Here is a 144179-nt window from a genome sequence, read left to right on the forward strand (position 1 = left end):
GTCCCCAACCAGAAGGCAATGTGTACATGTACTTAGGATTGTGCAGGTTTAGGGTTAAGTCGGCGCAGGAATGTGGCGGTTATTTGCGGGCTGCGGTGTGTGACCCGCGTCCACCCTCTTATTTGTTATTATTCTCCGCCTCATGACAATGATTAATGGCCGCCGTATTATTCACATTTCTTTATATTAACTCCTTACATGTCCACCTCAAGACATCTGACAACTGACTCCATGACTGGAGGAAACTGGCTTTCCAAGAGTCTTGAATAGCATATTAAGTAGACATGTCGTGATACACAATCTGGTAGTGGACCAGGTATGCATTCAGGAGCCTGGGAAAGCTGGGTGACAACCAATATAGTTAAGGTTATGGGTTTTCACCCAACTTTTTCCCAGTCTTGAACGGCAACTCTGCCTCGTAATGCAGGATACAGGGACCCTTGACTGTGTAATAAAGCACATTTGGCATGCAGGAGTTTGGGAAAGCTGAGTGGTAACTAAGATGGTTAATGTTATAGCCTTTTCTGAGTCCTGAATGGCAATTCTACCTAGTAATGATGAGATAGGGAAACCTAACTGTATAATTAGGCAGATGTGACATGCAGGCCTCTGGGAAAGATGGATGGAAAGTAATATGGATAATGTTATAGAACTTATCCAGCTTTTCTTTAATCATGAATGGTAACTGTACCTTGTATGGCAGAAGATAGAGACATGTAACTGTATAATAAGGCAGATTTGACGTGCAGGCCTCTGGGAAAGATGGGTGGTAACTAATATATTTAATGTTTTCGTATATTACTCAGCTTTTTCAGAGTACTGAATGGTGACTCAAGAAGGTAGGGGAGCCTAAGTGTATAATTAAGCAGATTTGATGTATGGGTGTTTGGGAAAGCTGGGTGACCACTAATAGGGCTAATGATATCGGATATTACCCGGCTCTTTCTGAGTCCTGAATGGCGACTGTAGCGAGTAAGGCGGGAGGTAGGGACACCTAACTGTATAATTACACCTATTTCACATTCATGTACCTGGGAAAGCTGGGTGGTAATTGCCCTGGTTAATGTTACAGGTTTTTACTCAGCTTTTTCCGAGTCATGAATGGCAAATCAGGTGGATCTGACTTGCAGGTGTCTGGGAAAGCTGAGTGACAGCGAATATTAGTTCTTTCTATGAACTTCATTTTGCCTGGTCAGAGCCGGTGATATATTATTATAACTACTGTATCATTTAGCCGATGTTGCATGCAGGAGTCTGGGAAAGCTGAGTGTAAAAACGTATACGGCCAACATTAGCGTTCACGACTGAGACTTCTTTAGAACAGAATTGTTTCTCAATTCAGCTGCAAAACAGGAGCTGGGAATTTATTTTGAGATTATTAGGCAGCCTTGGCTTTCAGAAGTCTGGGAAAGCTGGGTGATTGCTAATATCATCCACCTTTTCTAACATCCTGAGAGGCCAATTCGTTTTATTTGGCAGTGACAGAGTAAAACACATAATAGAAGGACAGACTCATCCCCTAAAAATGGAAAACTGAAAAAAGGACAGACTCATCCCCTAAAAATGGAAAACTGAAAATAAAAACTGGGCTCGTCCGGGATTTGAACCCGGGACCTCTCGCACCCTAAGCGAGAATCATACCCCTAGACCAACGAGCCGCCTGCTGGAGTATTAGGCAATCCAGGAACATGGATCTCGTCACGTGCTCACGTCCTACCGTCCCTGCTGTGCTGATTGGTCCTGCTGTCCACGTGACCTCATCCTAACTCGTAGGAGCGGGAGATGTGTAGTCAGTGCGGCGCGTACTGTCTGAGGAGAGGTAGTGAGTGCTGTATACAGGGAGGGGTGGTCAGTGCTGTATACAGGGAGGGGTAGTCAGTGCTGTATACAGGGAGGGGTAGAGTGCTGTATATAAGGACATAGGAGCCGGAAAGCAATCTGCCTAATGCAAAACGGAAGATAGATAATGATTGGCAGCTAAAAAATGGCGGGAACGCGTGCCGTAAAAGGGGCGGGGCTTAGCCTTCAGTATATAAACGCTGCTCTGTCATGATTTTCTGTCAGACATTCTGTCCACCTGCTTCAAGGATTTGCTCACAGGACAGTGTGACGGTCGTGATTGTAACTGGCTGTCATGTGGCTGCGTTTCGATGGGGCTATTCACACTACAGGTTTTTTTTTTTTACTGTTTAACGGCCTGTTAAAAAATAGGACGTGTCTTATTTTGGCCTGTAGTCAAAAAACTGGAATAGAGCGCCCCTCAGAGGCAAATGGTCTGTGGAAAAGTCAGTTATTTAAGGCCGATTTGCGTGACTGTTGTCTGAAGAGAAATGCCCGTTACGTGAGTGTATTATGTGACATTTCGATTTTATTTTCCTGGTGCAGCGTAGACCGTATGGGATAAATAAGTTTTCTATATTTGGGGGTTATTTTTTTTTATCCAAGATTACTTAGAGAGGACCTTTCATGTGCTGAGGTAAATGTGGTTTACCCTAAATCCCTTAGGGCTTTTTCACCCTGGGCAAAGTGGTCAGGATTTTGATGCGGAGACGGCGTCAAAATCTTGCCGTCTCCCATTGAAATAAACGGGAGCCGGTCAGGTGTTTTTTCCGGTAGCCGGAACAATCCGAGATGCTCATTTTTTTAGGCCGCCTCACCTCGCGGCCTGAAGACACTCCCAACTAGGCCCATTCATTGGGCCTAATCCGGAGCGGAGTTCGCAACTTGATGCTGGTGCAGTGCACAGGCATTCAGTCGCGGCTACCCGTATTTTGGACCGGAACCTGAGGCGGAGGTCCAAAAAAACCCCGTGTCAACTTACCCTAATGTCTCTTTTTGTCGGTACTTCAACCCTACAATTTGTAAAGGGCTACGGGATATGTTGGCGCTGTAGAGGTAAAATGTATTATTCATCCCACTTTTGGAGCAAAAATATTTGAACCCTTTCCCGACATCCGTCGTAATAGTACGGCGCATGCCGGGTGTGTAACTATGGTGTAGACAACCGGCGCTAATGTCTCCGATCGTCCCCGGACTGATCGGAAACATTAATTCCTTCGGCGCCGTGGTCAAAGGCGCTGGAGGCGTCATTTTCCCAGTGGCGCATGGGCGATCCTGGTGATTGCTGGAGCATGCTCCAGGGCCGACATCACATTTCCATGACAGCCAGGAGCCTTGTAAAGGCTCGCAGCCAGTCTGCTTTCACTTTCTTTAGAGCAGCCTGCAAAAGAAATAATGATTTTTTGCAATGCATTTCAATCAGACCCCTAGGGGGGTCTAACAAATGCAAAAAAAAATTAAATAAAAAAAAGTAAAAAAAATATGATTTTTTAAAAAAAAGTATTAAAAATTCAAATCCCTCCCTTTCCCTAGAACACATATAAAAGTAGTTAAATACTGTGAAACACATACATGTTAGGTATCCCTGTGTCCGAAATCGCCCGCTCGACAAATCTATAAAAATATTTTTCCTGTACGGTAAACGCCGTCGCCGGAAAAATAGTCAAAAGCACCAAACCGCTGTTTTTTCACTGTTTTGATTCTGATAAAAATTTGAATAAAAAGTGATCAAAGCAATAACATTTCCCGAATATGGTAGAACTAAAAAGTACACCCGGCCCCGCAAAAAATGACGCCCTATGCATCCCCGTACATGGACGTATAAAAAAGTTACGGCTGTCAGAATATGGTGACTTTTAGAAAAAAAAAAAAGCAGTTTTGGATTTTTTTAAAGGGGTTAAAATGTAAATAAAACCATATAAATTTGGTATCCCCAGAACCGTACCGAAACACAGAATACCGGGGACATGTCATTTTGGCTGCACAGTGAACGCCGTAAAACCAAAGTCCGTAAGAAAGTCGCAGAAATGCATTTATTCTTCAAATTCACCCCATTCTGAATTTTTTTCCAGTTTCCCAGTACATTATACAGAATAATTAATGGCGGCATCATGAAGAAAAATTTGTCCCGCAAAGATTAAGACCTCATATGGCTCTGGGAGCGGAGAAATAAAAAAGTTATGGGGTTTAGAAGGAGGGGAGTCAAAAACGAAAATCAAAAAATGCCATTGGCGGGAAGGGGTTAAAAAATTATTGCAATAAATTTGATCCAAAACTAGCCTCGAAAAAAAAATTATTGTTTACCAGTTTTGGAAATTTTTTTTTGTTAGAAAACTTTTCAGATTCATTTTTCTTGCTTTGGGAAAAAAAAAAAAAAGAGAAAAGATGTGAACGGAGCCCTATAGCGAGCCATCTCCTGCCAGTAAAGAAGACACACGGATTAAATATGAACAATCTCTGGAAGGAAACGTGCAGCTTCCCATCTAATGTCTTGTGCAGATGTCGCAGCCGCTCACTGGCATGTTTTTGGTTTGAGGAATATTTTCCTGGATCGGACTGTGGCTGCTGTGTCATGGTGAAGTATGCGGAGTATCTCATAGACTCCCCAGACGATTCGCTGCGAGATATACAAGCGCAACCATGGTGACCGTAATCTCTGTTTTGTGACAACAGCCTTCACCATTAATCCATGGTTTCGAAGATCACCGAAGCAAAGGAAGACTCTACTCTCCATCAAAATTTTTACGCCAATTTGGAACCCCTCTTCTTATCTTGTACTGATCCTGATGTGCGTGATGTTTTTTTTGTCTGATCTCTGATGTTTTCTCTGTTGTTTCCTTTATTCTGTGCAACGTCGTGCATAAAATGACCGCACACCTTGAACAAGAGAACTCTCCAGCGCCGCCTCCATCTTCTTCTGCAACGGCCTCTCCCTGTATCTTCTTCCGTCCTGGGTTTCAATTTTATAGGCCTTAGGTAGAGCCGACTGCGCATGCTCAGGCCACAAGAAAATGTCTGCTTACACAGTAAGCTGGTGTAATTGGCCAGGCATGCGTAGTCGGCTCTGCCCGAGGCCTAGAATATTCAAATCCAGCAGGGAAGAAGACAAAGGGAGAGGGCGTTTCAGAAGAAGATGGAGGTGGCGCTGGATATTTCTCTCACAGCATTGGGGACGCCCCCAGTGCTGTTTGAGTGCTGGGGACCACCCCCAGTGCTGCGAGAGAACTCATTTGCATACCGACAAAAACCGGTATTTCTACCGAATGGTGGCGCGGAGAAGACATCTAAAGGTAGGAGAAGAATAGCCTTTCTTAAGGCTATTCCTACGTGTTAGGGAGAAAAAAAGGGTATCCAATGATAGGATCCCTTTAATGACACAGGATAGTTTGCACGTTAATGCTCAGTGACAGTTTTCATATTTCCTTCTCCGCCTTCCAAATTTTGGAACTTTATTTTTTCGTCACATAGCTATGTGAGGGCTTATTGTTTGCATGACAAGTTGTACTTTCATTTGCCACTATTTTGGGGGTACATATAATATTTTGATTACCTTTAATGTTTTCGGGGAGGTCCATGTGGAAAAAAAACACAGTTCTGTCTTAAATTTTTTGCATTTTTTTTACAGTGCTCACTCTGCATTAATAAAGACATGGCAGCTTTGTCATTCCGATTACAACGATACCAGATTTATATTGGTTTTATATTTTACTGCATTTACTAATACAACATTACGTTTCGAAAATCAAGGATTTTCCTGGGCTCACCGAATTCTGACACCTATAACTTTTTTACTGCTTTGTTGATGGAGATCTGTCATGGCTCTTTGTTTGCGGGGCAAGCTGTAGCTTTTATTGGTACCAATGGTTGGTATGTATGACATCATCGTTTTTATTGCTATTTTTTGATGACCAAAATACATTGATTTTTTGCGCATGGTAGTATATATTTTTATAGCGTTCACTGTACGGGATAAATAACACTATTTTTGGATAGTTCTGGCTTATACGCACATGGGGACACATAAAATGTTTTTGTTTTTACATTTTTTTTTTTTTTTTTTATTAAAAGGTGTTTTTTTTAACTTATAATTTTGTATACTTTAGTTTTAACCTTTTAAACTATTTTTTCCCATCCAATAAACTTGAGCCTGGGATCTCTGATCCTTAGTGCAATCTACTGGAATACATTGTATTGCAGTACATCACAAATAGGCTCCCTATGTGCAATAGGGATAGATAGCTGAGCAACCCTCAGACTCCGTAATCTCATCATGGGGTATTTGAGGGGTGGCAGGGAGGATGATCTTGTCCTAAAACCACTCAGATACCATGATCACTATTGATCATGGCATCTGAGGGGTGAAGAAGATGGATTCGGCGTACATTCCGACTTTGGTAGCTAGTCCTGTGTCTTAGCTGTGTAGGAAGTCAAGCCACGGGTACAGCTCCTATGCCCATGGCATGAACGCGTCATACTTTTAAGGTGGCCACAGATTAGGCCATCAGTATTTGTGTTAGGACGGGCCGGGGCCTCCGCCGTGTTGCGCGGAGGCACTCGACCCGATCCCTGTCCAGCGCCGAGATCACTGCTGGCGCTGGGGTGGTCCGGAGGCCTCCGCTTGAGTGTGCGGAGGTTCCGGCTTCTCCCTAGTGCCGGGACTGGCACTTCCGGGGTCAGGAGGTCAGCTATATAGGCCTCATTCTGTCTTAGGCCCGCCGCTGGTTATTCATTTACCCCACAGTATCCACTCATTGTGACAAGCCTCTCCTGCTTCCCTCCTGTTCTTGGATTCCCTGGATTGTTTGTCCTGGCTTGCTTTACAGACCTCTCCTCCGTGATCCTGATTCGGTACCATCCTGACCTCCTGTGTATGATCATTGGCTTCCTCCTGACCTCCCTTTTGGATCCTGTTTTGGCCACTCAGATTTCCTCTACTGTTTGACCCGGCTTCCCTGACCACGCTTCCGCCTCTGCCTTCTATTACCACGTGACCTCCAGTTATCGACTCAGCCTGCTTGACCATAGATTTGTTCCTCGGGTATCTTCGTGTTTTCCCTGGATTACCCTCCTGTTCATCTACTCCTTCCCGCTCTCTTGGACTTCACTCTAAAGATAGTGTCTTGGTCCTCCTACTTGGGGTTCGTTGGGTGTGTGTCGCTCTCTGGGCAGTTGCGGATCCAGGCTTCAGACTTTTACCAAGTCTAACTCCACCATCAGGATCTCTGGTGAAGAACTCCGGGTCCTAGTTCTGCTCCGGTTTGGAGAGCGTAGCACACACATTGTTTTTGCTTCAGCGCTCGGGGATTCTAGGTTTGTTTGCTTGGGATTCGACCACTGGACTCCGCAACAACAAGTTGTTATGGCTGTCTCTGAGCCCTGGAAACTATTGCTTTGGATGAGGCCAGAAGCAGCTCTGTTCCTATTCAAGTGATAGGCGCCGAGCTGCAGCTCTATCCACTCTATAGTGGTGTATACTGGTCCATAGTTGTGTGCCTAATATTTGAATAGAAGCTGTGCTGCATGAGCTACCCATCCACTAGCTGATGGGTGCAGGATCCGGGCGTCAGATGCTAAGAGACTATCCTGTCTACCTTTCTCTGTCACCACTTCACAGTCCAGTACACACAACAACAGTCCCCTTGTCGTCTCTAGTGGCACTTCTCTTAATACTCAGGCTACAGCTTCCGTCGCCTCCGTCACGGCTATACTTCTTCCTCCCATGTTTTGGAAGAGAGTAGCAGACACATTTTTCAGTCCTTTTACAAGCTGCTGCCTAAACCTTTGACATAAAGGCTAAATCCTGCCAAAACAAATGGATCAAGAAAAGTGGAAGAGTTGGGAGGGCCTCTTACACATCAGTCACCCTACATTGAAGAATTCAGCAGGTTCAGCTCAGATGATAGGGCATGTGGAATTTCGGTGGCTCGGGGTTAGCACTGTTGCTTTACAGAGCTGGAATACTCGGATCGAATCTGACCAAAGACAACATCTGCAAGGAGTTTTTACTTGGGTTTCCTCCTCCAACACTCTAAAGACATACTGATTGGGAATGTAGATTGTGAGCTGTATATGGGACAGTGATTGACAATCTGTTGTGGAATATGATGGCACTATACAAGTAAGAGAAATAAATAACATGTTTGAGACTGTTGTTGCATTGGTGACATACACAGTCCAGTCTTATTAATGTGACCACCGCCTACTTTTGACATCAGCATTAAATAACCAAACGCAGAAGGCACGTGTCATCTGCCGTCTGGGTGTACTCATCATTGTGGAAGGCACAATGGATCAGCACAGGCCACAGGAAAATGGCCGCTAACAATACTGTGCAAGCGGCCATTTTTCCGTGGCCTGTGTGCCTGCGTAGTCTGCTCTGCTCAAGGGCCGACGCCTAGAAGTTACGAGCCTGCACCGGAAGAAGACATTGAAGATGACGCTGCAGACAAAGAAGGTGGCGGCGCTGGAGACAATTCTCTGGCAGCGGTGGGGACGCCCCCAGTGCTGCGAAAGAACTCATTTGCATACTGGCAAAAATTGGGTTTTCTACAGAACGGCAGCGCGGAGAAGACATCTAAAGGTAGGAGACGAATAGCCTTTCTTAAGGCTATTCCTATGTGTTAGGGACAAAAAAATCTGAATGATAGGATCCCTTTAATGTGACTGGACTGTGTATACTACTGTATGCTTATATACTAGATACTCCCAACAAATACCTCTAACAGAAGACTAAAGCTGGCTGAATGGAGGGAGACACTTCCAACATCTCAATCCTTCTCTCTTCCCATATCTGTCATCGAAGGAAAGTCGAGAGACCTGCATACTTTGGCCAAGATTAATCCATAGTGTGTGGCGAATGTACCAGGAACAATGGCCTTGGTATGGATGAGGTGCAACAAGCTAAACCAATGGTCTGACTTGATTTTAAATGAGTTTGGAAAAAACAAAAAAAACAAACCCTAAACTCTATATTCAGCTTTTCCTGGAATAAGGGGGGGTTAATATTTTACATTTTCAAGAAGGAAGCCATCATTCTATTCCTCACCTGTAATTACCCCCCTCAGGCCACTGGATGTCACATCTGGCACTTGTTTAGCACCGGGCCCTATGTACCCGGATATCAATATTCCTGAATAATCCTAATAGTGCTGAGGGTGAGCGGCTTCTAGCGATGATTTATTTACCGCAATCCATGTGAGTCATTTATCAACGTGTCCTGAGTGTAGATCACATGCGGTGACAGGCGGCGGTGCCCGCTACACAAATAAAGAACGCTGATTTGTAGCAAATCCGTAGGCCCACATGTGAGGGTCTGATGAATGAATAAATAAACTCAAAGTATTCGGAGCAGAAAGTTACCACGGGACTTGGAATTTTTGCTAATATCATCAAGTTCTATCCAAATTGGAATCTTTTTCATTTTAAAGTTTATACAATCCCAGTTAACATAAGCCCCTTTAGACATTGACAAATTTTGAAAAATTCTAGGAAGCCATTTCTAGTGGACCCATATCAGCACTATAGAATGCTAGGAGGCTATATACCTTCAGTAATCGGGACTAATATACAGTCCAGTCACATTAAGGTGACCACCTGTCAAAATCCCGAATAACCCCCTTTGGCAGAGCGGACCGCTGTGAGACATGCAGGAAGAGAGGGGATATTGTGATGATGATCACTGGGATGTTGAGCCATGCCGACTCCAGTGCCATGGCCAGCTGTGCTGGGTTACGCGGTTGAGCATCCATGGTGCGAACAACCTGATCGAGGTGGTCCCACAGATTCTCGATTGGTTCATGTCTGGGGAATTTGCTGGCCAAGGGAGTACGGTGAACTCATCCTGGTGCTCCTCGAACCACGCACATACACTGCAAGCTTTATGACACGTTGCATTGTCCTGCTGGTAGATGCCATCATCCTGAGGAAAAGCAATTTGCATGTAGGGGTGAACATGGTCCGCAAGGATAGATGCATACTTGTGTTGAGCCTTCCACAATGATGAGTGCACCCAGATGGCTGATGACACGCGCCTTCTGCCATTGGTTATTTAACGTTGATGTCAAAAGTAGGCGGTGGTCACATTAATATGACTGGACTGTGTATGTAAGGACTAGTTAGGGTCCGTGCACACTGAGTTTTTTGGTGAGGATTTTGATGCTGAATCCACCTCAAAATCAGAACTCTATTGGGAGGCTTTTTTTGGAGTTGGATTTTGAGGCGGATTTGGCGTTAAAATCCTTGCCAAAAAATTGCGTGTGCACTGACTGTTACAGGGGAAATCAGCAATCAAAAAAAACTAATGAAATGCACCCAAGTTACTCTCTTATGAGGCACAATGTGTGAAAAAGAAGGCAACAAACTAAAGAAAACAAATGCCCTTACCACGCTCATATCACAGATTCTAATTTTAACTAAACTATGATACTGACATTAAAATGATCGTAATAGTGAATTATGTGACTCCACTTTCGGTGCCTCGGAAGTGGAGTCACATTTACAGTGGGACAAGGAGGCCGACCTGTCTTGTGTATGCATAATTTACAGTGAGAGACAAGGAGGCAGTACTATATCTGCCTATGTCATGTACATTGAAAGAGGATGGCAAAATTATCTGCATTTACAATGGGACTAGGATGGCAGTACTATCTGTATCCAAATAATTAAAAGGAGTCTGCATTTTCTGTGTCTATATTATTTACCGTGACTGTTCACTGGGCTACATAATTTACTTTGTTTTTAATTCAACAAGTTTTATTGATTTTCCAAATGTTTATGGGGGTATAGAAAAAAGAAAAGGGTAGGGGTACATCAAGTCAATAAACAATGAGAGCTAGAGATAGCTACGACTTAATTTACTTTGAGACAGAGGAAGGCAATACTATCTGTGCCTACATAATTTACACAGTCAGTTTTTTCTAACCTACAGTGAGAGACAATGAAGCAGTACCATCAACCTACATCATGTAGTTTGTAAAAGAGATGAAGACAGCACTATCTGCACCTACATCATTTACAATGAGACAGGAAGGCAATACTATCTGTGTCTAAATAATTCATGCGGTCACTATTTTCTGTGAGAGACAAGGAGTCAGTACTCTATGTAACTCCATCATTTTCTTTGAGAGGAAGATAGTTCTATCTGTGTCTACCTAACCTATACACATGTATTTTCTGTTTCAATGTTTACAATAAGAGACAAGAAGGCAGTACTATATGTATCTACATCATGTACTTTATGAGACAACACTATTGTGGGAAGGCAGTACTATCTGTGTTTAGATAATTATAAGGATGTTTTTTTCAGGGCCTATATTATTTACAATGAGAGACAAGGAGGCAGGACTCTCAGAACCTATATCATTTACTTTGAGAGAGGAAGGTAGTACTATCTGTGTCTATATAACTTACAAATGCATTTTCTGTTTCAATATTATTTACATTGACAGACTGTGTCTAGATAATTATAATGATTTGGTATTTTCAGTGCCTATATTCTTTTACGGTGAGAGACAAGAAGGCAATCCAATCTTTACCTAAATTTACTTTAAGACAAAGTACTATCTATGCCTATATAATATGTATGATATAATATACTATATGTGTCTACTTTACTTTGAGACGAATGCAGTACTATCTGTGCCTATATAACATATACTATATGATATACTATGTGTCTACTTTACTTTGAGACAAAGGAATGAAGTACTATCTGTGTCTATATAATATGTATTATATGATATACTATATGTGTCTACTTTACTTTGAAACAAAGGAATGCAATACTATCTGTGCCTATATAATATTTACTATATGATATACTATATGTGACTACTTTACTTTGAGACAAAGGAATGCAGTACTATCTGTGCCTATATAATATTTACTATGTGATATACTATATGTGTCTACTTTACTTTGAGTCAAAGGAATGCAGTACTATCTGTGCCTATATAATATTTACTATATGATATACTATATGTGACTACTTTACTTTGAGACAAAGGAATGCAGTACTATCTGTGCCTATATAATATATACTATATGATATACTATAAGTGTCTACTTTACTTTGAGACAAAGGAATGCAGTACTATCTGTGCCTATATAATTGATACAGATTCGGTATTTTCTGTTTCTATATTTACATTGAGGGACAAGGAGACAGTACTATCTGTAACTATATCAAATATAGGGGAATAACAGCAGAATTTTCAGTACCTTACTTCATTTATAGTGAGAGATGAGGCAGCACTATCTGTGCTTACTTGCTTTATAGGATGGCGGCACTGCTGTCCTTGATGGTCACCTTGTTGCCACGTGACCAGTTTCTTTGTATCCGGCACCATCGTAATGGTAAAAGTGACATTGATCAGGTCCATATGGAAGATGTGGAGTGTAATATAGAGTACAACTGTTGGCGGAGTGTCTCTTTAAGTGCTCTAGACACTGTAATTTGTATCTCTTTGAAGCAGCAATTGACTTTAATGTCCCTTTTTTCCTGTATGAGGGCTGGATACTTATCTTGAGGCTGGGAATGTGGAGATCTGCAGCATCTGGGCCACCCACCACTGTACTGTATATATCAGGGCCCGTGCATTTATTGTTACTTTATGATTAATGAAGCTTTTTATTCCTACAAAGATACTTGAATTGTATTCACTGACACAAAAAATTTCATAATGTTATTGGTTATTATAGGAAATCTTTTGATTGTGCTGGTGAAAATATTTAGACATTTGCAGAGTGCGACTTTTACCATTTTTGATACATCTCCCCCTTTCATTATTGTGAATGGCTCCATTCCAGCAAACATGAAGGAGATTGCCAACTTGTAAAAAGGATTGGGAGAAGGGGGGGATGCTTCAGCCTCGGAGGATGGGGAAAATGAGAAAGGAATTGAATCTAGTAAGAGGTTATATAGCGGGAACTGTGTCAGGAGTATTTACATTTTCTGTTACATGAGTTTGGGAACTGTTGAAAAGTGAAGGCTGTAAATGGTGTTATCTGTGATATCGTAACCTGATGTACCGAGTGGCCGTCTAATATCATAGATTTATAAGAACATTTCCATCTAAAATATATTTATACAAGGGGACGGCCAATATGAATGTATAATACTGCAAAATACCTATTAAATCCTTGTCCTTAATGCATATTTTATGGTTCCAAAAAGTTTACTTTTTTATATTATGAACACGAATATAACTGTTATAATACTGTCCACCATGTACAAATATATAAATAACTGTAACATTGCTTGCTATGTACAAGAATTTAACTACTATAATACTGCTCCTATGTACAAGAATATAACTACTATAATACTACTCCTATGTACAAGAATATAACTACTATAATACTGCTCCTATGTACAGGAATATAACTACTATAATACTACTCCTATGTACAAGAATATAACTACTATAATACTGCTCCTATGTACAAGAATATAACTGCTGTAATACTGCTCCCTATGTACAAGAATATAACTACTATAATACTACTCCTATGTACAGGAATATAACTACTATAATACTGCTCCTATGTACAACAATATAACTACTATAATACTGCTCCTATGCACAAGAATATAACTACTATAATACTACCCCTATGTACAAGAATATAACTACTATAATACTGCCCCCTATGTACAAGAATATAACTACTATAATACTACTCCTATGTACAAGAATATAACTACTATAACACTACTCCTATGTACAAGAATACTGTTATGTCAGTCCAGGTAGCTGCAACGGGGCTAAGGAATAGCAGTAGGGAATCTCGCCCTGCACTACTCCCACTAGCTATCCCGGTCCCAGCCTCACGGGTGTGGGTCGGCTGTACTCAGGCTAAGCCTGACCCCGACAGCTCCTCTCTCACTGATACCGTAGGCCTAGAGGGAAGTGGGAGAAGGAATGCCCTATAAGATCTCTAGGGACTGGAGACTAAAGGGGGTCACCCCTAACGAACAAGTGAAGCTGCTACTGACAGGGACTGACAAGGGTGTGCGCTGACTAACAACACAAGCAGCACACAGGAAAAATGTGGGAAAGGATTCCCCCAAACCAATATGGGAAGGAACCTTACACTAGGAAACAAACACAGGGAAACTGAGTAGAAATCAAAGGATAAGGCAATTCACTCACACAGTCAATTATACACAGAGGGAGGATTGGTGAACACAGAAGGGAAAACACACAAACCAACTCGTTCACCCAAACCTCCCAAAAACCAACCACGGAACTTCCTCTATCCCAGATAACCACCTACTCCTCCTGCTAAGGCCTAGCTCTGTAAAAGCGACACTCAGCACAGAACCATGGGAGGCATGGGTTTAAATACAGAGTAGAGACCACTCCTCCCAGGTGCAAATGGGAGGACAGACTAATCAACCAGGAAATAAAGCTGCCTACCAGCAGTGCGCGCGTGCAAGTCAGAAGGTGTGCACCAATACCCACGACAGGACAACCCCGCAGGATGCCACCCCAGACACTGCGCAGCCAAAAACTCCCCAGGTAAGAAAAATAGAAAGTAATGAACCTAAATACTCCTAACAAATACAACTACTATAATACTGCTCCTATGTGCAAGAATATAACTACTATAATACTGCTCCTATGTACAAGAATATAACTACTATAATACTGCTCCTATGTACAAGAATATAACTACTATAATACTACTCCTATGTACAAGAATATAACTACTATAATACTACCTCCTATGTACAAGAATACAACTACTATAATACTGCTCCTATGTACAAGAATATAACTACTATAATACTACTCCTATGTACAAGAATATAACTACTATAATACTACCTCCTATGTACAAGAATACAACTACTATAATACTGCTCCTATGTACAAGAATATAACTACTATAATACTGCTCCTATGTGCAAGAATATAACTACTATAATACTACCTCCTATTTACAAGAATATAACTACTATAATACTGCCCTCTATGTACAAGAATATAACTACTATAATACTGCCCCCATGTACAAGGATATAACTACTATAATACTGCCCCCCTATATACAAGAACAGAATGAATATAACATGTCCTCTAATGCACTGAGGTAGCAGCAGGAGCTTGTACTGCTGTAGACTTATAAGGTGCTGGGGGTGCTGTTCATCCTGATCACATGACATCCCATATCACATCTATATTTCTGCATGGTGTGAACAGTCTGGATTTATGGTTCCACCATGTGTTTAGAGTCCTGTTATGATTAGAACATTCCAGGCTTTGATTTTCCTTTCCTATCCATATCTCATCCCATTGTCGTTCCATACGCTGTAACCCCCTCGGCCGCCATAACAGGATTAATGTTATCAGTTATTTGAAAGATGCCAACATTTTTCTTTGACAATTCGGAGTACAAAGACAGTGGCAAGTCTGATGTCAAGGCCATGGCATGTACTCAAAGCAACGGTTCATGCAAGTGGGAAAATTCCCTTTAAGGGTATCGGACTGGAAAAAATGTAGAAAAATTCCGGCATTCGTCTGGCCCCTCCTTTCACGATAGTTGCGGCTATAACAATGTCGCCTTCTGTTAAGAAAATTGCAAAGTTAACCCTTCGCGCCACAGCTGTTCATTGTTCTTTTTGAATACTTCCTCCTTACCAAAATCCATAACTTTTTTTTTTTTTGTATGGGGGCCTATGTTTTGTGGGACAGATTGCACTTTGTTACGTTACCTCGTAATATTTTGTACGATGAAGTCAATGGGAGACTTTTTTTTTTCCACGTGGATTCTGACGCAGATTCAGCCTCAAAATCAGCGTCAAAATACTCAGTGTGAATGGACCCTTAGTCTCTATGACCCCATACACAAGCTCGTGTGTGCATGGTAGCCTTACAAATTTACAACCTCAGAAGTCGCAGTGTGGCAGTAGATAGCAGGATTGATATTGCCCTAAGGAACACACACAATGCCTTATTGTTGTTTTTAGCGCCCCTAACTTTTGTTAGCCCCTTTCCACCCGAGCTTACTGATATGGGCTCCCCCGAGTGATGTGAAACCCTTTTCCTTTTGGGAGACTTGGTGGACCTGTTGGCTCACCATATTCTCCATTTTGCCACTCTGCAGTCACAGTATGACCTACCATTGACACCAGCTTTCCCGTCTGGTCATGTGATCAGCAGAATAACCTATTACCTATACAATTGTTCCATTTTCTTACAGGTTTTCTGAGTGTTTGTTATATTTTGATACCTTTGCAAAAATTCGAACTTTTGAAAACTGTAAAAAAAAAAAAATTCTTCCCAGTCCCTGCACCTGCTATTGGACGGGCAGCGCATGTTCTCTACAAACACTGCTATGCAATGGATGCATCTGATGCAAAGAATGCGTCTGATACACTGCACCTAGTACTCAAATAGGAGAAGTGCTACAGGTGCTTCCGTCCACCAGCACCTTCCAACTCCCACTGACCTATGCGTGGTTTGTGGCGGACCTTTTAGAGACCGAGTGCCCAAACTGCAACCCAAAACCCAATAAATTATCACAAAGTGTCAACACGGCAATTTAACCTTAATAATGTTCAGATCCACAATTGCACACAATTAAAGACCTGAAAAATAAGGTCCTACGAATGGGGCTTTATAGAGCTTTCTGCTCCACTGTGACCCTCACACAGTCCAATCTTCTTCACAGTGTCTCCACACAGTACAATTTGCTACACAGTGGTCCCCACACAGTATAATCCGCTCCACAGTGGGGCCACATGGTGGCTCAGTGGTTAGCACTGCAGCCTTGCAGCGCTGGAGTCCTGATGTTCAAATCCTGCCAAAGGCAAAAAAACTATCTGCAAGGAGTTTGTATGTTCTCCCCGTGTTTGCATGGATTTCCATCCCATATTCCAAAGACATACTGATAGGGAAAAATGTACATTGTGAGCTCTATGTGGGATTTACAATTAAAGAAAAAAAAAAAAAAGCTCCACAGTGGCCCCTACACAGTACAGTCAGCTCCACAGTGGCCCCCACACAGTACAATCAGCTCCACAGTGGTCCCCACACAGTACAATCAGCTCCACAGTGGTCCCCACACAGTACAATCAGCTCCACAGTGGTCCCCACACAGTATAATCTGCTGCACAGTAGTCCCCACACAGTATAATCTGCTGCACAGTAGTCCCCACACAGTATAATCTGCTGCACAGTGGTCCCCACACAGTATAATCTGCTGCACAGTGGTCCCCACACAGTATAATCTGCTGCACAGTGGCCCCCACACAGTACAATCAGCTCCACAGTGGCCCCCACACAGTATAACCTGCTGCACAGTAGTCCCCACACAGTATAATCTGCTGCACAGTGGTTCCCACACATTATAATCTGCATCACAATGGTCCCCACACAGTACAATTTTCTCCACGGTGGCCCCCACAGAGTATAATCTGTTCCACGGATGGGTGCCCAAAGAGAGGGCTCTGAGTGCCACCTCTGGCAGCGGTGCCATAGGTTCACCATTACGGGAATAGGTCATCATTATGAAAACTCGATTTGGGTTGGAAAACCCTGTTAAAGAACAAAAGGCTCCATTACAGTAAAGATAAGCGGTAGACTGGAACAAGGACGATGTCACTAGACCAGCCACTACTACCAGATAGCAGAGGTGGTCTGCAACCTAGGCAATAAACTGCAAGCACTGAGATATAACCAGCTGTATCTGACAAACAGAGGATTATAGGTAAAGTTATGTATTGGGTAAAACACTATAGTTAGATTAAAGGAGACCTTTCACCACCTCCACCAACAACCAGTTTTTTTGCTTCCTACAGTAGGATCAGTTTCACCAATTTTGTAGCAACTGGAATTTTTTCTCTAACCTCAAGCATTCCCAAACAATAATTTCTGTTAGTTTCAACACACCTATATTCTCGACTGTCAGGTGGGCGGTTCTTGTCTATTTACTACAACCCAGGACCGCCCACCAGACAGTCGAGAGCCTAGTTCTGCTGAAACTAACAACACTGATTGCTCAGGAATAATGGAGACTAGAGGAAAAATTCCAACTGAACCAGAATCGGAGAGGAACCTATTGAAGGATGCGATGAGATGGGTGTTGGCGGAGGGGGTGTAACGTCCCCTTTAACCCCTTCCCACCACAGCCTTCTGCCCGATTTTTAATTGTTTGTAATTTTTTTTGTTTATATTTTTTTTTAATTTAATTTTTTTTTAGTCCCGCTAGGGGTTTTAAGGGTTAAGCTACAAGTTTACGATCCTCGAGATGGGAATAACCTTTTAGGAAGAGCCACATCATCTTTCTATAGAGGCCATGAATGTAAAGCCACATGGCGGCTTTGGCCCTTGTTCTCCTCTCGTTGGCCTCCTTCCTTATCGATCTGTCCAGCTGTTACATTATAGTCCCATTAGTAAGTCAGCAAATAAAATATTATTGTATGGATGTGACCCGAACCGCCGAGCGCTGAGAATCATTGCTGCATGTGGAGGTTCCAAAAATATTCTTGTGCACTCCTACGCTCATACAATGATGAATGAAAAGGAATGATTTTGAATAATTTTTTCTGGAATGTCAGACAACTTGTAACTGCGGCGATAAAGAATAGATGGGATTATGGGACCCTCCGCCTGTTCTCAGATATACATCGCTCACCTCCGGTGTCTTTCTCCGGACATGTGTATTGCCACTGGGATAATCCCATCATCCTCCACATCCAGCATTATGAATATGGAATTTCATTACTTTACATTACAATTTGCAAAAAAGGGGGAGAAATTTCATAAGTAAAATGGGCCCGAATTGCATAAAAAATTGCACCAAAATTGATTAAAATCTCCCCAATATTGTATGATTCAGCTGTCTGCTACATACTGTATAGTACATGTATAGCTCATGTATCACACAGATTACCCATACATAACAAACTGAGTGCTGATACAAATAACAACCAAGACCTGAGAGGCTCAAAAATCTTTATAACAGATGCCTTTGCTTTCCATCAATTTGTCTTGGTACTTGCTGAGAGATTTTAACACAACTGGGCAGGGAGGTTGTTTGCATCGCCATCTTGGAGAACTAAGTACAGATCTTCTGTGGATGTAGGCTTGTTGCGATCCTAAGTCTCTTCATGTCATCCCAGATAGACGGGATGATGTTGATATCAGGGCTATAACTGTGGGGGGCATATCATTACTTCAGAGAATATAACTCTATAGCACTGCCCCCTATGTTAAAGAATATGACTACTATAATACTACTATGTACAAGAATATAACTACTATAATACTACTCCTATGTACAAGAATATAACTACTATAATACTACCTCCTATGTACAAGAATATAACTACTATAATACTACCTCCTATGTACAAGAATATAACTACTATAATACTACCTCCTATGTACAAGAATATAACTACTATAATACTGCTCCTACGTACAAGAATATAACTATTATAATACTGCTCCTACGTACAGAATATAACTACTATAATACTGCTCCTATGTACAAGAATATAACTACTATAATACTACCTCCTATGTACAAGAATATAACTACTATAATACTACTCCTATGTACAAGAATATAACTACTATAATACTACTCCTATGTACAAGAATATAACTACTATAATACTACTCCTATGTACAAGAATATAACTACTATAATACTGCCCCTATGTACAAGAATATAACTACTATAATACTGCCCCTATGTACAAGAATATAACTACTATAATACTGCTCCTATGTACAAGAATATAACTACTATAATACTACTCCTATGTACAAGAATATAACTACTATAATACTACCTCCTATGTACAAGAATATAACTACTATAATACTGCTCCTATGTACAAGAATATAACTACTATAATACTGCTCCTATGTACAAGAATATAACTACTATAATACTGCTCCTATGTACAAGAATATAACTACTATAATACTGCTCCTATGTACAAGAATATAACTACTATAATACTGCTCCTATGTACAAGAATATAACTACTATAATACTGCTCCTATGTACAAGAATATAACTACTATAATACTGCTCCTATGTACAAGAATATAACTACTATAATACTGCTCCTATGTACAAGAATATAACTACTATAATACTGCTCCTATGTACAAGAATATAACTACTATAATACTGCTCCTACGTACAAGAATATAACTACTATAATACTGCTCCTACGTACAAGAATATAACTACTATAATACTGCTCCTACGTACAAGAATATAACTACTATAATACTGCTCCTACGTACAAGAATATAACTACTATAATACTACTCCTACGTACAAGAATATAACTACTAGAATACTACTCCTATGTACAAGAATATAACTACTATAATACTACCTCCTATGTATAAGAATATAACTACTATAATACTACTCCTATGTACAAGAATATAACTACTATAATACTACCTCCTATGTATAAGAATATAACTACTATAATACTACTCCTATGTACAAGAATATAACTGCTATAATACTGCCCCCTATATACAAGAATATAACTACTATAATACTGCTCCTATGTACAAGAATATAACTACTATAATACTACCTCATATGTACAAGAATATAACTACTATAATACTACCTCATATGTACAAGAATATAACTACTATAATACTACTCCTATGTACAAGGATATAACTACTATAATACTGCTCCTATGTACAAGAATATAACTACTATAATACTACTCCTATGTACAAGAATATAACTACTATAATACTGCTCCTATGTACAAGAATATAACTACTATAATACTACTCCTATGTACAAGAATATAACTACTATAATACTACCTCCTATGTACAAGAATATAACTACTATAATACTGCTCCTATGTACAAGAATATAACTACTATAATACTACCTCATATGTACAAGAATATAACTACTATAATACTGCTCCTATGTACAAGAATATAACTACTATAATACTGCCACCTATGCCAGCAGAAGAGTGAGCGCAGCTCTGGAGTATAATACAGGATGTAACTCAGGAACAATACATGATAAGTAACCCAATGACCGTACAAGCATAGTGAGTACTGACTGACCCCATGAGATCCTTTGAAAAATGCTCATTTTTATTGCTACATTTGGAAGGTTAAGTTGGTGACCTGTTATCCCTAACATTAATATGTCTTGCTAATTAAAGAGCCCTCACACCTTGTGTGGTATCGTCCATCCACAGTTTAAAGCCGTAGGGGATTAGATGGGAAAAGTATTAGGGGGTATTACTATTGTCCCAACTTTCATCTCCTTTCAGTCTAGCTGCTTAGTTCTTTGACCTCCATGTCCTGCATCTGAACGGCCATGAACCTTTCAGTTCTACTTTAGCAGTTGCTGGTCATTATATTGACTTTCCAGGAATTTGCAGTTTTCACTGGCAGCAATGTATATGCTCTAGTTAAACTGCCTTGAACTTTTTCTTTATCACCTGATACAGAGCTGCGCTCACTATTCTGCTGGTACAGTCACTGTGTACATACATTACATTACTTATCATGTATTATACTCCAGAGCTGCGCTCACTATTCTGCTGGTGCAGTCACTGTGTACATACATTACATTACTTATCCTGTATTATACTCCAGAGCTGCGCTCACTATTCTGCTGGTACAGTCACTGTGTACATACATAACATTACTTATCCTGTATTATACTTCAGAGCTGCGCTCACTATTCTGCTGGTGCATTCACTGTGTACATACATTACATTACTTATCCTGTATTATACTCCAGAGCTGCGCTCACTATTCTGCTGGTGTATTCACTGTGTACATACATTACATTACTTATCCTCTATTATACTCCAGAGCTGCGCTCACTATTCTGCTGGTACAGTCACTGTGTACATACATTACATTACTTATCTTGTATTATACTCCAGAGCTGCGCTCACTATTCTGCTGGTGTATTCACTGTGTACATACATTACATTACTTATCCTGTATTATACTCCAGAGCTCACTATTCTTCTGGTCACTGTGTACATACATTAGTGTCACTGTGATGTATTGTGGCTGATACGTTGTGCTCAGTGGTCACAAGTTTCACCTCTATTGATGCTGTATATTTTATGATATTGACTCTTGGTGCTGGATTTGACTCCATTCCATATACTATACGAGTATACACTATATACCGTTATATGGTTCCTGTACGTGTTCTAGACTTAGCAGTAAATGCTTAGACTTCAGCTTTTAATGGTCTGACTGTCACATTCATCTTATTAACTGGGGATAAGTGTGAGGCGGTTACTGATGTGGAATGTCGGGGTCTGGCCTGTGTCACCCGCCCCTGATGACAGGTCCTCATCACAGGTGTAAAGCAAAAATACCATTCTCACCCTGCCAAACCCTCCCCGCAGATCCCTGCCCCAGACCTGGTTCCCATTATTACCGCGCTGTAAGTCAGTACCTGTGTACGTCACCGCTTCTTCAGGCCGTGATACGGCGTCTTATACAATCGCTAATTCTAATAGTAACATTCATCTACTAGACACTACGAAAAGAAATAATTCGGGAATTTGATACAAATCATTTCATGACGCACCCTAGGCTGCAGTCTCCTGTACATAGTGGTACAGCTTTTCGTTGTGACCCCATTACTATGCTTTGCAGCACTGTTGTGTTCGACCTAAAACTTCTGGTCTGTGAATAGAATTCCAGATCTACAGTGCCTACTGACAACAGAAGATAAGTTTTACTATCACTTGTGGATGGGTTGAAAAGTGACTACTGGTTTGACGGAGTCCTAGTGCTAGTTAAAGGGGAGGTCTCACCAAGACAACCCTCTCCATATGACCTATGGGGACATAACAGATTGTGGTTCCCCATTCGGGACACCCCTTTATGGCACAGCGCGCCACGGCAAATTTAGCTCCTCCCACTTTTATGTTGGCTCCGCCCATTCTCATTCATTTTTCATGTCCCTCGACACAGTATAATCCTCCTACAGTCACCCGTACATTATATGCCCTCATCTTGTAATGTTCCCTTCCAACTGCCCCACAGTATTAAGTCCCTCTCCTGGTGCCAACTAGAGGCAGACAGGTCCCGCTCCAGCTCCTCCCACAGTTTAATACTCCCCTCCAGTTGTCCCCAGTTTAATGTCTCCCAGTTTAAGCGCCCCCTTCATCTGCTCCATTTCATGTCCCCTCCTCCATCTCTATCCCCGGTTTCATCTCCCCCCCCCCCTCCACTTCTCCCTCAGTTTCATATCCCCTTTCATCTGCCCCCAGTTTCATGTCCCCCTCCATCTCTGCCCCCAGTATAATGACAAACAGACAGACAAACACACACTCTCTCTCTCCATCCTGCATCTCACATCCCCCTTCCCCCTCCCTTCTCAGTACCTTACACGGATCTCTTCACTGCAAGGGACACTGATACGCCCACTTAGTCACGTGACCATGTGATGTCACACAAGGTCCTTGAACCATAGTCGAGCATTCCTCCGATCACCGCAGCCTCTTATCTGTTATAAGAGCAGGCGGTGATTGGAGGATGATAGCGGGACATGTAAGGAGCTGCGCAGGACCGCGGGACAGGGGTAGGAAAGAGTGAGTGTCCCACGGAAATCGGGAAGGAGCATTGAACGCTCTAAGAATGCCCAAAAGAGGTCCAGGTTCCAGTCTTCCAAAGTTTTGGGTTTGGGTTGAATCAGTTTGCTTATCTATAATGTGTAAACAAACCACAGATCACATGACGTAGATGGCTCATGGAGAAGTGTATATGGGGAGAAGTGACCAGGAAATACAGGAGGTAAGGGGAGAAACACTGGATTAGCCAGATGCTGGAGCTAAATAGAAGCTTTGTATCACCACCAAAGTGCTTTACTCATATTTGTACAGGTCAGTATTTCTCTGTATGTACTTCATGGTCCTGGGGATGTTTCTGAGTAAGAGAGACCATTATAGAGCAGATTCTCCTCTACTTACTGTGTGTAGTGTATGTCAGCTAGTCTTTACCAGCACAGAGAGAACTGCACACTCCAGATACAGCATATAGATGCCGAAAACTGCAGAATACACGTCATATAATGGCTGGAAATAATATTACAGCTCAACTACAGATGTATGTCAGAAGATCCAGAAAAGTTACAAACAAGGTGTAGGCTTTAAGGAATTGTAAACTATCGAATTAAAGAAAAATAAAAAAATTAAATAAAAATATTAATAAAAAAAATTATAAAAAATATAAATAATATAATAATATAATAATAATATAATATATTATATAAAATCAAAATATAAATATTAAAATAATAGTTATAGTTGTAGAAATCTTCTTGACACCAGCAGTTTGAGCTCGGTACGGCACAAGCTGTAATTCGCATTTGTTTCTGAGTCTCTTCTCCCCCTCTGGTTTCCATTATGATTTGCACGTTGCGATCGTCGGTGATTATTCATGATTTGGGCCCATTGTCTTGGACACTTCCCTGATGGAGTCCTGAGGGCATTCACAGATACGGCCAGAATGGAGCTCAGGAACATGGAAAGGTCTTCTTGGCTGCGCTCGCTATCTCTAGGTGACTCGTTGTTATAAATCACATGGTAACAGTCAGCAATGTTTTCTCCATTCTGGCTCGACATGGAGTTTTTAGAGAAGATTTCCCAACTCTCGGAAAGATTCCCCGTCAGGCGGGTTTCCATGTTTTGTGTATTTTATAACTTAGCCTTGCTGGTTAATATAGTCAGTGTATAGATATAATATAACTTCATGGCTGCTCAGGTGAGAGGTGATGGAGCGGCTGTTAGAGAGAGCGGCTGTCGGAGAGAGCGGCTGTCATAGAGAACGGCTGTCAGAGAGAGCGGCTGTAAGACGATAGCTCTGTACACTACATCTTATATTAATGTATCACTGATCAGCTATTGAAAGAGAAGACTTCATAGAACTGTGTACCAGCAGAATACTCTGTGAGTAAGCCAGTATATAACCACTAGATAAATAGGACCGAGGCATTAACTCACAGGAAACAGAGGGGTTCAGAAAGGAAATTAGTACATACCGGTGACTGAAGCACTAAACCAATGACCGGAGGCAATAGTAGGTCAACGGCTGAGTGACGAACCAACTGGACATATCGGTTTCAGCAAAGAAGCAATAGTGAGCGCAGCTCTGGAGAATACAGGATGTAACTCAGGATAAGTAATGTAATGTATGAACATAGTGACTGTACCAGCAGAATAGTGAGCGCAGCTCTGGAGTATAATACAGGATAAGTAATGTAATGTATGTACACAGTGACTGTACCAGCAGAATAGTGAGCGCAGCTCTGGAGTATAATACAGGATAAGTAATGTAATGTATGTACACAGTGACTGCACCAGCAGAATAGTGAGCACAGCTCTGGAGTATAATACAGGATAAGTAATGTAATGTATGTACACAGTGACTGTACCAGCAGAATAGTGAGCGCAGCTCTGGAGTATAATACAGGATAAGTAATGTAATGTATGTACACAGTGACTGTACCAGCAGAATAGTGAGCGCAGCTCTGGAGTATAATACAGAATGTAACTCAGGATCAGTACAGGATAAGTAATGTAATGTATGTACACAGTGACTGTACCAGCAGAATAGTGAGTGCAGCTCTAGAGTATAATACGGGATAAGTAATGTAATGTATATACACAGTGACTGTACAAGCAGAATAGTGAGCGCAGCTCTGGAGTATAATACAGGATAAGTAATGTAATGTATGTACACAGTGACTGTACCAGCAGAATAGTGAGTGCAGCTGTGGAGTATAATACAGGATAAGTAATGTAATGTATGTACACAGTGACTGCACCAGCAGAATAGTGAGTGCAGCTCTGGAGTATAATACGGGATAAGTAATGTAATGTATATACACAGTGACTGTACCAGCAGAATAGTGAGCGCAGCTCTGGAGTATAATACAGGATAAGTAATGTAATGTATGTACACAGTGACTGCACCAGCAGAATAGTGAGCGCAGCTGTGGAGTATAATACAGGATAAGTAATGTAATGTATGTACACAGTGACTGTACCAGCAGAATAGTGAGCGCAGCTCTGGAGTATAATACAAGATGTAACTCAGAAAACTGCAGTAAACTATAGATGTTGGTTAGATGGTAGATAGCCTCTTTTAAGACAAAAGACAGTATAGCAGCATTTGTTGCAATGCCACTTACTTTGAGGCTGAACATGATTTATGTTTCCACTTTCTCCCAGAAATCATGTAACTTCTGACATGAGATTTATGTCTGAAGCTCATATTACCCGGGAGCAGGATCCAGGTTTGGAGATGATATAAATCTTATGCATAGAGATAACTACATGAATTTATGAAGATGCTATCCCCGACAGGATGTTAACAAGCTTCACAATGGACTCTCTGCAAGGAAAATTAATGAGCACTCGTCACTTCTCCGAGATTTACAATCATCCAGGCCATATGTAATAAGACCCCAATAGCAAAAAAGACTGCAGCAGTGCCACAGAGCTGAGCTTCAGGCTTTAGACTGCAAATTCCTATTATCTCTCCAGTATCTGATCTTTATATCTAATTATAGAAAGAAATAAAATCAGCAATGTTGTAAATCCAAGGAATTTAACTGTGTATGTAAGAAAGTCGTAGGGATGTGTATTTCAAGAATAAGGAGCAAGATATAGTACTTTTATAGTAGTTATATTCTTGTACATAGGGGGCAGTATTATAGTAGTTATATTCTTGTACATAGGAGTAGTATTATAGTAGTTATATTCCTGTACATAGGAGCAGTATTATAGTAGTTATATTCTTGTACATAGGAGGTAGTATTATAGTAGTTATATTCTTGTACATAGGAGCAGTATTATAGTAGTTATATTCTTGTACATATGAGTAGTATTATAGTAGTTATATTCTTGTACATAGGAGGTAGTATTATAGTAGTTATATTCTTGTACATAGGAGGTAGTATTATAGTAGTTATATTCTTGTACATAGGAGGTAGTATTATAGTAGTTATATTCTTGTACATAGGAGCAGTATTATAGTAGTTATATTCTTGTACATAGGAGTAGTATTATAGTAGTTATATTCTTGTACATAGGAGCAGTATTATAGTAGTTATATTCTTGTACATAGGAGTAGTATTATAGTAGTTATATTCTTGTACATAGGAGCAGTATTATAGTAGTTATATTCTTGTACATAGGAGGTAGTATTATAGTAGTTATATTCTTGTACTTAGGAGGTAGTATTATAGTAGTTATATTCTTGTACGTAGGAGTAGTATTATAGTAGTTATATTCTTGTACATAGGAGCAGTATTATAGTAGTTATATTCTTGTACATAGGAGTAGTATTATAGTAGTTATATTCTTGTACATAGGAGCAGTATTATAGTAGTTATATTCTTGTACATAGGAGTAGTATTATAGTAGTTATATTCTTGTACATAGGAGCAGTATTATAGTAGTTATATTCTTGTACATAGGAGTAGTATTATAGTAGTTATATTCTTGTACATAGGAGCAGTATTATAGTAGTTATATTCTTGTACATAGGAGGTAGTATTATAGTAGTTATATTCTTGTACTTAGGAGGTAGTATTATAGTAATTATATTCTTGTACATAGGAGTAGTATTATAGTAGTTATATTCTTGTACATAGGAGTAGTATTATAGTAGTTATATTCTTGTACATAGGAGTAGTATTATAGTAGTTATATTCTTGTACATAGGAGCAGTATTATAGTAGTTATATTCTTGTACTTAGGAGGTAGTATTATAGTAGTTATATTCTTGTACATAGGAGTAGTATTATAGTAGTTATATTCTTGTACATAGGAGTAGTATTATAGTAGTTATATTCTTGTACATAGGAGTAGTATTATAGTAGTTATATTCTTGTACATAGGAGCAGTATTATAGTAGTTATATTCTTGTACTTAGGAGGTAGTATTATAGTAGTTATATTCTTGTACATAGGAGTAGTATTATAGTAGTTATATTCTTGTACATAGGAGTAGTATTATAGTAGTTATATTCTTGTACATAGGAGTAGTATTATTCTTATATATATATATAGGGGCGGTATTATAGTAGTTATTTTCTTGTGTACAATGGACAGTATTATTTTGTAGATTTGGACTGTTTTGAAGTATTATGTTCTTGTAGAAAGCTGGTTTAGCAGTAGACTATGGTAATATTGCCTGCGCTGTTTCTATTCTATTGATATCCTCCTCTATAGCATTTAGTGTCAGTCTTCTCGCCCGGCCTGGGCTCTGCAGAAGGACATCTGGGGTAGTTGAGGATGAGAACGACACCTCAGTCCTTAGACTAAATAAACAGGACTAAAGGACATTTCTTACACTTTTAAGTTTCGGCCACTTTTATATGAAGAATTTGAGGGGATAATCTGGGTTCTCAGTAGGGGATTATGTGGCGGTAACCTAACCCCTGCACTCCTGTCCTAGTACTGTGGGCACATAACAGCTGAACGCCTTTCTAATTCTCCAAGCTGTCGTGAAAGGTCATATGGAAATCAGACATCAAAAAAGAGACCCTGCAGACCGACTCATGTCACCGTCCCGAGCTCTTCTAGTTTTCAACATGTTGGGCAGCGTGTGCGGGTGATGTGATTGTGGGGGAGGACGGTATCTTTTCCTGTGTCCTCAGGGCAGAGCTGGTATCTCTGGTGCTTTGGGATCTATAATAGCAATGAATGGGACATATTGTATATTCCACAAGGTTATTAGGATATTGATAAATAATCCCAAGGACAGACCTGGATCTGAGAACATTAACAAGATGTCTATTCTGGCACAGTTAAAGGAGTACACCTAGAGTTTTGTTGTGGCAGACTTTTTATATCCTATAGCTTGGGGTTGTCGGGCTCTGATACATTTGTTGTACTGCTGAGTACAATGTACAAGTATATCAATCTGGTATCATAATCAGAAGACTACACATAATGCTAATCTATTATACAAAGACAAATTCTGTCTATTGTCACAATAAAAACATCCTATTGTGTCACTGAATGTAACTACTGCAACCTGACTGTGCGACTACAAAACAAGAACAATGCCCCGCATCTAAAATGCAGTATTACTCTAAGTTCACACTACACACTAATACTCACTTTCCAATGTTCTGGGCTAGTGGGAGACCCAAACAACAAAGAGATGGATCGCTAATACAGCGGTTACACACAGAGACCGGCAGACCCCGCTGACTGTAATGGGACCCATCAGGTGTCTGTACTTTTCAAACTGAAACCGGGGAAGGAATAAAGTCCCTTTCTTCCACTGATTTTTGGAAGGAACTGAGACAAAGTCTCCAATGAAATTTCTGGCGCAGCTACGAACATAACCATAAATGAAATATTTAGATACATAAAGGAGAAATTTACATATTAATATTATACAGTAATGAAATCTCTAAAGCTAGTTAGATCTTCAATGTCAGAAAGTAAAGATGTGATGTCTACCATATAAATCCTACTCATTATTATATAATGGTACTGTAAAAAGATTACATCTAGTATACAATAATTTCCTCCTATGTACAAGAATATAACTACTATAATACTACTCCTATGTACAAGAATATAACTACTATAATACTGCTCCTATGTACAAGAATATAACTACTATAATACTACTCCTATGTACAAGAATATAACTACTATAATACTGCTCCTATGTACAAGAATATAACTACTATAATACTACTCCTATGTACAAGAATATAACTACTATAATACTGCTCCTATGTACAAGAATATAACTACTATAATACTACCTCCTATGTACAAGAATATAACTACTATAATACTGCTCCTATGTACAAGAATATAACTACTATAATACTGCTCCTATATACAAGAATATAACTACTATAATACTGCTCCTATGTACAGGAATATAACTACTATAATACTACTCCTATGTACAATAATATAACTACTATAATACTACTCCTATATACAAGAATATAACTACTATAATACTGCTCCTATGTACAAGAATATAACTACTATAATACTACTCCTATGTACAAGAATATAACTACTATAATACTGCTCCTATGTACAAGAATATAACTACTATAATACTACTCCTATGTACAAGAATATAACTACTATAATACTACTCCTATGTACAAGAATATAACTACTATAATACTGCTCCTATGTACAAGAATATAACTACTATAATACTACTCCTATGTACAAGAATATAACTACTATAATTCTGCTCCTATGTACAAGAATATAACTACTATAATACTACTCCTATGTACAAGAATATAACTACTATAATACTGCTCCTATGTACAAGAATATAACTACTATAATACTACTCCTATGTACAAGAATATAACTACTATAATACTACTCCTATGTACAAGAATATAACTACTATAATACTGCCTCCTATGTACAAGAATATAACTACTATAATACTGCCTCCTATGTACAAGAATATAACTACTATAATACTACTCCTATGTACAAGAATATAACTACTATAATACTGCTCCTATGTACAAGAATATACTATAATACTGCCCCCATTAACAAGACAACTCATTTCCTGCTGTAGTTCTTGTTATAATAGTTTCTTCTTTAGTATTTTGATCACCTTGTTTATCCCACTACTTTTCCTGCTCTATCCTTTTGTACAGGTATATAAGTAATAACTTAGTATTGCGCTGTAGCTTCTGAATGACGTTTTGTGGGAGTATTTGTGTTGTTTCTCTCTGAATATTTTATATATGTCTCCTGTAATAACTCACATTCGCTGACATCTGGCTTATACGAACTGCAGTAGTACTGAGATATAATGATGAATAATGAGATAACGCCTCTTAGTAAGTTGTTACATTATGTTCACACTGGAGGATACATTGTGTTACATACGGTTATTATGACCTTGTTTGGTTGCAGCGCTTGTGACCTCTGAACTCTGACAGGATCTGTTTCTTAAATCTTTTAAAAAATGGGTATTTTGCTCAATATGTTTGTGCTGTCAGGATGAAGAATATGAGATCAGTGCAGAACCCCTACTGGACACATCCCTGGCTGAGGAAGGAATGTGCAGGACAGAGGGGTCAGACTAGACCGGGTGTCAAAGGTTCATAGGGAAGATTGGTAGATAATGGGAACAAGATTAAAGGAGGATAAAAATCTATTACATGTTACCGCTATAGTATAGAAATGTCTAAAAAAATCTTCTTGTTTGGTGTCCAAGGCTGTAAGCAAGTTATATATTCTTGTACATAGGAGCAGTATTATAGTAGTTATATTCTTGTACATAGGGGGCAGTATTATAGTAGTTATATTCTTGTACATAGGTGTAGTATTATCGTAGTTATATTCTTGTACATAGGAGGTAGTATTATAGTAGTTATATTCTTGTACATAGGAGCAGTATTATAGTAGTTATATTCTTGTACATAGGTGTAGTATTATAGTAGTTATATTCTTGTACATATGACGTAGTATTATAGTAGTTTTATTCTTGTACATAGGAGTAGTATTATAGTAGTTATATTCTTGTACATAGGAGCAGTATTATAGTAGTTATATTCTTGTACATAGGGGGCAGTATTATAGTAGTTATATTCTTGTACATAGGTGTAGTATTATCGTAGTTATATTCTTGTACATAGGAGGTAGTATTATAGTAGTTATATTCTTGTACATAGGAGCAGTATTATAGTAGATATATTCTTGTACATAGGAGTAGTATTATAGTAGTTATATTCTTGCACATAGGAGGTAGTATTATAGTAGTTATATTCTTGCACATAGGAGCAGTATTATAGTAGTTATATTCTTGTACATAGGAGCAGTATTATAGTAGTTATATTCTTGTACATAGGAGCAGTATTATAGTAGTTATATTCTTGTACATAGTAGGCAGTATTATAGTAGTTATATTCTTGTACATAGGAGCAGTATTATAGTAGTTATATTCTTGTACATAGGAGCAGTATTATAGTAGTTATATTCTTGTACATAGGAGTAGTATTATAGTAGTTATATTCTTGTACATAGGAGGTAGTATTATAGTAGTTATATTCTTGTACATAGGAGCAGTATTATAGTAGTTATATTCTTGTACATAGGAGCAGTATTATAGTAGTTATATTCTTGTACATAGGAGCAGTATTATAGTAGTTATATTCTTGTACATAGGAGGCAGTATCATAATAGTTATATTCTTGTACATAGGAGGCAGTATCATAATAGTTATATTCTTGTACATAGGAGGCAGTATTATAGTAGTTATATTCTTGTACATAGGAGCAGTATTATAGTAGTTATATTCTTGTACATAGGAGTAGTATTATAGTAGTTATATTCTTGTACATAGGAGTAGTATTAGAGTAGTTATATTCTTGTACATAGGAGGCAGTATCACAGTAGTTATATTCTTGTACATAGGAGGCAGTATTATAATAGTTATATTGTTGTACATAGGAGATAGTATTATAGTAGTTATATTCTTGTACATAGGAGCAGTATTATAGTAGTTATATTCTTGTACATAGGAGGCAGTTTTATAGTAGTTATATTCTTGTACATAGGAGTAGTATTATAGTAGTTATATTCTTGTACATAGGAGTAGTATTATAGTAGTTATATTCTTGTACATAGGAGCAGTATTATAGTAGTTATATTCTTGTACATATTGTTCTTGTTTATTGTTGTATTCACCACTATATACTTCTATATATCTGTATATCCAGCATTGTAGTATAAACTAATAGATAAGGACTACCCTGATTGTTGGCCTCTGAGTGACCCGTCCAGACATTCATCGTAGGTCACTGACTTGTATATTTGAGGTCATACTCATCATATAATTGTACAAAACACAAGAAGACAATTGAGCTGAGAGGTCAGCAGTGGCCGCTATATACCAGTGAGAGCCTCAGTGTGTGAAGACATTAAGAAGTTGGTAGAAATACGCGGGAATGGAAATATAAAATAGTGGAATACTGTATGTGATGTAGGGATACTGGTGCATGGAGTAAGATGGGTGTCGCTCATAAAAGTGGTTGTTACAGGAGTTTGAAAGATGGCACTACCTGCTGAGTCTCTGCTGTTTTACCCAACAGACCCGCCAGCTGTGTCTATGATCAGAGACAACTAAGATCATGGGCCGTTAACCCTACAGATGCTGTAGCCAGATCTGAACATAGCATCTGAGTGGTTACATTCACCATAAATCTCTCCCACGTCTTCCCAGCACATTGGACAGAGTATTCAATGATTCCATTAGGAAGTACAACTTTTTTTTTCTTCCGAAAAGAAGCTTTCTTTTAAAAAGTCATGGCGGTGGAAGCGAGAACCAAAAATGCATAAACAATTTTTAAAAAAATGGCTGCGGGGGGAAAGGGGTAAGTCCAGTACAGCACATGACAGCTGACGATGTAGCCTGGGATGATCAATCATATATGATACTGTATCGTACGAGCCTTGGGTTCAGGTTCCTCCCAGAATTTATCACAAAAACAAATATTCGGAAAATTTGGTCTAATTTATCTTCCTTTTTGGATTTTTTTTGAAGAATAAACATAGAGGTTCAGCGCCTGCGGTGACACAGAGTTCCCTTTCAGTCTTCAAAGCTTTTCTGTAAGTCAGGAGTGATAATACTCGGAGTGAAAGTCGTACCTTTGTGTCAGCACCAGTTCTACAAGTCTCATCTTGATGGGAGAATTTGGCGCTGTTCACACGTGTGGTCCCCCTCGCTGGGCCATTTGAGGTCCACTGGCTGCCACCGGCCTCATTTTCACCTGCACGTCTCCACATAATTAACAAGAACGACGTATTCTCCCCGTCCCGCTTGGTATTTGCTCAGCTGCATACACAACTCATTTATTAACACCATCTATAGCAAAAAAAAAAAAAAAATTGAAATAACAAATAGGAGAGCGCAAAGTGCCAGGATTTTGATAGATGTCTGCTTTTTATGTCAAACACAATGGCCGTGGAGGGTTGGGCAAAGACGGTACATTTTATGTAGAGGCCATAGAATGTAGAGGCCTAGAATTGCAAAAAATAACTGAAAAAATAAAATTTTAAAAAATTAAGAAAATGGGAAAATTATTAAAATAAAAAAATCCATAAGTCGATCTAAATATTTGCTCAAAAATACTGTGGGATTTTTCAAGTCTGGCATATTTCACGCCGGTCTTTTAAAAAACATAATGGTCAAAAATGTTGGCACCAATAGACTATTTGAAATACAATTTGGACAAAAACTCCTATATTGAAGGCATTCCTGATATCCACTTGATTGTTCAGGATAAGCTGCCATGTAGATATGAGTGGTAACACTATTTTTGGTCATTATATGACATATAGTCTACAGTTATTAGCAGTTTTCCCCTATTTCGACTCTGTCTGTAGTTTGCAGTTCTCCCAGAGCTTGTGGATTGAAATTAGATGCCACACACTGCACACAGTGAGTAAAGGAGAATCTGCTCTGAATATATACACTGCACACAGTGAGTAAAGGAGAATCTGCTCTGAATATATACACTGCACACAGTGAGTAAAGGAGAATCTGCTCTGAATATATATACACTGCACACAGTGAGTAAAGGAGAATCTACCCTGAATATAAATACACTGAACACAGTGAGTAAAGGAGAATCTACTCTGAATATATATACACTGAACACAGTGAGTAAAGGAGAATCTGCTCTGAATATATACCCTGCACACAGTGAGTAAAGGAGAATCTGCTCTGAATATATATATATACACTGAACACAGTGAGTAAAGGAGAATCTACTCTGAATATACTGTATATACACTGAACACAGTGAGTAAAGGAGAATCTGCTTTGAATATATACCCTGCACACAGTGAGTAAAGGAGAATCTGCTCTGAATATATATGAAGGTTGAATTAGGGATACAGTTGCTGTCCCATTGGTGGAGATAAGGTCCCACCCCGTCCATATATACACTGAACACAGTGAGTAAAGGAGAATCTACTCTGAATATATACACTGCACACAGTGAGTAAAGGAGAATCTGCTCTGAATATATACACTGCACACAGTAAGTAAAGGAGAATCTGCTCTGAATATATATACACTGAACACAGTGAGTAAAGGAGAATCTACTCTGAAAATATATATACACTAAACACAGTGAGTAAAGGAGAATCTGCTCTGAATATATACCCTGCACACAGTGAGTAAAGGAGAATCTGCTCTGAATATATATACACTGCACACAGTGAGTAAAGGAGAATCTGCTCTGAATATATACCCTGCACACAGTGAGTAAAGGAGAATCTGCTCTGAATATATATACACTGCACACAGTAAGTAAAGGAGAATCTGCTATTGATATATATGCACTGCACACAGTAAGTAAAGGAGAATCTTCTCTGAATATATATATATATATATACACTGCACACAGGTAGTAAAGGAGAATCTGCTCTGAATATATATACACTGCACACAGTGAGTAAAGGAGAATCTACTCTGAATATTATTTTTGTTAATTTTTTTTTCTATAAATTTGACCTTTCTGCAATATCTGAGACTTGCGTGTACCTGAGCAGTGATACTATTTCTGTTCACTATATCACCATAGTTTGTAGCAACTACATGCTGTAGCTGGAGATTGCATCTCCCTTTGGTGAAGCTAGTGCAGACTACCTGCCATAGACCACTCACAGTGAGTAGGGGAGAATCTGCTCCATAAAATTCTCTCTTACTCTGAAAAAGCCCCCTGATCTTTTGGGACATATAAAGAGAAGTACTGAGTTGTACTGATGTGAGTAAAGGGCTTTGGTTGTGAAAAAAGCTCCTATTTAGTTCCTGCCTCAGACTAACCCTCTGATTCTGCCGCCATATCTCTTGTCCTCTGCTTACTCCTCACCTTCTCCTCTCCATAGACCTCTATAATAGGATCTGCAGTTCCTCTTCAAACAGATGAAGCAGAATTTTCAGAGTGAATCTCAGTTTATCAGGAGGATATGTTACATAAGTCTATTGCAAAAGCTTCTAATCATGAATCTTTAATAATAATGACATATCATGATAATATATGCATATGTAATATTGAATTGTGTTGCGGTTTAGGGTTCCAAAACTCCATATCCTACCGCAGCTGACCGCCAGTATCCATAGTGGTCAAATATTGAAGATGTCTGATGAGAAGAGTCTTCGGCGTATGTGCAGTCCCCTCCGGGCTACCGAGGTTAGCACGCCTTGCTTTACTGCTTATGCACCCAAAGTGCAGAGCATGGTCCCCATGGTATACCTTAACCCTTCCCATAGTTAGCGTTCCACGGTCTGCGGCATTACTCCTGGCACTTGGCTGTATTGCATAGCTGAGGTCCGGGACCGGATACTCTAACTCTGGCTGAGGAACATTTCGGAAGGCATGATCAATAGTGGTCACTAGTGTTGAACGAATAGTATTCGTCGAATACCTCACTCCCATAGGAATGCGTGTAAGCGACCGTCAAATATTCACGGCGCTTAGCCCCTTGGTGTTCAGCCACTTACACGCATTCCTATGGGAGTGAGATATTCGATGAATACTATTCGCTCAACACTAATGGTCACTGCATCCAGAGGGTCCAGGGGCAAGATCCCTTCCCCCTCCAGCCACCATTCGGATCCCCAATGATAAGAGCAACGGCCTCCTGATTGACTTTGCCCATCACACATAGTGAGCCTATATACTTATATAGAGCCCTTATAGATCTCCATCAACAGTATAGTAAAAAAAAAAAGTTATAGGCGCCAGAATATGATGACCACAAGAAAATCCTCTGTTTTCCAAAGTGAACCGGACAAAGCGGCCGTGTCGTGTATAACGCAGAGTGAACGCCGTAAAAACTAAATTTGACGGGTCGAAGGATCAGGTGTCCAGAATGCAGAAGGCGACCTATAGAAAGTTCTAAGACACAGAAAAATTCTCCCAATTTTTCAAGTTGTATAAAGTGAAGGGAATGTATAAATAGTGTTATCAATGGGGGTGATAAGAGGGACTTCTCTCCGGGCCGAGACTCTACACCAGAGAATGGAGGTAGCCGAGGACTGTGGACAGAATGATGGAGTATCAGACATTTGGTAAGTGCATCGCTGATCTGCTGCTCATGGACGGAGGGATTAAGTTGTATCAAAGTCAGCGTGTGAAGGAATGTTATAATCTCTACTGGTGATTATAACACAGCTGGAATGGCCGGGCCCTTCCTCTCTCTCACGTCTTAAAGAGCCCCCGACCCTAAAATATACTTACCCTGCCCTGACATACAAATTACCGTTAGCCCCCATCTATGCATATCTGTCAAGTAGGAGGTTCCTAAGACATTCCATGGAACCATCAAAGAATAGTAACGTCTATAACATTCTATCAGATATAAAGGGCTTGCTTGTACTTCAAAAATTTTTAGCTTCCGTCTTCGTCTTCTCAGCCTACTCAGCCTACAAGCCGGATTGACTCTTCACTCCTATATTGTTCCAGAATTTATGGTGAGAGATCATCTGGGGGGGGGGGGGGGGGTCGGAGGGGGGTGGGGGTGGGGAGTGGGGATTGTCCAGGGCAACCTTAGGATTGGTCAGAGTGAGTGTAGAGCAATAAAACGTCATAGCTATCCCAGTGCGCCATTGTCCTGTCCCGCTCCCCTTCTCTCCCAAGCCTAAGGTTGAATGCAAAGAGGATCACATGACCAGTGAGACCAATCAGTGGCCATCTAAGAGGTCGTATGAGCCTCTTCGCTTCCGGAGCAACAAATTATAACGCGCGAGAGAAAAGGGACAGTCTCAAGTTAGGAGTAATTTTTGTTTGTTATACAGCCACCCCTGAGTTTGCCCTAAATCCTGAAAGTAAGCTAAAAACACAAAGATTTCCCTTAAAAAGATTGAGGTTTTGTTATATATCTTGTGTTTATCTTCTAAGTTACAACATATTCAAAAAAATCATGTTTAAAAAAAAAAAAATTGCCGTTTGCACAGTGGCCAGAAGATGTCACTACACAGAGACCTTATATATTTAGAATGTAATTTGTCTACTACGCCGGGCAGGAATCCCATATACCATACTTACATTGTATTATATGTCCATGCTAGAAGGAATTTACAACAATATGAGGCAAATAGGGATCGGGAAAGATCGGATCCCAATCGGCGATCGAGCAAATATCGGGATCGGCTGGAAAATGATCGAAAACCGGATTTTGAAATCTCAAGTATGGCTCAACCCTACTGTATATATAATATACAATTAGGGTTGAGCGATTGGGATCGGGAAAGATCGGATCCCGATCGGCGATCGAGCAAATTTCATGATCGGGATCAGCTGGAAAATGATCGGAAATCGGATTTTAAAATCGATCCTGAAATCTCAAGATCGGCTCAACCCTAGTGGCAAACAAAAATTTACAATTTTCCATTTTGATTTTACTACAATGCCCTCCCTACTCCTTGCATGACCCCGGTACTTGGACTTAAAGGACCACCTTGAATTTTCCTAATCCCATCTCTTGCACTTCCTACAAAATTGTAACTTTTTGAAAAGTTGGTTTTACAGGCCCACAATCCAAATACAATGTGTATGTTGGAGATACTATAAGTGTTCCACAATGTTATTCTTTCCTATTATGCGCACGCCGTTGCGGTCGCAGCACCCCCTCCCCGGTCGCAGCAGACAGCATTAATCTGTAAATCACAGCTTCTCTGAAGGAGATTAGTGCTGTCTGCTGTAAGAAGTGGCGAGTGATGCCTCCGCTCCTGGGCCCGCCTTTATCTTTATTTTTAGTCTGAGACAAGTACCAGTAACATCATTCCATGGCAGGGGATCTGAGTACTGCTAGACGTACAATGATTTGCACTAATGACCACATTTTTCATGTCTGACCCTCTCTCTTACCATGAATGAACCGATGGAGTCATATTTTGCCCAAATTTTTTTAAATCAAAGGATAATTCTAGTCTCACTTGATATTAAACTTCTCAATGCTATATTCTAAGATGTGTAGTCAGTACATCACCTGTCTGTCCTCTCCATGGTTCAGCACCATGCTCTTGGGATTGGCCGTGTGCTTGGCAAAGGCAAATGGTATGGCCCAAGTCCTTTAAGCTTCCATCAAAGGAAGCCATGACCTGGAATTCAACAAGGTCTATACACCTTCGCCCAAGAGGAACTATGACCTAGAAATTCACCTAAGTCGATAAACTTCCTAAGTCTTGACACTTTCCACCAAGAAAAGTCACGACCTGGGATTTTGACCAAGTCTAAACCCTTTCTGCCAAGAGAAGCTTTGAACTGGGAATTCAACCAAGTATATATACACCTTCCCCGAAGAGGAACCACGACCTAGAAATTTAACCAAGAAAAGCCATGACCTGGAACTTCAACCAAGTCCTAACACTTTCCACCAAGAAAAGCCATGACCTAGGATTTCGCCCAAGTCTATTCACCTTCTGCCAAGAGAAGCCGTGACCTGGGAATTCAACCAAGTCCTTTTACATTCCATCAAAGGAAGCCATGACCTGGGAAATAAACAGGGTCTATACACCTTCCCCCAAGAAGAACCACGACCTAGAAATTTACCCACATCGATAAACCTTCCACCAAGAAAAGCCATGACTTGGGAATTCAACCAAGTCTATACACCTGCCAAGAGAAGCTGTGACCTGAAATTTAACCAAGTATATATACACCTTCCCCCAAGAGGAACCATGACCTAGAAATGTACCCAATTTGATAAATCTTCCACCAAGAAAAACCATGAACTGGGATTTTGACCAAGTCTATTCAGATTCTGCCAAGAGAAGCTATGACCTGGAAATTCGACAAAGTTCTTCCACCTTCCATGAAGAGAAGCCTTGACCTGGGAATTCAAACAAGTCATTTTACCTTCCATCAAAGGAAGCCATGACCTGGGAATTCAACCAAGTATATATTTAAACCTTCCCCCAAGAGGAGCCATGATCTAGAAATTTACCCAAGTTCATAAACTTTCCACCAAGAAAAGCCATGACCTGGAAACTCAACCAAGTCCTGACACTTTCCACCAAGAGAAGCCATGACCTAGGATTTCAACCAAGTCCATACGTCTTCCACCAAGGAGCAGGATTTAGAGTCAACGATGGTCTCTTCTTATGAGATGATTCACAAATAACCCATTAGAATGTATGACTAGTATGTCCCAATGGTCCCGAGGAACCTGAATCCAACATTTGAATGCGTTGAAAGAGAAGAGGATGCCAAATATAGGTGGAGACAACCACAGAAGTCATCAAGGAGATCCAAACAGACATCCACATGGCATGGAGTAATGCAGTTTATATGGTTATCAAGAGTCAAATTGAAGTTGCCTGCACTTAGTGATAGTTTGTACAGACATGTGACATGTTCAATCGAAGGAAAGAACAAAGTATGTAGACGTAGATAATCTTATCAGGATGTCACAAACAATGAACATTCCCACAAGATATATTTAGGAAATGTCCATTCCTTCTTACACCAGTAGCCCTAGTTGACTTAACCCAACTAGTAGTCTGAGATAATCCTATAACACATCATACACACACATACACACATTATCATGTGCATGCACACTTGGTTGGCCGGGTGAACAAGTGTTCTCAATGTTAAGGATAATAAGCTGCTGTCAGACACCTATGGTGGCCACTTATTTCCTTTAAGAACACAGGATCGGGCATGTTGACATCCATCACACACGTAACTTTTTTTCCCTGATATCTGCAGTACGACTATCCATTGAACATCTAAAGGACATCAGATGGTTGGTCAGCCCCATCATCGGTAAACCTTAACTGGTCTTCCGGGACACTAAGGTTTGCGTAAGGGTTTCTTTGACAGATTAGACTTGACCACGTATGGTAGCACACCTCAGATCTTCATCCTTTAGTGACAACACTAACAGAAATGTACTGACTAGGACCAGTATGAGATTGCACCAAGAACTTGTTGGAGTCATCTATAATGTAGTTAGAAGAATATTCAACAAAAAAGTTGAAGCTTAGAAAGATCTTCAAAAACCAGAAAGATTGAAATAGCCCATAAACAAAATCATCGATGAGCAGATGTCTTGGAAGTCCAAACTGGCTTTGAGGAGCATAAGTAAGGATGTACCCAACTGTGGATGAGAAGAGGTTAATAGTAGAGATGAGCGAACAGTGTTCTATCGAACACATGTTCGATCGGATATCAGGCTGTTCGATGTGTTCGATTCGAATCGAACATCACGTGGCAAACTCCCAGAAAATTCGATTCCCCTCCCACCTTCCCTGGCGCTTTTTTTGCACCAACAACAGCGCAGGGGAGGTGGGACAGGAACTACGACACCGGAGGCATCGAAAAAAGTCATTGGCTGCCGAAATCAGGTGACCTCTATTTTAGACGAATAGTGGATTTCAAATCCGGGTCATATGAGAATGTGAACTTTGTGACTAAGAGACAGGGATAGCTGTACAGGCAGGGATAGCTAGGGATAACCTTTATTTAGGTAGGAATGTTATTAAAAATTACTTTTTGGGGCTCTATCGGGTGTGTAATTGTGATTTTTGTGGCATAAACTTTTTCCAATAGGAATGCATTGGACAGCGCTGATTGGCCAGAGTACGGAACTCGACCAATCAGCGCTGGCTCTGCTGGAGGAGGCGGAGTCTAAGATCGCTCCACACCAGTCTCCATTCAGGTCCGACCTTAGACTCCGCCTCCTCCGGCAGAGCCAGCGCTGATTGGCCGAAGGCTGGCCAATGCATTCCTATTGGTAGCAGTGCTGAGCCAGTTCTGCTCAACTACACCGTGTGCCGGTCAGCCCATCTGATATAGCAGAGCCGAGTGTGTGATGTAGCAGAGCCGAATGTGAATATAGGAATCCATAGGAATGCATTGGCCAGCGCTGATTGGCCAGAGTACGGAATTCGACCAATCAGCGCTGGCTCTGCCGGAGGAGGCGGAGTCTAAGGTCGGACCTGAATGGAGACTGGTGTGGAGCGATCTTAGACTCCGCCTCCTCCAGCAGAGCCAGCGCTGATTGGTCGAATTCCGTACTCTGGCCAATCAGCGCTGGCCAATGCATTTCTATGGGGAAAAGTTAGCTTGCGAAAATCGCAAGCTGACAGGGATTTCCATGAAATAAAGTGACTTTTATGCCCCCAGACATGCTTCCCCTGCTGTCCCAGTGTCATTCCAGGGTGTTGGCATCATTTCCTGGGGTGTCATAGTGGACTTGGTGACCCTCCAGACACGGATTTGGGTTTCCCCCTTAACGAGTATATGTTCCCCATAGACTATAATGGGGTTCGAAACACGTTCGAACACATGAACAGTGAGCGGCTGTTCGAATCGAATTTCGAACCTCGAACATTTTAGTGTTCGCTCATCTCTAGTTAATAGGTCTCTCCAACTCATAAGCTGTTCCTCATGAAACATGTCTAAGCCACCAAGGACAATCATATCTTTAGAAGCCTCCAGCTCTAGATGACCCCTCTATTGGTGGTGTGATCTTAAGTTACCCCTATTGTTTTAGAAAATGGATAAGAACTGGTCCACCTTTCTCATGACAACATTTTACAAAATTAGGGGGAAAAGACACCTTGACTGCAAGTCCTAAGTTGGGTATGTGGTAGCTTTGACAAGCCCCACTGAAGAGCTAGCCAAGTTTTTGGGACCTCTCTCCCCTATATGTGCTCCAAATGATTGCAAATCCTCACTCTTCCTTGAGCATTTCGGTTAAAATTTGATCCTAATTTTTCTAAATATATGGACCAAAAACCTCTCCATGGAAGCTCCTCTGATACTGATTGTGTTAGATCTAGTGCCAAATATATTCGGACTGGAACATTTGAAAGACCTCATACATCAGCTCTATAGATAACCGGAATATCCATAGGGGAAAAGGGCACCTTGTCCTATAGACCCAAGTTGGGTTTGTGGTGGCTTGTCCTCTGGGAATTTAGTTAAGTTTTGATGCTTTTGGGGCCTCGTTCTTCTAGATTGAAAAAATGTTTCAAAAACAAAGCTTTAACCTTGGAAAATTTTGGTTAGAATTTGCTCCTAATTTTGGTAAATTTACAGTATGGACCAAAAATAACTCCATGAAATATTTACCTGATACTGAATCTATTAATTCTAGAGTAGGGTTGAGTCAATCTTGAGATTTCAGGATAGTTTTTAAAATCTGATTTTCGATCATTTTCAAGCCGATCCTGATCGTGAAATTTGCTCGATCGCCGATCCGGATCCGATCTTACCTGATCCCGATCGCTCAACCCTAGTCAATGCTTCTCTATGGGAAAAGTCACTTTTAGGGTTGAGCCGATCTTGAGATTTCAGGATCGTTTTTAAAATCCAATTTTCAATCATTTTCCAGCCGATCCCAATCGAGTTAGTGAAATTTACTCGATCGCCGATCGGGATCCGATCTTTCCCGATCCCAATTGCTCAACCCTATTCTAGAGCCAAACAGTTCCGACTAGAATATTTGTAAGACATTGAGATGAGCGAGTAGCATTCGATCGAGTAGGTATTCGATCGAATACTACGGTATTCGGAATACTTGTACTCAATCGAGTACCACTCGCTATTCGAATGGAAAAATTCGATGCAGAACCAGCGTTGATTGGCCGAATGCTATACAGTCAGCCAATCAACGCTGGTTCTTCTCCTACCTTTAGAAGTCTTCTCTGTGCAGCGTCCCCGCGGCGTCTTCTGGCTCTGAATTCACTCTGCCAGGCATCGGGCCTGGGCAGAGCCGACTGCGCATACCCGCGCTACAAGAAAATGGTCGCTTTGACTGTAATCGGCCATTTTCTTGTAGTGCGGACACGCGCAGTCGGCTCTACCCAAGCCCGATGCCTGGCAGAGTGAATTCAAAACCGGAAGACGCCGCGGGGACGCTGCACGGAGAAGACTTCTCGGAGAATCCAGCCCGACCCTCACTCGTGGACTTGGTAAGTTCAATTTGATTGAATGTTGCCTACCCCTGAAACGAGCATTTTTTCCCCCATAGACTATAATAGGATTCGATATTCGATTCGAGTAGTCGAATATTGAGGGGCTACTCAAAACGAATATTGAATCTCGAATATTTAACTACTCGCTCATCTCTATAAAACATTATATGGATAATCTCAACATCCAAAGGGGAAAGAAAGAGCCTTGTCCTCTAGTCTCACGTTAGGTTTGTGGGGTCTTTGGCAAGCCCCAGTGGAAACCAAACCTTGACCATTGTGAATTTTTAGATAGAATTTGATCATCATTTTTGCAAATACATTGACCTAAACTATCTCCACGGAAGCCTCTCCGATACTAGATCTGGAGCCAAACACCATCACACTGGAACATTTGGAAGACATCATACACCTGCCGTATGGATAAACTCAAGATCTAACTGAATTATCCGGAAAAAAAACCTTGGGTTTTCTCATCCTGAACCGCAGAGACCACTAGGTGTGAATTTACGACCTATGTCACCGAGATCTGATCGCTATTTCCAATATTACAATAACGTCCCAATTAAAATCTAAAGGAATCCAAGAGACGCAGATGTTTAGAACGTGCAACCAGGTAATTGGTCGGTCTGTATCGAGAAGACGTCCGAATGGTTCCTCCAGATAAGACCGTAGAATTTACGACAAGACGCGGACATAATGGGAAACACGGATCTTGTAAGGCGTTTGGGGTAAAACAGTAACAAATGTTGTATTATCCGAGGTGTTATTCCGTATGATTACATCTATATATCACCGAGACTGACACAACCTGAGGCTGACTCTGAATATCTCGGCAGGTGTCCGCGATAGGACGGACGCAAATCTGTAAAATATATATCAGTACGGCCATGACCATGAGTGCTGGACGTGGCAGTAGTCCTTGACCTGTCCACTCTGAGGTGGGGAAGGTACTGATTGAGACTTAGGTGAAGGGTTCACAGCAGCACAGAGTATTTCGGGAGGATACATTTCACTTTTTCAAAGAGCAGGCTTCAGCCATGGCGGAAGGTAACTTTTCTATTTGGACATGGGTGGTTGCAATATACCACTCTCCTGAGGGATGGCGCTAGCACGTGACAAAATAGGGAAGGTTCAAGGGTCTCTTGTGATTGGAGGAATCTGTATACATCTATATAGTAAAGCAGAGTTACTACCCAACTCTTCAGCTACGACTCTGCTTGTGTGTCAGTCTTCACCATAGAGCTAGGATTCTATTCATTGATCAGGATAAACAAGGCTATAGGTTGGACTGTACAACCAAGTGTTAAAATGACGCTGTAGTGCAAGGAATTGTGGGAAGATGAACTAAGATGGACTTAAATGGTAAGAGAAATCTAAGCAGCGTTGCGTCCATGGCCGCGATCTCCGGGGAGAACTGCATTTTTCTCGATGCTCTTCTTCCTCCGTCATTCTCAATATTCTCAAGTCTTCCGTGACATTCTGGAAATATTCTACGTCCCCCAGTGCGGTCACCTCCCATGGGGCTGAGCCCGTGCAGAGGACAGACCCCGCTGAATGGGACTCTTATGGGGTCATGTGACAGCCTATGAAATACTCGCGTTAAACTGTAACAAGTCATAAAGATAAAAAGACTCCAAGAGAACGGCAACTTTTTGTAAGTAAGTGACCCCGGCCGTGGTTTATAACTCCAGCAGGTCCCTGCTGTGACAGACGGGGCCCAGGATAAAGCCTGGCTTTGTGGAGTCACACAAGCCTCAGGTAGTCCTGGCCCGTGTACAAGGGTCACCAGTAGATCTGACAACGTGTCCTCATATATCATCACTCGTGACCCTCGCAGTGACCAGATGGAGCTGTAAGGAGAAGACACTGAGGATGATGACTGCTCAGGAGGACGGCCAGCAACGAGAGAGACGAGGTCAACGAGAAGCCCAACCAGAAGATGGGACAATCTGGAGACATTCACAAATTCTTGAATTATCCACATTGTACATATGTGTGTATGAGGAACATGTCATTGGTGGATGGAGACGTCTTCTTCACCACCCACCACTCGGTCCTCTCCTGCTGCTTGTAGACATTCTTCAAATGATCACCAAAAATTCCATCAGCTGTAGAGAAGACCAATCCTTTTCAAATTTGACCCAAACTTCAATATTTTGGGGTTTTGTCTCTCACAAACCATAAGTGAAATTCTTATAATCTCAGGTCTCTTCAGACCCCAGAATTTAATAGGTTAAAGTCTCAGGAGAGTCTCTCACTTCGCCGTCCCTCATCTCTTCTGGGCCCAGAGACCGCAGGGTGTCACTAATGTCAATAATGCCACTTCCGGTTCTATCGGAACAAGTTCAGCCTGAATTGTATCTAAGGGCTGAAGAACCAGCTGAACCCGAAGCAAAACGTATCTTCAGAGGTTTAACCCACTCTGATCTAATGTAACACAGTTAATAAAAACTTCAAGGAGGGGGATGCAGCTGCAGGTTCTCTTTCCTGTGTCTGTGAGAGGGGAGGAGGGGGATGCAGTTGCAGGTTCTCTCTGCTGTGTCTGTGAGAGGGCAGGTGGGGGATGCAGCTGTAGGTGCTCCTGTGTCTGTGAGAGGGGAGGAGGGGGATGCAGCTGCAGGTTCTCTCTCCTGTGTCTGTGAGAGGGGAGGATGGCGATGCAGCTGCAGGTTTTCTCTTCTGTGTCTGTGAGAGGGGAGGAGGGGGATGCAGTTGCAGGTTCTCTCTCCTGTGTCTGTGAGAGGGGAGGAGGGCATGCAGTTGCAGGTTTTCTCTTCTGTGTCTGTGAGAGGGGAGGATGGTGATGCAGCTGCAGTTTCTCTCTCCTGTGTCTATGAGAGGGAAGCGGGGGGATGCAGCTGCAGGTCTCTCTCCAGTGTCTGTGCAAGGGGAGGAGGGGGACGCAGCTGCAGATTCTCTCTCCTGTGTCTGTGAGAAGGGATGAGGGGGATTCAGCTGCAGGTTTCCTGTGTTTGTGAGAAGAAGAGGATAGAAGTACAGCTGCACTTTCTATTCCTTCCTGTGTCTGTGAGAGGAGTAGGGATCATGGGGATTTAGCTGCAGTTGTCCTTGTGTTAATGAGTGGGTGGAAGGTAAAGGAGGGGATGTAGCTGCAGCTCACTTCTTGTGTCTGTGAGAGGGAAGGGGTAGGAGGGGATGTAGCTGCAGTTTCTTTCTCTTCCTCTGGCTGTGAGAGGGAAGGGAGAGCAGGGTATTTAGCTGCAGTTTATCTCCCTGTGTCTATGAGGGGGAGGAGGGGATGTGGCTGCAGTTTCTCTCCCTGCGTCTGTGAGAGTGAAGGAGGAACAGCAGAAACTTCTGATGTACAGTTCCAGATGGCAGAGGGACCGGCAGACTTTTACATACATTACATAGATCTGTCTTATAACTTCTATCTATTTTGTGTCAAACACCATCATCAGCTGCCTATGAAGGCCTCGCCGGCTGCTCAGTGACATTGATCATCTTCTAGTTTTCTTAAGAAATAAATGAATGAAAAGAACCAAATATCCTGGAGTAAGAATAGAATACTAGAGCGACAGTGAGGACTGACCCAAGACTTCAATATGTGTAAAACTAAGTGAGATTTCAGAATCTTCACCCCCCAAATTGATCAAACTATCTGTATACTAAAAACGTCTTAGAGGACACGTCTTAGAGGACACGTCTTAGAGGACACGTCTTAGAGGACACGTCTTAGAGGACACGTCTTCCACTCACTTCATCATTTTCTTATTCTGCTTCTCATCCCTTTATCTTGATGTATTTTTCTTGGACTGACTGTAGACTCTCTTAGTCAGTGACTAAACGCATGCAGCTCGCATGCAATAGTATGGACATATATAGATGCAGTAGAGCTCAGTCTGCCAAAGTAGCCGAGCTGAGTTTGTCATTACGTACAATGTTTGCAGCTCAATAACAAATCCATCTCTGCTCCTTCTGTATAGCACATAAGGTAATGGAGATACAAGGCGAGCACAATGTAAGGGGAACCTATCCCAGTTCAGGGGAGCTGTATAGTGGATGCATATAGCGCCCTCTATGGGCCATCTATGGGTGATACTGCTTAAAGAGCACCTGTCATATCCCTAGTTAGTTTCCATGTGTACAATTTTGGGGTGCGGGATCCTAATGTAGCCATACAGTATGTGGCTATGTTACTGGGGACCCCACACCTTCTAAGTGTCCTGGCGCATACCCCTCCCCATATAACATGTATACAGCTCCGCTCCTGGCCGTGTAATGTATATGACAAATCATTAACCAGTAATTAGGCTTCTACCAGGAGACACTTTGTTGCCATTTGTAAATGACAAAGGTCGGCGACTGACAGCAACCTGCCTGCGAGACGCGTTTCCTGATCTGCAACGACTTGGCCTTGGAATGCATTTCCCTATGTGGTAAGTAAATTCCTATTCAGATATATTATTCTCTGCGTTCGGTTTGTGACCAGAAGTGTTATCTGAGGGAAAAGACACTTAACGGGCCCTTCTATAGGTGGCAGCATCGCTAAGTATTCCTCTATCCAGTACTATAGTAACCCTGCTCATCTGAATCATGAATAGAATGCAAGAGCTGAAGTAATAACTGACACAGCGCAGACAGAGAAAGAAAAACTAAGACCAGAATATAGTATGCCATACAGGGTATGAGGAAAGCTAGGTGACAACCCAACGGTGGCCGAATTTAGATTGTAGAGATGTATGTGTCACCCTATCAGCACCCTGTGTTGTCCGCTCTCCCCCCCTGGCAGGTAGTGATGCCTTTTAGTGGATCATGTACTTAGGTTGATTCCTTTATAATAGACCAGCACTTAAGTGGCGGCCTCTGATGACCTTGGACAAATCTCTTTATCTCTGCCTGACTCCTGCACAGTCCTGCCGAAAACTAAAAATAGAGACATTATTAATGTGCGGCCCCTTTAAGAACGTATGGGAACATACACTTGTGTCTTAAAGGGACCACGCACCATTAATGGATCCATTGATAATGGAATTGTATCTAATTGATTATCCTTCCTTATATTCTTCTGCTCCCATGATAACACCTCCTGGCAGTTTAGGGATCCAAATCACCATTGATACCCATAGCTGTACAGTTGGTGCGTCCACCTACCTGTATAGTACACGCCATGTACAATGCAACGCAGCACCCATGTCCAGGGGCGTACCATACGAAGACTGACTCTCCAAAACATGTCTGAATAGTCTCCGATGAAGCAAATGAAGTTATACAGTATATATATATATATATATATATATATATATATATATATATAAAAAACAAGAACAGAACACTAGTGACAAAAGAAAAGATACAATGTAGCAATAATAATAATAAATAATATAAAATAATAAATAATAATAAATAATATAAAATAATAAATAATAATATAAAATAATAAATAATAATAAATAATAATATAATAATAATTAATATAAAATAGTAAATAATAATAAAATAATAATAATATAAAATAATAATAAATAATATAATAATAATAATATAAAACAATAATAATAATAAAACTGCATATAATAAAATAATATAATAAAACTGTAAAATATTATAAAATAATATATCTAAAAATATATTTAAAAAAATTAAATAATCCAAATCAAACAATAACACAACAGAAAAATCATAAAATAATAATGTAGAAGGAAAAGAAGAGGAGAATAATAATAATAATAATAATAATAATAATAATAACGTAATAAAAAAACATTTCCAAGTTACAGTTTTCTGGCAGTTCTTGCAATGTGCTGATAACATCTGATATAATTCTTAGAATAGTCGCACCTTCCTTTTTTATGCAATTTTTAAAGAGATAAGGAAAGAAAAGGATAAGATAAGTAACAAGGACAGACAGACACGTCTCTTCTCTCTCATATTCACATCTGATGCGGCCAATAGTGAGCTGAGGATTCAGCAGATGTAATGGAGAATGAGGATCTGGCGCAATAATACAAGTCCATGACTGATGAGACGCCAGAATAAGGCTGAATTCACACTCAGCGTTTTGCTGCATTTTTGTTTTTGCTATTCAGGACATTTGTTTGGGTAATATTGCTGCGGCCACAGCGGAGATCAGCGCCAGAGATCAGCGTCAGGCATCAATTTATACTTTTCCTTCTTTTTGGATCCACTTTTGGTTTTGGCTTCAATAAATCTCTGGGCCTGAGCGAAACGTGGCTGAGACATCCTGCAGTGTGTACACGGGGTTACACCAAATCTCACTCACTCTGCTGGTATTATTATTATTTATATAGCACCATTAATCCCATAGTGCTCTGTACATTATTATATTAATTCCATGGTGCTGTACATTATTATATTAATCCCATGGTGCTTTACATTATTATATTCATCCCATGGTGCTGTACATTATTATATTAATTCCATGGTGCTTTACATTATTATATTAATCCCATGGTGCTTTACATTATTATATTCATCCCATGGTGCTGTACATTATTATATTAATTCCATGGTGCTCTGAAAATTATTATATTAATCCCATGGTGCTGTACATTATTATATTAATTCCATGGTGCATTACATTATTATATTAATTCCATGGTGCTCTGAAAATTATTATATTAATCCCATGGTGCTGTACATTATTATATTAATTCCATGGTGCATTACATTTGGGGGTTACATACAATACACAGAATATACAGGTAGATATAATACTAACAATGACCAACTGGCACAGTGGGGTAGAGGGCCCTGCCCGCTAGGGCTTACAATCTATGAGGGAAGGGGGTAGAGACAGAAGGAGAGGGGGAGACTGTACAGATGGGGGTGCGGTGATAGTGTTATTGGGGGGTGTAGGCCTTCCTGAATAGATGAGTCTTCAGGGCCTTCTTGAATCCTGTGATTGTGGGGGTCAGTCTTATGTGTCGTGGTAAGGAGTTCCAGAGTATGGGGGATGCACGGGAGAAGTCTTGGAGACGGTTGTGTGAGGAGCGGATGAGAGCAGAGCGGAGTAGGAGGTCATTGGAGGATCTGAGGTTACGTGTGGGCAGGTAGCGGGAGATGAGGTCAGAGATATATGGAGGGGACAGGTGAGGTCAGAGATATATGGAGGGGACAGGTTGTGGATGGCTTTGTATGTCAGCGTTAGTAGCTTGAACTCAATTCGCTGGGCTATAGGTAGCCAGTGGAGGGACTGGCAGAGGGGAGCAGCCGATGAAGATCGGGGGGTGAGGTGGATTAAGCGAGCAGCGCAGTTTAAGGTGGACTGGAGGGGGGGTGAGGGTGTTAGCTGGGAGTCCATGGAGAAGGGTGTTGCAGTAATCTAAGCGGGAGATTATGAGGGCCTGGACGAGCATCTTGGTAGTTTCCTGGGTGAGGAAGGGGCGGATTCGATGGATGTTCTTGAGTTGGAGGCGGCAGGAGGTGTTGAGGGTTTGAACTGTGTGGTACTGGGATTTGTTATTTAATATTATGAATATTATCATTGCTATTTTATTAATGTTATTTTATAAAAATTACATTTTTAGTACTATATTATTAATGAAATAATAATAATAATAATAATAATAATAATAATAAATAATAATAATAATAATTGTATTCCTATTTTATTGGTATTCCATTATAAATTTTATTACTATCATTTTATTAATTTTATATTGTTATTACTATTATTACTTTATTCGTTTTATATTATTATTTTAAATTATTATGGTTAGTTAATGAGTATTAGGTTGTTAATGTCGTTATTATTACTATTGTGTTATTATTCTTATATTATTATTATTAATACCAATAATTATTATTTTGATGTATTATTTTATATAATCATTACTATTTTATTAGTGTATTATAAATTTTATTATTGCTATTATTTTATGATTGATTTTATATTATTTTTCTATTATTTATTATTAAGTTTATATTATTATTTTAAATTGTTACTACTATTGTATTAGTATTATATTGGTAGTTGTATTATTATTACTATTTTATGAATTGTATATTATTATTAATTATTATTATTATTATTATTATTATTATTATTATTATCCTCTTGCTCCTCCTGTTACTTTGTATACTGTTCTAGCTCCTCATTGTATCAGTAACACACAGTGCAGACTTGTTGCTCCCTCAGATTCTCTGTTGCACGTTGTTTTTGTTCTGTATCTGGCCCTGGTTTCTCCTTGTAATCCCTGTAGATGGATACAGAAGCCCTTCCTAATAATAATCAGTGTTACCTCCCTCTCCACCCTGCTGACCAGCAGCACATTGCATCTCCCCTGTCTCTGGCTGCAGCACATTGCATTTCCCCTGCCTGCAGCACATTGCATCTCCCCTGTCTCTGGCTGCAGCACATTGCATCTCCCCTGTCCCTGGCTGCAGCACATTGCATCTCCCCTGTCCCTGGCTGCAGCACATTGCATCTTTCTTCTCCCTGGCTGCAGCACATTGCATTCCCCCCCTCTACCTGGCTGCAGCACATTGCATCACCCCTGTCTCTGGCTGCAGCACATTGCATCTCCCCGGTCTCTGGCTGCAGCACATCGCATTCCCCCCCCCCTCTCCCTGGCTGCAGCATATTGCATCTCCCCGGTCTCTGGCTGCAGCACATTGCATTCCCCCCCTGTCCCTGGCTGCAGCACATTGCATCTCCCCTGTCCCTGGCTGCAGATGCAGGAGGTGCTGAGGAATCTGCACATTCACTGAATACATCAAACAGTCATTTGTAGCTGCAAATCCGGAGCCTTTGTTATGTTAATGCAGCCTGACATCACTCCTGTGATCAAAGCCAATGACAGAGCATATAAGCAGGTCCCTGCAGCCCTGAGCAGACTGGCCTGTAGCTGGCAGCAGTGTCCTCCAGGAGAGCAGCAGAGCTGGGACTAATAATCCTGCTGCTCCAGTACAGTACAGTGTGTATCTCTGCTAGTGCTGCCTCATCCTTGCTATCCCTGCCTGCACTTCTCTGCTCCTCCAGTGCAGGGCTCCAGTATAGTGTGTATCACTGCTGCACTGCTCTGCTCCTCCAGTACAGGACTCAGTGTGTACTGCCTGCACTGCTCAGGGCTCAGTGTGTATCCCTATTAGTGCTGCCTGCACTCTGCTCCTCCAGTACAGGGCTCAGTGTGTGCTGCTGCTGCTGCCTGTGGATCTACACTACACTGTCTACCATCACCACCACTAGCTGGACATACAGGACCTTGTGCAGTCTGTTAGTCTTGGAGGAGTCTTCCCTGGGATTCTCTGCTTTCCCTGCACAGGACACAGCTCTCTGGGGCTGCAGACATCATGGTGAGTGCCTCTGCTGCTGACACTTCACTCCGCCTGACTTGGGAAGAAGTTTTTGGAACTTTTTGTGCTGAGATGAGATAGTCGGGAGAGGAGACTGGAGGCTGAGGAGTAATGGCCAGAGACCTGGAGACGCAGAGACCTCAGAGAGCTGGGACTGAGAGGGGTCACTTATTATTATTATTATTATTATTATTATTATTCCTCCTACTATAGTCCCTGCAAGATGAGAGGAACCTGCAGCCTCCTCTACTGCCTAGAGATGTAGAAATTATCTCTCTCTCTCTCTCTATCTATCTCTCTATCCATTCTTCCCTCCACTATATCTCAGATTATGATGGATATTATTGATGGATTATCTATAACATTGGATTAGAGTTTTGTTGCTGGCACAGTTAGACTGTTATGATGTTGTGTGTTTTACATTAGATTATCTATCTATCTATCTATCTATCTATCTATCTATCTATCTATCCATTCTTTCCTCAAGCTTTATTATGATGGATATTATTGATGCATTATCAATAACATTGGATTAATGTTTTGTTGCTGGCACCCATGGACTATTAGCTAGAGTGTTGTGTGCTTTATATTAGATTATCTATCTATCTATCTATCTATCTATCTATCTATCTAGCTATCTATCTCCTATCTATCTATCTATCTATCTATCTCCTATCTATCTATCTATCTATCTATCTATCTTCTATCTATCTAGCTATCTCCTATCTATCTATCTATCTATCTATCTATCTATCTCCTATCTATCTATCTATCTATCTATCTATCTATCTATCTATCTATCTATCTATCTCCTATCTATCTATCTCTCTATCTATCATCTATCTATCTCCTATCTATCTATCTATCTATCTATCTATCTTCTATCTATCTATCTATCTATCTATCTATCATCTATCTATCTATCTATCTATCTATCTATCTAGCTATCTCCTATCTATCTATCTATCTATCTATCTATCTATCTATCTATCTATCTATCTATCTCCTATCTATCTATCTATCTATCTATCTATCTATCTATCTCCTATCTATCTATCTATCTATCTATCTATTTATTTCCTATCTATCTATCTATCTATCTATCTATCTATCTATCTCTATCCATCTACCCATCATATATCTTCCTCTGTTTCTTGTCTATTTATCGTATTGTTTTTTTCTATTGTCTATTAAGCTATATAAATATTAAAATCTTACTTTGATATAAATGTATCCATTAGTATGTACGTTTCTTTATCTAGATGATCGATAAATATGACTGATAAGAGGCTATTAACTAGTTATAAGAAATAGATATCGGAGTGGTAATTAAATAGATATTAGATAGATGTTAGATATAGATATATGAGATAGATAGATAGATAGATAGATAGATAGATAGATAGATAGACAAAGTACAGATTGATAGATATGTGATAGATAAAAGAGATAAATATGAGAAAGAAAGAAAGAAAGAAAGAAAGAAAGAAAGAAAGAAAGAAAGAAAGAAAAAGAGAAAGAAAGAAAGAAAAAAGAGAGAAAAAAGAAAGAAAAAAGATATGGTATAGATAAATAGGTATAAGTTAGATAGATATGAGAGATAGATAGGAGATAGATAGATAGATAGATAGATAGATAGGAGATAGATAGATAGATAGATAGATAGATAGATAGATAGATAGATAGGAGATAGATAGATAGATGATAGATAGATAGATAGATAGATAGATAGATAGATAGATAGATAGATAGGAGATAGATAGATAGATAGATAGATAGATAGATAGATAGATAGATAGGAGATAGATAGATAGATAGATAGATAGATAGGAGATAGATAGATAGATAGATAGATAGATAGAGGCTGTTGGTCAGAGGACAATGCAGGGTGCTGGGAATGATGGGTATATAATGGGTCTATACTGGGCCGGCAGTGAGAGTGATGGATACTTCTAGTGAGAATACAGAAGGGGGTGGAAATGGTGAAGAAGAGCAATAAAAGAGACTGGAGATAATGGGGCAGAACAATACGGAGGACAATGGCGGAGATGCCGGCGGGGTAATCATTACAGAGGGATCTGCTGGGAAACTGCTGCCACCCCCAAAACTGACAGCATGATGGACAGTGCTGCCTGGCTGACCAGTACATGGGCGGCAGCATTACAGGGTGCATGTCCTGTATACACTATATCTATATATATACACTATATTATGGTATACGCCGCTGTATCTAAGCCCACCGTGTGTGATACTGTCTGCTGTGCCAGTGTATCTAATCCTGATCGTGTGATGCTATAAGACCGTGTTTACACAGCAGAATTGTTGCTTGGATTTTGTTGCACGTTCCACATCACATCAGCGTCCTGCACCTGTAACCGGCATCTAATCCTATCCTGAGTTGTACAGTCTGCTGAGCTGTGTATCTAATCCTATCCTGTATGATATTGTCAGCAGAGCTGGTGTATCTAAGCCTATCCTGTGTGATATTGTCTGTCGAGCTGTGTATCTAAGCCTATCCTGTGTGATATTGTCTGTCGAGCTGTGTATCTAAGCCTATCCTGTGTGATATTGTCTGCCGAGCTGCTGTATCTAAGCCAATGATATGTAACAGTTTGCAGCCACTGTGTATCTGAGCCCTTCCTGTGTGATACTGTCTGCCAATACAATGTAGCTAAGCCATCAGGGCTTGTGTGATACCGTCTGCTGAGGCGGTGTATCTAAGTCTATCCTGTGTGATGCTATCTGCTGATCCGTGTATCTAAGCCTAGCATGTGATACCGTATGCTGATCAGCTGTATCTCATCCAATCATGTGTCACTGTTTGTTGAGCTGCTGTATCCAAGCAGAGAATGGGCGACACAGTCTGCTACACTGCTGTATCTAAACTTTCTTGCAGAGAATCAGTCTAACAATCCGAATCTTAAAGGGACATGCACACAATAATTTCCCTCATACTGAGATGACCCCTTGGAGGGGCCTGGGTATGAAGGAGGGTCTCTCCTATGGGGTGGGGGGGATTACCGCAGGTGTCAGATCTATTTTAATTACTTCATGTCCCGCTGCGGGGGGAGAGGTCACCCCGACATGGCTGCTCTGTTATTTCGTATAATTGATAATAAATGCCGCCATATTATTGTGCAGCCGCAATACAAGTGTGAACAGGGCGAGAGCTGGGGCTGGCACTGTACAGGATCAGATCACGTCTGTACAATCCGAGGATACGTCCGCCATCTTTAGAACCGCCAAACCTAACCCTGGTGTCGCTAAGGCAGTGTTCAATCCTATGTTGGTGTCTCCGCACCTGATCAGTTTTGGGATCCCTTTAGAATCAGTCATTAATTCATTCATCTCATTGTATTTATAAATCAGTCCCCCAGTGCGCGTTTGGAACATTTCCTCCGTGTACGGATCTGCCAAAAACAGACAAAATTTTTTTTGACAGACACCCATTGTCAGATAAGCGTTTTTGTCCATCTCTTTGACCTATCTGTTGTTTTTTTTTTAGTCAGATCTGTCACGGGCAGATACCAGGCGCAGATGTGAACATATTGTAACTCTATTGTGTGTGTTATGGCCTATACAGCTGCAATATGGCTTGGGATATTGGTATCACCGCTAGTGGCTGAGCACCCTGAAAGGGTTAATGAAAAAAAAAGGTAGTGAAAGGGTTGATGCCGACTTCCATGGGGGACTAAGGTAGTGAAAGGGTTAATCCTGGTGAACGAAAGTGGTGAAAAGCTTATGGTGAACTGAGGCAGTGAAAGGGTTAATTCCAGCTTCCCTAGACGTAAGAGTTGATGCCGCGCTCCCCGGGGGTTCAAGGTAGCGAATGGGTTAATGCCAGCCTCTCCTGGTTCACTAAGGTAGTGAAAGGGTTAATACTACAGTAGTGAATGGGTTGAGGCCATCTCTCCTGGTGGATTAAAGTTGTGAAGGGGTTAATTCCAATTTACCTACTGGACTAAAGTAGAGAAAGGGTTAATGCCAGGTCCATAAGATGTGGAGAAGTTTTTGCCACCGTGGAGGCAGTAAAGGGGTTAATGATGCCATCCAGAGATTTCTAAGGTGAATATGGGTTCAAAGTCATCTATGATGAAGGGTGGTGCAGGGGTTTATGGTAACGAAGGGTTAAGGCTTGTGAGCAGGTTGTTTGGGGCAGAGAAGGAGTTAATCTCTGTATCCCTCATTATTGAGTTCAGTGCAGGGGTTAATGTAGGCAACGCTGGGGTTTAGGGGGGGTAAAGAAGTTAATGCCAGCATCCCTGGTGATCTAGAGAAGTGAAGGGGTTAATACTAGTATCTCTGGCAATCTGTAGCCGTTAAGGGGTTAATACCAGTATCTCTGGTGATCTGGAGCAGTGAAGGGGTTAATACCAGTATCTCTGGTGATCTGGAGCAGTGAAGGGGTTAATACCAGTATCCCTGGTGCTCTGGAGCAGTGAAGGGGTTAATTCCAGTGTCTCTGGTGATCTGGAGCAGTGAAGGGGTTAATGTTAATATCCCCGGTGATCTGGAGCAGTGATGGGGTTAATTCCAGTATCTCTGGTGATCTGGAGCAGTGAAGGGGTTAATTCCAGTATCTCTGGTGATCTGGAGCAGTGAAGGGGTTAATGTCAATATCCCTGGTGGTCTGGAGAACTAATGGGGTTAATGTCAGTATCCCTGGTGATCTGGAGCAGTGAAGGGGTTAATTCCAGTATCTCTGGTGATCTAGAGCAGTGAAGGGGTTAATGTCAGTATCCCTGGTGATCTGGAGCAGTGAAGGGGTTAATTACAGTATCTCTGGTGATCTAGAGCAGTGAAGGGGTTAATGTCAATATCCCTGGTGATCTGGAGCAGTGAAGGGGTTAATTACAGTATCTCTGGTGATCTGGAGCAGTGAAGGGGTTAATACCAGTATCTCTGGTGATCTGGAGCAGTGAAGGGGTTAATGTCAGTATCCCTGGTGGTCTGGAGCAGTGAAGGGGTTAATGTCAGTATCTCTGGTGATGTGGAGCACTGAAGGGGTTAATGTCAGTATCCCTGGTGGTCTGGAGCAGTGACTAATGCATAGGGTCATGAAGGGGTTAATGCCACATACCTGGCCAAGCTGATCACTGATCCTTCAGCTTTCACCTGGGATTGTCGGGATCAGAGCAGGGACAGACAGGACAGGACAGACAGGACAGCACAACCTCAGCTCTGTGTCATCTGACATATTAGGCTCTGCTATTTCTGACAAGCTCAGCGTCACTACATGTCATCTGCACTGACTGGAGATAAACCTCTGACCAGTCCCCTATATACTTCTTATCCACTGTCTATGACACGCTGAGTGCTATACAACAATCTGAGCTCTGCTGCCTCTGACACATTCATTCTTCTGCATGTCAGTCACATGACCTTTATACGTACCAACTGGGCTCTGCTACACCTGACAACTCCCCTTATTACATCGCAGTAGTCGGCTCTTATAGTTCTGACCACATTTGTGTTGCAGCATCTGATATAATTATTATATTATAGAGCCGTCTCGGCTCTGCTGAATCTCTTTTCTATCTGACAATCTCAGCTCTTGGTGTGCAGCGTGTTAGATAATCCATGTGATGGGTCCGCAGCTGTCCAGCTCTGCCTAGTCCCCCAGGAGACGACTGTAAAAGTGACGGCCATTGTGAATAATAGATGGTATTTCCAATAACAACCAGCAGAACTATGAAGACAGCTCTGGAGGCATCTGCTACATCTACTGAAGGGGGCGCCACCAGTGTCCTGGCAGAAGCCACAAATCTAATTCATCTACAGAACTAATTGTTTAGAAATTATATAGCATGGGGATTTAGACAGCTGTATGGCAGTGTTATATCAGCACTTTAGTATTATTGGATTACTATATATTGGTATTACATGTACGTGAGCACTGTATGGTGGTTTTATTTGTCACTGTATGTTGGTGTTATGTGAACACTGTATGGTGGTGTTATCTGAGCAGTCTATGTTGTGTTATGCGAGCACTGTATGGTGGTATTATATTGTACTGTATGGTGATATTTGTCACTGTATGTTGGTATTATGTGAGCACTGTATGGTGGTATTTACTGTATGGTGGTATTATGTACTGTATGGAGGTATTTGTTACTGTATGGTGGTATTTGTTACTGTATGGTGGTATTTGTCACTGTATGGTGATATTTGTTACTGTATGGTGGTATTGTCACTGTATGTTGGTATTATGTGAGCACTGTATGGTGGTATTATTTACTGTATGGTGGTATTTGTTACTGTACGGTGGTATTTGTTACTGTATGGTGGTATTATGTGAGCACTGTATGGTGGTATTTGTTACTGTATGGTGGTTTTATTTGTCACTGTATGGTGGTATTATTGTCACTGTATGATGGTATTATGTGAGCACTGTATGGTGGTATTATTTTGTACTGTATGGTGGTATTTGTTACTGTATGGTGATATTTGTCACTGTATATCGGTATTATGTGAGCACTGTATGTTGGTATTATGTGAGCACTGTATGGTGGTATTATGTACTGTATGGTGGTATTATTGTCACTGTATGTTGGTATTATGTGAGCACTGTATGGTGGTATTATTTGGTTAATGTATATTGCTATTAGTTTTTTTTTAACTGTATGGCAGTATTATTTTGTCACTATATGTTGATGTTATGCTAGAACTGTATGGCATTATATTTACCTCTATACAGTCTATTGATATTGCAGAGTATGGCGGTCTTGGTAATAATGATATAGGCAGCTGTATGGCAGTGTTATCTTACCACTGTATTGCAGTATTTGGCAGCATACTGTACGGTACTTATATGGCACTGTATGGCTTGTTTATTGGACACCATTTATAGGCGGTGACTCCGGTGACTGGCCCTGATTTTATTGGAACACTGTCAGCGAATAGAAACATAAAGAGGTGGAGCATCGCAGAAAAGGGGTGTTTCTAAGTAGCTTGGGGGTGTTTCTAGGCCTGGTTAGGGCGGGGCTTAAGGCCAAATACAGGAAAGCAGGTGTTTATACTGTATGTACTAAAAGCAATGATAATAGTCCCATAAGGCAGGTGTGAAATGTGTCAGCGCGGGGTTGAATACTTGTGCACCGGTATTTGTATACTTTACTGTCACACCATGTGGGTTTAGAACACGATTAGTATAAGGGTAAGGCGGAGGGCCCATACATGTAACACAGACAATTAAATACATGTAATACAGACAATTACATACATGTAACACAGACGATTACCTATGTGTACATGTCCATCCCTGGAGTGATGACATTTTCTGCAAGTAACCAATCAGATGTCTTGTTTTTTTCTTCCCCTGTGCTGATTGGCTGGTCATTCACTTGGCCTCCCTCTGATAACACTGAGTGTCAGCACAGGAGCAGGAAGTGTTGTCATAGGGAGAGACCATCTGAAAGTTCCCCTATAAAGTTTTGCCCTGCTCTCCATGTACTGACTTTCTGCAGTTAAATCCGAATTTCACCACATGTAACAAGCCCAGATCTTTTCATCCTATAATACAGGTCGCTCCACCGATTCTAGCGCAGTTGAAATTTTTTCTCTAGCCCTCACCATTCCCGAGAAATCAGTGCAGATAGTTTGATGTCTGATATGATAACTAGACTCCCTAATGTCCAGTGGGTGGTGTGAGGCAGGGGCAGGGAATAGGAGCCACGCCCCCTTTTCTACCTGACACCATCCACTGGACATTAGGGAGTCTAGTTCACATATCAGACACCAAAACTAACAGCACAGATTGCTCGGGAATGGTGAGGAAAAATTCCAACTGTGCTGGAATCACTGGAGTGGCGGCTATTAATGGATTGGGTTGATGAATCAAGCAGAGCTGCACTGTAAAGCATAGAGCAAAGACAGGACAGCAGTATGAGCCTCTGCTGAGACAGGAGGTGGATTTCTGACTACCCCAGACTGACAATGCAATGAAGAGGCAGTCACTGATCGTAACTGTGCAGCTTACAGTGCAGCAAAGGTGTAGTCCCTGATGAAAGCTGAGGCACTATGGAGCAGAGCTGCAGTGTAAAGCATGGAGAAGGACTGAGTAGAAAGTCTAAGAACCTAAACAAATCTGTATTAAGTTCTGTTCAGAAAACTATAGGCCATTACAGTGTATCAGTGAAGGTGTTCCTGAACAAAGGAGAGATTTGTGCTCCTATAATAGTGCTCATATAGGTTGTCACCCAGCTTTCCCAGAAGCAGATATAACTAATAAATAGATTAAATCATGGTAAGTGGAGCAAATCTTTCACTGTTTCTGAGCACAGTGGGTGACTATATAAGTCCGCCCGGAACACATGGGGCACTGTCTGCAGCCGCAGCCCCTGCTCGTGTGGGTATTTATTTGAGTAGTGCCTGGCTGTTGATAGAACCGCAGGGGAGACGGATGGAGGTTGTCTACCGTACATGCCTGAGACGTCTTCTGACGTGGAGTCCTGTCATACTCCACTCAGCTGGGTGACAACCAGACAATACAGCAGCCATGGAGGTTGTCAGTCAGTTCTCTGCATTATGTATATACCTACATTGACATGAGGATCTAAATTCCTCCTCCATCTGCGTTCTCTACGTGGCGATGCTTGTGTGTCAGTGTACACTGCAGTTCTTGTATTTTATTCGTAAACACAAACATAGCTATAGATGCCTTCAAATGCTGCAGTGCTTGGTGGGCACAGAGAAAAGTCAATATAATGCATATTCCCTGCAATTTAAGGGGTGAGGGGTTACCAGGTTCTAAAAACAACAAAGAGCCCCCTTTAAGTGCAGGTTTGTAGGATCAAAGGGCTTCATGTCCTACTGTGTTATTTGGTGGGATGTTGGGTGGGCCAGTGCACAGAGGAGACCTCTGATGCCCCTTTATAGTGGATGGAGGTCATTTGTAGGGATCCACCTTAAATCTCTTCTTAAAGGCACGGTAGGAGATGTACAATCTGCCTGAGGCCTCAGATGGGAACATTTATTAACCCTACAGGTACAAGGCCTGAGCAAACAGTCAGATAACCTCAAAGGCCCCGGGGGTCATGTATACAACCTGCGCCTACCCCAGCGCTTATCAAACTACAACTCCCAGCATGCCCTGAAAGACTCTGACTCCTACTCACTGACTCAAAGCTGCCCCGAAGAAGAGATGGCAGCGCCTGAACTGTCATCTCAATAGAAACCATGTAGCAGTACCATGTATGGACACTATATAGTAGTATTATGTACTGTATATAGTCACTATATAGTGGTATTATGTACTGTATATAGTCACTATATAGTGGTATTATGTACTATATATAGTCACTATATGGCAGTATTATGTAATGTATATAATCACTATACGGTGGTATGTATTGAATATACTCACAATGTGGTGGTATTATGTACTGTATATAGTCACTATATAGTGGTATTATGTACTGTATGTAGTCACTATATCGTGTTGTGTACTGTATTTAATACCGATATTGCAGTATAGTGTATTGTATATAAGCACTATATGGTGGTATGTATTGAACATACAGTCCTATGAAAAAGTTTGGGCACCCCTATTAATCTTAATCATTTTTAGTTCTAAATATTTTGGTGTTTGCAACAGCCATTTCAGTTTGATATATCTAATAACTGATGGACACAGTAATATTTCAGGATTGAAATGAGGTTTATTGTACTAACAGAAAATGCGCAATATGCATTAAACCAAAATTTGACCGGTGCAAAAGTATGGGCACCCTTATCATTTTATTGATTTGAATTCCCCTAACTACTTTTTACTGACTTACTGAAGCACAAAATTGGTTTTGTAACCTCAGTGAGCTTTGAACTTCATAGCCAGATGTATCCAATCATAAGAAAAGGTATTTAAGGTGGCCAATTGCAAGTTGTTCTACTATTTGAATCTCCTCTGAAGAGTGGCATCATGGGCTACTCAAAACAACTCTCAAATGATCTGAAAACAAAGATTGTTCAACATAGTTGTTCAGGGGAAGGATACAAAAAGCTGTCTCAGAGATTTAACCTGTCAGTTTCCACTGTGAGGAACATAGTAAGGAAATGGAAGAGCACAGGGACAGTTCTTGTTAAGCCCAGAAGTGGCAGGCCAAGAAAAATATCAGAAAGGCAGAGAAGAAGAATGGTGAGAACAGTCAAGGACAATCCACAGACCACCTCCAAAGAGCTGCAGCATCATCTTGCTGCAGATGGTGTCACTGTGCATCGGTCAACTATACAGCGCACTTTGCACAAATAGAAGCTGTATGGGAGAGTGATGAGAAAGAAGCCGTTTCTGCACGTACGCCACAAATAGAGTTGCCTGAGGTATGAAAAAGCACATTTGGACAAGGCAGCTTCATTTTGGAAACAAAAATTGAGTTGTTTGGTTATAAAAAAAAGGTGTTATGCATGGCGTCCAAAAAGAAACAGCATTCCAAGAAAAAACCATGCTACCTACTGTAAAATTTGGTGGAGGTTCCATCATGCTTTGGGGCTGTGTGGCCAATGCCGGCATCGGGAATCTTGTTAAAGTTGAGGGTCGCATGGATTCCACTCAGTATCAGCAGATTCTTGAGAATAATGTTCAAGAATCAGTGACGAAGTTGAAGTTACGCCGGGGATGGATATTTCAGCAAGACAATGATCCAAAACACCGCTCCAAATCCTCAGGCATTCATGCAGAGGAACAATTACAATGTTCTGGAATGGCCATCCCAGTCCCCAGACCTGAATATCATTGAACATCTGTGGGATGATTGGAAGCGGGCTGTCCATGCTCGGCGACCATCTAACTTAACTGAACTTGAATTGTTTGTCCAAAATACCTTTATCCAGGATCCAGGAACTGATTAAAAGCTACAGGAAGCGACTAGAGGCTGTTATCTTTGCAAAAGGAGGATCTACTAAATATTAATGTCACTTTTCTGTTGAGGTGCCCATACTTTTGCACCGGTCAAATTTTGGTTTAATGCATATTGCACATTTTCTGTTAGTACAATAAACCTCATTTCAATCCTGAAATATTACTGTGTCCATCATTTATTAGATATATCAAACTGAAATGGCTGTTATAAACACCAAAATATTTAGAACTAAAAATGATTAAGATTAATAGGGGTGCCCAAACTTTTTCATAGGACTGTATAATGTGGTGGAATTGTGTACTGTATATAATCACTATATAGCAAAACTACATACTGTATTAATTGCTTTATAGTGGTATGTACCATATTTGGTGACTGTCAGTATTATGTACTGTATATAGTTACTATATGGCAGTATTCTGTCAGTGGGTCTGTTATTTAGCACTGTATGGGGATGTTATATGTGATATGCTGCTATTATGTAGGTATTGAAGGAACATATTATGTGGTCTTAGTATGTTGATTTATGGCACTGATGTTATTTAAGTACATTATGGCAGTGTTATGTAATTATATAGTCACTGTATGGCAGTGTTATGTATTTATATTGTCACCTTATGGCAGTATTATTTTGTTAGATAGTAATTGCATGGCAGTATTATTTTGTTAGATAGTAATTGTATGGCGGTATTATGTAGTTATGTAGTCACCTTATGGCAGTATTATTTTTGTGATATATATTAATTGTATGGCAGTATTATTTTTTTATATAGTCACTGTATGGCAGTATTATGTAGTCACTGTATGGCAGTATTATGTAGTCACTGTACGGCAGTATTAAATGTTCAATGTAAGGCTCTATGATATAGTATAGACAATCTGCAGTGGTATGGTGGTATTATATAAGTACAGTATGGCGCTGTCTTGATTTCACTGTGTCACAGTGTGAGTGCATTTAGGCCTATGTGATGCTGCCTGCTGAGATGCTGTATCTAAGCCTATCACACATGATACTGTTCACTGAGCTGCTGTATCTAAGCCTGCCGTGTAAATCTATGCCTAGTTATTCATGCAGAGAAACAACACGACAGGTGTAGCAAGGCTGAATTTGTCAATGTAACACATAAACTATTATAATATAGTAGACTTACCTGCAGTCCCATGTAAAACCATAGATAACACAGGGCAGCGCCATCTTACATTACCAAACATGAGCTGCTGCATCTCTGCAGAGTATATCGGTTACATAGTGCCATAGCTAGAGGTGTGGCTGATCCTGGTACTGCAGCAGTATCAGGCCCAGGTCATACACTACTGTCCCGTCCTAGGGTCATAAAAGGGTTAATACAGGTCACCTGCCCCTCACCCCCGGCTTGGTCTCACTTTTGCACCCACAAGGATATTTCACAATAGAGAAATGACAACAATCCGCCCCCCACAATGGCGCAGGAGAGAACTTTCTGCGGTTCACTTTGCGAGTTGTTTTAAGATATTAGGAAAACATCTAAAAATAACCGGACAGATCGCCAAGAACGTCCGAAAGATAAATGATGAAGGCGAGAAGACATTCCGACAATGCGAGCAAACCAAGAAATGGAAGAAACAGGAAGGTGCACGGCCAAGCCAGACAATGTCTAAAAAGTATGTGCCCCCCCCTCGGCTAATGTCATTGTAAATCTCATAACAGATTCTACCCAACTTTTCTAAAATCCCAAACAACAAATCTGCTCAGTAAGGCAAAGTTATCCATCTATCTTCCAGAAAATGATTGCAATCACAAATTCTTTGGTATTATCTTCGTTTAATTTGTCTTCAATGGAAAACCACAAAAAGAATTGTCAAAAAGCCAAGTTGGATATAATTCCACACCAAACATGAAAAGGGGGTGGACAAAAGTATTGGCACTGTTTGAAAAATCATGTGATGCTTCTCTAATTTGTGTAATTAACAGCACCTGTTACTTACCTGAGGCACCTAACAGGTGGTGGTAATAACTAAATCACACTTGCAGCCAGTTGAAATGGATTAAAGTTGACTCCACCTCTGTCCTGTGTCCTTGTGTGACCACATTGAGCATGGAGAAAAGAAAGAAGACCAAAGAACTGTCTGAGGACTTGAGAAGCAAAATTGTGAGGAAGCATGAGCAATCTCAAGGCTACAAGTCCATCTCCAAAGCCCTGAATGTTCCTGTGTCTACCGTGCGCAGTGTCAGTAAGAAGTGTAAAGCCCATGGCCCTGTGGCTAACCTCCCTAGATGTGGACGCAAAAGAAACATTGACGAGAGATTTCACCGCAAGATTGTGCGGATGGCGGATAAAGAACCTCGACTAACATCCAAACAAGTCCAAGCTGCCCTGCAGTCCGAGGGTACAACAGTGTCACCCCGTACTATCCAGTGTCAGCGTCTGAATGAGAAGGGACTGTATGGTAGGAGACCCAGGAAGACCCCACTTCTTACCCAGAGACATAAGCCAGGCTGGAGTTTGCCAAAACTTACCTGAGAAAGCCAAAACCGTTCTGGAAGAATGTTCTCTGGTCAGAGGAGACAAAAGTAGGAAAAGGCCTCAACATAGAGTTTACAGGAAAAAAAGAGGCCTTCAAAGAGAAGAAGACGCCCCCTACGGTCAGACATGGCGGAGGTCCCTGATGGTTTGGGGTTGCTTTGCTGCCTCTGGCACTGGACTGCTTGACCGTGTGCATGGCATTATGAAGTCTGAAGACGACCAACACATTGTGCAGCATCATGTAGGGCCCAGTGTGAGAAAGCGGGGTCTCCCTCAGAGGTCAGGGCTCTTCCAGCAGGACAAGGACCCAAAACACACTTCAGGTCAGCACTAGAAAATGGTGGTGAGAGAAAGCCCTGGAGACTTGTAAAGTGGCAGCAATGAGTCCAGCCCTGAATCCCATAGAACACCTGTGGGGGAGGGGGAGAGATCTCTTGGTGGCAGTTTGGAGAAGGCCCCTTCACATCTCAGGGGGGACCTGGAGCAGTTTGTAATATTGTTTGGGGGCCACTGTGGAGCACAAAATACTAACATTGCTTACATACCAGGTGCGCATTCTCTGTATTCTTGATAACTGCAGTTGTGGGTACCGTGTTTCCCCGGAAATAAGACAGTGTCTTATATTAAATCTTGGTCCTAAAGATATGCTATGTCTTATTTTTAGGGGATGTCTTATTTTATTTTTGTGTGTTGCTGCCACCACTGCGCTGCACTGCGCTGTGCTTGCTGCGCAAAGACTGTATGAAGAAAACCATTGCAGCCGGCTGAACGCTGTGTACAGGAAAGCCAGCCGCTGCTGTGATGCCGTACTTTTACTCTCAGTTCATACTACTGGTACAGCAGTAGGAACAGTAGATACAACGTATCCCAGCGGCATCAGCAGCCAGCATACCTGTGCACACAGAGCACTGCACACAGCATTCAGCCGGCTGCAATGATTTTCTTCATACAATCTTCGTGCAGAAAGATTATTATTATTGGGGGGATGTCTTACTTTTGGGGCATGCCTTGGGCATTGGGTCAATTCAACAAAACCTCTGCTATGTCTTACTTTTGGGGGGGTGACTTATTTTCGGGGAAACAGGGTATTACAGCTTTATCCCTTTCAAGTATCTGAGAGATCACTTCAGCACCTGTAACCGCAAGAATTCGCTCTAGGAAGGGAGTAGGGGGCTCCGGCCAAATTTTTCATCTGGGCCCACAAGACTTTAGTTATGCCACTGCTCATATCTTTTATCTATCTCCTATCTATCTATCTATCTATCTATCTCCTATCTATCTATTTATCTATCTCCTATCTATCTATCTATCTATCTATCTATCTCATATCTATCTATCTATCTATCTATCTATCTATCTATCTATCTATTATCTATCTATCTATCTATCTATCTCCTACCTATCTATCTATCTATCTATCTATCTATCTATCTATCTATCTATCATCATTTTATATACACAGTTTAGTATTTTCTATCTGAATACATCCATATTCCTGTGCTGGTTTATTATTAATATATTGTACAATATCTTCAGCCTCGTTTTTCTAATACAGACCACCCTACCCCTTCTATGGACATTACAGTAAATTATAACATTTTGCCTTCCTGCAGTCACCACTGGGGGGGTCAGGAGCTAATTGTATACAGGTTATAGTAATATAGTGCAGAAAGCTCCTGAGCTCCCTCTAGTGGTAGCTGCAGACAGTGGGATTTTTATTGGTGTTGTGTGTGTGTGTGTGTGTGTGGGGGGGGGGTTAAATCCCTTTTTTAAAAAAATTAAACAATCCCCAAAGGAATGTAAGTGTGAACTTTACCATAATGAGGTCTAGAGGGAGGGATCTATCTGCTTGGCCTTGTATGTTTGTGTACCGGAGTAAGAACATAAATGAGGCGAAGAGAGAAGAGAAATTACCATCACCTGATACATCCCTATGTATTTTATCATCTGTGGGGGAGAGAGGACCCAAAATACTGAGCGGGTGTATGATGCGGAGGAGGGGGCACTGCACACCGTGCCCTCATTTCCACTGTATTTACAATCACTCACAATGTGGTGGGATCGAGGGCCGAGGTTTTCCATTTGATTTGTGTTTCCCTGGCATGCAAAGCCGTATATAAGAAAAATAAACAGATCTGTGAACCCGACCATATGTAGAGTAATCAGAGTAATGTAAGCCATACCATGTCCTTATAGGAAGGGGAACGTCCTAAAAGGAGGCACAGAATGTATATGGCTTCAGTTATGGGGATTATATATAGGATTACAGTATTCTGCATACAAGTGGAATCAATAAAACTAAGCTGCATCCTGTATTATACCACAGAGCTGCGCTCACTATTCTGCTGGTGCAGTCACTGTGTACATACATTACATTACTTATCCTGTATTATACTCCAGAGCTGCGCTCACTATTCTGCTGGTACAGTCACTGTGTACATACATTACATTACTTATCCTGTATTATACTCCAGAGCTGCGCTCACTATTCTGCTGGTACAGTCACTGTGTACATACATTACATTACTTATCCTGTAGTATACTCCAGAGCTGCGCTCACTATTCTGCTGGTGCAGTCACTGTGTACATACATTACATTACTTATCCTGTATTATACTCCAGAGCTGCGCTCACTATTCTGCTGGTACAGTCACTGTGTACATACATTACATTACTTATCCTGTATTATACTCCAGAGCTGCGCTCACTATTCTGCTGGTATAGTCACTGTGTACATACATTACATTACTTATCCTGTATTATACTCCAGAGCTGCGCTGACTATTCTGCTGGTACAGTCACTGTGTACACACATTACATTACTCATCCTGTATTAAACTCCAGAGCTGCGCTCACTATTCTGCTGGTACAGTCACTGTGTATATACATTACATTATTTATCCTGTATTATACTCCAGAGCTGCGCTCACTATTCTGCTGGTACAGTCACTGTGTACATACATTACATTACTTATCCTGTATTATACTCCAGAGCTGCGCTCACTATTCTGCTGGTACAGTCACTGTGTACATACGTTACATTACTTATCCTGTATTCTACTCCAGAGCTGCGCTCACTATTCTGCTGGTACAGTCACTGTGTACATACGTTACATTATTTATCCTGTATTATACTCCAGAGCTGCGCTCACTATTCTGCTGGTACAGTCACTGTGTACATACGTTACATTAATTATCCTGTATTATACTCCAGAGCTGCGCTCACTATTCTGCTGGTACAGTCACTGTGTATATACATTACATTACTTATCCTGTAGTATACTCCAGAGCTGCGCTCACTATTCTGCTGGTGCAGTCACTGTGTACATACATTACATTACTTATCCTGTATTATACTCCAGAGCTGCGCTCACTATTCTGCTGGTACAGTCACTGTGTACATACATTACATTACTTATCCTGTATTATACTCCAGAGCTGCGCTCACTATTCTGCTGGTACAGTCACTGTGTACATACATTACATTACTTATCCTGTATTATACTCCAGAGCTGCGCTCACTATTCTGCTGGTACAGTCACTGTGTACATACATTACATTACTTATCCTGTATTATACTCCAGAGCTGCGCTCACTATTCTGCTGGTACAGTCACTGTGTACATACATTACATTACTTATCCTGTATTATACTCCAGAGCTTCGCTGACTATTCTGCTGGTACAGTCACTGTGTACACACATTACATTACTCATCCTGTATTAAACTCCAGAGCTGCGCTCACTATTCTGCTGGTACAGTCACTGTGTATATACATTACATTATTTATCCTGTATTATACTCCAGAGCTGCGCTCACTATTCTGCTGGTACAGTCACTGTGTACATACATTACATTAATTATCCTGTATTATACTCCAGAGCTGCGCTCACTATTCTGCTGGTACAGTCACTGTGTACATACATTACATTACTTATCCTGTACTGATCCTGAGTTACGTCCTGTATTATACTCCAGAGCTGTGCTCACTATTCTGCTGTGGTGTCACTTCTGTGGCCTTCAGAGCTGAAATCCCTGCATGTCCTATTTTGTTGTTGTCTGCTCAGAGCTGGTTTTGGTGTTATGAATTCTGCAATGTTTTGTACCCCATAATACACTATCAGTTTCTTTGCTTTATAAAAGCTGAGCCAGTTGTCATTCTTAGAAACAAGATTTCTGTTTCCAGTAGCAATTATCAGAATTATGACTGCAGCTCTGAGGTATCACCCGGATTGACCTTGGGGTGTAGAGTTTACTTTCTCCCTCCCATACTTCATGCTTTTCTAGCGCTACAGGTCAGGTTACAGGACCTATGGACTATCCTACAGGATTGAGGACCTTTGGCTCCTCCTACAGCCACGCCCCTGCTTAAATCTAATAGTCCATTGGCATTATATTTGTGATGATACCTGACCCTTGTATATTTATGATTAACGCCCTGTTTCTTTCATAGGTTCCTCCCTTGATGACGACGGCCTAACATTGACACCTCGGTGGCATTTCTGGAGACACCAACCTCGGACCTTCTTTATTTTCCTGCTTTTGGATTTTTGTTGCTCTTTAAAATGAAGATTCATTTTTTCGTGGGGACGATATTAACCTTCATACTTCATACAAGGATTTGCCAGAGCATCAAATGGCTGTAAGTACCGCAGGGTCGGGGTCACCCACTTGTAAAGAGAGCCCATAACAGTGACACCTATAGGTGAACTAAGTTACTACGGGATGTACTGGAAAGAATTACTGAAAAGGACTATCCTATGAAGAGTGAGGGTCTAACCTCTGGGGACCTCCTGATTCCGAGGATGGGGATAGACATTAGTCCATCCTCCCCATTGTCCCATCCCTTTGTGTATGTATACATGGCAGTTGTGCATAGTGTGAAGAAGTACTGTTATGATTGGAGTACGGTATTATTTCTGCATAACGGTGGTGGTATTATTACTGCATAACAGTGGCGGTATTATTTATGCATAACCATGGCGATATTATTTCTGCATAATGCTAGCGGCATTATTTCTGTATAATAGTGGTGGTATTATTTCTGCATAACAGTGGCGGTATCATTTCTGCATAACCATGGTGGTATTATTTTTCCATAACGCTAGCGGTATTGTTTCTGTATCATAGTGGCGATATTATTTCTGTATAATAGTGGTGGTATTATTTCTGTATAATAGTGGCGGTATTGTTTCTGTATAATAGTGGCGGTATTATTTCTGTATAATAGTGGCGGTATTGTTTCTGTATAATAGTGGCGGTATTATTTCTGCATAACAATGGCGGTATTGTTATGGCATAACAGTGGCAGTATTATTTCTGCAGTATATAGTGGCAAATTTTTTTTTCAGTGTTTGAGCATTGTAAATGAATAGGAGCCACGGAAGGCCAAAATATAGGACAGGAATAGGACCCATCCTCTCTGATGCGGCCTGAACTGTCGGCCCACACACGGGACCATGGAAATCATGGTGGTGTGTACGGGCCCATAGAGAAGAATGGGTCAGTGTCTTCTCCACACCACCGTGACCTTCTCTGCAACCGGCCTAAGTCATATGTTCCTTCCTGACATCTGAAAATTGCTGGAAATTATTTACTAAAAATTTTCTTTACAAAATGTAGGAATTTTTTGAAAAAAAAAAAAAAAAATTAAACTCAGGTTCCGGTCCAAAAGCTGGGTTGCCGCGACTGAAAGCCGGTGCACTGCAGCGGCATCCAGTCGTGCGCTCCACTCCGAATTAGGCCCAATGACTAGTCCGGAGGAGGGAGTGTCTTCAGGCTGAACCACGAGGCAACTCAGCTTGAAGAATGAGCCGGAAGAAACGATTTCAGTGGGAGCCGTCTTTTTGGTCAGGCGGATACGGCCTCAAAATCCTGACCAAAAATCTCCGTGTCAACTTACACTAAAACCTCTCTTGCCATCTTCTTCTTTTTTTTTTTTTTTTTTTGTTTAACATTTTTTATTAATGCCATCTTCATTCTTGACAGGTTTGACATAGACTGAGACAGATTGCTAAGGATTTAGTGGGGAAAAAAAACCAAAATTTCAAAAAAAATTTCCTTAAAAAAATAGAATTTTTTTGTTATTTATTTCTTTTTTTTAAATTGTATAGTTTTTGAAAAAAAAAATGTCAAACTGCAGCATTGCAAAACTTCTCACTTGCCATCTTGGCAACTGTGATCAAGACAATGCTGAATGACTTAATACTAGAGATGAGCGAGTAGTACTCGATCGAGTAGGTGTTCGATCGAATACTACGGTATTCGAAATACTCGCACTCGATCGAGTACCACTCGCTGTTCGAAGTTAAGATTCGATGCAGAACCAGCGTTGATTGGCAGAATGCTATACAGTCGGCCAACCAACGCTGGTTCTTCTCCTACCTTTAGAAGTCTTCTCCGTGCAGCTTCCCCGCGGTGTCTTCCGGCTCTGCATTTACTCTGTCAGGCATCGGGCCTGGGCAGAGCCGACTGCGCATGTCCGCTTGTAGTGCGGGCATGCGCAGTCGGCTCTGCCTAGGCCCGATACCTAGCAGAGTGAATTCAGAGCCGGAAGAGGACGCAGGGAAGCTGCACGGAGAAGAATCCAGCCCGACCCTCACTCATGGACTTGGTAAGTATAATTTGATCGAATGTTGCCTACCCTTGAAACGAGCATTTCCCCCCATAGACTATAATAGGGTTCGAAACCCGTTCGAACAGTCGAACAGTGTGCGGCTGTTCGAATCGGATTTCGAACCTCGAACATTTTAGTGTTCACTCATCTCTACTTAATACTTAAGTGAACCCTATTTGCCTCCCTGCTGTAAAATTTTTAGTAATAATGTTGGAATTTTTGAAAAAAAATTTTTCTTCAATTTTAGAAAAAAAATAAATGTTTTTGATCTTATTTCCCATTCCAAACATCTTTGCCTTCTTGCTGGAAATTTTTTTTATAAAAATGTAGTATTTTTTTAATTTTTGAATTTTTTTTCTATATTTTTATTTTTTTAAAGTGTCATCGATCCTACGTCCCCATCAATCGGCCCTGCAAAACTTTCCACTCCGCGCCTTCCTTCATGACATCTGAGATCTAAACAGCTGTGGATCTCTTAATATTTAAGTGTGGAAACCCCCCTGGTTGGAAAATTTTTGTAAAAAAAAATTGTGAAAATTTTCTGAAATTTTTTAAATTATTTTTAGAAATAATAATAAAAAAATATCAGTTATCGATCTTGTATAGCACTCAGTGTTGTTAGGAAAGATCTTTCCACATTGTTGCAGAGCGGAGATACTTTTCTTCGTACCCTCGGGGGAGGGGAGGGAGTGTAGTATTGTTGGTCGGATGATGTTATTTGTGAGCCTCTCAATAGACACAAAAGAAACTTCATTCTGAGGGAGGAATTCAGCTGTGGAGAAGCATTAAACAGAATGATACGGGCGATCAACTCCGCACAAAGCCGCCCCGCCGCTGCATTGTCGGCCCGCCGTACAGACAAATGTTACGGTTTTGAAAACATTGGCGGCGAACAATTGGGCATCACTCATGCACCTAATTATTGGAACGTATCTTGGAAAGAGAGAAGGGGGAAAAAAAAAACTTTTTCCATCTTTGCTTGTAATTTACGTGGTCTTGTTCGACACATCGGCACGGTTATGGTTGTCTTTACACGTTTTCATAAAGGATCTTGTTCTGGAATTCGCTGTTATTCTCGCCGCCCGCCTTAAGCCGGCGCACACAGTTTATGAAAGGGCGGCTAATGATATTTGCCGAGCCGTCGCATGGAAAACCTGGCAGCAATTAATTAACTTGACAGGCAAATGGCGCGCCGTGTAACAGATGATGTAGCAGAGCTGAGTGCGTCAGCCAGAAGCAGCTGTAAATCAATCTGTTCTCGGGTAAGAGGGCAGATGCGGGGGAATCCAAGTCCTGGGGGTTGCGTGACCGGTAGAGTCGGCGGGATACAATCTCCGTACCCTGGGCAGAGCTGAAGGGTTGGTCAATGATGTCTTAATACTGGACGTGGATTTGTTAGAAAGCAGCTGCGAGGAAATCAACTTCCCCGCAGCTGCTTTATAACCAATCCATGTCCATTTGCATAAATGGAACAATTTGGTTAAGGCTACACAAAAAGTTGCAGCAACATCGTGAAACGCTACGCGACAGACTCCAGTCTGTTGGACTTGGGATCCGAGCTTCTGCAATTGTCGCCTCCACCGATGCATTATGTGGAATGTTACAATGCAACACCATCAACATTCGATGCCACATTTTGTCACCTGGTACCCCTGATTTCCACCACATGGATCGCTCGCAACTCCTTCAAAAATGTTATCGAATGGAGTCACATTTGGAGGGCGAATGGAGTTTCATTTTGAGGATAGTGAAACTGTGACTTTTAGTCGCAAGAAGATCAAACATATTCCCCGCTGCTGCTTTATAACAAATCTATGTCCATTTGCATAAATTGAACAATTTGCTACACAAAAAGTTGCAAAAACATTGTGAAGTAGCATGCGGCTGCCTAGGGGTGAACCTGCCCCTTTCGCCGCCCGAGGCGAACTACAGAAAGTCCCCCCCCCTTCCCCTGCCGGGAGGAGGGGGCGGAGCGGGGGCATGGCTGAGCGGAGGGGGCGTGGCGAATTGAAGGCGGCAGGGCTTAGCGCCGTTCGCCGGCAGAGAGCAGGCACGGAGAGGGCCTACTCTCTGCCTGAGCATGAAGGGAGGCTGCTGGAGCAGCGCTGCTCCAGTGGTCTCCCCAAACCACCGCTCGGTGCTAAGCCAGTCCAGGACAGCTTGTCCTGGACTGGCTTAGGTTAGCAAAAATGCCGCCCTCCCTGGGGCCCTGGCATAGCGCCGCCTGAAGCAGTCGCTTCAGGTCGCCTCATGGGAGGTGCGGCGCTGCGGCTGCCACGTGACAGACTCCGAAACTGTTGGACTCGGGATCCAATCTTCTGCAATTGCATTATGTGGAATCAAGATACATCAACATTCAATGCCACATTTTGTCACCTGGTACCCCCGATTTCCATCACATGGATCGCTCACAACTCCTTTCGAAAATGTTAGCGGATGGAGTCACATTTGGAGGGCGAATGGAGTTTCATTTGGAGGGTAGTGAGACTGTGACATTGTTAGATCTTCTTGTGACTAGCAGTCATGGTACCCCATGAAATGGCACACGAATATTAGTGAAAAAGTCACGGGTCACTGGCGATACATGGTCACGTGCCAGGAGTCTTGGTCAAAGTCACCGTGTAGCCCTAGCCTTTGCAACTTTTTGTCACCCCACCTATATTACCTTGTAGCCTTAGGCTATTAGATATATATTGACCAAATATACCATTGGCTTACAACTTTTTGAAGTCACTTTTTGCATCACGACCCCCTTCTATTAACCATAGCGAGTGATAACAAGGAGCAGCTATTTGGAGGACCCCGCTGTCCAATGGAACCAGTGGAGGATCCAGTGTGATGGTTCTTCTCATGCAAAAGTTGAAAGGGTTACCCAAACTGGATGACCCATTAAAGCCCTTTTAAAGGGTCATCTCCTGCCAGGAACCCCTATGAAGAGGAGTGTTAGAGCCCAGTAGGTCCCGGCAGTCTCTTTAACTTGCTGGGATGTAGTCGGTTTGCCAAAAATACTAGTATGACCGTAAGATGGTGAGTTATGCCGAATAACAAGCTCAGCTCTGCTACATCCGGCCTATGAGGGGTTAATGGCCTTGGTTAGTGACTAGCATGTGAGGCGGTGATGATAGATGAAAGTTTTGATTAGATTGCTATGTGAAGTATGAGCCGTAGCCAGATGTACTCTTCTCGCACTCTTCTCGCACTCACACCTGTTCTATACTGGCTGGAAATGAATTCTTAGATTCAATTTCATGATCTGGAAAGGTTCCCGCACGGGGTCGCGGTAAAGCAAGATCAGTCCTGGTCCTAAGTCTTAACCCTTTCCAGGATCGAAATCTAAGAAAATGAACCTTGGTTGGCAACATTGGTGGTCCTCGAGATAGGTCTACGTCATGGTCCATTAGGCTTCCCAAAATACATACAGAGGAGGTCAGATCTGCTCAACTGGAAGTCTCCAAAAACTCCAACAAAAAATCCCAGATCAGATTGGTTAAAGACTCTCCATCCAGTTGGACATCACCTTTACCTACGTGATTGGAGATTGTTTGGAACGCTTCGGCTCAGTACCAGCATGGGTTACTTCCGTTTTCCTCCTTCGAGTAGACTAGACTTTTCTTCACATTGGGCGTTATGTTTTTGTAACTTTTCCTCTCTGGCATTGCTTTGAATATTTTTGATAAGGAACCGATCTCTGATCTCCTTTCCTTAGACTATAAGGCTGGATAGGCAACTGGAAACCTCCAAAGACCTCGACAAAGTGATCCTGAATTAAATTGGTAGAAGACACTTGGACAAGTTCACCCGCATGACTAGAGATACTTACCAGGATGTGGGGCCCTTGAGTTGATGACCACAGTCAAATATTTACCTCTCAGTCCATCTACTATACTGGAAATTTCCAAAAATTTGGGTGTTATGTCTTGGTAGCTTGTTCATTTTGGAATTGCTATGAATGTTTGACAAAGAAGGGAACTCTGATCTCCTGGTCTCCTTCCTCAGACTCCAAGCCTATTTGACAATGATGTGATCTCTGGTCTCGTGATCTTCTTTCTCAGAATACAAGATGGTGCTATGAGATTAGCAAATGGAAACCTCCAAAAAACCCAACAAAGAGATCCCGGATTAAATTGATAGAAGATTCTATCTATTTGGGCAAATTCCACCTGATAACTACTGACCCTATGGACAACCTAGTAGGATGTGGGGTTCTTGGGGTGACGACCTAGTGTTAGAGATGTCTCTCCCTCCATCTCCCATGGACAACCTAGTAGAATGTGGGGTTCTTAGGGTGACGGCCTAATCTTAGATATGTCTCTCTCTCCATCTCCCATGGACAACCTAGTAGGATATGGGGTTCTTGGGGTGACGGCCTAGTGTTAGAAATGTCTCTCTCTTCATCTCCCATGGACAACCTAGTAGGATGTGGGGTTCTTGGGGTGGAGAGAGAGACATCTCTAACACTAGGCTGTCACCCCAAGAACCCCACATCCTACTAGATTGTCCATGGGAGATGTCTCTCTCCATCTCCCATGAACAACCTAGTAGGATGTGGGGTTCTTGGGGTGATGGCCTAGTGTTAGAGATGTCTCTCTCTCCATCTCCCATGGACAACCTAGTAGGAGGTGGGGTTCTTGGGGTGATGGCCTAGTCTTAGAGATGTTTCTCCCTCCATCTGGTGTACTAGACATCTCCTGTTTTGTCTTCTTAACTGGAAACCTCCATGGGTCCCAACATGAAGATCCCTCCACTTGAGGATGTTCATCTATATGAGTAGGAACCCTATGGACAACATAATAGTATATGAAGATTTTAAGTTGAGAACCATTGTGGAATATACTGTATGTCTCTCAAACTATGGCTCTCAAATTAGTCTATCAGAACGTTCCTCACGCTGGGTATTTGATCTTCTTAACTTCTCCAGTCTGTTATTGGTGTCAATCTTTGTAACAAGGATGTGATCTGTGGTCTCCTTCCTCAGACTACAAGATGGCGTTCTTAGATGTGGTGTTGACCCAACTGGATGACCCATCTAGTGTTTCCTTGGAATCCTCATATTTGGTATTCCGACTTCTTCACTTGTCCACTCTGTCTGTTATGAATCTTATTGACCAGAAAGTGATCTCTGATCTCCCGGTCTCCTTCCGGGACTTACCGTTCTTTATTGACGTCGTTGAGGAGGAAGGTCCTAGTAGGGCCTTACCAAAATATTCCCTATCTCTGATCTCCTGGTCTCCTTCCTCAGACTAAAAGCCTGTGTAGTGACATGGGTATGCTCCCTACATGACCCTCCATCTTCTCCTCTTGCCCTCATTGACACACCCTTTTTCTTTCACATCAGCAGATGGCGACAAAGAGCACAATAAGAGTCTCCTCCTCCAAGGGGCAAAAATAACCCCAAATCTGATCATCTTAAGGCGTGTGGCAACAACTTTGACATGATTTTATTCTACCTTCTAGGTCAGATAACTTTCCTGCATCACTCCTGCTCGTATCTCACGTAACCGGAGTTGCCCTTTAATAGTGAAGTGTTGGGCGTCCATCCATCTTCTGGAAAGAATGGCAAATGTTCCGTCTCGGAATGAGCGACATCTCTCGTATCTTCTTACAAAACACTGCGACTCTTGAAACCGAACGCCCTAAGAGGTTTCACAGATAGGTGCACAGTAATGACCTGATGAAGGAGTATGATCCATGGGAAAGCGTCGCCTTTGTTCTCATGAAAGGCCGGCGACACCCGATACCCGCCACCTTGACGTGTGAATGGATAGGTGAGGCCTAGTCTATCTAAATATATCGCCCACATCCATCTCAGGAGATCGTGCTGCGGCCTGGACCCGGCTTCAAAGCCTAAGACCCTGATAATGATTCCTAAGGAACAGGTGGACGGGGCAGATACCATCGCCTGCTGTGCGTCGCCTGCTCAAGTGTTTTGATCCCAGATTATCAGGGCATCTCGGAAGGTGGTTTTTCTTAAGATTCCGTTCCCGGAGCCCTCAAAGATCAGATGTGGAGGTTGCGTTGCTTGCTGATGATTATCTAGCACTCGACTGTCTGGGTGGGGCCTGTAGGGATGTTCATCCTGAGCTTCCTGCTTCATGGATAGGACTAAGAAGTTGTTCATACTTAGGTTGTTCCTGATGTTAGTGATGTAGCTGAGCACTGCATGAAACAAAGTGTTATACAGCAGGCAGAGTAGTATCAACATGACTGCTGCAGAACCTCATAACATACACCTCAGCTGCTGCAGAACCTCATAATACACACCTCAGCTGCTGCAGAACCTCATAATACACAGCTCAGCTGCTGCAGAACATCATAATACACACCTCAGCTGCTGCAGAACCTCATAATACACACCTCAGCTGCTGCAGAACATCATAATACACAGCTCAGCTGCTGCAGAACATCATAATACACACCTCAGCTGCTGCAGAACATCATAATACACACCTCAGCTGCTGCAGAACATCATAATACACACCTCAGCTGCTGCAGAACCTCATAATACACACCTCAGCTGCTGCAGAACATCATAATACACACCTCAGCTGCTGCAGAACATCATAATACACACCGCAGCTGCTGCAGAACCTCATAATACACACCTCAGCTGCTGCAGAACATCATAATACACACCTCAGCTGCTGCAGAACATCATAATACACACCTCAGCTGCTGCAGAACATCATAATACACACCTCAGCTGCTGCAGAACATCATAATACACACCTCAGCTGCTGCAGAACCTCATAATACACACCTCAGCTGTTGCAGAGACTTATAATACACACCTCAGCTGCTGCAGAACCTCATAATCCACACCTCAGCTGCTGCAGAACATCATAATGCACACCTCAGCTGCTGCAGAACCTCATAATACACACCTCAGCTGCTGCAGAGCCTTATAATACACACCTCAGCTGCTGCAGAGCCTTATAATATATATCCTGACTGTTGCAGAACATCATAATACACACCGCAGCTGCTGCAGAGCCTTATAATATATATCCCGACTGCTGCAGAGTCTCAGTTGTTTGATGTGCTGAGCTAATAATGGACATGCCATGTGTTCTTCTCCTGCAGAGCATTGTCTAAGACTTCTGCCTCCTTGGCCTTGAACCAGACTCAGCACTGTAAGCAGTTGGACGGCCTGGTCTCCTCTCAGATGCAACTCTGCCGCACCAACTTGGAACTAATGCAGACAATCATCCAGGCAGCCAAAGAAGTCAAGAAAACCTGCATCAAAGCCTTCTCAGATATGAGGTGGAACTGTTCGTCCATCGAGCTGGCACCAAACTTCAGTCAGGATTTGGAAAGAGGTAAGATCATTCCGTAACACAAAGCTCGCACATTTCATAACATCTAAATGCATTTTATGACAGATCTCACAGTATACACAACATATCTTGAGCTCTATGCCCAAAGAAGCAGCTCCCTCTCCCCCTTTCACAGCAGGAAGTCCCAGCATGATCTCACATGCCAGTCAGTAGACCGGCCACATGTAACCAGACCCCTGTTTTTTTGTGTAGATGAAGAATCTCAGCAGTAGTCACCACCTCCCACACCCCGCAGGCTTCAGGAGGAGTATATAGTCAGCAAATTCTTCTGTACTGCGGAGGGAAGACGTGGTCGTGATTGATGGGAGTTTCTGCTCTCAATTTTGTGTTGTTTTTGGCAGAACACAAAAGGTGCCATCTTGGTCTTGGACTGTCTGATGTGGTGGTCTTTGGTCTGTGCCTCTCCATTGCCTAACCACAGACTGTTAGGGCCTGGTAGGAGCTGTATATAGAGACCACTAATCTAAGGTGTCGCATTGGCCCACCAAGGTACAAGAGGATCTTCTGGTGGGCCCAAGCTCTAACACAATAATGGACACCTAAATTTGAAGGACACCATGGTTTATACCCTAGGGGTTGGTGGTAGGTGAGCTCGCAACATTTGGTCAGCCCGAGGAACCTCAGACATGGCTAGACATGGTTATAGACTCAGTTGGAGACTATGGTTTGGGCAGTACCCAGCAGATGATCATGCTCCCATTCTACTTATTAGGGGCCTAGTAACCCAAACACTACTGATCTCATCACCCAGCTGTCACTCATTATTATTATTATTGTTATTATTTATTATTGTTTATTTATATAGCACCATTACTTCCATAGTGCTGTACATTATTATATTAATCCCATGGTGCTCTGTACATTATTATATTAATCCCATGGTGCTGTACATTATTATATTAATCCCATAGTGCTGGACATTATTATATTAATCCTATAGTCCTGTACATTATTATATTAATCCCATGGTGCTGTACATTATTATATTACTCCCATGGTGCTGGACATTATTATATTAATCCCATAGTGCTGGACATTATTATATTAATCCCATAGTCCTGTACATTATTATATTAATCCCATGGTGCTCTGTACATTATTATATTAATCCCATGGTGCTCTGTACACTATCATATTAATTCCATGGTGCTGTACATTATTATATTACTCCCATGGTGCTGTACATTATTATATTAATCCCATGGTGCTGTACATTATTATATTACTCCCATGGTGCTGTACATTATTATATTAATCCCATGGTGCTCTGTACATTATTATATTAATCCCATGGTGCTGTACATTATTATATTAATCCCATGGTGCTGTACATTATTATATTAATCCCATGGTGCTGTACATTATTATATTACTCCCATGGTGCTGTACATTATTATATTAATCCCATGGTGCTGTACATTATTATATTACTTCCATAGTGATGTACATTATTATATTAATTCCATGGTGCTGTACATTATAATATTAATTCCATGGTGCTGTACATTATTATATTAATTCCATGGTGCTGTACATTATTATATTAATCCCATGGTGCTCTGTACATTATTATATTACTCCCATGGTGCTGTACATTATTATATTACTCCCATGGTGCTGTACATTATTATATTAATTCCATGGTGCTCTGTACATTATTATATTAATCCCATAGTGCTGGACATTATTATATTAATCCTATAGTCCTGTACATTATTATATTAATCCCATGGTGCTGTACATTATTATATTACTCCCATGGTGCTGGACATTATTATATTAATCCCATAGTGCTGGACATTATTATATTAATCCCATAGTCCTGTACATTATTATATTAATCCCATGGTGCTGTACATTATTATATTAATCCCATGGTGCTGTACATTATTATATTACTCCCATGGTGCTGTACATTATTATATTAATCCCATGGTGCTCTGTACATTATTATATTAATCCCATGGTGCTCTGTACACTATCATATTAATTCCATGGTGCTGTACATTATTATATTACTCCCATGGTGCTGTACATTATTATATTAATCCCATGGTGCTCTGTACATTATTATATTAATCCCATGGTGCTGTACATTATTATATTAATCCCATGGTGCTGTACATTATTATATTAATCCCATGGTGCTGTACATTATTATATTACTCCCATGGTGCTGTACATTATTATATTAATCCCATGGTGCTGTACATTATTATATTACTTCCATAGTGATGTACATTATTATATTAATTCCATGGTGCTGTACATTATAATATTAATTCCATGGTGCTGTACATTATTATATTAATCCCATGGTGCTCTGTACATTATTATATTACTCCCATGGTGCTGTACATTATTATATTACTCCCATGGTGCTGTACATTATTATATTAATTCCATGGTGCTCTGTACATTATTATATTAATCCCATGGTGCTCTGTACATTATTATATTAATCCCATGGTGCTGTACATTATTATATTAATTCCACGGTGCTGTACATTATTATATTACTCCCATGGTGCTGTACACTATTACATTACTCCCATGGTGTTGTACATTATTATATTATTCCCATGGTGCTCTGTACATTATTATATAAATTCCATGGTGCTCTGTACATTATTATATTAATCCCATGGTGTTGTACATTATTATATTATTCCCATGGTGCTGTACATTATTATATTAATTCCATGGTGCTGTACATTATTATATTAATCCCATGGTGCTGTACATTATTATATTAATCCCATGGTGCTCTGTACATTATTATATTAATCCCATGGTGTTGTACATTATTATATTATTCCCATGGTGTTCTGTACATTATTATATAAATTCCATGGTGCTGTACATTATTATATTAATTCCACGGTGCTGTACATTATTATATTAATCCCATAGTGCTGTACATTATTATATTAATCCCATGGTGTTGTACATTATTATATTATTCCCATGGTGCTGTACATTATTATATTAATTCCATGGTGCTGTACATTATTATATTACTCCCATGGTGTTGTACATTATTATATTAATCCCATGGTGCTGTACATTATTATATTAATCCCATGGTGCTGTACATTATTATATTAATCCCATGGTGTTGTACATTATTATATTAATCCCATGGTGCTGTACATTATTATATTAATCCCATGGTGTTGTACATTATTATATTAATCCCATGGTGCTGTACATTATTATATTAATTCCATGGTGCTGTACATTATTATATTAATTCCACGGTGCTGTACATTATTATATTAATCCCATGGTGCTGTACATTATTATATTAATCCCATGGTGTTGTACATTATTATATTAATCCCATGGTGCTGTACATTATTATATTATTCCCATGGTGCTGTACATTATTATATTAATTCCACGGTGCTGTACATTATTATATTACTCCCATGGTGCTGTACACTATTACATTACTCCCATGGTGTTGTACATTATTATATTAATCCCATGGTGTTGTACATTATTATATTAATCCCATGGTGCTCTGTACATTATTATATTAATTCCATGGTGCTGTACATTATTATATTACTTCCATAGTGCTGTACATTATTATTAGAGTTGAGCGAATTGAAATGAATGGAAGCACCTGGTGCTTCCGGTTTGACGGCAGCCGGCCGCTTAACCCCCCGCGTGCCGGCTGCGTGCATTGATTTCAATGCGTGCGTGCTGTTCGGATCGGCTGATCCGAACAGTACTCGCTCAACTCTAATTATTATATTAATTCCATGGTGCTGTACATTATTATATTACTCCCATGGTGCTGTACATTATTATATTAATCCCATGGTGCTCTGTACATTATTATATAAATTCCATGGTGCTCTGTACATTATTATATTAATCCCATGGTGCTGTACATTATTATATTAATCTCATGGTGCTGTACATTATTATATTAATCCCATGGTGCTCTGTACATTATTATATTAATCCCATGGTGCTGTACATTATTATATTAATCCCATTAATCCCATGGTGCTGTACATTATTATATTAATCCCATGGTGCTTTACATTTGGGGGTTACATACAATACACAGAATATACAGGTAGATATAATACTAACAGTGACCGACTGGCACAGTGGGGTAGAGGGCCCTGCCCGCGAGGGCTTACTGTCTATGAGGGAAGGGGGTAGAGACAGAAGGAGAGGGGGAGACTGTACAGATGGGGGTGCGGTGATAGTGTTATTGGGGGGTGTAGGTCTTCCTGAATAGGGGAGTCTTCAGGACCTTCTTGTGATTGTGGGGATCAGTCTTATGTGTCTTGGTAAGGAGTTCCAGAGTATGGGGGATGCACGGGAGAAGTCTTGGAGACGGTTGTGTGAGGAGCGGATGAGAGCAGAGCGGAGTAGGAGGTCGTTGGAGGATCTGAGGTTACGTGTGGGCAGGTAGCGGGAGATGAGGTCAGAGATATATGGAGGGGACAGGTTGTGGATAAGGTCGGAAATATATGGAGGGGCCAGGTGAGGTCAGAGATATATGGAGGGGACAGGGTGTGGATGGCTTTGTATGTTAGCGTTAGTAGCTTGAACTCAATTCGCTGGGCTATAGGTAGCCAGTGGAGGGACTGGCAGAGGGCAGCAGCCGATGAAGATCGGGGGGTGAGGTGGATTAAGCGAGCAGCACAGTTTAAGGTGGACTAGAGGGGGGCGAGGGTGTTTGCTGGGAGTCCATAGAGAAGGGTATTGCAGTAGTCTAAGCGGGAGATTATGAGGGCCTGGACGAGCATCTTAGTGGTTTTAGGGATGAGGAAGGAGCGGATTCGATGGATGTTCTTGAGCTGGAGGCGGCAGGAGGTGTTGAGGGTTTGAACGTGTGACTTGAAGGATAGGTCAGAGTCCAGGGTTACCCCAAGGCATCGGGCCTGTGGGACAGGGGTAAGTGGGGTTCCGTTAACTTTGATAGATGGGTCAGGTGGTGGGGCCATACAGGATGGGCTGAAGATGATGAACTCTGTTTTCTCCATATTGAGTTTGAGAAAGCGGGAGGAGAGGAAGGAGGCTACGGCCGCTAGACAATCTGGAACTCTGGCCAGCAGGGAGGTCATGTCTGGTCCAGAGATGTAGATTTGGGTGTCATCGGCATAGCAATGGTATTGGAAACCATGAGATTCTATGAGTTGGCCCAGGCCAAGGGTGTAGATGGAGAACAGGAGGGGTCCTAGGACGGAGCCCTGGGGGACACCTATAGAGAGAGGGCGAGGTGAGGAGGTGGTGTGGGAGACGCTGAATGTGCGGTCGGTGAGGTATGAGGAGATCCAGGAATGGGCCAGGTCTGAGATACCAAGGGATGAGAGAATTTCTAACAAGAGGGAGTGGTCAACTGTGTCAAAGGCAGAAGAGAGGTCAAGGAGGAGGAGGACAGAGTAATGGCGCTTGGCTTTGGCGGTTAGAAGGTCATTAGTGACTTTTGTTAGGGCAGTTTCAGTGGAGTGCCGGGGTCTGAAGCCTGACTGAAGTCTGTCAAAGAGCAGGTTGGACTAAAGATAGGAGGAGAGTTCAGTGACCTCACAACGTAGGGAGCAATGAAGACCATATTTCCAACCCTTCTGTTTTGGCCTCCTGGATGCCTAACCAAGGATAATGGTAGACCAACCTCCCTTCCTGATCACTGAGATGTTCCTGTATCTCCCAGACCCTTGAATGGACCAGACTACCAATGTGCTCAGCCATAGCTCCTAACAGAGTGCCCATACATAGGATCAATGTCGGACTGGCCCACTAGACTACTAGAGGATCCTCCAGTGGGCCCAGGATCTAACACAATAGTGGTCCAGTAGAAGACACCTAAATTAAAGGGCAGTATGGTTCATCTTCCAGTGGTGGTTGGAGCTGGGCCCCAATAGTTATATATGGTTGGCCCCAGGAACCTCCATCCAACACTACATAAGAGAGGGAAACTAGGGTTTGGTCAACTATTCTAGCAATTGCTTGGGGTTCTTTGGATTGGCACAGAGGTGCAAGTCCAATCTTCTGGGCCCTCTTACAATTTGTAACAGAGCCCTCATCTACCATGGGCCACACCACTCCCTATTGAGCAATGGCTCATATATCTAGAATATAGTAGAAACCATGGCCTCCCATCAATAATACCCCCAGGGGACAAGTGCCCTGCACCATGTTCAACACATCAAGTCAACAAGTCAAATGAGCTCTGAATAGGAACACAGAATCGTGTCTTCAGAATAAGAGGACAGCCATGTAGACATCTCTGATTTGGCAACAAGCAAATACTCCCATCAGTCACAATCAGTGACGGTCTATGAATGCGACCCAGGACACCAACAGTGGAGGTAAATTTTTTATCATTGAAACACTTGAAAAACTTCATCCATGCTCAGATTTCTCACGAAACACCATTTAGATTTTTTTTTTTAATTTTTTCAAAAATATCCCAAAAAAAATTCAAAAATGTTTGAAAGATTTTTCATTAGACAAAGTACACAAAGCACGAATGTCTGTGCAAATATACTGATAAATCCCTAGTGCAAACCATTATCATGCCGTGTAGGGGGAGTAAAATAAAAAAAAAAATAGGCCACTGTTTTTGGAAAATTTTGGCTGACGTCAAGTAAAATCTAAAAACATACCTAAAAATACTGAGACATTTCATATAAATATCTTATACAGGTGTTTCTTATTATACCTCTTTTAAAATTAAAAAATATAGTTTAATCCTTAGGAAATTTTTGAAAATACAATTTCTAAATCTAACATGAGTTTAAAGGGATCCTATCATTTAAACTGAATTTTTTCTGCCTATCACATAGGAATATCCTCAAGAAAGGCTATTCTTCTCCTACCTTTAGATGTCTTCTCTGGGCCACCGTTAGGTAGAAATGCCGGTTTTCGTCGGTATGCAAATGAGTTCTCAAATGAGGCATCCCCAATGCTGCCAGAGAACTTTCCAGTGATGCCTCCATCTTCTTCAGGAATGGGGTCTTCTTCGCGTCTTCAAACTTCTAGGCCTCGGGCAAAACTGATTGCAAGACTACAAGAAAATGGCCACTTAAAATACTGTGTAAGTGGCCATTTTCCTGTGGCTGCGGGCATGCCCGAGGCCTAGAAGTTTGAAGCCAGCGCCGGAAGAAGACGTGAAGAAGACTCCGTTCCTGAAGAAGATGGACTGGAAAGTTCTCTGGCAGCATTGGCGATGTCTCCAGTGCTGTTTGAGCACCAAGGACCGCCCCCAGTGCTGCGAGAGGACTCATTTGTGTACCGATGAAAATCAGTATTGTTACAGAACGGTGGCGCGGAGACGACATCTAAAGGTAGGAGAAGAACAGCCTTTCTTAAGGCTATTCCTATGTGATAGGCAGACAAAAATTCGGTTTAAATGACAGGATCCCTTTAACACAGTGTTTTTTTTTTTCTTTTTCTTATAATCAAAGCCTAGTCTGAATGATGTCAGAGGAATAATGTACATAAAGACAAAACGGGGGACAACATAGGCATCAAAACAATTTCCTTTCTTATTAAAAATTTAAAAAAAACTTAAAAAGTTTTGAAAAAAATTCAACCAAAAATTTCTTAAACCGTAGTAATCGCTTATATTTTTGGATTTTTAATAGCTACGGGAATAGATAATTGAGTCGTGATACAAGGACTCAGAAAGGGATCAGAGTAAAGACATTGAGAGTATCGGGTCGCTCGGTGCTTGTTTTGGGTACATAGACCTTGGCGTGAACTCTCAACCCTGTGTAGGGAGCGCACACAAACCAACCAGAGGGTGCATAAAAGAAAACGGGCGATGAAGGGAGGAATGTGGGCGGCCAGAGGGGAAAGGTCAAATAAAAAAAGAATAGAAATAATGGGATGGAGGTGAATATCCATCATGGCACGTTTTTTGTTTTCTTTATTTTTTGTCTTCTTTGTTTTCTGTGGTGTTTTTTGGTTTTCCATCAGGATGTGACTGTCTCTTGTGGTTTGTTTGTGTTTGTTTGTTTATGTGCCTGTGGATAATGAATGGAATAGAGAAAAAAATAGGAAAAACAGAACGACGGTTATATAGAAACTCAAACCCAAAAATCAGGACCATTATAGATTCAACAACCTCATTGACACTTATAGGGATCTATCAAGTATTAACTAGAGTCCTGAGACTTACTGTAAGTCTTCTGTAACCTGTCAGGTACAGGGAAAGCTGAGTTATCAACAGTTAGAAGTGAGTAAAGCTTTTCTAGGTTACTGAAGAGCAAATACATGTCAGACATGCAGCGATATAAAAGGGCGTAAAATATACTACAGAGAGTGAGAAGGCTTGTGCTGATGGAACGATAGGATATACACAATGTAACGCAACCTTCTGCACAAGATGAACATGAGGATTTCCAAGGACATCTTTAATCTCACCAGATGCATTTACGTAACACAGAATACTGTCCTTGGTGCACAACAGCATATCTCATCACAACCAACTATGGGAGCCTTACTATAATACTGCCCCTATGTACAAGAATATAACTACTATAATACTACCTCCTATGTACAAGAATATAACTACTATAATACTACTCCTATGTACAAGAATATAACTACTATAATACTGCTACTATGTACAAGAATATAACTACTATAATACTACTCCTATGTACAAGAATATAACTACTATAATACTACTCCTATGTACAAGAATATAACTACTATAATACTACTCCTATGTACAAGAATATAACTACTATAATACTACTCCTATGTACAAGAATATAACTACTATAATACTACCTCCTATGTACAAGAATATAACTACTATAATACTGCTCCTATGTACAAGAATATAACTGCTATAATACTACTCATATGTACAAGAATATAACTACTATAATACTACCCCTATGTACAAGAATATAACTGCTATAATACTACCTCCTATGTACAAGAATATAACTACTATAATACTACTCCTATGTACAAGAATATAACTACTATAATACTACTCCTATGTACAAGAATATAACTACTATAATACTACTCCTATGTACAAGAATATAACTACTATAATACTACTCCTATGTACAAGAATATAACTACTATAATACTACCTCCTATGTACAAGAATATAACTACTATAATACTGCTCCTATGTACAAGAATATAACTGCTATAATACTACTCATATGTACAAGAATATAACTACTATAATACTACCCCTATGTACAAGAATATAACTGCTATAATACTACTCCTATGTACAAGAATATAACTGCTATAATACTACCCCTATGTACAAGAATATAACTGCTATAATACTGCCCCCTATGTACAAGAATATAACTACTATAATACTACTCCTATGTACAAGAATATAACTACTATAATACTGCTCCTATGTACAAGAATATAACTACTATAATACTACTCCTATGTACAAGAATATAACTACTATAATACTGCTCCTATGTACAAGAATATAACTACTATAATACTACTCCTATGTACAAGAATATAACTACTATAATACTGCTATGTACAAGAATATTACTACTATAATACTACTCCTATGTACAAGAATATAACTACTATAATACTACTCCTATGTACAAGAATATAACTACTATAATACTGCTCCTATGTACAAGAATATAACTACTATAATACTGCTCCTATGTACAAGAATATAACTACTATAATACTACTCCTATGTACAAGAATATAACTACTATAATACTGCTCCTATGTACAAGTATATAACTACTATAATACTACTCCTATGTACAAGAATATAACTACTATAATACTGCCCTTATATACAATAATATATCTGATATTGGGAACATTTTTCTTTTTCTCTTCTCTCTTCTTGTCCCGGTTATATACAGACATATATTTATAGCTTAGATGAATACTAGTCCTTGCTGTGACCGTATATTTTTAGCCAGTGTTGTGCAGATGAGTGTGACATACTTCAGGTGGAGTATGGACGGTGAAGGTCTCAGAAGTGAGGCCAGACTGTAAATCTCCTGGACATTGGTCAGATGACTCTCACAGTGAGGGGCAATGAGTGGTGTAGATGAGAGCAGTGGCACAGGGACAAAAGATTCTGAGGATTCCTCCAGACTCCTGAGGTTTATAGCCTGGATATAGGAGACACTTCTCATGGACTCTCAGTTAATGTGTAACCGAATTATCTGTGTTGCGGCTTCCTTAGTTCTGTTCTGTAGTTCTCCAGACTTTGGTTGTCAGGGTCTGCAGGAGTTCAGGAAGCCCCTGGTCTACAGCTTAATGACCTTGGAGCCATAAGTCACAGGCGAGACCTCAGTGGAGTCTATAATATTTTGTATTCCACTTTCTTCCAGAGCTGTATTCATAATTCTGCTGTTTACTCTTAGATTGCTGTGGCCCCATTTTGAATATTGGGGGGAGGAGGGGATTGTAGAGTTAAAACATGTTCTCGTTCATGGATGGTTTTATTCATAGTAATAGATGTGACCAAAATGACAAATTTTAAGAAAAATTGCATAAACATAAAGAATTTTTTTTAGAAATGTTGATTGTAGTCGGTACAGAATTTTGTAAATAAGTTTGATTTTAAGGAAATCAATAGGGTTAAGCCGATCTTGAGATTTCAGGATTGATTTCAAAATCTGATTTCTGATCACTTTCCAGCCGATCGCGATCATGAAATTTGCTCGATCGCTGATCGGAATCCGATCTTTTCCGATCCCAATCGCTGAACCGTAGTCAATGCTTCTCTATTAGAGATGAGCGAGTAGTGTTCGATTGAGTAGGTGTTCGAGTAGGTGTTCGCGCAGTCGGCTCTGCCTAGGCCGGATGCCTAGGCAGAATGAATTCCACCCGGAAGAAGACGCGGGGACCCTGCGCCGGGAGAAGACTTCAAGCAGAATCCAGCCCGACCGTCACTCGTGGACTTGGTATGATTTTATCGAATTTTGCGTACCCCTGAAACGAGCATTTCCCCCCATAGACTATAATGGGGTTCGAAATCCGTTCGAACAGTCGAACAGTGAGCGGCTGTTCGAATCGGATTTCGAACCTTGGACATTTTAGTGTTCGCTCATCTCTATGGGAAAAGTCACTTTTAGAGTTGAGCCAATCTTAAAATTTCAAAATCCGATTTCTGATCATTTTCCAGCCGATCGCGATCGTGAAATTTCCTCAATCGCTGATCGGAATCCCATCTTTTCCAATCCCGATCGCTCAACCCTAGTCAATGCTTTTTTTCTATTTTTTTTGGAAAAGTCACTTTTAGGGTTGAGCCGATCTTAAAATTTCAAAATCCAATTTCCGATCATTTTCCAGCCGATCACGATCGTGAAATTTGCTCAATCGCCGATCGGAATCCGATCTTTTCCGATCCCGATTGCTCAACCCTAGAAATCCATTTTCTTAAAAATTGTGCGGTTTCTAAAAATTGGTGTCAGAGTCCTGGAAGTTATTCCAAATTTCTTTTTAATTTTGTCTTGCGTCACAGTTTACAAGATTCAACAAATTCATTGTAATTTTTTGAAATAATTTTTTAAATTATAACAAATTTTAATTTTTACATTTCACAATTCTATCTTCTAATTTTTTTTTTTTGTAAAACCCCAAATATTTTACCCCTTTTCATTTAATATCGACCAATTTGTTTCATGGTGTTTTTGTTAACCTTTGGGTTTAAGGAATTTTTTGAAATTGAATTTGCGGTCTTTGTGTAATTACGATGTTACAATTTAGGGAGAACCCAATAAAATGGAGGCTTTTTTCTAACTTTCTATCCTCATCAAGCCTCAGGAAATTCGGTGTAATATTAGCCATCGCAAAGTCATGGACCATGGAGATCCATGAAGGGTTGGGGGAACTCCTCTTGGGGTGAGAAAGCTGCTCTTCATTAGTATTAGCGAGTCGGCTTTCTGACGATGAGGGTTTGTGTTATTCTTTTTCATTATGTGGTTTACAGAAGCCAAACACCGGCAGGAAATGACAACTTTCCTAGACCGAGTACAGAAATATTCGGCACCTCAATTTTCGCGAGCGGCGTTAATAATCTGAGAGTTACTTGTAGAGTCAGACGATGAAAATGACCGATAGAATAACACGCTTGATGTTCTTTTCCGCATTTTTTGGGTCCATTAACTGTGATTAAGTTGGTCGTGAAGTGGTTTGGTTACAACATGACTAAAGCAATGTTGGTTTTTGTGATATTCCTTGAGGCTGAGTACATAGAAGTTTTAAGGTTTTTGTAAAGCCTGGTGAAATTACAAATTTTTTTTCTTTTTTTTTTTTAAATTTTCCAAAAATTTTCAGTCTGGATGAATAATCTAAATAAAAATTAAATCTTTGGGTATGGATGTACTTGATGTTATCTTTTGAATTGGTTCTTTACCCAAACATGTACATCTTTGGGTCCTAGGAAAAGGGAACCTATGGCCCATGGATGATATCCATGTGGTGTTCATGCCATTCATTTCATGATGTGAGCCCAGGCCAGAAAATGGTGGGAATAGGACCTGTTCTGAATTCAGCCCTTCGACTCATGGCCCCTATAAGTAAAAGAATGGTTCGGTGTGCTAGCCATTGCAAACACACTGGCAAAGCCAATGTTCAAGTGCCTGACGCCTTAAGACGAACATGTAGTGGTCCCAACCCACTAATTTTGGTGGGCTTGGATGCCGAGTCCATGTTACTGAGAACCTCCTGGCTCTCACCAGACATCTAAAGAGCTCAAACATATTAAATTTCACCATATCTGATCCTTTGTGCCTGTTGACGGTAAAGGGTTTGTCCCACTATATTCCCATATCCCTATCTACAGACCAGTGGCTAAGTGTTGGATTGGAGGAGATTCAAATTCTTACACCCCACAGATCTTGGGAACGGGGGTTCTCAATGGAGAGACGGATATGCATATCTGTTGTGCCTCAACCTATTGGTCTACTGGAGGCAGAAGAACCATGGAGGCAAGTAGCTGTCAGTCGATAACTATCTCGTGTAGGGTTGGCCATGGCCCAAAAAAGAGTTGTATGGAGCCATAACATGGTGCCCATAGACTTGTCCGGTTCTACACTGTACCTGTGTATTACAGTAAGTTCTTTAATATAGAAAATTTTGGAGTTTCAACAAGAGAATCTGACCGTAAGACTTTGAGTTATATTGTGTCACACTGAGTTCCACATGGAAAAAATTTTAGCAACTTTTTGTAAAAAGTTTAGATTCGGTACTTGGAGCAAAATATTGACGTAATCCATTCCACTCTCCAAGTAGTCACACTAATCCTTCACTTTGGCAGAATTACTAGTTGTGGTTTGTGCAAATTTTTGCTATGTACAAGGATTTTCTCAAAAACATTACATTGACCAGATTGTGTTTTTGTGTTATAGGGACAAGAGAGTCGGCTTTTGTCTACGCTCTTTCTGCCGCTACCATAAGCCATACGATTGCGAGGGCTTGTACAGTCGGGGATCTACCAGGTTGTTCTTGTGGACCCATACCTGGGGAGGCACTGGACCAAGGTTCTCGATGGGGAGGATGTGCTGACAATGTCAATTATGGTCTTCTGATGGGCTCCAAGTTCTCTGATGCCCCAATGAAGATGAAGAAGGCGGGATCTCAAGCCAATAAATTAATGCACCTCCATAACAGCGAAGTGGGGAGACAGGTGAGTGGGTACTACAGTCAGGATCAAAGGAATTTTTGCTTACGTCCATCAATTTTTGAGTGGTTCAAGTCAAAAAATGTCCACTCATCCATGTCATATGTTTTTGAAGATGAGCAATATGTCTTCTGTAAGCTAAATTTTTTGTTAGGTACATTCTTTTGTGTTTAGGGAGATGCTGAGTGGGTTTTTCAACTTTTTTGTGATGGTCCCACAATATTGGTAGTTTCTATTTGTGTCTACCTAAATTTTGAGTTGTGATATTTACCACAATTTTTGATTTTAGGTGTTGAAATCCTCCTTGGAGCTGAAATGTAAATGTCATGGAGTTTCGGGGTCCTGTTCTATTAAGACCTGTTGGAAAGGTTTACTGGAACTTCGAGAGATCGCCTTGGATCTTAAAACCAAGTATCTATCAGCAACAAAAGTAGTTCATCGACCAATGGGGACGCGGAAACAGCTGGTGCCAAAGGATCTGGACATTCGGCCGGTACGGGAAACGGAACTAATATATCTTCAAAGCTCTCCGGATTATTGTCTAAAGAATGAAAAGTTAGGATCTCATGGAACGCAAGACCGGTGAGTTTGGATTCAGACAAAAGCAAAAGTTTTGTGTGCCCTTATGTCCTTCTAACACTGTATTGGTGGGCGCCATGTTTTTCATTATGGGGAAGAACAGGCAACTTAGGAATGCATAGACAACCTATGAGTAGCCTTTACTGTTGCCACCACTCCAATAGGACAGCCGAAGACAGTAATTGCACAAACGTGGGCCATTTAGTGGCCATCAAAAACAAATTTGTCCATTTTGATGACCATCTACGTGGCATCCGTTTTTCATGGATCTACATGGCCTATGAAAAATGGTTGTCCAAACAAGATGTCCCATGGCCCCATTTTACAATGTTTTGTGAATAGTGCCTTAGGTTGGTTTGAGCTACATGAGTATTGAGTGGCTTTTGGATGATGGACAATGGAGAACCCATTTCATGGGCCAGCCTGGTGACTCTGAATGGCAGCCATGACTTTATAGTCCTATATGTCTTCTGAAAGGATTGAATGGGAAAATTTTGGACATTTTCAGGCAAAAATTTTCAAAATGTCCACTACATGGCCATTTTTCACTGTTGTTGGATAGAGTCTAAGGTTGGTACGAGCTACGCTGGTGATGACTGGATGAGACCCAATGGGTCAAAGTTGCGTTATAGAAAATCTTACCTTATTGGCCCAATTCATAGGCTAATATGGGCAGGTATAGACAACATTTGGTTGAGCGCTTTTGGATGGGGAAAACAATCGAGAACCCAGTACATGAAGGTTACATTGTAGCAAATCCTAAATTTTTGGGCCATTTCGTAGCCCAATGTGTTGAATTTACCGTAGGTGAAACTTTCGTCGACAATTCTATATAGACTCTGAATGTCATCTATGAATTTATAGACCTCTGAAAGATTCAAGTGGATAAAATTTTTGAATTTTTGCAAAAAAATGTTCAACCTTTTTAAAATTTCAAATTTTTTTTTTCAAAAAATAAAATTTTTCAAACATTTCAAAACCAATTTAGCGAATGAACACAAGTAAGACAATTCACCGTGCGACACAATTTATCATTTCTAGACTACAATAAAATTTGGTAAATCTTTCCCCAAAAAGAATTTTATTTTTTGTCAACCTTGGAAAGAAACCTAAAAAATATTCCCAGCAAATCTGCAAATATCACATGAGATGCCATTCTGGCTCCATTCCTGCTACTTCAAAGCATGCAGCAATTATTTTTTACGTATGATTTCATACTCAAACCCCCCCCCCCCCCAAAAAAAAAAGAGTCAAATATCCACAATTTTGGTCAATCGTTGTTCTAAATTCACGTAAAGTATTTTAATTGTATGAAATGGCAAAAAATTGGATGTGACAGACGGAGCGACTTATCCTGCTTCTATAAAAACTGTTTTGTGTGTGAGTCAAGGTATAGACGGAATTTTTTCTGCCGTCTGCACCTCCCAGTTGTGTCTCCCGTAATCCCCGCACATGATTTGTGTCTACATATTATGATAATGAAAGGTTTTACCAACTGTTGAAAGCCGTAGATTCACAGCCCCGGTGACTCACAACTGCATCAACCGGCTTGTGCTACATATACAGGAAAAAAAGTCCAGTTTTGGGAAAAAGGGGCCTTTATTGGAAGTGAAGCAGAATCATCGAGTCCTGAGATTTATATGGTATGGGGTGGGGGGGGGGGAGGGGAGGAGACCCTGGACCTGAGGGTTATAAAAGTCACAATGTATACAAAGAGAAATGTGTAGGTGACGCTCCAGTGGGCTGAGATATGAAACTTGTTGGCTGAGGGATTTTATGGGAACAATTGACAACAATAATCTTCCTTCCGGCACCAGTATCGCTCCTGTTTGCCTTGGGTTAAGGTGCTGTGTCTACCTCTGACCACTGTTATAGAGCATATATACATTCTGCACGTTTAACGATTATACCTATAAAGTTTTATATAGTTATAATCTACACAAAAAGTGACTCACTTGGTAAATACAAAATATCACTTATCTCATACTTATCTGAAGTTATAAGGCTGTAAATCAATATCAGTACAAGATAAAGAATATATAGTACTTACAAGGTGACTCCAGAGCTGCACTCACTATTCTGCTGGTGCAGTCACTGTGTACATACATTACATTACTTATCCTGTAATATACTCCAGAGCTTCGCTCACTATTCTGCTGGTACAGTCACTGTGTACATACATTACATTACTTATCCTGTATTATACTCCAGAGCTGCACTCACTATTCTGCTGGTGCAGTCACTGTGTACATACATTACATTACTTATCCTGTATTATACCCCAGAGCTGCGCTCACTATTCTGCTGGTACAGTCACTGTGTACATACATTACATTACGTATCCTGTATTATACTCCAGAGCAGCGCTCACTATTCTGCTGGTACAGTCACTGTGTACATACATTACATTACTTATCCTGTATTATAATCCATAGCTGCACTCACTATTCTGCTGGTACAGTCACTGTGTACATACATTACATTACTTATCCTGTATTATACTCCAGAGCTGCACTCACTATTCTGCTGGAGCAGTCACTGTGTACATACATTACATTACTTATCCTGTATTATACTCCAGAGCTGCGCTCACTATTCTGCTGGTACAGTCCCTGTGTACATACATTACATTACTTATCCTGTATTATACTCCAGAGCTGCGCTCACTATTCTGCTGGTGCAGTCACTGTGTACATACATTACATTACGTATCCTGTATTATACTCCAGAGCTGCGCTCACTATTCTGCTGGTACAGTCACTGTGTACATACATTACATTACTTATCCTGTATTATACTGCAGAGCTGCGCTCACTATTCTGCTGGTACAGTCACTGTGTACATACATTACATTACTTATCCTGTATTATACTCCAGAGCTGCGCTCACTATTCTGCTGGTACAGTCACTATGTACATACATTACATTACATTACCTATCCTGTATTATACTCCAGAGCTGCACTCACTATTCTGCTGGTGCAGTCACTGTGTACATACATTACATTACTTATCCTGTATTATACTGAAGAGCTGCGCTGACTATTCTGCTGGTACAGTCACTGTGTACATACAATACATTACTTATCCTGTATTATACTCCAGAGCTGCGCTCACTATTCTGCTGGTACAGTCACTGTGTACATACATTACATTACTTATCCTGTATTATACTCCAGAGCTGCGCTCACTATTCTGCTGGTACAGTCACTGTGTACATACATTACATTACTTATCCTGTATTATACTCCAGAGCTGCACTCACTATTCTGCTGGTACAGTCACTGTGTACATACATTACATTACTTATCCTGTATTATACTCCAGAGCTGCGCTCACTATTCTGCTGGTACAGTCACTGTGTACATACATTACATTACTTATCCTGTATTATACTCCAGAGCTGCACTCACTATTCTGCTGGTACAGTCACTGTGTACATACATTACATTACTTATCCTGTATTATACTCCAGAGCTGCACTCACTATTCTGCTGGAGCAGTCACTGTGTACATACATTACATTACTTATCCTGTATTATACTCCAGAGCTGCGCTCACTATTCTGCTGGTACAGTCCCTGTGTACATACATTACATTACTTATCCTGTATTATACTCCAGAGCTGCGCTCACTATTCTGCTGGTGCAGTCACTGTGTACATACATTACATTACGTTTCCTGTATTATACTGCAGAGCTGCGCTCACTATTCTGCTGGTACAGTCACTGTGTACATACATTACATTACTTATCCTGTATTATACTCCAGAGCTGTGCTCACTATTCTGCTGGTGCAGTCACTGTGTACATACAATACATTACTTATCCTGTATTATACTCCAGAGCTGTGCTCACTATTCTGCTGGTACAGTCACTGTGTACATACAATACATTACTTATCCTGTATTATACTCCAGAGCTGCGCTGACTATTCTGCTGGTACAGTCACTGTGTACATACAATACATTACTTATCCTGTATTATACTCCAGAGCTGCGCTCACTATTCTGCTGGTACAGTCACTGTGTACATACATTACATTACTTATCCTGTATTATACTCCAGAGCTGCGCTCACTATTCTGCTGGTACAGTCACTGTGTACATACATTACATTACTTATCCTGTATTATACTCCAGAGCTGCACTCACTATTCTGCTGGTACAGTCACTGTGTACATACATTACATTACTTATCTTGTATTATACTCCAGAGCTGCACTCACTATTCTGCTGGTACAGTCACTGTGTACATACATTACATTACTTATCCTGTATTATACTCCAGAGCTGCACTCACTATTCTGCTGGAGCAGTCACTGTGTACATACATTACATTACGTTTCCTGTATTATACTGCAGAGCTGCACTCACTATTCTGCTGGTACAGTCACTGTGTACATACATTACATTACTTATCCTGTATTATACTCCAGAGCTGCACTCACTATTCTGCTGGAGCAGTCACTGTGTACATACATTACATTACGTTTCCTGTATTATACTCCAGAGCTGCACTCACTATTCTGCTGGTACAGTCACTGTGTACATACATTACATTACTTATCCTGTATTATACTCCAGAGCTGCGCTCACTATTCTGCTGGTGCAGTCACTGTGTACATACATTACATTACGTTTCCTGTATTATACTGCAGAGCTGCGCTCACTATTCTGCTGGTACAGTCACTGTGTACATACATTACATTACTTATCCTGTATTATACTCCAGAGCTGTGCTCACTATTCTGCTGGTGCAGTCACTGTGTACATACAATACATTACTTATCCTGTATTATACTCCAGAGCTGTGCTCACTATTCTGCTGGTACAGTCACTGTGTACATACAATACATTACTTATCCTGTATTATACTCCAGAGCTGCGCTGACTATTCTGCTGGTACAGTCACTGTGTACATACAATACATTACTTATCCTGTATTATACTCCAGAGCTGCGCTCACTATTCTGCTGGTACAGTCACTGTGTACATACATTACATTACTTATCCTGTATTATACTCCAGAGCTGCGCTCACTATTCTGCTGGTACAGTCACTGTGTACATACATTACATTACTTATCCTGTATTATACTCCAGAGCTGCACTCACTATTCTGCTGGTACAGTCACTGTGTACATACATTACATTACTTATCCTGTATTATACTCCAGAGCTGCACTCACTATTCTGCTGGAGCAGTCACTGTGTACATACATTACATTACTTATCCTGTATTATACTCCAGAGCTGCGCTCACTATTCTGCTGGTACAGTCCCTGTGTACATACATTACATTACTTATCCTGTATTATACTCCAGAGCTGCGCTCACTATTCTGCTGGTGCAGTCACTGTGTACATACATTACATTACGTTTCCTGTATTATACTGCAGAGCTGCGCTCACTATTCTGCTGGTACAGTCACTGTGTACATACATTACATTACTTATCCTGTATTATACTCCAGAGCTGCGCTCACTATTCTGCTGGTGCAGTCACTGTGTACATACATTACATTACTTATCCTGTATTATACTCCAGAGCTGTGCTCACTATTCTGCTGGTGCAGTCACTGTGTACATACATTACATTACTTATCCTGTATTATACTCCAGAGCTGCGCTCACTATTCTGCTGGTGCAGTCACTGTGTACATACAATACATTACTTATCCTGTATTATACTGAAGAGCTGCGCTCACTATTCTGCTGGTACTGTCACTGTGTACATACAATACATTACTTATCCTGTATTATACTCCAGAGCTGCGCTCACTATTCTGCTGGTACAGTCACTGTGTACATACATTACATTACTTATCCTGTATTATACTCCAGAGCTGCGCTCACTATTCTGCTGGTACAGTCACTGTGTACATACATTACATTACTTATCCTGTATTATACTCCAGAGCTGCGCTCACTATTCTGCTGGTACAGTCACTGTGTACATACATTACATTACTTATCCTGTATTATACTGCAGAGCTGCGCTCACTATTCTGCTGGTACAGTCACTGTGTACATACATTACATTACTTATCCTGTATTATACTCCAGAGCTGCGCTCACTATTCTGCTGGTACAGTCACTGTGTACATATAATACATTACTTATCCTGTATTATACTCCAGAGCTGCGCTCACTATTCTGCTGGTACAGTCACTGTGTACATACATTACATTACTTATCCTGTATTATACTCCAGAGCTGTGCTCACTATTCTGCTGGTGCAGTCACTGTGTACATACAATACATTACTTATCCTGTATTATACTCCAGAGCTGTGCTCACTATTCTGCTGGTACAGTCACTGTGTACATACAATACATTACTTATCCTGTATTATACTCCAGAGCTGCGCTGACTATTCTGCTGGTACAGTCACTGTGTACATACAATACATTACTTATCCTGTATTATACTCCAGAGCTGCGCTCACTATTCTGCTGGTACAGTCACTGTGTACATACATTACATTACTTATCCTGTATTATACTCCAGAGCTGCGCTCACTATTCTGCTGGTACAGTCACTGTGTACATACATTACATTACTTATCCTGTATTATACTCCAGAGCTGCACTCACTATTCTGCTGGTACAGTCACTGTGTACATACATTACATTACTTATCCTGTATTATACTCCAGAGCTGCACTCACTATTCTGCTGGAGCAGTCACTGTGTACATACATTACATTACTTATCCTGTATTATACTCCAGAGCTGCGCTCACTATTCTGCTGGTACAGTCCCTGTGTACATACATTACATTACTTATCCTGTATTATACTCCAGAGCTGCGCTCACTATTCTGCTGGTGCAGTCACTGTGTACATACATTACATTACGTTTCCTGTATTATACTGCAGAGCTGCGCTCACTATTCTGCTGGTACAGTCACTGTGTACATACATTACATTACTTATCCTGTATTATACTCCAGAGCTGCGCTCACTATTCTGCTGGTGCAGTCACTGTGTACATACATTACATTACTTATCCTGTATTATACTCCAGAGCTGTGCTCACTATTCTGCTGGTGCAGTCACTGTGTACATACATTACATTACTTATCCTGTATTATACTCCAGAGCTGCGCTCACTATTCTGCTGGTGCAGTCACTGTGTACATACAATACATTACTTATCCTGTATTATACTGAAGAGCTGCGCTCACTATTCTGCTGGTACTGTCACTGTGTACATACAATACATTACTTATCCTGTATTATACTCCAGAGCTGCGCTCACTATTCTGCTGGTACAGTCACTGTGTACATACATTACATTACTTATCCTGTATTATACTCCAGAGCTGCGCTCACTATTCTGCTGGTACAGTCACTGTGTACATACATTACATTACTTATCCTGTATTATACTCCAGAGCTGCGCTCACTATTCTGCTGGTACAGTCACTGTGTACATACATTACATTACTTATCCTGTATTATACTGCAGAGCTGCGCTCACTATTCTGCTGGTACAGTCACTGTGTACATACATTACATTACTTATCCTGTATTATACTCCAGAGCTGCGCTCACTATTCTGCTGGTACAGTCACTGTGTACATATAATACATTACTTATCCTGTACTGATCCTGCGTTACATCCTGTGTTATGCTCCAGAGCTGCGCTCACTATTCTGCTGGTACAGTCACTGTGTACATACATTACATTACTTATCCTGTATTATACTCCAGAGCTGCGCTCACTATTCTGCTGGTACAGTCACTGTGTACATACATTACATTACTTATCCTGTGTTATACTCCAGAGCTGCGCTCACTATTCTGCTGGTGCAGTCACTGTGTACATACATTACATTACTTATCCTGTACTGATCCTGAGTTACATCCTGTGTTATGCTCCAGAGCTGCGCTCACTATTCTGTTTTCTTTGCTTTTTACAAAGAACCTATTTATGTGGAATTAGAATTTGTATATTTGGCTAACAGGTTGAGGTTTTGGCTATAGTCCTAGTTCTAATGCTTTTCTTTGAGTCCACCATAATTACATCCACTGGTCCGTATTCTCCACTCATCCCCATCCTCATCTCTCCATATTATTTGACTTTTTCCCTATTTTAAGGATAAATCGATGTATTTTGAGTCCGGCAGTTACAACATTTGAAGTCAGATATTCTTGGGACTGTTCCTCCTTCAGATCTTGGCCTCGCTGCTATTGTTTCTGGTTACGCTAAGCCTGACTTTATGAGAACTTTGAGTTCTGTCCTTGATTTCTTTCTTGTTCTGAAAATGGATCTGGAGTCGAATACCCAGAGGATCAAAAAACATAAAACAAGCCCCTGAATTTATGACAGTCAATAAGGAGAGAAAATCCGATCACAGAAGGAGGACGTTGTGTTTCCTCAGTGTTTGGGTCGTTTTGTAAGAACGCACCCTATAAGTTACCTCTAATGAGGTCTTACCTAGTCCTGGAAAACCCATTATCAGACCTTCTACTCGGGTCATGATGGCAGCAAAATATTTGTAAATACAAACTGCGCCCTGATTGGAGGGATCTCGCCGGGACTATAGAGATGTCGACGCTCAATGAAGGAAATATTTCCATACGAAATATACATCTAATAGAAAACAGGTTTTTCCGGGACGGACATCTGTTCGCTTTTTGCTTTATGAAGAGTCATTACCCTAAAAACTCTGTTACATTAATATAATTATTTGGCCATAAACTATTCCATTGATTATTTCTTCTCGTTCCCTTGTAACCATGGAAACGGACCTTTAAAAATAGCATCTTATACAAGAAGGTTTTTATTAGAAACATATTTATTGTAATTTTTTTTCTTTTAAATAAGACTGTTCAGAAATCATGAAATATTGCAGTTCTCACAGTGGCCACTAGAGGTGACATTAGGCTGACTCTGTTTTCAGCAGATCACTTGTCAACTTTGGTATATGGACTTGGATAGGTAGTTGGAGTCTTCTTATTCATTTACGGCTTTACTGTATAGAATGGGACAAAATGAACAGTTGTTCATTTACAGCTTTGCCGTATTGTCTTCTCATTTATTTACAGTCTTTCTGTATAGATTGGCAATGAGCAGAATAACCACATTCATTTACAGCTTTACTGTATAGACTGGGATAGAGTAAGCAAAGTCATCTCGTTAATTTACAGCTGTACTGTATGTACAGGGATAGAAGGTTTAGCGTCTCATCATTTATTTACAGATTTACTGCATAGACTGGGTCAGAATGATCAGAGTCATCTCATTTACAGCTTTGTTGTATAGTCTAGGACAGAATGATGAGAGTCTCATTCATTTACAGATTTTCTGCATAGACTGGGAAAGAATGCGCAGAGTCATCTCATTCATTTACAGCTTTGCTGTATAGACTAGGACAGAATGATGAGTCTCATTCATTTACAGCTTTTCTGCATAGACTGGGATAGAGTAAGCAAAGTCATCTCACTAATTTACAGCTGTACTGTATAGATCAGGGATAGAAGGTTCAGGGTTTCCTCTTTCATTTACAGCTTTACTCCATAGACTGGGTCAGATGATCACAGTCATCTCATTCATTTAAAGCTTTGTTGTATAGACTATGACAGAATGATGAAAGTCTCCTCATTCATTTAAAGCTTTTCTGCATAGAATGGGACCGAATTGATGGGAATGATGGGATGCTTGACTGCACAAATATGTTGGAGCAAGTCTTCATGGCCTGCAGGACTCAGATAGCAGAGTGAAATGTAAATGCTGCAAAGATGTATAGATGGAAATTTGTGAGAATAAATTGAGTGGTGGAGTCTAAATTTGGCTTTTGCACTAGGGCCAATATATCTTTAGTTACTCTCCTGAAGGAGGAATAGGGTTGGACTTCTTCTTCTCTTGAGTCCCGTATCAGTGACCATTGAGGTTTTATGGCTAGGGATATGTTCATTTAGCAGTTTTAGAAAAGTCTACCCTGATTTTTGTAGCCTTTCCCACCAGTAAAGTTTGGCCTGGTCTAATAGGTCACGTGTTACACCATGTGGAAATGACATGAAATGGTACCAGAGAAACATTATGGGATGAAGGTGCTGGCAGAGTGTGATGGTCTGGGCACGGTTGTGTTGAGAAATCTCGAGTCCTGGGTTATGCTGGAAAAACAAGATGGGTCCATGGAGGCCGCACCGCACAGCTTACAGGACTTAAAGGATCTGCTGCTAAGGATTTGGTGCCAGATACCACAGGACACCTCCAAAGGGCTTGATGGGTCAGAGCTGTTTTATTGGCATGAGTAGGACCTACCGAATGTTGGACAGGTGGTTTAATGTTAGGGCTGAAGGCTCCCGTCCACTTTTATGACTAAAAGCTTTTTTCCTGGTAGTTCCAAGAGGCCGGTGAAGTCCATTTAGATGACTACCTTGCGTCCAACTCTGGAGCTCGTGTTTATGAGCCCTCGCTCGGCAGACATGCTCATTTTCCTACTAGAATACTGTATATTGTCAGGCCTCGTAAGGGCAGTGGATTAGTGCATAAAGTCATCAGCATTAATTTCTGCAATTACACATATTTTTTACGGCAGGGGTTAGGACTGCCAGATGGCACCCCGTTCAGTTTAGGATTGGAAGAGCTGGCCGGACATGAATGCATTTGGACTGAGACTCATTCTGAAGCCTAAATGCATTAATATGTTCCTATAAATCTTCGTGACTTCAAAAATAAACATGTGAAGACGTAAAAATTATAACAATTGTATCCTAATATACCCTTTTGCCACAAGCTGTTAAAGAAAAAGATTTAATAGATCTGGATAGGGTTGTGAATTCCTACGACCGGTCCATGAGATATTACTCAAAGATTAATCTACTAAATGGTCAATGACTGTAAGGCCAATCCACAGGAGGAGCATAGCCAGGCTGGCCGAGGTCAAAGAGAACACGACCTGTGCATACCTACATGAACACATTTATTTCACTGGGTGTAGTGTAATGCTTCATTTCCCCTATGGAGGTTTTTCAAGAACATATCTACTATAATACTGCCCAATATAGTATAATACTGCCCCCTATGTGCAAGAATATAACTATTATAATACTGCTCCTATGTACAGGAAAATAACTACTATAATACTACTCCTATGTACAAAAATATAACTACTATAATACTGCCCCCTATGTACAAGAATATAACTACTATAATACTGCCCCCTATGTACAAGAATATAACTACTATAATACTACCTCCTATGTACAAGAATATAACTACTACAATACTACTCCTATGTAGAAGAATATAACTACTATAATACTACCTCCTATGTACAAGAATATAACTACTATAATACTACTCCTATGAACAAGAATATAACTACTATAATACTACTCCTATGTACAAGAATATAACTACTATAATACTGCTCCTATGGACATGAATATAACTACTATAATACTGCTCCTATGTACAAGAATATAACTACTATAATACTGCTCCTATGGACATGAATATAACTACTATAATACTGCTCCTATGTACAAGAATATAACTACTATAATACTGCTCCTATGGACATGAATATAACTACTATAATACTACTCCTGTGTACAAGAATATAACTACTATAGTACTACTCCTATGTACAAGAATATAACTACTATAATACTGCTTCTATGTACAAGAATATAACTACTATTATACTGCCCCCTATGTACATGAATATAACTACTATAATACTGGTCCTATGTACAAGAATGCAACTACTATAATACTGCTCCTATGTACAAGAATATAACTACTATAATACTGCCTCCTATGTACAAGAATATAACTACTATAATACTGCTCCTACATACAACAATATAACTACTATAATACTACTCCTATGTACAAGAATATAACTACTATAATACTGCTCCTATGTACAAGAATATAACTAATATAATACTATTCCTATCTACAAGAATATAACTACTATAATACTACTCCTATGTACAAGAATATAACTACTATAATACTGCTCCTATGTACAACAATATAACTACTATAATACTGCCTCCTATGTACAAGAATATAACTACTATAATACTGCTCCTATGTACAACAATATAACTACTATAATACTACTCCTATCTACAAGAATATAACTACTATAATACTGCTCCTATGTACAAGAATATAACTACTATAATACTGGTCCTATCTACAAGAATATAACTACTATAATACTACTCCTATGTACAAGAATATAACTACTATAATACTGCTCCTATGTACAAGAATATAACTACTATAATACTGCTCCTATCTACAAGAATATAACTACTATAATACTACTCCTATGTACAAGAATATAACTACTACAATACTACCTCCTATGTACAAGAATATAACTACTATAATACTACTCCTATGTACAAGAATATAACTACTATAGTACTACTCCTGTGTACAAGAATATAACTACTATAATACTACTTCTATGTACAAGAATATAACTACTATAATACTACTTCTATGTACAAGAATATAACTACTATAATACTGCCCCCTATGTACATGAATATAACTACTATAATACTGGTCCTATGTACAAGAATGTAACTACTATAATACTTCTCCTATGTACAAGAATATAACTACTATAATACTGCCTCCTATGTACAAGAATATAACTACTATAATACTGCTCCTATGTTCAAGAATATAACTACTATAATACTACTCCTATGTACAAGAATATAACTACTATAATACTACTCCTATGTACAAGAATAATACTACCTTCTTTGTACAAGAATATAACGAGTGATTATGAAGATAATCTTGTTTCCCTTAGTCCTAACAGCGGCACAATGTGGGGTATTTCTGCCCCTGTGTGCTGGTAGGACAGGCGGATATTTAATTAGCCAATCAAATGCGTGGCAGGCCCTATAAGAGGGCACAAGAACCTCCCCTCTGCGTGTAAATACAAAAGTACCTCCATTACATTTATATACAGTTTTATACATAAGATATGATTCCCAGGGTGGGAAATCTTGTGCCGCTGTTAGGACTAAGGGAAACAAGATTATCTTCATAATCACTCGTTCCCTGTCGTCCTCAACAGCGGCACAATGTGGGGATATAGCAAGCAGGTCCCCAAGATGGGTGGGACAAACCCATGACCGAACTTAAACTGGTCTGGGCAAAGGCAGTGGAATCTGCCACTTGGTCCTTCAGGCGGTAATGCCGAATGAAGGTGGATTCAGATGCCCAAGAGGCAGCTGCATATATTTGGTCCACAGACAAAGCACTTCTTTCTGCCCGTGAAGTGGACACTGCCCTGGTTGAATGGGCATGAAGGAAAGATGGAGCCGACAGCCCTTGGGCGGTATAGGCGACTCTAATAGTCTCGGTAACCCACCGTGATATTGTAGCTTTGGTGGCTTTGGCGCCCTTGTTTTTCCCCGTGTAGCTGACCAACAGGTTTTCAGTCCACCTAAAGGGGCGAGTGCGCTGCAAGTAGATCTGCAGGCATCTAACCACATCCAGCTTGTGCCATCTTTCTTCTTCAGCAGAAGAAGGGAACGGAAAAAAATACTGGAAGGGAAATCAGTTGGTTCCTGTTTACAGCAGATGGCACCTTGGGACGAAACCCAGGGAGGAACCTAAGCTGTACATGGTCAGAGAAAAAGGTGGTATATGGCTCCTCAGCGGACAAAGCTTGTAGTTCACTAACGCGTTTGGCAGGTGTGACTGCCAATAGCAGCGCCATTTTGCCGGTTAGCGACTTGAGGGAGACCTCTTCCAGAGGTTCAAATGGCTGGCCACATAGGGCGTTCAGGACCGGAATAAGGTCCCATTGGTGGACAGGGGTGTTTACCACCGGTCTCAGCCTAGTTGCCCCTTTAATAAAGGTGCTCACTAAAGGATCCTGAGACAAACGCCTCCCCAGATAGGCGGACAGGGCCGCTACGTGTACCTTGAGTGTGGCCGCAGCAAGACCTCTGTCTAGTCCGTCTTGAAGGAAGTCCAGGATCACCTCCGTAGGGGGATCGGTGGAGTCCACTTGATGCTGCAGACACCAGGCATTAAAGATGTTACCTATTCGACGGTAGTTCCTGTTAGTCGAATCTGCTCTGGCGCTGGATAGGGTCTTCAAGACGGCTTGTGACAGTCCTCTATTTCTCAATAGGGACTGGTCAACCTCCAGGCTGTCAGGTTGAGTCTCCTCAGATCCTGGCATCTCAGCTCTCCTTGGGTTAACAGACTGAGCTAGCCGGGCTGGCGCTGTGAACAGGATCTGAACCTGTGCGGGGAGACCCCATTGGATTTCGAGTCCAAAACCTTAACCACTCGGCCATCACAGCCGGTTCCCAATAAAGTTTGCAAACTGGAAAAGAGTTCAAGATCAATGAACACCACAATCGCACGCCTTCAGCAGATACTGCAGGAAGGTCTCTGACACCAGGCCAGCCAGCCTCCTCCCACCTGTCCTCTGTCCACACAGGACAGAAAAAAACACGCAGAGGGGAGGTTCTTGTGCCCTCTTATAGGGCCTGCCACGCATTTGATTGGCTAATTAAATATCCGCCTGTCCTACCAGCACACAGGGGCAGAAATACCCCACATTGTGCCGCTGTTGAGGACGACAGGGAACTACTATAATACTACTCCTATGTACAAGAATATAACTACTATAATACTGCCCCCTATGCACATGAATATAACTACTATAATACTGGTCCTATGTACAAGAATGTAACTACTATAATACTTCTCCTATGTACAAGAATATAACTACTATAATACTACTCCTATGTACAAGAATATAACTACTATAATACTACTCCTATGTACAAGAATATAACTACTATAATACTACTCCTATGTACAAGAATATAACTACTATAATACTACTCCTATGTACAAGAATATAACTACTATAATACTGCCCCCTATAGAGAACAAAATTGATTTTATGCTAAATTAAATTTACTATGACTTTATAGGAATTCCTGGGGTATAGATATAGATATACAGGCGGTCACCTTTGGACTCTCAGCAGGGGTTTCAGTGTTTTTATCTTTTGCTGCAGGATGTTAATAAAGTTGTGTCACTGGATATGTGCAGCGTTGCGTTGACTCCACTTCCCATACGTTCCAGCTTCTCATATAACCTCCTGGTATTCGCGCTGCAGTTGTACGCTTTATCGTAGATCTGGGCGTTCACACCCTAATATCTGGACTTTACAATCTCCTCAGCCTGACACATTGGAGCGGTGTAATGTACATGAACTGTAAATCTCTTGTAGTTTCGCTCTGCGTTCCATCCTCCCAGAGCTTTGATTTGACAGCCATATATTTTTATGACCCCCGGTACATTACACAGGAGACATGTGAGTGATGGTGCACAATATGATTAACATTACCATAAAACATACACGTTGCGCCTGTCAGGCTCTGCGCGGCTTTCAATCTTTTGTTCATATTGAAATAATTTCCTTGAATTTGAAAGATTTTCAGACTTCAAAATTTTCATATTCCAAGGTACAAATATTAAAGGAACACTGCAGGCAAAATTAATACAATGTGTTATATGTTAAGCAGGGGCGGGGCATGACACAAAGTTTCATGCTCCGCCCCTGAGGTTCTGTCCTAAGTATAGCATAGTGTATATATATTATACCTGAAGTATCTCTTTAAAAATATCCCCTACTGTGGATATACCATCCATCAGAGGCCTAAATTCTGGGTCCCAATGCAAAATCACAAAGAGATTGCCCAATTTTCTTCCTATGGAGCCTTTATGGGCCCCCTTATGTTCCAGGGTTCAGTTGCTACCCAAGACATTATTAGGGTGGACGCTCTTCTAGATTTTACCGGTCTGGCCTGGTACTGGGCCTCTGAAAGTACAAGTCCTCTCCAGCCTCCCTGTATCTGTGCCCACTATTGATTTTCTCTGTGTATTTTGTCCCCCCCCCCCATTACTCCTCTTATCCTCTTCCCATTGTCTTCTTCTCATCCCACGTTCCTCCTTTTCTTCTTCCACTCCGATTGTTGAGCGAAGGGATCAGTTTCCAGATTCCTCTGCAGTGTACGGAGAGTCTGCCCGGCTCCATTCTTCCCTTTGTTTTCTCCTTTAATGTTCTGCACAATGAAATCCTCTGGTGACCCTGCTGAGGTTCACAAACTTATGTTATTTGACAGTGACCTGACCTGCTTGTGTGAATGGCGCCAATCTATAGGAAGAAGTCACTGTAGGTTAGGAGTCATTTTTATTATAATAATTATTAGTATAGTATATGTAGTAGTACTAGTACTCTATTGTATGTAACGAGTAGGAGTAGATTACATGTAGCAGTCTATTATATCTGACATTCTTAGTAGTCCTTGGACTCCAGTTTCATAAAGAGTAATAGTGATACTAAAAATAACAAATGTATCAGCACTCTAATACTTTCCTCATTTGTAGTGTTCTTTTTGATACATAATTGTATAATAGTAGTTGTAGCAATAGTAGTATAAGTAATAGTTCTAGCAGTAGTAACATTAGTAGTAGAACTGCTGGCAGTAGTAACATTAGTATTAGTAGTTCTAGCAGTAGTAGCATTACAAGTAGTAGTTCTGGCAGTAACATTAGTAGTAGTAGTTCTAGCAGTAGTAACATTAGTAGTAGTAGTAACATTAGTAGTAGTTGTAGCAGTAGTAATATTAGTAGTAGTAACATTAGTAGTAGTTCTAGCAGTAGTAACATTAGTAGTAGTTCTGGCAGTTGCAACATTAGTATTAGTAGTTCTAGCAGTAGTAGCATTACAAGTAGTAGTTCTGGCAGTAACATTAGTAGTAGTAGTTCTAGCAGTAGTAATATTAGTAGTAGTAACATTAGTAGTAGTTGTAGCAGTAGTAATATTAGTAGTAGTAACATTAGTAGTAGTTGTAGCAGTAGTAACATTAGTAGTAGTAGTTCTAGCAGTAGTAACATTAGTATTAGTTATGGCAGTTGTAACATTAGTATTAGTAGTTCTAGCAGTAGTAGCATTAGAAGTAGTAGTTCTGGCAGTAATAACATTACTAGTAGTAGTTCTAGCAGTAGTAACATTATTATTAGTAATTCTATCAGTAGTAATATTAGTAGTAGTAGTTCTAACAGTAACATTAGTAGTAGTTCTAGCAGTAGTAATATTAGCAACAGACGTTCTAGCAGTAGTAACATTAGTAGTAGTAGTAGTAGTAGTAACATTAGTAGTAATAACATTAGTAATAGTAGTTTTCACAGTAGTAACTTTAGCAGTAGCGGTAGTAACATTAGTAGTAGTGCTTCTGGCAGTAGTAACATTAGAAGTAGTAGTTCTAGCAGTAGTAACATTAGTAGTAGTTATGGCAGTTCTAACATTAGTAGTAGTAGTTCTAGCAGTAGTAACATTAGCATTAGTCGTTCTAGAAGTAGTAGCATTATATGTAGTAGTTCTAGCAGTAGTAACATTAGTATTAGTAGTAACATTAGTATAGTTCTAGCAGTAGTAACATTAGTAGTGGTAGTTCTGGCAGTAGTAACAGTAGTAGTAATGACAATAGTAGTAGTGTTAGCTCTAGCAGTACTAGTATTAGCAACAGTAGTTCTAGTAGTAGTAACATTAGTAGTAGTAACATTAGCAGTAGTTCTAGCAGTAGTAACAGTAGTAGTTGTAGCAGTAGTAACATTAGTAGTAGTAGTAGTAACATTAGTAGTAGTAGAAGTATTAATATTAATAGTAGTGGTAGTAACATTAGTAGTAGTTCTGGCAGTAGAAACATTAGTAGTAGTAGAAATAACAGTAGTAGTAGTGTTAGCTCTAGCAGTACTAGTATTAGCAACAGTAGTTCTAGTAGTAGTAACATTAGTAGTTCTAGTAGTAGTAACATTAGTAGTAGTAATAACAATAGTAGTAGTGTTATCTCTAGCAGTACTAGTATTAGCAATAGTAGTTCTAATAGTAGTAACATTAGTATTAGTAGTAACAGTAGTAGTGGTAGTAACATTAGTGGTAGTAGAAGTAGTAACATTAGTAGTAGTAGTTCTGGTAGTAGTAACATTAGTAGTAGTAGTCGTAACATTAGTAGTAGTAATAACAATAGTAGTAGTGTTATCTCTAGCAGTACTAGTATTAGCAATAGTAGTTCTAGTAGTAGTAACATTTGTAGTAGTGGTAGTAACATTAGTAGTAGTAGAAGTAGTAATGTTAGTAGTAGTGGTAGTAACATTAGTAGTAGTAGAAGTAGTAATGTTAGTAGTAGTGGTAGTAACGTTAGTAGAAGTAGTAATGTTAGTAGTAGTGGTAGTAACATTAGTAGTAGTAGGTCTGGTAGTAGTAACATTAGTATTAGTAGTTGTGGCAGCAGTAACATTAGTGGTAGTAGTAGTAACATTAGTAGTAGTAATAACAATAGTAGTAGTGTTATCTCTAGCAGTACTAGTATTAATAGTAGCAAGTAGTAATTAGTAGCAATAATATTCATAAGCATCAGAAGCCTATGTATAGGGGTTATGATACACCCCTCCCCTCCCTCCCAAAGGCTCCTCTGTAACACAAGTCACCAATATTTAGTGCAAAAATCCTGTTGTCGTTTTTGCCTTGGTGCCCCCCCTCCCCTCCCCCCGGGCCGTGTGACTTGAGCCTTAGAATATACAAATAAATTTGGTTTTAATTGTTTCATGTTTATGATCTCACCCGTCTGACATGAAACCCCCCAGCTGCCGGTGCCCACATGAAAAAAGAGGGGAAAAAAATTAAATAAAAATTAAACAAAAATTTGTAATAGCAAACAAAAAAGAATAATAAATGGCGGGGCCTTTACATCTGGTGCCATTAAGTGCCGCTCAATTTCCCATCGCTTGACTTCCCAGAGCACATTCCTCCGATGTAGTGGCATTTAAGGACGTTTAAACATGGTGTCAGCCGCATTCAGGCCCATACAGAACGTATTATAGGAGCCCCGTTGTGGTGGGGTTTTGTCTTTTTTTTTTGTGTTTTTTTTGCGAGACGGTTTGATGCATCTGCTGCCAGGTTATGTTTGACATTAACTCGCCCGCTGAATGCTCCATAGGCCGATTTAACCCTCAATTCTCTCATTGTTCTCTTTCAGGCAATGCAATAAAACCTCATTTGGAAGCGACAGTTGTGATTTAATGTGTTGCGGCCGAGGATACAACCCTTACATGGACACGGTGGTGGAGCGCTGCCATTGCAAATACCATTGGTGTTGCTACGTAACGTGCAAAAAATGCGAGAGGACCGTGGAGAGATACGTTTGCAAATGAGAAACAAAAAGAAAAGGAAACAATTTTTGTATCCCTCGAGGACCTTACCAAAAAAAATACCCTACAAAAAACCCCAAAAAGAAACACAAACCAAAGCACTATCCAAGGTCGGAAGAGTTGTTCTTTCTTCTCCAAGACGGAGACGTTTCGATACGTTGTGCCAAATGAGATGTAACAATATACAGAGTTAGGAAAATATCAGGACCGACATGAATGTTTTTGAAAATGCAAAAAAACCACAAAAAGAGCAAAGACTCCGGCGGCCGTCACGGTCACCCGACCCCCTCCTGGTGTCTGCCATATTGTAAATACTCATGACTCTAATATTTTGTTGCCGCGCCCGGGTCTACCGTGGTACTTTGGAGACCCACAAGGGAAAAATAAGGGATTATTTTTTACGTAACCTGTGAATAAAAATACTGGACCTTTAACCCGTTTCATTCAATGGGTTCTACCTGGAAAAAAAAAAAAAAAACTGAGTGCAATGAAACCCATTTCAGGTTCACTTTACTGCAACGTAACTCTGGACTGGAGCTACTAGGTAGAGTATATTAAGGAACTGCTAAACCCCCGACCACTAGGGGGGGCGATTCCAAAAATGCTGCAAAGGGCCAAAGGGGTCATTTATGTTTCTTTTATGGGCTGTCCTAACGTTCTTCTGGTAGATGTTCCTCGAGAAAATTTTGGAATTTTTTGCAGTATTTTTGGATTTCCGGTGGAAATTTGGAATTTTTTGCAGTATTTTTGGATTTCCATTGGTAGTATTTTTGAAAAAAAAAAAAAACACAAAAATTTCATGGTCTATTCTACAAAGTGCCCTCAGACTGGAGCATCATCTTCAAGACTTGTTTACATTCTTCAGAATTCCGTTCAAAGCATCTCAAGTTGGCGCCCAGACAACAGTGTCCTGCCACTGTCGGTGGATGTACAAATTTTTTGTTTTGTATGCAGAACCTACAGAGAGAGATATTTATAAATATAGCGTCCGCTTTCTTTATTCTACTTTTTTTATATATATAATTATAAATGTAAGTAAACCGCTTAAAGTTTGTACGAAATAAAAGCCGGAAAAGGTCAACTATAAAAATGGTTTCTACAATTATATTTTTGTATCCATTTTTTTTATTGTTTTTTGAATTACCGTTTGTACATTGGATGTTTTTTCACGTAGATCGCAAGGGTAGAATTGGTGGGTTGGATGGATGGATGGATGGATGGATGGATATTAAAAACATAGACCAGATTCCCACTATAGGAATACTGGATTGAAATCTAAAAAAATTCAAAAATTCTAAAAAAAAATTCTAAAATTTGGAAATTTACATAGTAGCACTTTTTGAGGAATAAATATTTTTTAGAATACATTTTGTGCTTGTAGATCACTGAGAATGGGAGAACCCATGGACAAATCAAGATGGCCGCCCCCATCTAAGAGGGTTGGTTAAATTTTTTAGGGATTGTCCAGGGAGGGTAGATTAATTTACCTGATCTGGCAGACTCTTGATGATGGTTCTGACCACAGGGTCACTTGATTGGAACCAGGGTTTTGACACCTTCTTCCTCCCTTGCAGGGAACTACCTGTTCTATGACAATATCTCATTAGATAAATGTTGGCCAAATTTTGGTGCAACTTGTTGACCATCTAGGTGGTGTCCTGGCCCTTCCCGGTTAAAAGAAGGCTTGGGTATGTTAAATGTATAGATACCTATATGCCGTCTTCCCTAGAACATCGATGGGGCTCCCCAAAAAATTGTCCGCCCAGGTTCCCAAGAAGATTGGAAATATCCCAAGCCCCGAGGATTTCTCCCTCATCTATCGGCCTCTCTGCCAATTCATTGCTCTTCATGGGCTGGTCATGTCACTAAAAAGGGGCCTGTCCTCCTCATAAATGGGGTACAACGCACAACAAAAAGTGGGATTGTCATGTTCCGGAAGATTTGTGCCCTCGCATAAAGGGTTGTGGTTCTGTTCGCTCCCTATCCACAAATGTTGGCACATTTGGTGTAGATGGAGGGTCCAGAGGTACAGTTGCCAGTATATTGGCATAGCCACCTAAAGGCTAGTATGAGACCCTGACCCTAAACCTCTTCTCCCTGGGGTAATTACATTTTGGTGGGGGGCCAAGAGCAAAAATATCTGGTTAGTCCTGTGATGGGAACAGTCCAGAAATAAGCTTCGAAGAGGTAAATGGTGGGCAAAAATCATCTATGTAGCTTTGGTCTATGTGTTAAAGGTATCTCCTGACAACACTGTGTTATACCTATTGCAAACCGTCAAGGGGGCGGAGCATATTAGAAGGATTTCAAAAACCGTTAAAAGTTACGTATTTCCAAAATTCTAAGTGGAGGGGCTTTGTTGATCCTCATCTATTATCTGAAGCTGAGAGCAATTATCAAGAGTGTCTCCCATTCTAGAGGACCCGCCGTGTCCATGCATTCAATGGACAGCCCATATATTTTAACAGTGTAATGCTTCTTTTTTCCTGTGGTGGTGCTGCAGGGAAACTGAACACCTGCGATTCCTCCATAGATTGCCGCTGATCACTGGAGGTCTCAACAATAGGAAACCTTGTGGTCATCTGATTTTTAGAGGCCCTTCCAAAAAATTGTGGACAACCAGAGGTGTAACTGGAGGCTTCTGGGTACAATGCTTATTCGGTAATGGGGCCCCTACCTACCATGTGCTATGTAAAATAGGGGCATATTTATGAGGCAGAGGAATCGTTGGGGTCCCCATAGGTTACAAGGCCCTCTGCACCCCCAATATGCTCCAGTAGACAACTCATTAAGAAATTGTAAGCATTCTCTAAGTTGCCATACTATGGTGCCATACTGTAGCGACCATAGGCTCACCTACAATATCATAGAAAACATAGTGCCATGCTCCATTGGGTACCACGTGGGCGGAGTTATCATAGGAATATCGCCATAATATGATGTCATAGATCAACATAGACAGGAATTTCCTCTTCTATTACTTGCTCTGATCCCTCCCCCTCGGAACCCCTGAGTTACCTTCCAGTGTATACAATGTATCAGATGTGACTCTCTGTTACTCTATGTCTGCTGCGGTACATTTCCAGAGCTGCGCTCCTCCTCGTTATTCTTGTGACATCCCTCTAGACCTGTTTCTATTTTTTGAGAAATATTAAAGGTTTGTTTGTCTCTATCGTCTGCTGTCTGCCTGTAAATACCGTCCATGATATTACAGGAAATCTACAAAAAAAAACTAAAAAATGTAATAAATAGGAATGAATGAGTTCCTGTTTTGGTTCTGCCTTGCCTATGGCAGTGTGAGGTAGTCTGAACTCCACCTCCTGCTCATCCCGGGATCCTCTCATCTATTCTGTATACTGAAGCTCTGCCTATTCTGATCGGCTGCTGTTTATAAGCACAAGACCTGCAGGAATATCCAGGATGGGAAGATTAAAATTGAAGTTTGTAAACCACCAGTGCCATAATTTACAAGAAGTTTTCTTTACAGCAGTCACCTCACTTACATCACAGACAATATTACGATACAAGATAACACTTCTATAGATAACACCACTGAGCCATTATTAGATCTCTACTGACAGCACATGATGTCATGGCTTATTTACTCCCCCTCCCTGCGCCGAAAACTCTCCATAGAGTTCAGTGAGCAAGGACTATGTTGCAAAGCAGATCACTAAATGCTGTTAACAGAGCACAGGAAAAGCTCAGGCAAGATGGCGGCCCCCATAATCATGGACGGAAAATAGAATATAAAAAACGTACAATTAGAAAATAAAAATGGGGCTCTAGTACTAGAAAAACATGTTTGCTCATTTCCAAAAATGTCGCCTCCTTTGTCCACAGGTTGTTTCTGGAATTACAGCTTAGTCCCATTCTCTTCAATGGAACTGAGCTGCAATACCAGGCACAACCTGTGGTCAGATGTGGCATTACATGGCCATCCATGTTATCATTAGCTAGTTCATCACGGAAGGATACAAGCAGGATTGGACTGGCCCACCAGAGTACCAGAGGATCTTCCTGTAGGCACTGGATTTCACAGTAATGGGCCCCGGAGGTCTAGAACAACTCAATTTGGAGGCTGCTATGGTCCTAGGGGTTGATGGAGGGTGAGCAGCCACAATCATTTTATCTGGAGGGCCCATGGACCCCAACAAGGGGCCCGAGGTAGGTTGGATGCCCATTTATGAGGTTGATATGCCCTAGTAGGGCACTGTTTACCCTAAAGAGTTTCTTATCCTAATTCCAAAAACACCCGTAAGTAATCCTTGAAATTTAGCTATTTTGGAATTGTGTACAGACCCCGAATTCACAAAAAGCAGCAAATTCTTACAAATCTATCTACGTGCAAGATATATGTGAATGTTATTCTGGGTGTAATACTGACTTTATAGGTAAACTAAGGACAGGCCCGACCCAGAGGTAGCAGAGGTGAATATTTGGGGTGGAGTAACATTTTACGACCGTGAATCATTGTTTTTAGCAATTAAATTTAATCAAAAAGTCCCCGCCAGTCGCTGAGCCGCGGGTCCGGGGCAAGGTTACAAAAACACAACTGTGCTCACTGATCTTATACAAAGATTAATAATCACGAAGCAACATGAAAGATGGCGGAGAAATCATCTGCAGGTTACAACATCTCACCTCCCGGCTACAGAGTAGTCACTGGCAATGACTGCAGATACAGAGTCCTTAAAGGGTCTCTGTCAGGTCTGAATCTGAGGGCAGAGAAGGATAAAGAGGGAGAAGCCAAGCTCGGGAATATGTCAGTCTGTAGGATATAAGCCAGTATTCACATGTAAAATTGCTGACAAGGCCTGTGAGTGCTGTTCCTCCTCCACTCATATAGAAAGCCTGTGAGTCCTGCTCCCCCCACTCATAGAGAAAGCCTGTGAGTCCTGCTCCCCCCACCACTCATAGTGAAAGCCTGTGAGTCCTGCTCCCCCCACTCATAGAGAAAGCCTGTGAGTCCTGCTCCCCCCACCACTCATAGAGAAAGCCTGTGAGTCCTGCTCCCCCCACCATATAGAAAGCCTGTGAGTCCTGCTCCCCCCCCATATAGAAAGCCTGTGAGTCCTGCTCCCCCCACTCATAGTGAAAGCCTGTGAGTCCTGCTCCCCCCCACTCATAGAGAAAGCCTGTGAGTCCTGCTCCCCCCCACCACTCATAGAGAAAGCCTGTGAGTCCTGCTCCCCCCACCACTCATAGAGAAAGCCTGTGAGTCCTGCTCCCCCCACCACTCATAGAGAAAGCCTGTGAGTCCTGCTCCCCCCACCACTCATAGAGAAAGCCTGTGAGTCCTGCTCCCCCCACCACTCATAGAGAAAGCCTGTGAGTCCTGCTCCCCCCCACTCATAGAGAAAGCCTGTGAGTCCTGCTCCCCCCCACCACTCATAGTGAAAGCCTGTGAGTCCTGCTCCCCCCCACCACTCATAGAGAAAGCCTGTGAGTCCTGCTCCCCCCCACTCATAGAGAAAGCCTGTGAGTCCTGCTCCCCCCCACCACTCATAGTGAAAGCCTGTGAGTCCTGCTCCCCCCCCCCCATAGAGAAAGCCTGTGAGTCCTGCTCCCCCCACCATATAGAAAGCCTGTGAGTCCTGCTCCCCCCCACTCATAGAGAAAGCCTGTGAGTCCTGCTCACCCCACCACTCATATCAGTCAGTCAGTGGCAATGAGGAGAATCTCTCCGGACAACATATCAACATCTACCGTTTCCATTGTCTGAGTGACACAACAATCAATCTGCACCAGGAACAACAGGAAACATTTCTATGAAATTTTGAGCTGCTACTTCCAAAAAAAATTGATCTCTAAAATGTAAAATTAAATTTAAAATTTTATATTTTGTCAATAAAAAATCCAAAAAGTTTGGATGAAACAAGACTAACTGGCGTATCACTTCTCTACTATGTATTCAGACGCACTCACACGTTTATATAACCTTCATTTTGTTCAAAAGTTTACACAACCTTGTCCATGTCTGTCGTAAGAAATATGTGTGAACATTAAAATTCCAGAAAAAAAAAAAAAATCCTGTATGCTCTCGTCCGTATAAGATAAGAAACACATGTCAATAGTCTTATATTAACCACTTGTTCTCAGTGAAAGGGCCGCCATGTCGTCCCCGGAGAGAGCAGAACGTCAGAAGAAATATTAGAACCCAATTTTTTTCCCCCGTCTTTAAAAAAAAAAAAAAAAAAAATTGTTCAAGAATTTCATCAAATCTTTTAAATTAAAACCAACAGTGCAGTAGTCAAAATTACACGTGTTCTATGGACTGGTTGTGGGTGGAAATAAAAGGAGCTCTGTGAGGACCGGCCGGGGCTGGGGGGACCTGTCTGTCTAGGAAAGAAAAAATTGTGAAAAAAAAATAAAATTGGATGGATATTTTTCAATTGTAAAGGGATTTCTTAGGCCTCAAGTACATGGGATCATGTTACCATCTTTAGGAGGGGAGAAAGTAGGCCAGTAGGGGGCACAAATCCAAAAACATAGGCTTCCAAAAAATGTATATCGATCTGCACACAAACTGCCAATTTTGCCCCAATGGCCATGGCACACTATTAGGACTTGTATCCAGGGCTAGTGACCCCACAAAGTAATAGTGCCCCTACTGGTTTTGAGCCGATCTTGAAATTTTTAAAATCCGATTTTCGATCATTTTCCAGCCAATCGCGATCGTGAAATTTGCTTGATCGCCAATCGGGATCCGATCTTTCCCAATCCCAATCGCTCAACCCCAGCCCCTACAGAAAAAATCTTCTTTTGCACCCACCACAAAGTAATAAGGCCCCAGTGTGCTCCATAGTAATATGCAACAGTTGCACCCTTTGTGCCCTCAGATGGTAAAAAATTCCATCTTTTGTCCCCTCACACAAAAATAATACCCCAATATTCTCCATATTGTAAGTATCTCCGCCAAGGGAACAAGTAAACCACAAAGTAACAGTGCCCCCTCCATGGCCCCCAAACTAATATCCTGATTTGTGCCCACAGAATGGGATGTTTTGAGAAAGTTCTCTGAGGAACATGAAGTTCTGTAAATATTGTGAAGTTTAGGGAAAGTTCTCTGAAGAACCTGAACTAAGAAAGTTTTCTAAAGAAAGGAAAGTTCTGAGAAAGTTTTGTGAAATTTTGGGAAAATTCTGCAAAGAACGCGGAGCTCTGAAAAATTTCTGGGAAGTTTCTAAAAATGCAAAAACAAGTGGCTGAAAAACTTTTTGAAATATGTTTGGCTTATACTTTGGCTTGAGCAGCCCGGAATTGGCAAGCACAGAAAGAATTCACCTAGATATCTTGGGATTGTCACACAATATGATCCTTAGAAGGTCCTGACCTTATGCAACTTTGCCCCAAAGTGGGAGTTCCTGGAAGGTTTTTTAGGACAAACTAGAGTCAGGATTTAAAAGGTCTGGTGGTCTGGGATACTATATGTATGCAAAACACATCTCATTGTACAACATATGGGTTTAGAGATGGACAATATTGGATTTAGGATCGGACAATTCGGCCCAAAAATTTGTTTCAAATTCATTAACGTGTCCAGTGCTCTCTCTTGGTATCCTCTGGCCTCTTGCGTGATGTTGTATACCCCAGGATCACAAGGTGTATGTCCAGCGTCAACATAACATGACTAATATAATAATTTCACTTTCGGTTTGTGAGAAACAAACCCCAAAATTTTCAGGTTTGGATCGAAGCTGAAACTTTTGAAAAATTTGGGTTGAATCTGATTTGATACAAAATGGTTCACTCTTCTCTAGTTGGTTGGTGGCAAATTCAAGTTTCTCATGCCCACCAATACTTAATGGGCCTTCAACCTGACCTCAACGAAAACAAAAATTTACTAAGAAATACGAAATTTAAACTTTTGAAAAATTTGGGTTGAATCTGATTTGATACAAAATGGCTCACTGTTCTCTAGTTCGTTGGGTCCAGGCTCATGTTCTTCATGCCCACCAATGCTTAATGGGCCTTCAATCTTACCTCAACCCGAAACAAAAATTTAGTAAAAAATAGGAAATTTAAATTTTTTGAAAAATTTGCCCCAAGGAATTACATTTATGAGAATTTTTTTAATCTATATTTTATTTTGGTCGTTATTTCTCTAACACAATAGCCCTTACGTAGATTGTATTTGGAGTCCCGATTCCCGATTCTGTGTGAGCCCTCCTTATACCTGGCCCCACGGACCCGATGCTCTACATTACTTCATGTGTTGTAAAGTCTGCAGAAATTTCTCATAAATATCAGAGTGTGTAACTGGTCCCGGCAGAGCCGGGCTCTAGGACGGGGCCTTCTGGAGCGCGCTGTTTATCAGCCCCCGGGGAGCTCATATACTCGGTGAGGCTGAAAGAGACACAAGACTTTCTTCCCATGAAAGGAAAATATCCACCGAACAAAAAGTTTTCCACTGTTGTTTCTGCAAGAGATGAAAATTACATCCTGACTGCGGAGGAACGAAGGAAATCCACTGCAATACTCAACCGAAGGGGACGGGGGGCGAAGATAAGAAAGATACAATAGTGGGGTGACTGCCAGGGGAAGACATTCTGATTATGGCCAATGTCACCCGAGAACCCCGACATCGCCCAACTGTTATAAAAGTCATCCATGAAATTATTGGAGTTGTGGCCGAGGTTGCTGGTCTTATGGGGAACCTGTGTATTAGTGATAGGGGTGTGGTTGTCACTGTCATGGCTGTCACTGCTCTGGGGTACTGTGGTTGTTACTCTTATGGGAGCACTGTGGCTATCACTGTTATGGGAGCACTGTGGTTGTCAATGTTATGGGGGCACTGTGGTTGTTACTGTCATGGCTGTCACTGCTCTGGGGTACTGTGGTTGTTACTCTTATGGGGCACTGTGGTTGTCACTGTTATGGGGCACTGTGGTTGTCATTGTTATGAGGAGCACTGTGGTTGTCACTGTTATGGGGGCACTGTGGTTGTCATTGTTATGGGGACATTGTGGTTGTCACTCTTATGGGGCACTGTGGTTGTCATTGTTATGGGGGCACTGTGGTTATCACTGTTATGGGGGCACTGTGGTTGTCACTCTTATGGGGCACTGTGGTTGTCACTCTTATGGGGCACTGTGGCTGTCATTGTTATGGGGGCACTGTGGTTGTCACTGTTATGGGGAACTGTGGCTGTCACTCTTATGGGGAACTGTGGTTGTCACTCTTATGGGGCACTGTGGTTGTCACTGTTATGGGAGCACTGTGGTTGTCACTGTTATGAGGACACTGTGGTTGTCACTGTTATGGGGGCACTGTGGTTGTCATTGGTATGGGGACATTGTGGTTGTCACTCTTATGGGGCACTGTGGTTGTCACTCTTATGGGGCACTGTGGTTGTCACTCTTATGGGGCACTGTGGCTGTCATTGTTATGGGGGCACTGTGGTTGTCACTCTTATGGGGCACTGTGGTTGTCACTCTTATGGGGCACTGTGGTTGTCATTGTTATGGGGGCACTGTGGTTGTCACTGTTATGAGGACACTGTGGTTGTCACTGTTATGGGGAACTGTGGCTGTCACTCTTATGGGGCACTGTGGTTGTCATTGTTATGAGGACACTGTGGTTGTCACTGTTATGGGGCACTGTGGTTGTCACTGTTATGGGGCATTGTGGTTGTCATTGTTATGGGGCACTGTGGTTGTCACTCTTATGGGGCACTGTGGCTGTCATTGTTATGGGGGCACTGTGGTTGTCCCTGTTATGGGGCACTGTGGTTGTCATTGTTATGAGGACACTGTGGTTGTCATTGTTATGGGGACACTGTGGTTGTCACTCTTATGGGGCACTGTGGTTGTCATTGTTATGAGGACACTGTGGTTGTCACTGTTATGGGGCACTGTGGTTGTCACTGTTATGGGGCATTGTGGTTGTCATTGTTATGGGGCACTGTGGTTGTCACTCTTATGGGGCACTGTGGCTGTCATTGTTATGGGGGCACTGTGGTTGTCCCTGTTATGGGGCACTGTGGTTGTCATTGTTATGGGGGCACTGTGGTTGTCATTGTTATGGGGGCACTGTGGTTGTCCCTGTTATGGGGCACTGTGGTTGTCATTGTTATGAGGACACTGTGGTTGTCACTGTTATGGGGCACTGTGGTTGTCACTGTTATGGGGCATTGTGGTTGTCACTGTTATGGAGGCACTGTGGTTGTCACTCTTATGGGGGCGCTGTGGTTGTTATTGTAATGGGGCACTATGACTGTCATTTCACTTACCGTAACCCATATGTTAAAGGGTCACTCCTCAATAATGTAGAAAATAACTCTAGCCACATGTCAAAGGGTAAATGTTTAAAATGAAATTTCTTCTACTATCCATGTTATCCAATAACCAAGAAATATTCCCTGGTGGTCTAGTGGGATAAGGGGGTTGAATACTTTTGCAATGCACTGTATGTCCATTTTGAAGGAACTTTTGCACTGTTTCCACATAGTACAGAGTCTGAAAGGTCAGTTTATGTCAAAGGGGTCCAAAAAATAGCAAATATCACATCCCTGTGTCATGCAGCGCCCCCTCTTTTTGTACACCGCAGTAGGCAGATTCAGCTGTATATTATTTAGCAGAGTCTAACTAAGCCCTTGGCATCTCACAGCCCCCGGGCCCACACGCCTCCTACAGACTTTGGACTGGAAATTTTCTGTCTTCACGAAAAAACTGCTGGCAGGGCCGGCCCGCTTAGCTCAGGTATCAGGCTTGGGTTGCTTTATGCCTAACATATTGCAAATCAGCTTTGAATAGAATCAATCACAGTTTCCTCCGGATCGGGGCCGGAAGCAGAGCTTAGAGTGCTGGAACCCTCTCGCCCTGGCGACTGCTCTCAGATTTTCCAGACGTAGTCGTGAAGAGAAAAAAAACGTTGTAGTTACCATAAAAAAAATGGAAGGGTCCTGCGAAGCGGCGGAGAGGGGCATGAGACGTGCCCAGGGCCGCAGCCTGATGGGATTTGCACTTTTCCTACAAGAACGGAATCTCGATTTATAGGACACTTAACAAGTAAACCGCTTCCTCCCGGAGATTTATGGGGCACAAATTTTTGTTTTTTCTTTAAACAACCCAGCAGTGGAAATGATTTACATCGCCCAGTGCCCTCGATGTGGCTTCAACGCTCGGTGGTCCCGTAGGCTGGGACATGTAACCTCGTCGTAGAGTAAGGGACAAGGAGGGAGCTAAAAATTAGCAAATTTTTGGGATTCTATTTTTTTTTTTTTGCCACTCTCAACAATTTTTGGAAAATTGGCCTGGGCCTAGTAGAGAGGGGGCGAGGCCAAACCTAGTGTGACAAATTGGCTGTAATTTGTGGACCGGTGTCAATTATAGCAGAAATCTAGGCTAGCTCAAAATTTTGGCTGGTCAAAAGAAACAAAAATTTTTGAAAAATGTTTCAAAATTTTTAATTTATTCAAAGGGGCCGGGGCTGTAGAATTAGGCGGGTGTTTGATACATAATTTGTGTTAATATTTGGCCTCATTTTTACTATTATAACATTTGGTATCTCTGGTTGAATTTTTTGGTAACGGTAGTTATTACATGTCATGGATACAATGATACAATGGATACAATGAGTTGACAATCAGAGAATTTCCTGTAGACAGTTTTCATGTTACATTCACACTCGCTTGGGTTACCCTGAGATATTTTATTTTGATTCTTTGCTCTCAGGAATAGGCTAAGGTTTTAGAAGAGTCAGACATTGTACAAGCTGACATCATAATACAGCCATACAACACAGTCTGAGATCACAGGACAGTCTGACATAACAAAAGCCTCACATCACAATACATACTGACAATGACGTAAGGCCTGATATCACATCATTAACACATTGATATACAATCTACCAGCTCAATACAGCCGGACATCAATATACAACCTTATTTCATAATACAGCTGGACATCAATATACAACCTTACATCATAATACAGCCGGACATCACTGTACAACCTTACATCATAATGCAACCTTACATCATAATACAGCCTGACATCAATGTACAACCTTACATCATAATACAGCTGGACATCAATGTACAACCTTACATCATAATACAACCTGTCATCAATATACAACCTTACATCATAATACAGCCGGACATCAATGTACAACCTTACATCATAATACAGCTGGACATCAATGTACAACCTTACATCATAATACAGCCGGACATCAATGTACAACCTTACATCATAATACAGCTGGACATCAATGTACAACCTTACATCATAATACAACCTGTCATCAATGTACAACCTTACATCATAATACAGCCGGACATCAATGTACAACCTTACATCATAATACAGCTGGACATCAATGTACAACCTTACAACATAATACAACCGGACATCAATGTACAACCTTACATCATAATACAGCTGGACATCAATGTACAACCTTATATCTTCAGTAGGTGACACCTTTTTTAATGGCTAACTCAATGATGACAGAATATGACATTTCGAAGCTTCCTCTGAGCTCCTTCTTCAGATATATCTGAAGAAGGAGCTCAGAGGAAGCTTCGAAAAGTCATATTCTGTCATCATTATGAGTTAGCCATTAAAAAAGGTATCACCTACTGAAGACTTGAAAAGTTTTTTTTTTGTTTTTTTTTCATATTTCATAACTACTGGCTAACACGGTACCAAAACAAACATTTTCCTTCAACCTTATATCATAATACAGCCTGACATCAATGTACAACCTTACATCATAATACAGCCGGACATCAATGTACAACCTTATATCATAATACAACCTGACATCAATGTACAACCTTACATCATAATACAATCTGACATCACTGTACAACCTTACATCATAATACAGCCGGACATCAATATACAACCTTACATCATAATACAACCTGACACCACTGTACAGCCTTACATCATAATACAACCTGACATCAATGTACAACCTTATATCATAATAAAACCTGACATCAATGTACAACCTTACATCATAATACAGCCAGACATCAATGTACAACCTTATATCATAATACAGCCTGACATCACTGTACAAGCTTATATCATAATACAGCCGGACATCAATGTACAACCTTACATCATAATACAGCCGGACATCACTGTACAACCTTATATCATAATATAGCCGGACATCACTGTACAACCTTACATCATAATACAGCCGGACATCACTGTACAACCTTACATCATAATACAACCTGACATCAATGTACAACTTTACATCATAATACAACCTGACATCAATGTACAACCTTACATCATAATACAGCCTGACAACACTGTACTACCTTACATCATAGCACAATCTGTCATCATTGCCTGACATCACTGTACAAGGCAACACAGCTTGACATTACTGTACAATCTTACATCTTAGTACACACTGACATCACAATACAACTTACCATCATAGCACAGCCTGAGGCACTTTGTACCTGTGTTTAGCTGTGTGTATTCCCGACCTTACATCACCTTTGTGATTGGTGAGGCTGTATGAATTATTTCAGTAGAGTTGAGAGTTGTCTGAATGTTACACCCGGAGTACAGACACCTAAACACAGAACCTACGTTACACCCACCATTAGCTGTGAATACCCCCATCATCCAGTGCTTGCTTTCTAGAAATTTTCCATATAGAAGGTGCGGCTGGGTAAGTTGAGGAGGATTTCGAGGTGACTCAGACGTTTGATATAAACTTACTGTGGAATGTGGGTAGTGGGTCAGAGGTCGCGTCACCCAAAGGAGGGAGGAAAACAATTAGTCTGCTTGTGAGGAATCATGGACAAGATTACCCGGACAGAACCTGGTGGAAGGGAAGATGAATTCTCCTGTAGATAAACCCTGGAGAGAAGAATGTACCCTGACACCGGACTAACAGGAGGAGAAGAACATGAAAGAAGAGACAACCCCGACCGACAGTACTGACTAAGCAAGGTGTGATAGTAAAGGTTATATCCACTGTGTGTATCGGATACCCTGTTTCTCCACCAATAAGCACTACCCCAATATCGCAGGGTTTTTGGAGTAGGTTTGAAGTATAATCCCCACTCCAAAAATAAGCCCTAGTTCCAGTAAGCGCCTTTAGCACTAGGTGATCCCATGTGACAAGAGGGAGAATAGGTATACCGTATCTGCCAACCACGCTGGACAAGTGACCCGCTACTAACCACCATGGCATGGAAAAATACACTAACCCACTACAGAGTCTCACCGCCTGGCCACTACTATACTGTGGACTTGACTACCTATATGACCAGATGTCACCCCTGCTCACACCTATAGATGCGGCCACTCCACTAAGCACCTCCCCTGAGGAGCCAGAGAGACACTGACCCTGCACCATCAGTACAGGATGAGTAATGTAATGTACTGTATGTACACAGTGACTGTAGCAGCAGAATAGTGAGCGCAGCTCTGGAGTATAATACAGGATAAGTAATGTATGTACACAGTGACTGCACCAGCAGAATAGTGAGCGCAGCTCTGGAGTATAATACAGGATAAGTAATGTAATGTATGTACACAGTGACTGTACCAGCAGAATAGTGAGCGCAGCTCTGGAGTATAATACAGGATAGGTAATGTAATGTATGTACACAGTGACTGTACCAGCAGAATAGTGAGCGCAGCTCTGGAGTATAATACAGGATAAGTAATGTAATGTATGTACACAGTGACTGTACCAGCAGAATAGTGAGCGCAGCTCTGGAGTATAATACAGGATAAGTAATGTAATGTATGTACACAGTGACTGCACCAGCAGAATAGTGAGCGCAGCTCTGGAGTATAATACAGGATAAGTAATGTAATGTATGTACACAGTGACTGCACCAGCAGAATAGTGAGCGCAGCTCTGGAGTATAATACAGGATAAGTAATGTAATGTATGTACAAAGTGACTGTACCAGCAGAATAGTGAGCGCAGCTCTGGAGTATAATACAGGATAAGTAATGTAATGTATGTACACCGTAACTGCACCAGCAGAATAGTGAGCGCAGCTCTGGAGTATAATACAGGATAAGTAATGTAATGTATGTACACCGTGACTGCACCAGCAGAATAGTGAGCGCAGCTCTGGAGTATAATACAGGATAAGTAATGTAATGTATGTACACAGTGACTGCACCAGCAGAATAGTGAGCGCAGCTCTGGAGTATAATACAGGATAAGTAATGTAATGTATGTACACCGTGACTGCACCAGCAGAATAGTGAGCGCAGCTCTGGAGTATAATACAGGATAAGTAATGTAATGTATGTACACAGTGACTGTACCAGCAGAATAGTGAGCGCAGCTCTGGAGTATAATACAGGCTAAGTAATGTAATGTATGTACACAGTGACTGCACCAGCAGAATAGTGAGCGCAGCTCTGGAGTATAATACAGGATAAGTAATGTAATGTATGTACACAGTGACTGCACCAGCAGAATAGTGAGCGCAGCTCTGGAGTATAATACAGGATAAGTAATGTAATGTATGTACACAGTGACTGTACCAGCAGAATAATGAGCGCAGCTCTGGAGTATAATACAGGATAAGTAATGTAATGTATGTACACAGTGACTGCACCAGCAGAATAGTGAGCGCAGCTCTGGAGTATAATACAGGATAAGTAATGTAATGTATGTACACAGTGACTGCACCAGCAGAATAGTGAGCGCAGCTCTGGAGTATAATACAGGATAAGTAATGTAATGTATGTACACAGTGACTGCACCAGCAGAATAGTGAGCGCAGCTGTGGAGTATAATACAGGATAAGTAATGTATGTACACAGTGACTGTACCAGCAGAATAGTGAGCGCAGCTCTGGAGTATAATACAGGATAAGTAATGTAATGTATGTACACAGTGCCTGTACCAGCAGAATAGTGAGCGCAGCTCTGGAGTATAATACAGGATAAGTAATGTAATGTATGTACACAGTGACTGTACCAGCAGAATAGTGAGTGCAGCTCTGGTGTATAATACAGGATAAGTAATGTAATGTATGTACACAGTGACTGTACCAGCAGAATAGTGAGTGCAGCTCTTGAGTATAATACAGGATAAGTAATGTAATGTATGTACACAGTGACTGCACCAGCAGAATAGTGAGCGCAGCTCTGGTGTATAATACAGGATAAGTAATGTAATGTATGTACACAGTGACTGTACCAGCAGAATAGTGAGTGCAGCTCTTGAGTATAATACAGGGTAAGTAATGTAATGTATGTACACAGTGACTGTACCAGCAGAATAGTGAGTGCAGCTCTGGTGTATAATACAGGATAAGTAATGTAATGTATGTACACAGTGACTGTACCAGCAGAATAGTGAGTGCAGCTCTTGAGTATAATACAGGATAAGTAATGTAATGTATGTACACAGTGACTGCACCAGCAGAATAGTGAGCGCAGCTCTGGAGTATAATACAGGATAAGTAATGTAATGTATGTACACAGTGACTGTACCAGCAGAATAGTGAGCGCAGCTCTGGAGTATAATACAGGATAAGTAATGTAATGTATGTACACAGTGACTGCACCAGCAGAATAGTGAGCGCAGCTCTGGAGTATAATACAGGATAAGTAATGTAATGTATGTACACAGTGACTGCACCAGCAGAATAGTGAGCGCAGCTCTGGAGTATAATACAGGATAAGTAATGTAATGTATGTACACAGTGACTGTACCAGCAGAATAGTGAGCGCAGCTCTGGAGTATAATACAGGATAAGAAATGTAATGTATGTACACCGTGACTGCACCAGCAGAATAGTGAGCACAGCTCTGGAGTATAATACAGGATAAGTAATGTAATGTATGTACACAGTGACTGCACCAGCAGAATAGTGAGTGCAGCTCTTGAGTATAATACAGGATAAGCAATGTAATGTATGTACACAGTGACTGTACCAGCAGAATAGTGAGCATAGCTCTGGAGTATAATACAGGCTAAGTAATGTAATGTATGTACACAGTGACTGCACCAGCAGAATAGTGAGCGCAGCTCTGGAGTATAATACAGGATAAGTAATGTAATGTATGTACACAGTGCCTGTACCAGCAGAATAGTGAGCGCAGCTCTGGAGTATAATACAGGATAAGTAATGTAATGTATGTACACAGTGACTGTACCAGCAGAATAGTGAGTGCAGCTCTGGTGTATAATACAGGATAAGTAATGTAATGTATGTACACAGTGACTGTACCAGCAGAATAGTGAGTGCAGCTCTTGAGTATAATACAGGATAAGTAATGTAATGTATGTACACAGTGACTGCACCAGCAGAATAGTGAGCGCAGCTCTGGTGTATAATACAGGATAAGTAATGTAATGTATGTACACAGTGACTGTACCAGCAGAATAGTGAGTGCAGCTCTTGAGTATAATACAGGATAAGTAATGTAATGTATGTACACAGTGACTGCACCAGCAGAATAGTGAGCGCAGCTCTGGAGTATAATACAGGATAAGTAATGTAATGTATGTACACAGTGAGTGCACCAGCAGAATAGTGAGCGCAGCTCTGCAGTATAATACAGGATAAGTAATGTAATGTATGTACACAGTGACTGCACCAGCAGAGTAGTGAGCGCAGCTCTGGAGTATAATACAGGATAAGTAATGTAATGTATGTACACAGTGACTGCACCAGCAGAATAGTGAGCGCAGCTCTGGAGTATAATACAGGATAAGTAATGTAATGTATGTACACAGTGACTGTACCAGCAGAATAGTGAGCGCAGCTCTGGAGTATAATACAGGATAAGTAATGTAATGTATGTACACAGTGACTGTACCAGCAGAATAGTGAGCGCAGCTCTGGAGTATAATACAGGACAAGTAATGTAATGTATGTACACAGTGACTGTACCAGCAGAATAGTGAGCGCAGCTCTGGAGTATAATACAGGATAAGTAATGTAATGTATGTACACCGTGACTGCACCAGCAGAATAGTGAGCGCAGCTCTGGAGTATAATACAGGATAAGTAATGTAATGTATGTACACAGTGACTGTACCAGCAGAATAGTGAGCGCAGCTCTGGAGTATAATACAGGATAAGTAATGTAATGTATGTACACAGTGACTGCACCAGCAGAATAGTGAGCGCAGCTCTTGAGTATAATACAGGATAAGTAATGTAATGTATGTACACAGTGACTGTACCAGCAGAATAGTGAGCGCAGCTCTGGAGTATAATACAGGCTAAGTAATGTAATGTATGTACACAGTGACTGCACCAGCAGAATAGTGAGCGCAGCTCTGGAGTATAATACAGGCTAAGTAATGTAATGTATGTACACAGTGACTGTACCAGCAGAATAGTGAGCGCAGCTCTGGAGTATAATACAGGATAAGTAATGTAATGTATGTACACAGTGACTGTACCAGCAGAATAGTGAGCACAGCTCTGGAGTATAATACAGGCTAAGTAATGTAATGTATGTACACAGTGACTGTACCAGCAGAATAGTGAGCACAGCTCTGGAGTATAATACAGGCTAAGTAATGTAATGTATGTACACAGTGACTGTACCAGCAGAATAGTGAGCACAGCTCTGGAGTATAATACAGGATAAGTAATGTAATGTATGTACACAGTGACTGTACCAGCAGAATAGTGAGCACAGCTCTGGAGTATAATACAGGCTAAGTAATGTATTGTATGTACACAGTGACTGTACCAGCAGAATAGTGAGCACAGCTCTGGAGTATAATACAGGATAAGTAATGTAATGTATGTACACAGTGACTGTACCAGCAGAATAGTGAGAGCAGCTCTGGAGTATAATACAGGATAAGTAATGTAATGTATGTACACAGTGACTGCACCAGCAGAATAGTGAGCGCAGCTCTGGGGTATAACACAGGATAAGTAATGTAATGTATGTACACAGTGACTGTACCAGCAGAATAGTGAGCGCAGCTCTGGAGTATAATACAGGATAAGTAATGTAATGTATGTACACAGTGACTGTACCAGCAGAATAGTGAGTACAGCTCTGGAGTATAATACAGGCTAAGTAATGTAATGTATGTACACAGTGACTGTACCAGCAGAATAGTGAGCACAGCTCTGGAGTATAATACAGGCTAAGTAATGTAATGTATGTACACAGTGACTGCACCAGCAGAATAGTGAGCGCAGCTCTGGAGTATAATACAGGATAAGTAATGTAATGTATGTACACAGTGACTGTACCAGCAGAATAGTGAGAGCAGCTCTGGAGTATAATACAGGATAAGTAATGTAATGTATGTACACAGTGACTGTACCAGCAGAATAGTGAGCGCAGCTCTGGAGTATAGTACAGGATAAGTAATGTAATGTATGTACACAGTGACTGTACCAGCAGAATAGTGAGCACAGCTCTGGAGTATAATACAGGCTAAGTAATGTAATGTATGTACACAGTGACTGTACCAGCAGAATAGTGAGCACAGCTCTGGAGTATAATACAGGCTAAGTAATGTAATGTATGTACACAGTGACTGCACCAGCAGAATAGTGAGCGCAGCTCTGGAGTATAATACAGGATAAGTAATGTAATGTATGTACACAGTGACTGCACCAGCAGAATAGTGAGCACAGCTCTGGAGTATAATACAGGCTAAGTAATGTATGTACACAGTGACTGCACCAGCAGAATAGTGAGCGCAGCTCTGGAGTATAATACAGGATAAGTAATGTAATGTATGTACACAGTGACTGTACCAGCAGAATATTGAGCGCAGCTCTGGAGTATAATACAGGATAAGTAATGTATGTACACAGCGATAGTGTAAGGTTTGGATGGTGGAGATTAGAAGGTTCAATCTCCGTTAATTCTCTATAGTTATACATTGTATATGTTACATTGTATGGAATCTCCTCTCTTTGTATCTGTGTTATATTCCTCTTATACCGCGGGGTCTCGAGCATTGTCTCCCAGGTATGGCGGAGATGGAGAGGGCAGGATATTCATGGGTCATGGGGCAGGAGAATGACCCTCAATGAAGCGTTCGGAGGATGTTGGAGCCAGTGTAAGGACTTACATAGTGGTTTGGCAGATGAAGAGCAATGAGTGAGGTAATCGTGTCTGGCAACGGGATTTGGGATGGATACAAGTCAGTAAAGGCGGGATTGACGGCGCGCCAGCGATAAGGTGGTTACTGCGCTGAAGGTGGGATGTGATGAAAGAGGGAATTAGGATGTTACTGAGTAAACGCTGGATATTATCAGTCTCTAGGACGTATCATCTTACCTTGTTATAGTGAATGGCTTGTACACACTGTATACACTGAGTGATGTGACAATAGGATCACTCCGCACCTATAGACGCCCCATAGGCTGCGGGTACAGATACAACATTGGCTACTGTTACCCTATACTTTCCCTTTTGTACGAATCCTCTGTTTAGATTCTGCTCATCTTGATTGATCTGATTCAGGAATACAATGCCAGAACTACAGTTAAGACTGACACATAGTGAGCGATCCTTCTACCGTTGCTTCCTGGTCCAGTTCTTATGCTCACATACCCATTGTAGGCATTGTGCCCATCTGATCTAGTCCACTCTCTACCGCCATAACACTTAAAGGGAATGTGTCACCAAAACATTGCCAATTTCTTTTATTCTTTAAACCTATTTTTTTTTATGATTTTTTTTATTTTTATTTATTACGTCACTGTATTTTATCAAAAAGTATTATATTCTGCAATTCTCACTCTGACCGCTAAGCCTAATAATGGACTGACACTTGCCTATTCTGTATCTGTCACCTCATTTAAATTAGAGACGGGATTACAATAGATGATAACACCTCTATAGACAAGACCATTGCCCAATCATTACATCACAACTGGCTATCGATGATGTCATCAAATAAATATTCCTTTGAAGCATTTTTGCAAACTTTTTGTTCCGTCCCCAAGTCTTAAGAACGTCCTGCGTCCTTCCCCTCGCTGTCGGCCAAGCTGGTAATCTAGTTAAAGGTTTCCCATAAGCCGTGCACTAAGCAGTCACGATTCGCATGAGCCCGACTCTTGCCGCGGTTCAGTTCCTTACACTAACAATGTGTATATTGTGCATCGAAACGCGGAGAAGAATGAGAACCATTAAGATAGAGATGGACGGGATCCACGGTAATGATGTAGGAGAAGGATGGATTCCACGGTGCGGTACATGACGCTATCTGTCAATGCTCGCTATCATGGCATAGCAGAATCCGAACGCCGTGCCAAGTCCTGCTCCGGCTAATGGACTCCGGCCCGGGACGCTTGTTGCCTTTTATTATATATGTGCGGAGAGAACTGGGAAGCGATCCTCCTAATGTACGGAGAACAGCTCTAAATCTGTCACATAATGGCTTCCTGTGTCCTGGGTTTCGCTCCCCGCATATGGTCTTGTTTAATCCTCCCCAATTATTCCCCATTTTAGGGGAAAAAAAACGTATAAAAAGATGACATTCTGCAAAGATCCATCACACGTCAGGATACAGCGGAGGAGCGGACGCCCGGCCCTGCTCGCCGTTTATTAAACCCATATGTCCTGGTGTAAAAAGCCCACCATTCCTGTTTGGGAGAGTCTATAAAAAGGAGGATTTGCAGGTAATTAAAGGCACATTGGCCGTTATCTCTGGAAACTTTTTACTGTCGCATTATCTGGGAGGTGGTGATTGTATCATGGCGGCCTTCAAAATCCCCGGGGGAAGTCAACTCTGGAAAATCTGATCCTTCAAAAAACAGTAAAAAAAAAAATTGGGTCGTTCTTGTCCATCGAATCAGATGGTTTGTAGTGGTTTCCCATGTTGGAAACTTTGGTGAGAACCAAAGGGGGCAAATTTTTGCCCTTTTTAGAATTGTCTTCGGGTATTTTTGGAGTCTTGGATTGCAAGTCTTCCAGGTGATGCAGAGGTAGACCCATCTCTTTGGTAGTGATGTGTGAATTGGTTGAGATCAAACCAAATGAGTCCCCAAGTTTTCAAAAAATTTTGACTCGACTTGGAGGTTTGTAGTGGTTTCCCATTTTGGAAACTTTGGTGAGAACCAAAGGGGGCAAATTATTGACCTTTTTGGAATTGTCTCCGAGTATTTTTGGAGTCTTGGATTGCAAGTCTTCCAGGTGATGCAGAGGTAGACCCATCTCTCTGGTAGAGATGCGTGAATTGGTTGAGATCAAACCAAATGAGTCCCCAAGTTTTCAAAAAAATTTGACTCGATTTGGAGGTTTGTAGTGGTTTCCCATGTTGGAAACTTTGGGGAGAACCAAAATTTTTTGGAATTGTCTCCGTGTATTTTTGGAGTCTTCCAGGTGATGCAGAGGTAGACCCATCCCTTTGGTAGAGATGCGTGAATTGGTTGAGATCAAACCAAATGAGTCCCCAATTTTTCAAAATTTTTTGACTCGACTTGGATTCGAACCTTTGCAGGTTTATCACTCATAAACCATTGTTATACTCAACTCCTTGGAACCCTTGTGGCATCCAGTGTCCTCCTCTTCTGACCTCCTCAGTCACATGTCCCAGACAGACCGCTGGAACCAATGATTGTGAAGACCCCAGAGTATAATAATAGCACTTCCAATTCTTGACATTGAACAATGTTGCCAGAATTTTTCCCAAATTTTCCAAAACAACCCTGGCAAATTCAGCCATATTCTGCTCCCAGAAAGTGGTTTGGCTTACAAAATTTTTTCCCAATGTGGAAGGTCTCACTCAACTTGGGTGGCAATCCAAGGGTAATTTGAAGGCAAACAGGGGCTAGTCCTGGTGTGGGACTCAAATTTTATTTTACCAAAAGTCTGCTAGGTTTCTTTCAATAGAATTTGGAATAATTTCCAACTGGGCCTCCACCTGTCACAGGACATTTATACTCATGGTGTTTTCTTATATGGCGGAGGAGCCTTTGATGGCCTTGGATACCAAAACTCAAGTCAAATGCCAACCTTGCACCCTTTATAACCACGCCCCTGAGTATGGATGGCTCTAATCAGCCAATCACATTGCGGCTTCCCAAAAAATAACAGGTGCAGACTGGGATAGGGAAAACATCTGTGGAATGGTTGTTGGTGCCAGCAAACATGGCCGATCTGATGACTAGACCTCTATAGGGAGTTCATGTAGCAATATAATGCTTTGTTAAAGGAGTAGCAAGACAGGGATGCTTCCTTCGGGAAACAGCGCCCCACTTGTCCTCTGGTTGGGTCTGGTATGGCAGCTCAGCTGCAGAGATGGAATATCTTACACTCTATGGATGGGTAGGGCGCCATTTTTGGAAGGATTCAGCCATGTTCTTGCAATCCCATAGCTCACTGCACTCCGTCTTCACGCTGCCAAGTGCACTTTATCTCCTCCAGAACAGATCGCTGCCTTTCCAATTAAGCCTCAGACACATAATTGCAAACACAACAATAGAATTATCCGTCTCTGCTGTAGATTCGGCCAAAGTCTCTCTGATATTCAATCGCAGCCGTTATTAGAGGAATCCAAATTCAGGGTTTTGTTTTTTTTCTGTAATTCTGATTTTGGAATTTGAGACAAAATTGTAAAAATTTGCCAGTTTTTTGGGATCTGGACTCATTAGCAATTTTCAGAGTTTTAAAAATAAGTTGTATTATGTTTCGGCTCTTTCTGCACCATGATGGATACCAGACGAGACAATTACTTTGATAAATGGAGGCTCCTTGAGACATTTCTAGCGTGCTTCTCTCCAAACATCCACTTACCAGGGGAATATTCTTCTACAAGTAATAATAAGCCATCAATGTGTCTCCTCCGATGACGGATTCTGGACAGGACATTAACTCTTTACATCAAAGGGGTCCGATGGCCGATTGTATATTTATAGGGGTCGGGTTATGTTTTTTCACTCCTCGGTCACATTGATAGGACTCTGGTTATTTACCTGCAGGAAAAACTTTCTTAGGATGGGAGATAAGACAGGAACAGTCTAATAGATAAGTCAGGATCAAGGTGTTAGACAAGGAAGGAGCAGTCTATTGGATGAAGCAGGAACAGTCTATTAGATAAGGCAGGAGCAGTCTATTGGATAAGACAGGAGCAGTCTATTAGATAAGGCAGGAGCAGTCTATTGGATAAGGCAGGAGCAGTCTATTAGATAAGGAAGGAACAGTCTATTAGATAAGGCAGGAACAGTCTATTAGATAAGGCAGGAGCAGTCTATTAGATAAGGCAGGAGCAGTCTATTGGATAAGGCAGGAGTAGTCTATTAGATAAGGCAGGAGCAGTCTATTAGATAAGGCAGGAACAGTCTATTAGATAAGGCAGGAACAGTCTATTAGATAAGGCAGGAGCAGTCTATTGGATAAGGCAAGAACAGTCTATTAGATAAGGCAGGAGCAGTCTATTGGATAAGGCAGGAGTAGTCTATTAGATAAGGCAGGAGCAGTCTATTGGATAAGGCAGGAACAGTCTATTGGATAAGGCAGGAACAGTCTATTGGATAAGGCAGGAGCAGGCTATTAGGTGAGGCAGGAGCAGTCTATTAGATAAGGCAGGAGCAGTCTATTAGATAAGGCAGGAGCAGTCTATTAGATAAGGCAGGAACAGTCTATTGGATAAGGCAGGAGCAGTCTATTGGATAAGGCAGGAACAGTCTATTGGATAAGGCAGGAACAGTCTATTGGATAAGGCAGGAGCAGGCTATTAGGTGAGGCAGGAGCAGTCTATTAGATAAGGCAGGAGCAGTCTATTAGATAAGGCAGGAGCAGTCTATTAGATAAGGCAGGAACAGTCTATTGGATAAGGCAGGAGCAGGCTATTAGATAAGGCAGGAGCAGTCTATTAGATAAGGCAGGAACAGTCTATTGGATAAGGCAGGAGCAGTCTATTGGATAAGGCAGGAACAGTCTATTGGATAAGGCAGGAACAGTCTATTGGATAAGGCAGGAGCAGGCTATTAGGTGAGGCAGGAGCAGTCTATTAGATAAGGCAGGAGCAGTCTATTAGATAAGGCAGGAGCAGTCTATTAGATAAGGCAGGAACAGTCTATTGGATAAGGCAGGAGCAGGCTATTAGGTGAGGCAGGAGCAATCTATTAGATAAGGCAGGAGCAGTCTATTAGATAAGGCAGGAGCAGTCTATTGGATAAGGCAGGAGGAGTCTATTGGATAAGGCAGGAACAGTCTATTGGATAAGGCAGGAACAGTCTAATAGATAAGGCAGGAGCAGTCTATTGGATAAGGCAGGAGGAGTCTATTACATAAGACAGGTGCAACACTCAGGAGGGCCAGGGCTGTTATCACGGGTAATATCAGATGTGGCCGGCTTTCAGTGGGTTCCTGGGTTCCGAAAGTGCACAAAATTTCCTTTTTGATGTCCCCGACTACCCACCCCACTCTGATATCTGACAGTGACCACAGACAACCAGGCTTTGGGGGTAATTGTTGCTCTTTTTACTAGCAGGACGAGTTGATACAAATATACAGATGATGGAGTGATTCTTCACATACAATACAGCGATCTTTATAGACAGTGTCCACTTAATCAGGTGATGGAGCTTTGAGCAAGAATACCTTGGGCTTGGTTAACTCGTAGTTGCTTGGGAAGTTAAACTTGTATATACTTGTAAGGATGGCCTGTATCCAGGAGGTTAGACCTCAACAAAGCTAGGTACACGTATATAGAAGAGGAGATACAAGTTGTCGATGGCGGGGGACCCTCGATTTCCGTCGGACTAGCTATGGGCTCCTTAAATATAGATTTGTCCCAAAGACTTACTTGAATAGAGAGATACGTGTGGAGTTCCCAGATGTATGGATAACAGGACGGCCTACTCGTAGAGACGTGGAGCTTCAGAGGAAAACACTCCCTGAGGAACATCTTGGAAGCAGAGGAAAAGACGTCTCTGCTTGGAGATTCAGAAGAAAGTATTCTCTGAGAAGAATCTTGGGTCCAGAGGAAAAGACGTCTCTGTTACAATTTCCCGGAGACTTAGCTGCCATTTTTACAGCTTCCCATGTGCTCAGCTCCACACCAAAAAAACAAAAGCCAAAAAGTTCCCAACCCCCTCTCTAGAGAGGGCGGTCACTCAGCTCCGCCTCCAGGCCAGCCAAGCTCCCTTGAGTGGTCCTGGAGGTCACCTAATTATAATGGACACTCCCTTTACAGTGCCAGCTCAAATTATATTGCAATGGTAAATATAGGCAGGTGTAGTACAAAAAAACATCCACAAGATGGCGCATTAATAGACCCCCTGTGTGCTGGCTCTGGAAAAATAGAAATGAAGGAATGAAGGGGGAGCAAACGCTTTACCTTATATGCAAATGTCCATATCATCTCGGTCTGCAAGGACTATGAAAGGGAATTGGACTAGCAATACCGGGACATTACACAGGAACAGGCTATTAGCTAAGGCAGGAACAGTCTATTGGATAAGGCAGGAGCAGTCTATTAGATAAGGCAGGAACAGGCTATTAGATAAGACAGGAACAGTCTATTAGATAAGGCAGGAGGAGTCTATTAGATAAGACAGGAACAGGCTATTAGATAAGACAGGAGCAGTCTATTAGATAAGGCAGGAGCAGTCTATTAGATATGACAGGAACAGGCTATTAGATAAGGCAGGAACAGTCTATTGGATAAGGCAGGAGCAGTCTATTAGATAAGGCAGGAACAGTCTATTAGATAAGGCAGGAGCAGTCTATTGGATAAGGCAGAAGCAGTCTATTGGATAAGGCAGGAACAGTCTATTGGATAAGGCAGGAGCAGTCTATTAGATAAGGCAGGAGCAGTCTATTGGATAAGGCAGGAGCAGTCTATTGGATAAGGCAGGAGCAGGCTATTAGATAAGGCAGGAGCAGTCTATTGGATAAGGCAGGAGCAGTCTATTGGATAAGGCAGGAGCAGTCTATTGGATAAGGCAGGAGCAGTCTATTAGATAAGGCAGGAGCAGTCTATTGGATAAGGCAGGAGCAGTCTATTAGATAAGGCAGGAGCAGTCTATTGGATAAGGCAGGAGCAGTCTATTAGATAAGGCAGGAGCAGTCTATTGGATAAGGCAGGAGCAGTCTATTGGATAAGGCAGGAGCAGTCTATTAGATAAGGCAGGAGCAGTCTATTAGATAAGGCAGGAGCAGTCTATTGGATAAGGCAGGAGCAGTCTATTAGATAAGGCAGGAGCAGTCTATTGGATAAGGCAGGAGCAGTCTATTGGATAAGGCAGTACGAAGCTGCTCACTGAGGGGTCAGACTACAATCGCTTATAGTAATCTATGGATATGGAAGCGAGACGAGGAGGAGAAGCTGAATGACAATAAGCAGAAATGCCCACATATAGGCTGCTGCAGCTACTAGTAAGTGTTTTATCTCACCACAAGTACTTTGCTCATATCTATACAAGCCAGTACTTCTCTTTTATGTCTTATATGGCCTAAAGCACAACAGGCGGATGAATATTTCCCTTTGACAACTCGGACTATATTCTGCCATATGATAATATACTTTTATATAACATATTACATTACAAAATATTTGGCTTATCCTCTCATCAGACACTTGGCGGTCGGCTCGCCCACTCGTTTCCGGTAGGTTCCTTCCTCCTCATACGCTCACACAGCAGTAGGTGATCCCACTGCAGACATTTCCTATATACAGTGAGAAGTATAAGCGGAGGCTCCTCATATCCAGCTCCTGGACTGGACCGCGGCCAAATCCCTCTCCGGCCGCTCTATGTGGAGGGAATGAGTTTGGTACATTCCTCCATCACTGCTGGGAAAACACTGGGGCCACTTATCAAGGTCTGACAACGGCGCAACATGTGTGACAAGGGTCCTACACGTATGTCTACGTGCCTGCTGCCGGGTACCCGAGGTGTCCAGGACAAGCTCAAGACGTGTGAAAATCTCCTTCAAGACAAGTTTTTTTTTTTTTTTTTTTATCAAACTTAGAAAAAACAAGAAAAATCAAGTAAAAATAAACTAATATAACAAAAACGGAAGGTACAGAGAATATGTCATCTATAAGACCGGTGATAAGGAGTGAGATTTGTATAAGAGGGGGGGGGGGGGTTATTAATAATCGTTAGAAGGGTCCACTAATTATAAGATGAGCACAGCGAGTCCAACTACTGGGAACTAGAGAGATCAATATCACCTGCAGCGCCACCACAGGACAAACAAGGCACTGAAATCAATGAGCTTTCAATTTTATTTTCATCTATCTATCTATCTATCTATCTATCTATCTATCTATCTATCTCCTATCTATCTATCTATCTATCTATCTATCTATCTATCTATCTATCTCCTATCTATCTATCTATCTATCTATCTATCTATCTATCTATCTATCATCTATCTATCTATCTATCTATCTATCTATCTCCTATCTATCTATCTATCTATCTCCTATCTATCTATCTATCTATCTATCTATCTATCTACCTATATCTATCTATCTATCTATCTATCTATCTATCTATCTATGTATCTATCATCTATCTATCTATCTATCTATCTATCATCTATCTATCTATCTATCTATCTATCTATCTACCTATATCTATCTATCTATCTATCTATCTATCTATCTATGTATCTATCATCTATCTATCTATCTATCTATCTATCTATCTATCTATCTCCTATCTATCTATCTATCTATCTATCTATCTATCTATCTATCTATCTACCTATATCTATCTATCTATCTATCTATCTATCTATCTATCTCCTATCAATCTATCTATCTATCTATCTATCTATCTATCTATCTATCTATCTATCATCTATCTATCTATCTATCTATCTATCATCTATCTATCTCCTATCTATCTATCTATCTATCTATCTATCTATCTATCTATCTATCTATCTATCTATCTTCTATCTGTCTATCATTTATCTATCTATCTATCTATCTCCTATCTATCTATCTATCTATCTATCTATCTATCTATCTATCATCTATCTATCTATCTATCTATCTATCTCCTATCTATCTATCTATCTATCTATCTATCTATCTATCTATCTATCAAGAGAGAAAAAGATCTTTGCATATTTCTCCTTTTTAATTGTAATATGATACAAATTAAGATACAAAGAGATGAGAAGAATAAGACAGAAAGTTCCGGGATACATGTTGTGTATATTGTATGTGCTTAGTGATCTGCTGTCCCAGTGATGGGGATCATATTATCTATAGAGCCTGCGTTACCTATAGTATGGGACATATACAGGTTATAGCCTTAAATATAATTCTCTAGATCATTCTATGGAATATTCCACTGTTATCTCCTAGTTCTGTCTCTTTCTAGAGAAGTTGTGGCCGCCATTATTACCAACATACAAACTACATGTTTTACTTTTAATATGGGGGGTGACTTAAATTTCCCTTTTAGTTAAGGACTTGTGTCTGAAGCCATGTGGCGGGTTTTCCCATGGACCTGTGAGGGTCCGGCCAGCGTCTGCTTATTATTCCTACCCCAGGACTTATATATCTTGTCAGCTCCAGCAAATTTGTAGCCATCGTCCACAATCCACACTTAGTGTGAGATCAGATAACAGGGGGCAGACGAATTAGCCGAGCCTTACAAATACTGCGCCCCCCACTCCTCAAAGTGATTTAGTCTCCTGATCTACATCACAGAAACCAGAAGGAAAAGCAAGATCTGTCTTATTATTAGCAAGGAATGTGGAGAAGAACAACGGACACCAGAAGGATCAGGAAGGAGTATATAGATAAAGGAAACTGGATATAGAAATAGGATAGAAAACCACAAAGATATAGGGAAAAATGGATGGATATATAACGGGGATAGATAGATAGATAGATAGATAGATAGATAGATAGATAGATAGATAGGAGATAGATAGATAGAAACATAGGAGATAGATAGATAGAAAGATAGATAGGAGATAGATAGATAGATAGATAGATAGATAGATAGATAGATAGATAGGAGATAGATAGATAGATAGATAGATAGATAGATAGATAGATAGATAGGAGAGAGATAGATAGATAGATAGATAGGAGATAGATAGATAGATAGATAGATAGATAGATAGATAGATAGGAGATAGATAGATAGGAGATAGATAGATAGATAGATAGATAGATAGGAGAGAGATAGATAGATAGATAGATAGATAGATAGGAGATAGATAGATAGATAGATAGATAGATAGATAGATAGATAGGAGATAGATAGATAGGAGATAGATAGATAGATAGATAGATAGATAGGAGATAGATAGATAGATAGATAGATAGATAGGAGATAGATAGATAGATAGATAGATAGATAGATAGGAGATAGATAGATAGATAGATAGATAGATAGATGATAGATAGATAGATAGATAGATAGGAGATAGATAGATAGATAGA

The 144179-nt window shown here is 41.0% G+C and overlaps 1 protein-coding gene and 2 non-coding genes across 3 annotated transcripts; 1 reads left to right on the top strand and 2 right to left on the bottom strand.

The window, feature by feature from the left end:
- Positions 1–1586: 1586 nt before the first annotated feature.
- TRNAP-AGG (transfer RNA proline (anticodon AGG)) lies at positions 1587–1658 on the bottom strand. Its single transcript has one exon. It is a non-coding gene; the product is annotated as a tRNA-Pro (tRNA).
- A 51370-nt stretch (positions 1659–53028) lies between these two features.
- Positions 53029–114811, top strand: WNT11 (Wnt family member 11). The gene is made up of 6 exons (XM_075266266.1): positions 53029–53089; positions 70899–71087; positions 80142–80377; positions 93760–94037; positions 94321–94613; positions 113678–114811. Exons 2-6 carry the CDS (start codon positions 71011–71013, stop codon positions 113850–113852), a joined length of 1059 nt encoding a protein of 352 aa, XP_075122367.1. The 5' UTR covers positions 53029–53089; positions 70899–71010; the 3' UTR covers positions 113853–114811.
- Positions 108841–108922, bottom strand: TRNAS-CGA (transfer RNA serine (anticodon CGA)). Its single transcript has one exon. It is a non-coding gene; the product is annotated as a tRNA-Ser (tRNA).
- Positions 114812–144179: the final 29368 nt, after the last annotated feature.

Source organism: Leptodactylus fuscus, chromosome 2 (assembly GCF_031893055.1).
Source record: "Leptodactylus fuscus isolate aLepFus1 chromosome 2, aLepFus1.hap2, whole genome shotgun sequence".
NCBI lineage: Eukaryota > Metazoa > Chordata > Amphibia > Anura > Leptodactylidae > Leptodactylus > Leptodactylus fuscus.

Coding starts and splice junctions, on each gene's coding strand:
- WNT11 (XM_075266266.1), top strand. CDS start 71,011: ATGAAGATTCATTTTTTCGTGGGGACGATATTAACCTTCATACTTCAT. Junction 80,378..93,759: donor CAGTCAGGATTTGGAAAGAG/GTAAGATCATTC, acceptor TTTGTGTTATAG/GGACAAGAGAGTCGGCTTTT. Junction 94,038..94,320: donor ACAGCGAAGTGGGGAGACAG/GTGAGTGGGTAC, acceptor TTTTGATTTTAG/GTGTTGAAATCCTCCTTGGA.